The sequence below is a fragment of the Astatotilapia calliptera genome, chromosome 1, assembly GCF_964374335.1.
Source record: "Astatotilapia calliptera chromosome 1, fAstCal68.1, whole genome shotgun sequence".
NCBI classification, from domain to species: domain Eukaryota; kingdom Metazoa; phylum Chordata; class Actinopteri; order Cichliformes; family Cichlidae; genus Astatotilapia; species Astatotilapia calliptera.
The window spans coordinates 41,290,214-41,407,713 of NC_137422.1; the positions used below are offsets into that span (position 1 = coordinate 41,290,214).

At 44.5% G+C, this 117,500-nt stretch overlaps 1 protein-coding gene and 3 long non-coding RNA genes across 4 annotated transcripts; 2 read left to right on the top strand and 2 right to left on the bottom strand.

Annotated features, from left to right (window-relative positions):
• Positions 1–31,493: 31,493 nt before the first annotated feature.
• On the bottom strand, positions 31,494–61,723 carry tshz3b (teashirt zinc finger homeobox 3b). Its single transcript, XM_026177580.2, has 3 exons — positions 61,585–61,723; positions 61,016–61,372; positions 31,494–36,621 (listed from the first exon to the last, which is right to left on the bottom strand). The coding sequence occupies exons 2-3, from the start codon at positions 61,053–61,055 to the stop codon at positions 32,996–32,998; spliced, it is 3,666 nt and encodes a 1,221-aa protein (XP_026033365.1). The 5' UTR covers positions 61,056–61,372; positions 61,585–61,723; the 3' UTR covers positions 31,494–32,995.
• On the top strand, positions 61,588–88,879 carry LOC145428651 (uncharacterized). Its single transcript, XR_013908967.1, has 4 exons — positions 61,588–62,028; positions 87,555–87,615; positions 87,831–87,892; positions 88,397–88,879. It is a non-coding gene; the product is annotated as an uncharacterized LOC145428651 (long non-coding RNA).
• Positions 88,880–101,259: 12,380 nt separating this feature from the next.
• Positions 101,260–101,601, bottom strand: LOC113026312 (uncharacterized). Its single transcript, XR_003272903.2, has 2 exons — positions 101,463–101,601; positions 101,260–101,380 (listed from the first exon to the last, which is right to left on the bottom strand). It is a non-coding gene; the product is annotated as an uncharacterized LOC113026312 (long non-coding RNA).
• Positions 101,602–111,899: 10,298 nt separating this feature from the next.
• Positions 111,900–112,859, top strand: LOC145429827 (uncharacterized). Its single transcript, XR_013910159.1, has 2 exons — positions 111,900–112,022; positions 112,612–112,859. It is a non-coding gene; the product is annotated as an uncharacterized LOC145429827 (long non-coding RNA).
• Positions 112,860–117,500: the final 4,641 nt, after the last annotated feature.

The following is a 117,500-nucleotide window of genomic DNA, read 5'->3' on the forward strand; positions in this document are numbered from 1 at the left end:
AATGGTGTGCTTGGTTTCAATGTAACTTTATTATTTCATGAGTTATTTACAAGTTTCTGACCACTTATAAAATGTGTTCAATGTGCTGCCCATTGTGTTGGATTGTCAATGCAACCCTCTTCTCCCACTCTTCACACACTGATAGCAACACCGCAGGAGAAATGCCAGCACAGGCATCCAGTATCCGTAGTTTCAGGTGCTGCACATCTCGTATCTTCACACCATAGACAATTGCCTTCAGATGACCCCAAAGATAAAAGTCTAAGGGGGTCAGATCGGGAGACCTTGGGGGCCATTCAACTGGCCCATGACGACCAATCCACTTTCCAGGAAACTGTTCATCTAGGAATGCTCAGACCTGGCACCCATAATGTGGTGGTGCACCATCTTGCTGGAAAAACTCAGGGAACGTGCCAGCTTCAGTGCATAAAGAGGGAAACACATCATCATGTAGCAATTTCAAATATCCAGTGGCCTCAAGGTTTCCATTGATGAAGAATGGACCCACTATCGTTGTACCCCATAAACCACACCAAACCATCACTTTTGTTGTTCCAACCGTCTTGGAGGGATCCATCCAATGTGGGTTAGTGTCAGACCAATAGCGGTGGTTTTGTTTGTTAACTTCACCGTTCACATAAAAGTTTGCCTCATCACTGAACAAAATCTTCTGCGTGAACTGAGGGTCCTCAGTGTTTGTTTTGCCCATTCTGCAAATTCTGTGCTGATCTGGGTCATCCTCGTTGAGATGCTGCAGTAGCTGGAGTTTGTAAGGGTGCCATTTGTGAGTAGCTAATATCCGCCAAAGGGATGTTGGACTAATGCCACTCTCCAGTGACATGCGGCGAGTGCTACACTGTGGGCTCTTTCTGAATGAAGCTAGGACAGCCACTGGTGTTTCTTTATTAGTGACAGTTTTCTTGCGTCCACATTTTGGTAAATCCAACACTGAACCAGTTTCACGAAACTTAGCAAGCTCCCAACTTACTCTCAGCTCCCAGTGTAATGTAATAGACACACCTACCCACTTCTGCAAGTGTGAAATGGACATGCACATGTGTCACACGGACACGGTGTGTATTACATGCTTTGTCATGATATCGTGTTGGCCGCTGTGTAACCAGGAGGCCACCAGCTGATGGAGCCAACAGAACCACATCATCTGCATCGAGCAATAATGTAACCATACTAAACCCAGTAATCAAATTACAGTTACTAATCACACCACTATGTTATTACTGAGTTCTTCAGCTGTCTGCACAGTGAGCAGACAAATCTAAATGGAATGGGGCCCTGTGGAGAAACTTGTGCTGATTTCACTTCATACAGAAGGAGGAAAATAATGGATTAGTCTGCAATGTTTGAGGAGTTCATTCATAAACGCTGCTTTTATTTTGTTTGCAGTAGAGTGCCAACAAAGACTGTAACTGACACGCAGCAGCTGCAGACGGCATGCTAGAACAAAGGTGGTGAAGAAGAGTGGTAAATGCAGCAATGAACAGTCAGTAGGATCCATGTGGCCACAGTGTTTTTCTGCTAAATGCTCTCTGGACAGCTTAAACTGACCGACCTCGAATCAACAATCCAAGATGACGCCAGTGAAGGTAAAAATCTTAGTCTGTAATGCTGGTGATGCACGAATGGTTCTAGCTTACTAAGATCAAAACAGAACTTTCCTATGGGGACACACTAACTCTGGAGTGATGTCACTGAGTGTTCAAGTGCAGCTGAAGCACCATGTAACGCAGGACGCTTCCTGTCAGCAGGACACCTCAGTCCCTCTGACACAATCTTACTGCTGTTTTCAGCACCCCGATTTCATATGTGCTTTCCAATACCCTAGAAGACAAATCCCCTTACAGTGTATTATACTGCAGTTCATACGCCAGTGTGTGTGAATGTGGCTCAGCTGCAGGGGCGGGCGAAGCAGAGGGTTCAGCTGGTCGGCACAGCTGTTGGCCATCACCTAATTGTGAGTGTCTGTCTTACACAGTGGTGTGATGGGCGTGTGTGTGTGGAGAATCCTATTTTGGAACTGTGTGATGCTAATATGCATTGAATCGGGTAAATAAACTAAAATCACCTCATGTGTGCCCGTCTGTGTGTTGGGAATGACCGGTGACAACGTATTTCCAAGGTGAATATTAGCCTGTAATGTTGTGTGTGTATGGGTACCACATTCATCATGTTAAACTTTTAGGCTTGGCTGAACTGTGTCTGCTGAATCTGAATTGTCACACGGTAAGAAATGATCTCCCGTAACGACCGTCTGACTGATTGCGGTCCACCTTACCCTGTGGTGGGGAAACTGGATGTCTGTTCATTTGAAAGAGTTTGATGGCCTTAAACTCTGAGTGGATGGGAAGTGACAGCATCAAAGCAGGAGATAGACCACTCTAACGTCATGGTCTCTCCTGTCGCCAAGAAAGTGCCTCTGGAAAGGAGGGGGAGGAGACGTTAGGAGGCATCACTGCAATGCAAAACTAAGCCTTCCCCATTACCACGGGCATTCGTCAGAGACTAAAGACTACAAAACCTCTTGCGTGGCAGTAATACAGCTCTTTGGATCTATGCATGCATTTCCATGCAGATGCACAGCCATATATTTCTTACTCCTAGCCCTGATCTCACTCTCCTTTCAATGTAAGTCCTGTTGTGTTTTTATGGGCTTTGAAAGGCCAGAGAGGATCACAAGCCTGTTTCCCATGAGGTCAGCACTTTCCTCCAGCGCAGGGATGGTCTTTAAGGTAGCTTGTAATGTGCAAGGAGATGGGACCTAATAGATTGATACACAGGTTTTGACATGCTATTTGAGCGTGCGGGCTTGCTGTAATTGGCCACGTCATCATGCATTAAATTAACGATATATAGAGGAGTGCCCTGAGACGAGTGTCTTGGCCCGATCCGTCAGCCATCAGCGCAAAGTGCATGTGACAGGCCTCTCTGAGAGGAGGAAGAGGAGAGGGGGCGGAGAGGAGGAGGGCGCTTTTTAAAGTATTACTCTGATAGACGTTTCACTGCAAACTGTCTTTTTCTCCAACTACAGCTTTTATTCTAGGCATGTAGAAGCCACCCAGCCATCGCACTCGTTCAACTAGCTGCACTGAGCAGAGGAAGTCCACTTTGGCCCAAAACCACGGCTTTGCTCACATGTCTCCCTGCATCACGAACAAAGCTGTGTGTTAACTAGAAAACAAGAGCCTCTTAATGGACAATTCTCTGAAAATGGTTATACACAGTATTTATTTCAATGTTATCCCCATAGCACCAATTCACCACAACAGTGACCTCAAGGTGACCTTTATATATTACCCTACACCACCAGAAAGAAACCCCAACAATCAGACAGCCAACCACTTAGTGACAGTGGGGAGGAAAACCCCCTTTTAACAGGAAGAAACTTGTTGCAGAGCCAGGCTCATGTGAGGGGAAAGAGAAGAGAGCAGACGGACCCAGAGATGAATAATAATCACAACGGGACACGCTCCTGGTCAGGACCATCTTCTGGACTTTATTTGTGGTTCTGACTTTAGATTTTTGAAGGTTTTGATTGGAGTAAAATAAAGCAACAATTACTTTAGCGTTCAATTCTCCTCTGTTCACTGAGCTCAGCATTTATTAGTACAAAGGAGATCAGTAGGAAGTGGAATGGCTCTCAGTTTCAAGCTTAGTTTCTTTTCATGTTCATACGCAGAACCATCAACGCCTGTGAGTTTAGACATTTACCAGAACAAACTGGGAATTTCAAGCCAGTGAAAGAGGTCATTTTTAATGACTAACATGTTTGCTTACAGTTCAGAGGTGAAGAAAAACATCTCAGAATCACTTCCTCACTCACTCCCAGCGTGCGGCTGCACGGCTGCAAATCATTTAAAATTCCACGTTGTCTGAGAAAATCTGCATAAATACAAGTTAGTGACAGCAGCTGTGCAGCCAGCCACGTCCGTATTTAAGATGAGTGATTACAGAAGATTGTCTTGTTAGGACCACACAGACATCTCAGGCGCCAACATGAAATATTCAGCCTTAAATGCAGAGGCTGCAGTGTCCTGCTACAGGCCACCTGCTGTTAGCTGGAGCCAGCTCAGCATCACGAAAACCAGCCGGTTCGAAGAATATCCAGGAAGAACGGGACCTGCGGCTCTACACTGACTCTAGTGATCGACCTTTATCCCTGTCCAAATCTCCATTTACAAAAGAGTTATTTTCATTTTTTCACACGCCTCCAGTTTTTTGGAGAAGAGACCAGGTGAGTATTTCGCCTGTTTTCTCAGAGTGTATTCTTGCCTCGCTCATCATTTAAAGGTAACAAATAGAACTAATCCAGAGGTTACTGTATATATTCAACCTTTGTTTAAAGTGAAAACACTGACACCTAAGACGACCTGTTCTTTTTTTCTTCTCTTAGACATAAACAAAGGACGTGAGCACTGTTTGTTCACGTTTACAGACAGGGCTGTTTAATGGTAGTACTACAGGATCCTCTCTCTGTGCCAAATTTCCATCCCCACCACATCAAACCTTCACCATTTCATCTGAAACATAGCTCAACGTTTAAGTCGTCTCTTGAATTATCACCTGCGTTCTTTAACAGCCTACAACAACTGTATAAAACACAACAAAAGCATCCAAAGAAATAATGTGCATATTAAGATAATGTTATATAAGAACAGAGAGCCAGCTGCACAACCAAATCACTGTGGAGCTCATAACCATCAACAGCACTGCCCGAGCACCGCCACCTCCATCCACCACAGGTATGCCAGTCAAACCTGCAAATATTTGCTGTGGATTATGACAGGACGTCTGTAGCCCTGCCTCAGCGAATCATGCTGCTGTCTCATAGCGTGAAGATGCTGTAGAACAAAAGGGTTCAGGATTCCTCTGAGGCCAGCGGGCGATCAAAAACGCTCTCCAAATTATCGGAAAGAAATAATCCAACTGAAAAATCATCTAATGCTCGTTTTGGCAGCACCTTCAGTTTTACTTACACAGTGACTAATCACATCAGCAGTCACCTCGAGGCCCCGTAAGCTAAAGACCTACAATAACACAGAAAAAACTAAACTGTGACCAAGTGCTTGGCAACAGTGGAAAGGAAAAAATCCCTTTTAACTGGAAGAAACCTCCTGCAGAAAGATGCTCTGGGAGAGGCAGCCATGTGCAATTTTAATCAATGTATCTTTTATAATGTATCAGTAGTTTTAAGATAAGTACTGCATAACATGAAGTATTTGACAGAAAAGTACTTAAGCAGTACCTGAGTTTAATTACAGTATAATTATTTGTGTAATTATTAGTTATTACTGACTTGTTTCAGTACACCTGCCTTTAAGTCTTTGTAGTTCAAATAAAGTCAGTGTAATTACAGGTGAATTAGTCATGGCTGCATTTTAAGTCACTTTGTGCCAAACTCGCTGGGTTTGCTCGAAAACATTCAGTCAGAGGATTCGCTGGTCCTGCCGGGCGTTACAGCAAACTCTTAACCTTCATTATGTCACAGTTTCCACCACGTTAGCTCCTGATGTTAGTTAGGAACCCTCTCTGTGATCACTTACAACATCTGAAGCTTCTCAGCACGGCCAGCTTTTAATGACATGCTAATCTATCAAACAAGGCCTCGGTTCAGACAAAGGAATTAGAGCCGAGCTTTGTGCAAAGGGTTCCCAGATTAGTTTGCAATCTTGAAGAAATTATTAAAAAGTCTCACCTTGGCCTGACTGTCTAATGTAAATGGCACGTGTGTGAAAGGCTGTGTGTCCATACATGTTCATGCATATATTCATTTTATCTGTGTGTGTGTGTGTGTGTGTGGGTGTGATGGAAACACTGACTCCTCTAATCTTTAAATTAGCTCTGAAAAAGAGAGCGCTGACCTTTACACAGAAGTTATATAAAGTTCAATTTAACAAGCTTCTCCTCTCTGTGATTTATGAACCTGGAGGCTGAAGTGGAGCCCACTCCTTCACTGCAGGAGGAGCAGAGAGAAAAGTCTCACCTGTGGAGGAGTTGGCCTCTCTTTCCAACTTTTTATTGGTGTGCGTTTCGCACTCTCTTTGTGTTCATCTCTGCTTTTCCCCGGACGCACATTAGCGCTTAGCTCAGATAGCAGGACAAAAATGACTCAGGCACTGAAAAGCAATCATGAATGTTGCTTCATGTGTCAGTTCATTTTCCCACTGTGGCTGCTGCTTTCCTTCCATCCCTTCACCTCCTTTCCCGTGGTTCCAGGTCCTCCTCCTCCTCCTTGCCCTGAGCTCACGTTAGCTCTCAGCCTGTGTTTCCAGGGGTTAAATCACGTCAGAGCAAACCTGCTGTGGACTGGGCAGTGATCACATGAACCTGCTGACCAATTAGTTGTCTGGAAAACATGCTCATCAAGATCCCATGGACCACCATCTCAAGCTTTAGTTTTAACCTCACTAGCACTGAGACATTCTTGGAAAACCATTTGCTGTCTTAGCTTTATACATGCAGACATTGTAGCTCCAGCCTGGTTACAGGTTTAACTCTTTTCCCCCAAAAGCCGACTGGCACTAACCTCTGAAGCTCTTTTCTAAACTGAGAAGCTGGTTATAGAACAACATGACTGGGGTTACATCACACGTTTCTTTAAGGAGAACGAGTAAAGGCGGCACGCTACGACTTCCTCTATGGAAACGGCTAAAATGATCGAATAGCTTCATCTAAGCTTCGTGATCATTTCACAAAACTGTAGCTGGAAGTCTGCTAGCTTGCGTAGTCGGCATTCTATCCACATATGTATACATGTTTTTAATATACAAGGATGTCAGCTTGTCACAGACTCACACATCTGTTTAATTTTAATCAGACTGTGATTTCTCTTCCTTCGTACACCTGTCCACGTTGACTGTGTAGCCTGATGTTCAGCTCAGGGATGCCTGATCAGGAAAACATGTCCTGGATCTGTTGAGTTGACTGAGACTGCAGGCCTGTGGAGCTCAAAGCAGAAAGGTGGGGCGTTAGTAGAACTCAGCGGGGGTGAGACAGATCGAAGGGGCAGAGGTAAATAATGAAGACGAGGGTGAATGACAGCGACGAAGAAAAGGCCGGATGGGAGGAGGGAGAGCCGGGAGCAGCCAGGTGGCGTTTGAAGCAGGAAGCTGGCGAGACAACAGAGGCGGCTTTACTCCAGAGACACAGCAATCGGACACCACAATGGGAGTCACGCAGGCCAAACTGCGTCTGTGTGATGGAGACGTTCGGCCTTTCATTGTGTCTGCAGTGCACCTTTGTGCCATCCTGAGACACAATCCAACAGCAGAGTGTAAAGAAGGAGCAGGGGACAAGTGGGCGAGCAAACACGGTTAAACAAACCTCCTGTGTAAATGCTCCGTTTGTGATCCGGTGCCCATTTTTATTTATCTCCTGCTCCTCCTCTCCTCCCTCGGCACACCTGGGCCTCGGAGCCTCGCCGGCTTTGTGTGTCGAACGCCGTCAGGACATATTTGCATAGAAAAGCCGTTTGCATATCAAACAGCTGGGACAGCGAGTGCACATCATCTCTCACTGATTTACAGCGAGATGCATGTTGCGCTGACACGCTGGAGTGCGTGTCCCCTTTACCTCCATTTGCCCTTTGTGGGCATATCTTAAACGATCGCAGCGGCGGTTAGTGTGTGAATTTACTCTGACATGCTCAGTTTGCTGTGTATGTTCTCTCTCTCTCGCTCTCTCTTTCTCTCACACACACTCACAAACACACACAGAGGATCCACTGTGGTTGCTAATAAGGGTATTCGTCACGCCGACGGCTCTCAATGACAGTGCTTTTCCACTGGCCACCACGATTCTCTGTCAATTATGAACTTATCTTTTGATTCTGCCTGTGTGTGCTTGTGTGTGTGTGTGTGTGTGTGTGTGTGTGTGTGTGTGTGTGCTACCTGATGTCATGATGGACGTTAGTTAAGAGCTAGGGTCGACCTTCATCATCATCTGAGCTTCCAATGCAAACCGCCCTCATATCTGACTCCTCCCCTTCTTTTCCATCAGCACCTGATGTAATTGTTGATGTGTTAACAGACCTCTCTGCATTGGATTGTACTTGTTGTTAATCTCTGTCTCTCTTCCACAGCATGTCTTTATCCTGTGCACTTGGTGGACTCGCTCTGCGGTAGAGTATCACTTCCTGTTCCTGCTCAAACACAGTGGTGTTTCTGAGTAGCTTATCTGCTTAGCAATTTAAAATACTTTAAAATACATTATTCATCCGAAGCACACTTTCTGTGTACTCACTACCTAATTTATAGACAAAGTATTCACTCACTGTCTCTGTACTGTTTCGCTAGCTTAGCTTGTAGCCGACTCGTTAGCACCATGGCTACTTCTCCTGTCCCTCCTGCACTTTCTTGCTCATTGTGTCAGATGTTTAGTTACTCCTCGGCCTCCTTTAGCAGTAATGATATCTGTAACAAATGTAGCATATTTGCAGCTCTGGAGGCCAGGATTACTGAATTGGAGACTCGGCTTCGCACCCTTCATTCACCCGTAGCTAGCCAGGCCCCTGTAGCTGGTGCAGCCGAAGATAGCGTAGGCCCTGCCAGCTGTTCCCCAGCAGACCCCAAGCAGCTGGGGAAAGAGGGCGGCTGGGTGACGGTGAGGAGGAAGCATAGTCTTAAACAGAAGCCCCAGGTACACCACCAATCTGTTCATGTGTCTAACCGTTTTTCCCCACTCGGCGACACACCCGCCGGGGGTCAAACTCTGGTAATTGGTGATTCTGTTCTCAGACATGTGAAGCTAGAGACACCGGCAACCGTAGTCAATTGTCTTCCAGGGGCCAGAGCAGGCGACATTGAAGGAAATTTAAAACTGCTGGGTAAGGGTAAACGTAAATACAATAAAATTATAATTCACGTCGGCACTAATGACACCCGGTTACGCCAGTCGGAGGTCACTAAAATCAATATTGAATCGGTGTGTAACTTTGCCAAAACAATGTCGGACTCTGTAGTTTTCTCTGGTCCCCTCCCCAATCAGACCAGGAGTGACATGTTTAGCTGCATGTTCTCCTTAAACTGCTGGCTGTCTGAGTGGTGTCCCAGAAACGATGTGGGCTTCAAAGATAATTGGCAAACCTTCTGGAGGAAACCTGGTCTTGTTAGAGAGACGGCATCCATCCCACTTTGGATGGAGCAGCTCTCATTTCTAGAAATATGAACAAATTTATTAAACCCTCCAAAATATGACTATCCAGATTTGGGACCAGGAAGCAGAGTTGTGGTCTTACACGCCTCTCTGCAGCTTCTCTCCTCCTGCTACCCCCCCAAAAACCCATCTCCATAGAGACTGTGTCAGCTCCCAAACAGACAGAAAACAAACTAAAAACCAGCAACAAACAACTTAAACATAAACACAAAGAAAGAACAATACAGTATCCACATCTGAACCAAAGAGTAAAACAGTGAAATGTGGATTATTAAATATTAGGTCTCTCTCCTCCAAGTCTCTGTTAGTACATGACTTAATAATTGATCAACAAATTGATTTACTCTGTCTTACAGAAACCTGGTTGCAGCAGGATGATTATGTTAGTTTAAATGAATCAACACCCCCGAGTCATTCTAACTACCAGAAATCTCGAAGCACAGGCCGAGGGGGAGGTGTGGCAGCAATTTTTCACACCAGCCTATTAATCAACCAAAGACCCAGACAGACTTTTAATTCATTTGAAAGCCTGATGCTTAGCCTCGTCCACCCCAGCTGTAAAACTCTGAAACCAGTCTTACTTGTTATCATCTATCGTCCACCTGGGCCTTACACAGAGTTTCTGTCTGATTTCTCAGACTTTTTATCTGATTCTCAGCTCAGTTAAAATAATTATTGTGGGTGATTTTAACATCCATGTAGATGCTAAAAATGACAGCCTCAACATGGCATTTAATCTGTTATTAGACTCAATTGGTTTCTTTCAAAATGTAAAAGAACCCACCCACCACTTTAATCACACTCTAGATCTTGTTTTAACATATGGTGTAGAAACTGAACATTTAACAGTGTTTCCTGAAAACCCTCTCCTGTCTGATCATTTCCTGATAACATTTACATTTACAATAATTGATTACACAGCAGTGGAGAGTAGACTTTATCAAAGTAGATGTCTTTCTGAAAGCGCTGTAACTAAGTTTAAGAATATAATCCACCCACTGTTATCATCTTCAATGCCCTGTACCAACACAGAGCAGAGCAGCTATCTGAACGCTAACCCAACAGAGGTCGATTATCTTGTTAATAATTTCACCTCCTCACTACATACGACTCTGGATACTGTAGCTCCTGTGAAAACTAAGGTCTCTAATCAGAAGTACCTGACTCCGTGGTATAATTCTCAAACACGTAGCCTAAAGCAGATGACTCGTAATCTGGAGAGGAAATGGCGTGTCACAAATTTAGAGGATCATCATTTAGCCTGGAGAAATAGTTTGCTGCTTTATAAGAAAGCCCTCTGCAAAGCCAGAACATCTTACTATTCATCACTGATTGAAGTAAATAAGAACAACCCCAGGTTTCTCTTCAGCTCTGTAGCCAGGCTGACAAAAAGTCAGAGCTCTTGTGAGCCAACAATCCCTTTAACGTTAACTAGTAATGACTTCATGAACTTCTTCACAAATAAAATTTTAATCATTAGAGAAAAAATGACCAATAATCATCCCACAGATGTAATATTATCTACAGCTACTCTTAGTACCATTGATGTTAAGTTAGACTCTTTTTCTCCAATTGATCTTTCTGAGTTAACTTCAATAATTACTTCCTCCAAACCATCAGGCTGGACAGCTGCAATTCATTATTATTAGGATGTCCAAAAAACACCCTGAAAAAGCCTTCAGTTAATCCAAAATGCTGCAGCAAGAGTCCTGACATGCACTGGAAAGAGAGAGCAGATTTCTCCTGTTTTGGCTTCCCTTCATTGGCTCCCTGTTAAATCCAGAATTCAAAATCCTGCTCCTCACATACAAGGTCTTAAATAATCAGGCCCCATCTTATCTTAATGACCTTGTAGTACCATATCACCCTATTAGAGCACTTCGCTCTGACACTGCAAGCTTACTTGTTGTTCCTAGAGTATTTAAAAGTAGAATGGGAAGCAGAGCTTCCAGTTTGGATTCAGGAGACAGACACTATCTCTACTTTTAAGATTAGGCTTCAAACTTTCCTTTTTGCTAAAGCATATAGTTAGGGCTGGACCAGGTGACCCTGAATCCTCCCTTAGTTATGCTGCAATAGACGTAGGCTGCTGGGGATTCCCATGATGCATTGAGTTTTTCCTTTCCAGTCACCTTTCTCACTCACTATGTGTTAACAGACCTCTCTGCATTGAATCATATCTGTTATTAACCTCTGTCTCTCTTCCACAGCATGTCTTTATCCTGTCTTCCTTCTCTCACCCCACCCGGTCGCAGCAGATGCCCCACCCCTCCCTGAGCCTGGTTCTGCCGGAGGTTTCTTCCTGTTAAAAGGGAGTTTTTCCTTCCCACTGTCGCCAAAGTGCTTGCTCATAGGGGGTCATATGATTGTTGGGTTTTTCTCTGTATCTATTATTGTAGGGTCTACTTTACAATATAAAGCACCTTGAGGAGACTGTTGTTGTGATTTGGCGCTGTATAAATAAAATTGAATGAACCATTTCTTCATAAACTCCTTCAGTTCCTAAAGTCTGAGGCACACCTGAGAGTTAAAACTTCCAAACTGAGCTCCCGTGAAACTTTTGTGAAGCATTCAGAAATTTGCCGTCCGTGAGCTTTAAAACACTCGACCAGAGCTGATGAAGAGCTCGCAACCACCAAAGGCTTTTATTAAAACATAAAGGATGAGTGGCGCAGAGACACGGTCAATATATAAGCAGGTGACAAGTGTTTAACCCTCCCCTCGTGCAGCCGTGTGCCGCCGCCATCCGTTGTTCCGTCTGTGAATGCAGGGCCATGCGGTCTGGCCGTGGCCAGGTTTCTGCTGTTTTGCATGCTGAAATCTCATTCCTCCTCCTGCCCTAAATTAGTCCAGAGTCTGAGGTAATGAAATCACTCACAGCATTAGGAAGTAACTTGGCATTCCTTTTTGTTCCTGTGCACTGCTTAACGGTCCTCCTGAGGGAACCGGGCTCTTGCCAGTGAAAGTTCCACCCTGGCACAAACCGAGCCTTCGCAAATGAAGACATATGTCGCTAAGAGAGAAGAAAAAGGCCAGCACATACCTCTGAGTGAACAAAAAGGCCTCATAAATCCAACCTTTCCAGTAAGACACAAATGAAATTTGGAGCTGAAGTTTTAGAGTTTCTCTCTTAGATGATTGGAATGAATATGGGCTGGTTAAAGTTTAATATCCTATTATGCGCGTCTGTTTAACTTGCCTGGACTGTCAGGGACCCAAGCTTTTTTTCTTCTGTCACTCGCTCACTGAGATTTTTCAATATTTTCCAGAGCTTATGGGCATCCGTAACAGCTCAGATCTGCTTTTTCATTTGACATGTTGAGCCTCCGGGGTACGATCTGTGTCACTTAGGAAGGCTGAGTCTGGAGCCTCTGATGTGTATTACAAGATATGTAAAACAGCTCCAGTGTGCAGCTACAGATAAGCTCTTAGCTGAGCGATGGAAAATATTTCACAATAACTGACTGAATGTGTGAAAGTGACTTGAAATAATGAAGAGCGTTTGATGAGAAAGAGAACATTTCGGGATAATAGCGGCGTGAACGGTAACTTCTCTTTCTTTAAACCCTAAAACGAGGCGCTTCACTAAAAAAGAAAGCACACCAACTGCGACATTCACGCTGGAGCCATACAAGTCCTGAAAGTTTACATGCCGCCACTTTAGGTTTAAGTAACCACAGCTGGCCACATTTGGCTGATAACTTGGTTATCAGTCAGGAGACTGTACAGGAGCATCAATCAGACACAGATCAGGATCAGTAACATTCAGATAAAATCCTAAATAAATAAAAAGCCATCTTGTAGGTCACATGATGTCATTCAAACACAGTCCAGAGGTCCAGTTCAGGGACTCCAGTTAGCTCAGGTGAAGCATAGGAATCAGCTAGCAGCTACACCCGTCTGTGTCACCATCCACCTGTCAGTCACAGAGGTCACGCCCCTAACAGTGCAAAAGTCTTAATACAATTTAAACAGATGAGCTACAGAAACATCCTCCCCTGTACAGGTGTTATGGAGAACCAAATCTTTGTGTATCAGACTGTAAATGTGTTTATTTCTGCTGTGAAGCTTTAATATCAAAGTCTATGGAGACGGACTCACTGCTGCCTCTGCTGGACGTTAGAGGAACTGCAGGTTCACAGGTTACTGCTTAACACATAACAAATTTACTTGGATATTTTTAACAAATCAATCAATCAAGAATGACCGATTTATTAAGTGGAACTCTTTAATTCAATTCAATTCAATTCAATTTTATTTATATAGCGCCAAATCACAACAACAGTCGCCTCAAGGCACTTTATATTGTAAAGTAGATTGTACAATAATAGATACAGAGAAAAACCCAACAATCATATGACCCCCTATGAGCAAGCACTTTGGCGACAGTGGGAAGGAAAAACTCCCTTTTAACAGGAAGAAACCTCCGGCAGAACCAGGCTCAGGGAGGGGCGGGGCCATCTGTCACCACCAGTTGGGGTGAGAGAAGGAAGACAGGATAAAGACATGCTGTGGAAGAGAGACAGAGATTAAATCAAATCAAATCACTTTTATTGTCACATCACATGTGCAGGTACATTGGTACAGCACATGTGAGTGAAATTCTTGTGTGCGAGCTTCACAAGCAATAGAGTTGTGCAAAATACAATAATGTAAACAGGCAAAATATACGAATGGCTAAATCTGAAACTAATAAATATATGTACAATATATAATAGTATATGCAAAAAAAAAAAAAAAGTTTCTGGATGTGTATACTAAATGTTTTTCTACGTGTGTGTGTGTGTGTGTACACATATTTTACAGATTAAATAGAGTCAACAATAAATAAAATATATAAAAATATACAGAGTGAGACATGTGCAAAACAGTGGCATTACTGTACAGTGTGGAGTGCATAATGTTGAAGTTCCAGTAGTGAAGCTGAGGTGTCTATGAAGTGTTCAGCAGTCTGATGGCCTGATGGAAAAAGCTGTCTCTCAGTCTCCTGGTACGGGACCGGATGCTGCAGAACCTCCTTCCTGATGGAAGCAGTCTGAACAGTTTATGGCTGGGGTGACTGGAGTCCTTGATGATCCTCCCCGCTTTCCTCAGGCACCGCTTCCTGTAGATGTCTTGGAGGGAGGGAAGCTCACCTCCAATTATCCGTTCAGAGCACCGCACTACTCGCTGGAGAGCTTTGCGGTTGTAGGCGGTGCTGTTGCCATACCAGGTGGTGATGCATCCAGTGAGGATGCTCTCAATGGCACAGCAATAGAACGTCCTGAGGATGCGGTGGCTCATGCCAAATCTTTTCAGTCTCCTGAGAAAGAAGAGGCGCTGTTGCGCCTTTTTCACTGTTTTGTTCATGTGTACTGACCACGTAAGATCCTCAGCCAGATGTACCCCAAGGAACCGGACTGTAGTGAACCGGAGGTTAATAAAAGATATGATTCAATGCAGAGAGGTCTATTAACACATAGTGAGTGAGAAAGGTGACTGGAAAGGAAAAACTCAATGCTTCTTCATTCAGATCAAACTGAGGTTATTGTACTCGGCCCCCGAAAATCTTAGAAATATGGTATCTAAGCAGATTCTTACTCTGGATGGCATTACCTTGTAGTGATGTTTGATTCGTGAATGAATCGTTCAAGACTCGAGAATCAACTGACTCACTGACTCATCCCTGTTTCTGTTAGCAAACTAATTCGCTTAGTAGAAATATATCTAGCTTAAGAAACAGCCAGTTTCTTAACAAAAGCAGTTCTGCTCTGAACTGGAAGAAAAAACCCTGAGTAGAAGCTCACATCAAGAAAATAGCTCCTCGGTTCACAGTAGCATCGCTCTGCTAACATGCTAACAGCACATTTGAGCTACTCACCCCCTCCCTTCCTGTGTTGAATCGTAAGCGTAAGCGAATCACTCAGGACTCACTCACCCCCTCCCTCCTGGCTCACAGCTTCTTCTTCTTCTTGGTTGGCAACCAATGTTAAGGCGCATTACCGCCCCCTGGCGCACAGCTCAATGGACATTTAGATGCGAAAATATATATTTAACACATTTAAAGAAAATACTAATAAAATAAAAATAAACAAAATAAATGTTTATTAAGCAATTTTGATAGGAAATTGCTTAATTTTAGAAATGTTTTTGCTCTTTTTTGCTCTATAAAATAGTTGTTTTTTTTAGAATCACTCATCTTAGCAGTGGGATTTACATGAAAAGAGAAACAAATTAAGTTTGAGTGAAAATGTAAATTTTTTGCACTCTCTGGTCAACTGACTCAGTGAATCAAATGACTCAAAACACCCGATTCACTTTGGTGAGTGACTCATTAAAAGCCGATTCAGTAAAAAGAATCAAATTTACCATCACTATTACCTTGGCCTCCAGTAACACTGTGCGGAACCTTGGAGTCATGTTTGACTTACATGCCCCTTCTTGAAGGTTTCAGTCCAGTGTAGTGTGTTACTAATGGCAGTCACTGTGGTCCTTCAGATCAATAACAAGCTACTCCTGTGTAGTTCTGGGCTGACCCGCCTCCTTTCTCATGATCATCCTGACCCCTTTTGCATGGAAGGCCTGTCTGAGGATGGTAGATGGTCATTTCCAAACAATCGCACAAAAAACGGTCACCTTCTCATCAAGCTTCATCGTCTTATAGCTTACCCTAGCCTCGTGCAGTTCTGCAGTCTTGTCCCTTACATCCTCTGACAGCTCTTTGGTTCTGAACATGGTGTGAAAAATTTATTCTGTGGACAAATTAAATGTTACATCTCAGGTACTGTTGTGGCAATAGTTTGAAATCAGTTATTTTCAGTTTCCTCTTAAAGATCTTAAAGTTTACCTGAATCCACCTCAGGTGTTTCTGGTGTGACCTCACCACGGTTGTTTCTTCGCTTTATAAACTCTTACAATTCTCTCCAATTGTATTTATTCGTCACCAAAATCACAACAGCCTCACGGTGCTTCATGCTGTAAGGCAGAGACTACAGTAATAAGAATCTTAATTTACAGTGAGGCGCTTCAAGGCCTTTTGTTATTTTATGTATGTTTAAGATATTTTAAGACTATTCGCGTAATCCAAGGAGTAAATTACTTAATTAACATGACACGAAAGAACGCGGTGTGACCTGATTTCTTCCTCAGTAGATTTTTATAACGGCACTGGGAATAATCTGATCCCTGACCTGATGCGTGCACGTATGACACACACTGATTTAAATTTTTCCTGCACATAAATGTGCGCCTTCACTAAAAGCACTCTTTCAGACCTTCAGCAAAGCAGGCTCCGTCCTCACTTACCCCACCGCGAGGAGGACAGGAAGCAGCTGGGATGTGTTGGCGTGACAGCAGACCGACCAGAGGACCAGTTTTCATAGTTCTTTAATTAATTATGCCTCTTTTTTATTCCCCTCCCCCACCATTGCTGCGATAAACCCAGTAATTCGCTGAATGCGGCGTACACATTCCACATCGGCGTCACATCCTGATGTGACAAGCGTGGAGGAGTAATTGATTACATTAATAGCTAATTGCTGGCTCATAATTGGGTCTGACTCAATTAAAAAACCTCTGGGTGATAGTAATGAAACAGGGCGCTGCGGCTGAGCGAGCGGTGGTGAGACCGATCTCGCCACTTTCCACAGGCTTCGAGAAAGGGGGAGGGGGTTCTCGATACACCTGCAATGCTAAATCATGACTGCCTCAGTAGATAGAGGCCAGCCTGGGAATGCTTTGTGCTGTTTTTGCAATTCCTCAATGTGGATTTATATCTTTTGCTTTGGGAGAGGTTGTAATATTTCACCGGGTGTGCGGCGGTGGAAGTGCACACGTGGGGGTTGTGTGAGGGTTGGGGTTGCGGAAATACGGTATCAGCATATATTGTAATTTCATTTTGATAAGGCCGTGCTTATGGCCCGCTACGGCTCATTGTAGCAAAGGGAAGCAGCATTATTTTACATATTCTCCCAGCGCAGGGACACTGAAGCGCAGTTATTAGCGCGGCAGCGCTAAAAGGGGATAGCATCTGCAAATGAGGACAGGTGCTCGGCTAGCTAACACAACGCACTGGAGCGGCCTGATAACACAAACGTGCCGTGAAGTCGGTTTATTTCCTGAAATGCAGATGTGATGCGTGCTGATGTTTGTCTCTGTGTTTAGCTGAGTCTGTATGCAAAGAGGCACACATTAATATTCCTGCACGAGTGTGTATCGCGTGTCTTAATCTGTGTGTGTGCGTCAGTGAGTGTGTGTGCATCCCCTACCTCCGCCGCTGTCAAAATTTCCTTTCAAAGCTGCCTGATCGGGTCGGGCCTCGTCAGCCTGTCACCAAGGCCGGCGTTTCATTAGGGCTGCCGCTCTCCGTCCGTCCGCCCCGCCGAGCACAAGAGCTCAAACACATGCGCAAATTAAATCGACATCCAAACTCACTCCCATACACAAAGCAATTTAAATGATATTCATTAGAGCGATGACAAGTCCTGATGAGCCTTTCAGTACTGCAGAGAGGCTGAGAGACAGGGAGAGGGGATGGAGGGATCTTTTTCTCCCCATCAGCTTTTTGCCAACTCTGTTTCAGGGGCGCTCAGCCAAGGCTCCCGTCAGCGCACGTCCCCTCAGAAGAAAAATACACATCGTGTAAAGAGCTTCTACCTGTCCACGTGTGGTGTCGTCTTCCAGTGAGATAAGTATGTCTGAGTGTGGGCCGTGGGCCCATGCTGAAGATGTGAATGATCTGAAAGCTGCCGGTGGTGTGGGTAAAATTTCCATCATAGGATGTGGAACACAAAGGCGTTTCCCAGCGATGGTGGTCAGCACCCCCGCTGGCACTTGTGACGTACATGAAAAATAAGTATGAATTGATCGGCCAGTCAATCAATAATTACAGATCTCAAGTTATTAGAAGACACAGTTTGTCCCAATGAGCTGTTAAAGGACTTCAAGGACAGGATGTACAGACCGTCAACAAGAAGCTCGATGAGAAGGCAACCGCTGTTGTCATGATTGTTCAGAAACGGAAGAAATAGAAAGTGACCATCAGTCTGGAGCTCCATGAATGGCCCTGCATCTCAGGGTGAGGATGCACATCAGAAAGAGGGTGGATCAGCCCAAAACTACACGGGAGAAGCCACCCTAGCCCTAAACTGAAGGCTTCGCTGTACTAGACTGAGGTCTCGATGGTCTCTGATGCTGTCGGCATATCCATAACGCTGAGTCAGTGTGTAGTTCTAACCGTGCAGTGATTTGTTTGATTCTGTCGGGACGTTACTGCTCTCTCTTTCTTCTGCTCCTAACAGAACAATTCAATTCTCTCCTAAAAGCCTCTGAGGAACCTTCAGGCTTGACAAAGGTGAATGAAGCTCTCTTATATTAAATGTAAACATGCTGTCCGAGTGTTTGCGGTCATCGCTGCACTGAATGCATGCGGCGCTGTACATGTAGCGTGTTTCTACAGCTCCGCTCAGCCTTTTGTTCCTGCAGCCGCACGCACATCAGCTCAGATGTTGTAATCAATTTGTGCGGCCAGACGTGGTCTGGACATGTGTGTTAATTAACGCTCTTGTGGGAGGAAATAATTTAACCGTGATAATTAGCTTGAAGAGAAGCAGTGAGAGGGGTGTGATCTCTGGAATGTCTGCCATCCAAACTCTAACGAACACCACAACATCAGCATTTATAAGGCACGAAATCATCAATGTTACAGTCTCCACTGTTCAATGAAAGAAATGACAGAGTCGTCCGAACCTCCCAGCATCCTCCTTCAACTTCACCTGGAGCTCCGTGGTTTTATCCTCCCTGTCAGCCTGTGAAGTTCACGTGTTGGGACTTGATGATTATGGCTCACTATCCTACTCATTATCCATTTTCTGTTTATCCATAGCTTGATCTGAGTTTCCTAGGACTGCTGTGTGTCAGTGACTATGTTCAGAACTTTCTGGACTGGCTTTTCAGCTGCGGCTAAGAGGTGGAGGGGTTCTCAGGTGGTCTCAGACTCATCTCTCTGCTTTTTGCAGGTGACGTCAGAGTCTCAGCGTCCCAAAGTGAAGTTTAAACAACTCCCTGCCTTCAGCGCCAGTTGGTTGCGGCAGATGGCCGCCCCTCCCTCAACCAGGAGGTTTCTTCTTGTTAAAAGGGAGTTTTTCCTTCCCGCTGTTGTGCTGTTGGAGTTTCACTGTACTATTGTAGGGTCTTTCTTTACAATATAAAGCACCTTAATAAATAAAACTGATCTGAACTGAAAAATGAAAACACACATAATACGAGGAACTCAATAGCAGGCAGTGATTTCAGTGAAGTCATACCAATTAATGCACAATTATCATTCATTAATTAATTATCCACTCAAAGGGTGACTATCTGGTATGTGTTTTAGTAAAATAAATAAGACCATGCTTTAACGGGTTAAACACATTTTTATTACAGTCCTGGTGAGTTTCCCTCCAGGGAGGCCGAAGTCTTTGGAGAGGCGTTGAGAATCTGACGATCTGATTAAAGACATTAATACTCCAAACAGACACAGGATTGTAAAATATGATCTGAGAGATTATTTAAGCAAAGATCAGAGATGGAGGTCTCCTGAGTGAGAATCCATTACCAAATATAATCTGTTCCCCTCTGAGGGGACGCTATCACGACCTGCAGAACAATACAGACGCTGTTTGATCTGCTGCTCTGCAGATAATACGACACCTGCATCCTTCCAACTGCACCAAAATAATGCTGGAGCCATCTGAAATCATTTACCAAATGTTCACAACTGATGCATGATTACATACAGTATTTATATTTATTAGGTGGGAAGTAACAAAGTATAAACATTGTTACTGTGTTTAAGTAGAATTTTTAGGTATCTGTACTTCAGCAGTGATTTTTCTGTCCAATTTTTACTTTTACTCGCTACATTTTTAAACAAATATCTGTACTTTCTATTGCTTACATTTTCAGAACAAGCTTGTTACTTTTGGTTGAACACATTTGAGAGGAGTTTTTATTTCACATCACGGCGGGCCTTTAAATATAAAACCGATTTGAGCCTAAAGCGTAACACGCAGAAGGCATCCCAGTTACAGGGATGTAACATAAAAGGAGATGAAAGAGGCTAAACCGTGCGGCATAATCAGGGGTAAACATGGGTTGTTTTGGGTTTTTTTTGCACAACACTGGAAAGACTGCAGGTGTCCATAAGTTGGGGTCGCCGTGCTTCAGCATCTAGCTGGCGTTACAGAAGGGGAGTGAACATAAAGGGAGTAACTTCTTTTTCTAAGGTAATTTGAAATACAGCTCAACAAACACACAAAGTGTCAGGGCGCGGATCTGTGACTGTTACGTCCCCTGGCTAGTCTAGGAGGTTGAAGGAACGAACATAAAGGTGGATAGAGAAGGAGGAGCCAAGATGGTAATGTTAGAAAGTTTATTTAATACTCGTGATGGGATCAGACTGAGGTATAACGTCAGGGAGAGCCAAGGCCAACATAACAAACAAAACATCCCTGATGTTGAAATAAAAGAAACTTACCTAACTCCAAAGAAACAAAATATACAACCTATAACCATAACCTACCCAACAACACATAAACAGGAGAAAACAGGGTGTCAAAACAAAAGGCAGCTCTCCCCTACAAGCAGTCTGAACATGAAAACAACAATGCTCATACAAGTTACAAAGGCATGCAAGCCCGCACAAGTATGGCAACCAAAATAGCCCGAGGGCACAGAAGTCCACAGGCCTTAAATAGTGCTCTGCTGATTACCAATTAGCCGGACTCTGCGCAGCATCCAATCAGGACAGAGGAGGTGGAGCCTGGGCAAAACAAAGGGTTAGTAGGGAGAAGAGACATCCTCCTGGGGGATGTAACAGTGACCCAGCAGTTTATTTTGTATGTCTGATTTCTGATGACATATTAAAGTAATGGTAAGTTTTTATTAGTCTTAGTTAGGTTTTGTTTAGTTAAAGCTTCGTTCAATCTCCCTTGTTTATGTGTCGGTTTCTGTTTCCTGTGTAAGTCTGATTTTTAGTTACATCTGTGCCTCGCTCCTCTCCCCTGTTTCCATGTTCCTCTCCTGGTGTATCATTCTCCCCAGTCTGTTATGTGTTTCATGTCATATTGTCAAGCTCACGTTGTCGCAGTCTTCGTCTCATTATGTTTCCTGTTTTATTTTGACAGTCTCATGTTTCCATGTTCAGTGTGTTTAGTTTTGCTTCCCCTGTAGCGTCATGTTCCTTTGTGTCGCCTGTGTTTTCACTTTCCTCATTTCATTTTGTTAAATTATAGTTTAGCTAAAGGTCCAGCTGCTGTATTTGACAAGGAGAGCAAAGAAAGAGAGCTAACTTCACTCAGAGATGAAGAAAGATAAGAAAGACAGGGCAGGAGAGGAAGAAGAGAGCTTAGATTTAAAGGGAAGGGTGCTCATTTAAAGCCCACATGTAAGTCCTCATGTTTTTAAACCACATATTGGGTCTGTGCATGTGACATTATGTTTTTTATATCATGAAACCTAGGCTGCATCAAAATCCTCTGCAGGTTATTGCTGGATAAACTGGTTAGCTTGCTGCACAGTGGTGGATTTGCTGTGTGTGACTGGTGCACAGTGGCTGTGGTACTCATGGTAGGCGTTGGGTCACATCCAGTGTAGCAGAGATGAATTTGAAGTTAAGCTGATGATGCTGAGATCCATTCACTGAACTCCACCTTCATACTGTTTAGTATGAAACAGCATAAACACCGTACGGTCAGTGTGAAGGATGAAAATCAGCCATGAAACATCTCTGACATCAGGTTGAATTTAGAGTTCAGTTCAGTCCAGAGCAGCAGGTCAGATGATCACAGCCTGTACTGGAGCTCTTGTGACTCTTTCTCCCTCCGCCACTGCAGCGGATTTTAAGGTTCCCCACCTGTTGAATCCCACTTTAACCCTTGACTCCCCAGCGGTGCCTTGATTAACGAGTTGATGGAGCTTGTAACTCGAATTTCACGTATGTTAAATCCATTGAAATGATTTCAAATGCCATTAATCCGTTCTGGACTCCAAAGAACCACAATTTTTTATTTATTTACTTTTGTTACATGTTTTGAAATAAGAAAACTGTATTTAAAAATAATGGATATCGTATAAAAAGACAATACAATAGAATGGACTGCAATAAACTGGTTTCATTCAGTATAATGTACAGTGTTTACTTGGAGGAGGAGAAAGGCTGAACTGAACAAATGAATCTGCTGATTTTTCAGAGCCTGTACTTTTTCCCTTTTACTCGAGTAAAGAAGTTCAATCAGTACTTCATCTTTTACTAGAATATTTTCAGCATGACTATCTGTACTTCTACTTAAGTCTATACTTTTGCCACTTCTGATTATTATATAATCTGAGAGTGAACACTAAATAAATCACAGTTAGCCTTCATACTGTTAAACTCTTTATATAAATGATAAAAGCAGCAGAGAAGAGGAGAGATGTATTCATTTGTTAAAACACATGAAAACTTAAATCAGTTTTTTAAAGTGCGTCTGATAAAGAAAATAAGAGAAACTCAGAGAAAATCAGCCTTTCTGACAAAATATGGAAAGTTATTTTGGATGCTGAGGAGTTCATTTTTGTCTTTTAAATTTTTCCTTTTTCACTAATTTTATAATTTTGCCTTTTTTTTGGTGAACTCTTAGTTTCCCTTTTTATTTTACAATGTAACAATGTACGATAAGTATATATGAATGAGTGTTGATGACATCAGGAGTCAATTACACACAAAGAACAGAATTTCTTAGTAAGAGATACAAGCCATAAAACTCTGTATGTTAAGTACAAGTAAGCACACACATAGAACATGTGAAGCACACGCTGTGAGATTAACAGAGGGCGCACACGCATAACCAGCAGAATAATGTGTGACGTTTTATCCCTTTAAAACAAAGAAAATGCTGCACACACACCTGCGAACTCACCCACCCACACTCAGCACGGTCCTGTGTGTGTGCGCGCGCGTGTGTGAAGTGGCTGAGCTGTGTTTGCAGCATTTAGAGGAAATTACCCTGCGAGCGATGCCTCGGCCGCAGCAGATAGCAGGTCGACTCTCCAGGCTGCACGCCATATTGATTTCTTGTTGTGAGCAGTGCTGTTCAAGCCCCATTTAAGATTTCCATCCAGCCTGCCGCCCAGAGTGCACCAGTCAGCCGTAAATTAGGGAAATTGCACATTCATCACAGCGTTATTTTAAGATACTTTGGAAATATGTGTGGAGGGGAGGGGGAGGAGATGTACCGCATTCAGGTAACAAACACAGCTGGACTAGCGTTCCGGCTAACGATGTCTCTGACAGACTGAGTCTATTCGACGGCTTCGTACAAATATTTCAGCTTTCAGCCGTAACACTTCTGTCCTGCCAAATCCATCTGAGGGATATCCCCATTCTCATCCACTGATTTCTCATTTTATCATTTGTGGGGTAACAAACAATCTAAACAGGAAATTAAAAAACTCAGACATCCTGACTACGAATTGTGGGGGGGGGGGACCCCGAACACACAGACCATTCAGGTGCGACCTACCCCATGCACCTGCCAGCTCTCAGAGACAACAATGTACCAGACCTGACAGCTTCTTCCTGCTCACTGTTATGGCATCAAAAAACAGGCACAGAGGAGCGCGCTGTTTGTGGTTATGGACACGGACATTTTTATTTCAGTCAACATGAAACTGAAACTGACAAATTTCAACCTGAAAAATCTGCAGGTCAAGTTTGCAAGTCCTCTGAGGGGATGCGTCTACCGTCAACAAAGGATGGACAAGGACAAAAAATGGACAAGTGCTGCATTTTTCCTAAAGTAGTGCCCTGTGCCTGAACTCGGAGAGTAGATTTTATTGATGTATAAAGCAAAGGAATCCTTTACAGACCAATTTATCCTGCTTATTTGGATGTTTTCGCTTTTTAAATGTGAAAAACTTCCGATTATGTTCGTGGAGATGAAAAAGCAATGCTGCTGTGATGCAAACAGGAACAGAAATCAGTGCATTCAGTTTTTCATGATGTGACTTTTGTTCTCCGGAGCAGTAAAAGTGCAAACCTCTTTTTTTTTCAAATCCCCGATCCCTGTAAGAGGTCACATCCAGTGTGTTGGTAGTAATAAATGAATGCAGACTGTTTAGTGTCCGTCTTCCTTCGGTATGCATAGAAAAGAAGGCAAGAATATGAACGCTAACCCTTGTAAGGACTTGTTAAATTTTTACTAAAAGGTAAATAAATGTCAGGGCTGCCTCTGATGTCTGACTTTGATGTGCAACTTCTCGGTCTTTCGGCACACTCGCTGTAGTCTTCTTAAGAAACTGAACCTGCTCAGGCTGAATTTCCATATGTCATAGCTCTGATCTGAGACATCAGCAGCTCTATGAATGAAGAACTTCCTCCAAATCAAGACATTAGCAAATCAAGGCCCTGCTAATGTTAGCATACTAAGAGGCTGCAGACAGAGATTCACAGAGCGATGCTTTGGTCTCTCACATGCTTCTTTAATCTTTTACAGCCAAATGAGTTCAGTTTGGTTTGTTACTGTCGTACCAATGCTCTGCTGTGCTCACTGGAAGTGAATGCTGTTGCTGCAGGTGAAGCATGTTGGCCCACATGGATGTTTTTCAATTTTACACCAACTTCAAACAGATTAGCTTCATTTTTCTAAAACTGAACTACCTGCAAGACCTGAAGGGTTATATTACTGGCATGCATCTGTCCATCCATCCATCCATCATCCATCCATCTAGCCATCATCTGTCCGTCTGTCCATCCATCATCCATCCATCTTTCCTTCCATCATCCATCCAGCCATCCATCATCCATCCATCCATCCATCCATCCATCCATCCATCCATCCATCCATCCATCCATCCATCCATCCATCCATCCATCCATCCATCCATCCATCCATCCATCCATCGGTTTAGAGAGGTCCTTTGCAGTTTGTCCTGAAGGATCTTGGGGTGTTCCTACGCTTGATGAGATTTGAATCTCTTCAGTGCGATCTGGTTCTGCCCCAGGGTCTCCTTCCAGTTTGGTGAGACTAAAGCTGTTTGACTGAAAAAGAACTGAAGCTCCTAAGAGTGGACCAGATGACAGCCCTGGAAACACTGAATAAATCTTCCACGGGGTCTCATACGGAAATATTGTGAATTTTACTTTCTCTATGTAGAGCTTGTTGACTCTGTTGACTCTGTTCCTGCGGGTATGCAACATGGGTGCAGATTAGCTTGTTTTCATAATTACTGGCAGCAAAAAAAAAAAAAAATCTGAAATGGGTCAGTCGTAAGATCTACGATTCATCCTCGTGAGAAACACCTCCACTGCTGAGAAGGTAAAGGATCTGTTTCAACTTTGCTGTTCAATATATTTTCTTTTCTTTTCAGAAAGGTCATCGTCTTCATCATTACCAAAGATGTGACACAAACATCAGCCAGCCCAGTGTGCTTGCACTCAATTGACATCTCACCTGAGAAACTGCAGTCTGAGGTAAGTTAAAGGTAATAAAACCCTCCCAGCAGGAGCTGTTATGTTTAGCAGGACAATAAATAATTGGATGTTCAGCAGCCTGCTGCTCTGTGTGCGAAGAATCGAATGGTGGGAGAACAAACAGAAGCAGAAAGAGAAAAGAGATGGACAGGCCGCCTGTACTTGTACTCCCGCTTTCTTTGCGTTATGCTGTGTGATTCCTTTGTGAGGACCATTTCCACTGAGCTTGTATTCCCACCCTCCCACCAGCCCAGATTCACATCAAGAAGTCTGGATGTGCAACACACCGCCTCATGTGCACGCAGCAGCTTACGGCGCTCCTCTGTGATCTGCACTGAGTGGCCTACAGATTTACAGTACATCCCAGGAAGACCACCTCCCAGTAAACCTTAGAGAGCATGCAGGTTTTTATGCACAAGCCTGTGGACATGTGCATTTATTTATTTATCATTAACTGTCAGTGTCTCACTGCTGGAGTTAAAATAATGGTTAGGGTTAAATTAACACATAAAAATTCACATTTATTTAACCTTTAACCTTCATCTGAAACCAGGACCACCTTCCTTCTGGCTCTAAATATGTTTTGATATTTAGAGCCAGAAGATGTGAGCTGTGAGGACACGGGATCCCAACCTTCGATTCGAGCTAACATCAGTCAAACATAACGTGGAAAACATGAACCTACAAACACTTAAATAAATGGCTCACATCGACAGGAAGCGGGGACGACCAGCAGACGGCAGACAGCAGAATCACTCCCGTGATTTTTCTTCTAAAACAGGGCTGTCAAACATGAGGCCCGGGGCCAGAATCGGCCTGCCGAAGACTCTAATCTGGCCGAGTTGACAGCTTTGGAAAACAAGAAAACATTTTAAATTTGTTTTTCCTACTGATAACAGTCAAATGATGAAAAGGTTCCTGTGTTTTTTCTACTGCTATATGAATATTTTTTAATTGGACTATAGTTAAATATAAATAATTAAAGGACATTTTCTGTGACTTAACAGAAACTTATGGTGTGTTCACACCGAACGCGATAGACACAACCAAAAACGCGCCAGACGCCCCTAACTTGACGCGTGCAAATTCGCACCTCGACGCGTGTCCAATGCAAATTAATTGCATATTGCATATTTTGACGCGCGTGAACCGGAAATGTGGGAGGAAGTTGTGCCAGTTGATTAGCCTTTCCTCCATATTGAATGAAGTATGAAGGGCTTTGGCTGGATCTGCCCCATTGACCTAGGTCAGAGCCACGTCACCAGGCTCCTGATTGGTTGTCGCGGCGTGAATTGACGCTGGAGTTCAGATTTTTCCAACTCGAGCGGTAGACGCGATACGCGTGTATGCACAAAATGCAACACAAAAACTGGCGAATAAAAATACGCGCGTCAAACGCGCCCGACGTTCTACTTTGACGCACGTTTTCTCATCGCGTCAAACGCTTCTGAATTTTGGCAGGACCCGCACTCGTGTCATCACGCTTTTCCATTGACTTTACATGTAAACCTGACGCTTTGGTCGCGTCTATTGCATTCGGTGTGAACACACCGTTAATGTTTTGTAATTACGGCACCGTCTGGCCAATGAGCTACCAGGACGGTTTGTTATTTTACACATTTATTTATCATAATTTAAGCCCGAAGAGTCATGCTGACAGATTTCTTTCTTTGCAGCATTTCTTTATCATGAGAGAAACTGAGATGTGCTGTTCTTTTCTTTTTCTTATAATCAGATATCTGAAGAATTAAATGTGCAGCTAAACACTGTTGTACAAGTAGAGTTTCATCACTTTGGCCCACAAATTGGCCCTTCATGTAAAAGTTCACGAGTCCCTTATAATGATGTTACAATAAAATATTCAGTTAATAAATGATTCAGTTATTCCATATTTACAGCAGCTGAAAAAGCAACAATAATAACAGGAATAATATTAATGGTAGCAGTAATAATAATAATTCGACACATAATGAGGTTGTGTTATTGTCACGTGACAGATGAAGGCCTCAGTGCAGAGGGAGGTCACTCCACCGCAGCGTCCAGCCAATCACAGAGCAGGCTTCTGATACACCTTCTCATACACCTCGATAAAGAAGGCAGAGCGTGTTCATGTAAACGTACAAATCCAGTAACTTTGTTCACATTTTTCAGAGTACTGAAGTGAAAGCTTTGTGTGTATGAGGATCTGTTAGCTAAATTCTTCCACTCAGTGTGGAGCTGATGGGCTTCAGTCCACATGATGTTTACACACAGTTATGTGGTTAGTGAGTGTGTGCGAGCACGCAGAGCCCGGTGGTGGTCTCCATCGTCTCCCGCACGCCGGGTTCGAACCTTAATAAGCTCCCGTGTTGGCAGAAAGACAGAAAATGGCTTCTCACACTTCAATTTCACGCATATTTTCTTTGAGGCTAATGAGAGCCTTAAACACAGCCAGACTTCAGGCTGACATTTGCACACACAGTGCCACCCTGTCACTGTGGATGAAATCCTACCTGCCTCTGTGTGTGTGTGCTCGGTGGGTCTATGAACACATTTAGATGCTGCTTGGGTCTTCAGCTGATATCTACCTGTGCTGAACCGGTTCTGCTCCTGTGTAGGGCTGCAGGTCTTTCACCTCTCAGCGTAATTTCACTGTGTTTTTCCCGTGTTCCTGCTGCACATCATCAGATTGATGGTGATACAGTTCCTATTTAATCACGCTCGATCCACAAAAAAATCTGCCTAAATAAACACTTGAAAGGAGCTGCACATCTTGTCAGCATTGTTGTCATCTCCCATGAAGCTTAAACAAATATACCTGCCAGGTTTCTTACCTCGCCAAGAGGTGTCACAAAATGGACGTCCGAGGTAATTATAGAGCCGCAGACGTGGAAGGGAAACTCTGTGGGAGTGAGTGTCGCTCTTTATACTTTCATATCCCATGAGGAGGAAGAGGATGGAGCACCGCTGCTCTCTGCTTTTTAATCTAACACTGAGTGGATGAAACAGATTTTCAGTTTGCCGCGTGACAGAACGCGCGCATCTCTGCGTTAACGGTCATCTGCAGAGCACTTGAAAGATTTTATTCATGCTATTAGTGACAGGTTTTTTCTTTCCAGCATGTTTTAAAAGAGACTGTCATCATCATCATCATTATCTGCTTTTTTGTTATTAGACCTTAAAGGGGACACAAAACACTGAACCTATAAAGGCTAATTTACCCCACTGAGCCTTGCTCTGATGGACTGACATGGATAAAAAAACATGCGTAGCACCATCTTCTGCCAGTACGTGACGTCATGTGGTTGGTTGGTTGCGGCTAATAGACCTGCATTAGTTTGTGTTCGCTAACTAGTGACAGGATCGATAACTCAGAGGAAAATAAGGACACTGAAACTAAACATCACTGTAGTGCTGCAACAATGAGTTTATGTTAAACCAGGATAAACTGTCCGCTTTACTGTCTGTCGCTTTAGCAGGAAGTAGCTGTTCGTTGTTTGGCTAGCTGCACTCATACAGGAAAATCCAGCTGTTAGCCGTAATGTTCGGGTATGTAAAGCACTTTATAAATGAGGACTGTGGAGGAGAGCCTTTGATTTTGTTTTGATTGGCTGGAGCTCACAAACAAGTGCTTTGAAAAGCAGGTGGGTGGGGCTTCCCCTCTCTATGATATCATCCAGATCCAAGAGTAGAAAAAACAGTCAAAGATCGAATGTTTAAAGCAGCCTTAGCTTTTAGCTCACTGCACGTACACTGGCCTCGTTATTAGAATCTCTGGTCATGTTTTACACGAATATTTGCCATTGAAAGAGGTGAGACATAGCAGACCACCGCCCAGTGTCAGGTTCATACCACAGCTGCTCTACATTAACAGTACTGGTTAATTATGTTTCTGTAATGGTTAATCCAGTCTGTGAGAGCTCTTCAGCCAAAATCATATTTTTAACCGTGATTACTGTCTTTATCTGTGAATTTTCATATTTAATGTGTGACAAGAAGCAGAAAAATTAATCAAGTGCATTAATATTATTTAACCAAATTACATTTAATTACAGTTACCTACATTTCTGAACAGAAAAATCTGTTTTAGTGCTCAAATATTATGCTTGATTCATTTTATTACATTTTAGGACAAATTCCAGCGTGCCAGCTCAAATTTGGGTATAAAGACACAAATTCAGTTTATATGTGGTGAATATATTTTTCAGTCTTAAACCTGTTTTTGACAGATTTCTAAAATATGAGTGTTTTTATGACAGGCGGTCTAATAAATTGTATATGACAGGAAGTATGAACTTCAGCTTTGAGCTTTTTTCAGATAAACTTGACTTAGATGTCTTTTTAGTAGACTGTAGTGTAACAACTCATTTGAATGTGAAGGACTCGGGAATGAAATGTCTGAGTATGCCTTAAGTTTGGAGATGCTTCACTTTCGGCTCCATTGATTCCTCCTGTGCATTTCCAGCTACTTCTTTGATTTTATCAGTGAGAGAATAACAATCATCAATATAAGTAATAATAATAAGAAGAACATTAATATAAGAACTCGCAACTGTCAGCAGATTCCTCGATGGAGATTGCTTAGAATGGACATAAATGTACTAAGACATGGAAAAACTACAGCGACAAATATGTTCATAAAGCACCACGACACGACCCTTAACTACATTTTTTACTAGCGCGGTAATGATGTAATGTTTTTCTGTACTAAATTCAGTAGGTTGGTACTCACATTACAAAGGTTCTTCTGTTATCTGACGCTGGGTGGATAGGAAGAACAAAAGAAATCAGATTTTTTTCTTTCTGCGCTCACGCTACAATCAGCTGATTTCAGTTTGGTCTTTTCAGGAGCGGTAACATGACCATGACTATTGTTTTAAATGCACAAAAGGACAAGAGCGTGATGTTATGTGGAAACAGAAACTGATATTTATACCGCTAACAACATCATAGACAGCATGCTAATGCTGTGCTAGCTAACGCTATGCTAGCCAAGAGCCCAGAGTGATGTTAAAGCCGAGCATATGCAGACTCCAGCCCAGCAGCCAGAGCCTGAACTTCAACAGGTAACAAACTGAAGAGCTGTACAGTACAGCCATACAGTAGAATCACCATGACGACCACATTAAAGTCTCTTTGCGCTGGTTTCCATCTTTGTTTTGTGGATCTACAAGCGTTCATACTAAGAGGAAGATCAGGTGTACAAAGTAGGATAGAGATTTGCGTTGGTGTGTGCGACTGTAGCCAGTAGGTCTATATTGTTCATTGGTAATTATGACACAATGCGTTTCAGCTTGTTTAACAGAGAAACCCGAAAGCAGCGTAACAAATGACTTTGTCTGGCAAGTAGTTAAGTAACATACTGCATTACTTTTAAGAAAACTACGACTAATGTAAAACAGATAATGACCCCAGCACTGATGGGTGGAGGGTATTTGTTGTCCATTTTGAGATGACTTTATGGCCTAACGTTACAGACTAATCATGGCCAGCGTTGCTAAGTCTGCGCTCGATGGCTAACCTTGCTTTCTTGGTAGCGTTGTCGATAGCAGATACAATCCGAAGTCAGGAGATCGCCGCGCCAGTTTCCTTCAGCGGCTTTGTGATCCATGAGACCGAGCTCCTTTAAGGCACCAGGATAACAGACGAGGCTACAGGGAAGCGCCACAACCATGGTTTCTGTTTGCATGTCTGAGACTGTGTGTGTGTGTGTGTTTGTCTCCCACACGCCCGCTGCTGCCACTCACTGTAAACTAGTCTGCAGTTCGTCACAGACAGACGCTGACACACTCCCGGTCTAATGTGCTCATTAGGGACTGCACAGCACACACATAATTGATAGCCACGACACACACAGTGCACACACACACGCGCATTATTGCAAAAAACAGTTTCCGTTTTTAATGCTGCAGTAGAAAACAAGGTTATATGAAGTCATATAATGGGGTTCATTGTCAAGAACAACAACAACAAAAAACAACAGAAGGAAGTGAAAAGACGACCGGCACAGAATGCATAACGGTGTCTGTGCTGTTTACATGCCCATATTTTACACATAAGTATTTTTTCTTCTTCTCTCTCCACTCTGGCAGCTGTCAGTTACTTCAGCAAATTAACTGCCAAAAATGCAGCCGAACCTGTCACTCAGGAGGTTAGCGTAGCCATGGTTACCTTTCATATCCCAAAAAGATAAAGCTGCAGAGGAATCATGGCCGACTAATTAGACAGAAAAAAAAGGAAAAAAGAAAAGGCATTCAGCGATATGAAACAACCCAGAGTGCTTATAAATAACAGTTTACATGTGAAACATCTTCATAAAGGAACATCTTTTTGTACAGCCTCAAATATCTTCTCACTGTTCGTTCACGTGTCGGATAAAAAGAGTCTTTAACCCTTTGAGCACGAGTCAGGAATAAAAAGATTCACCTGTTGTCCTTCGTTTGCTTTCTCCCTTTGTTTCTGTATCCTTTGATTAAATAACACATTTATAAAACTATTGTGCAAAACAATTTATTTATGTCTTCATATACTGTGCACCAGCAGATAGTCATAGTCCTTTAAATTAAAAATATAGAAACAATGCATAATTTAGACAGGATAAGTCATATGTCTTATGTACATATTTTACACAGACCTGAATTAATAGCGGCCCCTGATCAATGAAAGTAAATCTTTTTTTTTCCCTTTTATTCACAAAGCTGCGATATTTGTGTCACATCCTGTGAGACGAGGATCCCGCATCGGGCGGAGGATCTGCTTGACTCGACATTTTCTCTGCTTGGGACGTGACGCGTGTCTAATTTTCACGAGGGCCTCGATAAATTTCCAATCTCTAATCTCAAGTCGACAGTGTTTGGATGTCCGGTGCAGAAATGCTTTGACGTACTCAGAGGGTTAAATTTTAAATGCTGCCTCAGCACCAAAAACAATGAAACAGAAGACAGAGCAGTCAGGAGTGAAAAGAGAAAACAAACCATGAAAAGGGCACCAGGTTTAGCTCCAGAAGGTTCAACTAAACTTTGTTTTTTTATGCATGCAGCTTATCACACCTCAGTGATGCCAAAATATAAAAACAACAGAAATCCATTTACACAAATCTCAAAATACAAACACTTTGTTTTAGAGCTCTTTTTTTTTACTTCATATACTGCCCCATCAGCCCCCACCCAATCCCCGCCCTTAAAAAAAAATGAACGTCTGCGTGAAAAGTCAGTCTACATCATACATAATAAAATTAAAAATCTTCTACAACACAAAATGTAAAACCATGTGCCGAAACTCAGAGCAGTAGTTGCATGGCATCTTTGTGCAGTCCTAACGCTTAAGGCGTCCTTCGTCATCGTTTCTCATCTGTCAGAGACGGCGAGCAAGCCGGTGCTACTGTTTGTCCAGCTCGCACACATACATGAGGTGATCCTCTGGCGACTTCCCATGAGTCTTACTCAGGTGAAGCTTGACCGCGTGCTTGCTCGCAAATGTCCGATTACACAGTTTGCACTGATAAAGGGCGCCGCTGTCGTCGTCCTCGGGAGAGGGCAACGGCGATTCGGAGGAGGGCAGAGATGTGGTTAAGGATGAGGACAGGGAGATGGGTAAGGAGGACGGGATGGATGTGGGGAGTGAGGACGGCAAAGGGTGGCTGGACGGGTGGAGGTTGGAGAACAGTTTCTCAGACAGTCCTTTGGTATGGCGTTGGTGGTGGTGTTGCTGGGAGATCTGGCTGAGCAGCTGCTCCCCAGAAAGCTTCGCCAGGTCTCGCAGGCGAAAGCCCAGGTGGGATTCCAGGTGGCTGACGTAGGTGGACGGCGAGCGAATCTGAGAGGCGCAGTCACTGCAGAAAAACACAGGGTGACCAGAATCCAGGTTCTTCAAGAACTTTGTGCCACCGGTTCTCCTCAGCTGGTACTTGACATTTGCCAGCCAATGGGATATGGTTGTCATGGAGAGACCCGTAAAGCGGGAGATATGCATTCTTTCCTGTGGGCTCAGGTCCGACATCATGTACTTGCCGTCATTTGTTTGTCTGAGACTGGAAGCAAACTGGGCCTGTAGGATGAGGAGGTGCTGAGGGTTCCAGTTGGACTGGCGGCCTTTACGCTTCTGGGCAGGCGAAACATCTTCGGTCTCTTCCTGCGTGACGCCGTCGATATCAGAGCGCTCGGACTGGCTGGTGGGCGTGGAGGACTTGGACACAGCCTGGCTTTCTGTCAGGTTCCTCAACATGTCTGAGATATCTGAGAGGGCGTTTTCTCTCAGAGGTGATGTGGACATGAAGGAAGCTACTGCAGCTGAGGCTTTGGTCATGCTGATGGTGGAGGAGGGAGACACCGAGGATGGGGTGGAAGTGGGGGAGGAGAGAGATGTCGACCCCAAAGAGTTGCTGCTTTTGTCTGCATTTTTTCCTTTGGTAAGGTCTATGGGTTGGTCGTTGTTCAGATGCTGCTGGTAGAAATATCGCTCGAGGTGCTCGCTACCGGTCTTTTTGGTCTGTGCTGGTGGTGTAGAAGCGGCCACTGCTGCTTTCTCAGCCAAGCTGTTGCTCATCTTGAACAGCATGCTCATTGGGTCCAAGGAGGGCAGGGCCGGCTTGGCGGCCTTCCCCAGGTGCACGTTCATGACGGACTGCAGCGCACTCAGAGGGTTCACAAACGGCTGTTCTGGAGGCGGGTGATCAGTGATGATGGCTGTGCTGCCACACGCAGAGGTGGGTGGGGGTGAGGTCACGGCAGCAGACTCTACACCATTCTCTGCCGTCTTCTTTGTAGAGACATCCCCGTTTGCATCTCTGTGGTTGGGTCCATTTTCTTCTTCTGCACTTGCATTCTCAGGGGTCTTACTGCCTCCTGGTTGGCTTTCTTTGGGGGACTCTCCTCGGGCTGACTCCTCTGCCTCGCTGTTGCACGGTGAAGGGGTGGTGCGCCTCAGAGGAGAGCCCCTCACAACAGCAGCCGGCTCCCTCATTTTCTCCTCCACCTTGGCCACCTTCTCTGTCACTTTCTTGACGAGTTCCTCCATAGCATGGAAGTTGTTTTTAGGTAGTGGAGAGGTCTGGCAGCTAGGAGGCGAGATCAGCGGCTGGTTCTTGGCAGTGGGGGAGAGGATCTCCCCTCCGGGGAACATATATTTCAGTGGGGAGCTCTTTCCAGAGGTACCCAGTGAAAGCTTCATGATGTTTGGTAGCTGGTAGGCAGCGTGGATGCTGGGATATCCTCCCCAGCTGGGAGCTCCATTCTGGGCCTTGTTGATGGCTGAGGTCACTGTGTTCTCCAAGGACTTGAGGATATCAAGACCCCCCTTTGGACTTTCCTCCAGATCCTCCTCAGTCAGATAGCTATACTTTGAAGTGATATCAAACTTTTCCTCAACCTCCTCCTCACCTACGGCCTTCTTCTCCTTGCTCACATTGTTAACATTATTCAGAATGGACTCTGCAGTGCACTCCTCCTCCTTCGCCTCCTTCTTTATCTCCACAACCATAGGAGTGGGGGAGATGCTGGTCGGAGGAGGCACCGGGGCAGGTGGAGGGGAGAAGGTGGTAGCAGCCAGGGGGACCGACTGCACCTTCTCTTCAGCTGCTGAGTTTGACCTCGGTGCCTGGGCGGATGCCTCTATGATCGGTTTGCCTTTCTTAATCGCAGAGTTGGTGACTTTGATGAAATGTCCTGTCACCATCATGTGAGCCGTGAGCTCCTGCAGCGTGTCGTGAGAGCTGCCGCACTCCATGCATTTGAGGATCTGTGACTTCCTGGATTCGAACTGCCAGGCATAGCTGGCACCATTTTGGTGTCCATAGCGGTTGTTGGGCGTGATGTAAGGGTTGGTGACCTTTTGGAGTATATCGCCAGAGTCACTGAGGGAGGTGGGCTTTGGTGTGGCGCCTCCATTAGAGTCTGGCGAGCTGGGGATGTCCAGGTCAAGAGGGGCTCTCTTTCGAGCAGAAGAGATAATCTTAGCTGTCACAGGTGTGACAGGCTCTTTCAGAGGCACTTTCTGGTAGTGTTTCGTCTTAATCATGTGGACACTCAGGTCCTGAAGGGATTCAAAAGAGTGTCCACAGTACATGCACTTCAGAACCTTCTGCGCGTCCTCCTTCCCTTCCATCTCCAGCAAAGATCGTTTCCTAGGTTTGGACCACCGTTTAGCTCCCTCGCCATCCGTCTCGTGGTTATCATCACGGTAGTGGCCCGTCTCATTCATGTGCACCGTGAGCTCCACCAGCGTGTCGTATGCTGCGCTGCAGTCCTTACAGCGGAATTTGCTGGCACCAGTGAATATGGAGCCATAGAGCTTGGAGCTCTGCCGGTAGAGCTGGACGGTACTGAAGAGGTTGGGTTCTGTTGATGGGGTGCTCACGGCCACTGTAGGATGTTGGACCAGCGCCATCCTGTTGTGGTGGTTCTGGGAGACCTGCTGGAGGGTTTTAGCCATGGCTGTCTGATGCCAGTCGTAGCCTCCGCTCCCACAGCTGCTGCTACTGCTGCTGCTGCTGCTGCTGCTGTGGCTGCGGGGGGGCTTCTCCGCTGGGGGCTGGCTCAGGTTCAGGTTTAGGGTGGACCAATAGGAATTGGTCAGAAAAGAGGTGTAAATGGCCTTCATCTTCTCCAGGCTGTCAGCAACAGAGCCTGTTGCTGCTAATATGGCCTCTTCGCCAGCGACAGTGGCGGCAGCGTTGGCGGCGGCCATCATGGTAGAGGAGGAGGACGGCGACAGGGCATTGGAGGGATCTTTAGAATGGAGGATCTCGTCCTCATTTTTAAGTGAGGAGCTATCAAAGTCAGACATTCTGTCACTGGTTTCGCTCAGATGGGACTCGCTGTCCAGCTCCTGACCAGAGAAGTCAGTGGCGTTGGGGGAGTCACGGAAGCCCGGCCGGTCCTTGAAGAGGAAGTCCTTGTCTGGACACAGGAGTTTGGCAGCGGGCTCTTCCCCGTCCTGGGCCGAGTCGTCTCCATCCAGGTCTTCATCCAACATAGCTGCTTCCTTCTCATCTTCAGGGACGTATGCTGCGAAATGAAGAACAAAGACAGAGAGAGATCGGTTAGACCTACCACAGGAGGAGGATTGTATTAGTCTCAGAGTTGATTCATCATGATGAAAACTCTTCTGACTAATGTGATTTTTGAAACATGTTGCTAATATTTCCCTGAACAGCTAAAGGATCAAACTCCAGTCCTCGGCGGCCGCTGTCCTGAATCTTTTCCATGTATCACTGCTGCAGCACACCTGAATAAAATTAGTACGTCATTAGCAAGACTCTAACGAACTTGACTGCATGCTGAGGTGGCAGTTCAGCCACTTGATTCATGTTACAGCAGCTCACGAGTGAATGAACATGGTGCAGTAAAAGTACTTTTAGAAGTAGATTTTTCCAAACACATTTATTTAAATGAGCAGGTTGGGGGTTGCCACACCAGCATGCAGTCAGTTTTATTCAGGTGTGTTGCAGCAGGGATGCATGGAAACGTTGCAGGACAGCGGCCCTCGAGGACTGGAGTTTGACACCCCTGCTTTAGTGTGTGTGAGGGGCACATGCATCATGACGGGCGCGTGTTGCTTTGAATAAGGATAAATGAAATGTTTGCATCGTGTACATGGCCTGACTGCTTTCTCTGAAGCAGCAAACAAATAAATGCAGCGTATCTGTGAGTGAAACAGCCTCGATCTTCAGGACATCTTCTGAACCTGTTGAGAGGCAGCATGAGCCGACGGCACGGGCTTCACACTTTGTGCAATCGTTCACAGATGAAGGATTTACTCCCATAAACGGGACTCGTGCTCGCACTGACATTGTTTTCTCATTGGAACCGAGTCAGCACCCCGCCCCTCCTCCCTCAGGTCTTTGTTCTGCACAAAATCAGCGGGAGACAGGCGGAGAGAGAGACTGAGGATGGGAAGAGAAAGATGAAGTGAGGGAGAGGCGAAAAATGTCTCTTCAAACACAACTTGCCACCTTATTCTTCTCAAGGGGCAACAGCTTGAAATTAAAACTAAATTTGAAATTAATGAAGCACATTCTGGCGGTGGCATTCGTTTCTGAAGTAATAAATTACTTGTATCAACCTCGGAGACAGCGGTTCCTGTCTGTCAATTAATATGTCTTACGCTTCTTCTGCAGACTCTAATGCATTCCCTAACAGACACACTCGCCATTTAAATTAAGCATGCATGTTCACTCATTACACCGCTCAGCCCTCGCCTCCTCGTAAATAAAAAAAATGTATGTACGTTTCCCTGCGACAAATCTCTCCCCGCAAAACCCATTTGCTTCAATTACAGAAGATTAGAAAAAAGTTTAGAGTTATTATTTACAGTTTAGCTGCAGGGAGACGGCTCGAGGATCTCCATTTATATTCAAATCCCTCCAGTTTAAGAAGAATACAGTGGAAATCACACAGAGAAGAGATGCATCAAGACAAATCACACTGTCGCCTCTCCGTGCAACTACCAATGTTTTCTTTGGTTAATAAGTCCATCAGAGGGGAAGCAGATGAGCAACGCTCGCGCTGTGCACGTCGAGCTGAGCGTGCTCGCACGCGCACATGCAACAGATACAGAAGGAGAGGGTGTGTGTGTGTGTGTAACGGGCTGTCACTCGCCCATCTGACCTGGCGTGTAAGCACAGGAAATGCATCTGTAACCACAATCCACCGCTTTCACAGACACAAAGGCTACGTTCACACTGCAGGCGAAAGCGACTTTTTTGACCTTCTGCGACCCATATCCGATCATGGTGTGACAGTGTGAACGGCACAAATCCGATATTTTTAAATCCGATCTGGGTCACTTTCGTATGTGGTCCTGAATCCAATACATATCTGATGTTTTAGAAAGGGACTGCTGTTTGATGGTCATGTCGCATTAAATCCATCTTTTATGTCACTGACACAATACAGACGCCAATTATCAGCGCCGGAGAAGACATCACGAACGCTTCCATCCAGTACAACTGTTGGGAAGACAACGTTGGAGAAACGTGAACATTTTATTTGTACTGTATAATCTGCAGATTCTGACAGAAATCTGCAGCTATCCTCTGAAGCACCGCTCCTCTAAAACAGCAGTAAGGATCATTATTAGGACAAATGTAGATAACACAATAACTTTATAACTTAAAGCAAAGTTGGGAAACGTAAAGTCCGAAGTCTTTATATTAAGGCCATCAGTCAAACATACTGTTTGCTCTGGGTGTAAACAGAGCGCGTTGTGTGTGACGTCTTCTTTTGCGCATGCGGCCACTTTGAGGGTTCACACTAGAGCGCGTTGGCTGTCGCATTTTGTTTGTAGTGTGAACGAGCAGACAAAAAAATCGGATTTGATGAAAAAAATCGGAATGGAGCATTAAGACCTGCAGCGTGAATGTGGCCAAAGAAACGAGCTGCCGCAGACACCGTCAGAGGTCTGGTCCCACTGTCTCTGAGCTGATTATTCTAGCCAATAAGGTTACGTCCCCATGCTGTCTGTTCGGCAAAGACTGGACACAGTGGGGGAATGACGCTGAGAGGTCGGTCGTGCTTTAACCGAATCTTGCCATAGCTCAGATGGTTTTAACAGGTTTTTGTTGAGCAGGAAAAAAACCACTGAAACCGGAGCAAAGTGACACAAACAAAACTTCCTGCCTGGAATACCTGCACGACCTGCTGGCATCATGTGTGTGTATGTGTGTGTCTGTAATGTACGTGTGTGTACTGCATCAGCAGTGAAACGGAGAGAGGAGTCTTTGTCATTGTCAGGCTCCTGTTTGCCGTCGGCGATGATACGACACTGCCGTGGGATAAACAGATGTAGAGAGACACAGATATCCCCGAGCCATCACGCGCACACACACACTTCCTGTATGTACTGTATGCACTGCAGTGTAACAGCTCTGTGCCTCGAGGCGATCTCTGGAGTTTGTTTTCAGGGTCCACCTGAAAAGCTTTAAACGCGTCACGGCGAGCGCTTTAAACCCGTACGGTCATCTGACCTCTCACCGACACTACGTGCGGTAACGGCGCCCTTTGTTGCAATAAAGCAGCTGTGTATCTGAATGCGTTTCGTCTCTCAGCCTCCTTGGCTCTCCCTCCGTCTGTCTCGAGCCGCCACCCGTGCATACGAGCACTCACCATCTGCTGTGAATCAGCCCAAACGACAGCTGTGTAAGAGAACCGTGCAGAGCCACAGCAGCCCAGAGCGCTCATCGAGGCCAAACGTGAGCACGTGAAACCACATTACGGCGAGCCGCCTCTGAGAGAATCCACGTCTCTGTAAAGTACACAGCTTTTATTGGAAACCACGTTTTAGTGGTGAAAGTGTGGAACAAAGAGCAGAACTGCAACAAAGGCAATGAGATTTGAAGATCAGTGGTTCTTCCTCGTTTAAAGGCTTTGTGTTGCTAATGTTTGTGGTTCTTCCAACGGTTCCTCCTGGATTCTCCTGGAGTCTCTGAGCAGTCCCTCAGTCTGTCAGCCCGAGTTTTATCCTAACACGCAGCCTGCAGGAGGTCCAGATGTTCTCGTGCAGCACCTCTGATGAGTTAGCTGAGTCTGTGCTCTGATGAAAAGGCTGGAGACAGGCGAGCAGCTCTAAGATGATACATCATCTCAGTGGCAGGAAGTGAATTATGAACTTCTCTAAATTTCTCAGCAGGAGATGTTTAAAGACATGACGTCGATTCAGATTTGTACTATCCAAAGTCCTTCAGGCCTTCACCTTCACAAAGACCTTCACCTTTCTTAAGAAGACCAAAGTTTAAATGCAGCATCTGAAAACTTCCTCATGTATACTGAGAAAGACTTTTCCAGTCACTCTGCTTCTCTGTGACATCACACTGTAATATTTTCATCGTGTGTACGGCATGTGTGAGGGGTCAAAAATCCTGCAGCTCTGATTTTACTGCAGGTGAATTAGCCATGTACACCAGAGAGGAGGGAGGAGGAGGGAGGATGAGGGGGGAGGAGTGAAGTAAAAAATGAGGACACACACGCTGAGATGATCCCCAACGCTGCTGGCTCGGGCTCGATTGTGACCCAGGATACTGAGATCAGTACGCACGCGTACACACTTATACCACGCTGCAGTACGAGGAGGCAGGGTCAAACACACCAGGTATGCAGGTGCTCTTTTAATTAGTAGAGCAAGCTGCAGATGAAGGATCAGCAGGGTGGAGAAGCTGGTTTGATCTGAGAGGAGAAAAAATACTAATTTTTTTCCAGTTTTTCAGGACATTATACTGCTGCTGTTCTATCAAAATTTTAAACAAATATCCTCATATGTGGCTCTCATTTTTCTTAAAAACAAAAATAAGGTAAAAAAAAATCTGGTAATTCTTTGTTTTTACATTCATCGGGCCCCAATTAGCCAAAATATCAAAGAGAAATTAAAAATGCTGCCGTGGAAGAGTTCGGGTCTTAGGAGGTTAATGTGGTGAGGGTGGAACTTTAACCATCTTTTCCTGAAGCACGTCGAGCGGCTTTAATGCCTAAAACTGATCCAGCCGCACGTTTAGCCCCCTCTAGCCTCCTGACATGGAGTGTTGTCTCTCAGTGAACAATACCACCTAACGACACGGTAACGAGACACGGCTCGGGGAGCGCTGCTTCATGATGATCACGTCCTCTCCCTGCCTCACGTCTGTCCCTCCGCAGTCAGCAGAGCAGCCACGTTAATGAAGTTAATTGAATCCACGATCAATAACGCTTAATTATAGTGATTTGAAATGCACAGACAAATTGGTGGGATAGCCCTTCTGCACGTGCACTCAGGGTGCTGTAGTTCCTCTAGCTATGAGGCGTGTGGCCTCATAGCTGCTAGCAGTCTGGAGCAGCATTGGCGACAGCGTTCACCTGCATGGACGTCAGCTTGGGAGGTTTCACAGCTGACTATTGCCATGACGACAGCACAGCTGATAAAGCTGTGTAGCTAACGTGCTCTCGGTTCAGCGGTGATCTCAGAGCTTTGCATTCCGAGTGGAAACGTGCACACAGCGAGTGTGGGAAGTTGCTTGGTATCTATTACCTGCCAGTCTGCTCTGATCTCTTTGGACAGCTCTGATCAAAAGATGTCATCCAGTCCACTCGACCCGGCTCGCCGGGGGAGCGTGCGTGCACGTGTGTGTGTGTTGCCGAGTAAATCACAGCGAGGCCTGGGTGTAAACAAAATGACAGGATCACTTTAAGGTTCTGTCAAGTAGGCAGGAGGCGATTATGATAACGCCCGCTCTGTTCCAATGCAAACGGACACACTTAAATTCAGCGGGCGTGGGATCGCACCCACGGCGGAGCTTGTTCTCCGCGTCCGCCGCTCTTCTTTAGTCCTCCTCGCCTCGCAGAAATAATGCCTTTCTCTGGTGCTCAGTAGAGCTCGACTTACAGGCTGGATGTAAACACACAGAATGACATCTTCCTGAATGTGGGCATGAAACAAAAGAAGTCCTTCGAATGAATCTGCGCGGCAAACGTGGATGTAAAGAGGCTGAAAGAAGTTCCACGGAGGCAATAAAAGGTGTAAAATGTGCCGAGTTTGGGAGAAAAGAAAAACGGTGCGCAATAAAACTGGAAAACAGCTCTGCTCCGAGGCAATTTAGACTGCAAAACACAAACCATTAAGTTTGTGCATTATCTTTTAATTTAATCTTGAATGATTTATAATCCATCACGCAAGGCTTCAACCATATCCAATTATTCTCTGCTGCTTGATTGACAACAAATGTGATTTATTAAGCTAATAAAAAGTGACGTGCTCTGAAAATAACCAGCGAGACGGACACGCAAACACCTGAGAGATCGATACTCTGCACGTATGTGTGTGACTTTAAAGCCGTGCGAGAAAACCCTTTGAACAATCACGTATGCATCTCTTTACTTAAAAGAGAAATCCGTCTCCATCCAACGCGCTCGCTCTGCAGAAACGTCGGAAATCAAAATGTCAGCCGTGTGACGACTGATGGCTTTTCCTCACGCAGGCCGACTGATTATATTAGACTTTAATTCCTCCGTCCGCGGCTTACGTGTCATCTTAGTCTGCGCTTTATCTGCTAATGTTACGCTCAATCACTTGATATTAATGAAAAACAGAGAGCCAAGCAACGTGTGTGTGTGTGTGTGTGTGTGTGTGTGTGTGTGTGTGTGTGTGTGTGTGAGGAGGAGGGGGTTAACGGTCTACAGTTTACATGCATATCAATGTAGGAGTGTGCCATTAAGAAATATTAGCATGTTTACAGCATCACGCCGTGTACGGGCTTATTTAGTGAAGCCGACACACACACACACACACACACACACACACACACACACACACACACACACTGTGAAACAACAGAGATAATTTTAAATCTGACCAGGAAAGAAAATTACGCACATTACAGAATCGTACGTGTTCGTGACGTAGTGTGGAAAAAAAGGGGTTTGCTGGAGCTGACAGCCATCGACCTCCAGGGCTGACACATGAGCCTGCAGTTCCTCTAATTCTCTGCAGAGGCAGCAGTGAGCAGGTCCTCATGTTAAAGCAGAAACATTTAGAGCCTGTTACAGAGACAGTGTGGTCAGTTTGCATTATTAGGGGCGTGGCCTCTCTGACTGACAGGCAGATGGTGACACAGGTGGCTGTTGCTCCTAGTCAGAGCGTTTATGCTGTTGGAGCTTTTGTAGCATTTTTAATGACATCATGTGACCAATAACATGGCTGCTGTGAGGTCACTGGACTAACAGACCATCCAAGAAGACGGAGCTCTAGTTTTAGGATTTTATGGCTAAGCTAGCAAGCATCAGGGGAGAGCTAAGCTCTTCACCCCAAAAACAAACGGAGGCTTCGCTACTAGGAGGTGACACCATGGTGGAAGGTCCATCTTTGATATGACAGACACAGGGTCATGCATGTGAATGTGTGCATGAGCGACAGGGCAGCGCATGATTAAACGTCATCCTAACGTTGAATTTACAGCTGATTTTCCAGCAGTTTGGTTTGTGCAGATAATGTGGGAGACTGATCTGGTCCCAGCTCGTTTCCCTGATCGTGACGGGTTCTGATGTTCTTCTGTTCTCCTGAGTTTAACTCCTCCAGCTCTGCAGGTGTCTGCAGATACAGTTCAGGTTCACGCTGTGCTCCTCTCCGAGCTGCAGACATGTTGACACATCATTGCTATGACTCAAAGCAACAAACAGGCGCCATGATTACGAACGCTGATTATGTTTCAGCTCCAACATGTTTCCTTTAGAAAAGTCTGTGCTACACATTGTTCTACACATGAGTTCCTGACGCCATCGATACGGACTAAACAACATCTCCATCACTCACATCAGCTGTGCAACTCATTTTACTCTCACACGTCTGTCACACACGTGTCCCTGTGATTCAAAGGAAACTAAAGCCACCATGAGTCACCAGAAAGTGAGCTTCCTGTTCTCAGGCAGAAACCGAAGCATGGCTGCTGTATGTTTATGATCAGCTGAAATCAGACATCATCTTATTCTGAACTGTAAGTCATGCAAAGCTACCCCAGCAGAGAGCAGCTGGGGCCACGTTACAGTTGGTGGTGAGTCTCAGAGGAGGACGAACTGCTGAATCCGCTCGGATTTCTCAAGTTTCTCTCTGAATCTGCAGCTTTCCTCTGCAGGATGGAAACACATGGAGGCCGTCAAACTGAAACGATTTCACCTGCTGATCAGAACATTAACAGATCTGTTCACTGACACCTTCATCGTATGCAGCAATTAAAAAGAAACCTGAGCTGCGGCTTTAAAAACACGTTAGCATGTTGTTAACATCCCATGTGATGGATCTCCGGTCCACGCTGCCCCTCTTCATCAGTGTGTGTGTGTGAGGTTTCAGTTTCAAAGCGCTGTGTGTGTGCGTGTGTGTGTGTAGTTTCCAGCGTGGTGGTAAATACACAGACAGCCATGAATGATGTCAGGAAGCAGAGCGCCATTTTTAATCATGTAATGAGACCCCGAAGACCAGAAAACACCAGACCGAGTGCTTTAATGTCACACAGATGATGTCAGAGTGGGACCAGAGTGTGTGTGTGTGTGAGAGAGAGAGACCAGGCTGCAGGTGAAGCAGTAACACACAGCTGTGAGAAATGGTGAGCTGGGCTTGACGTCCTTGTCTCTCCGTGACCACAAGTCTTCAGAAAACCATCTGTGGCTCACCTTCAGAGAGCTGACAGGAAGTTAGACTTCTGAACTGCGGAGCCTCTGTCTCTGAGTTAGCCCCATGTTAGCAACACAAGCTTTAACATTCAGAGTTACTGTTTCTATGGCTCGTGTTAAACAAAGACCTGACTTCAGAAATCTAGGTGAGGGACAGGGGAGCTGCCTAAGGTGTTCGGACCTGTTCCTGCAGAGCTCCATACGAATTAAACCGAGCACCACGTGAAAACAAAACGCCGTCTACGATGAACACATCCGCTCACGTGGAGGCCTCGGTCCAACGTTCCACTGTCAGGACGATGATCGCTCCTGCAGTCAGGTGACTGCAGGCTTCTCTGTCTGAACGTTGCTACCGTGGGATTACTTAATATCTGAAAAACAACTGACCTGCCACAGCCACGCCGATGTGTTTGTGATATATCGGCGCCAGCATTAATGCTTCCCCTCCCTTGAAATCCCTTCTCTTTCACCAAACCCTGCTGCTGTGGTGTCCTAAAAAGGAGAAAAGAGCTTTCACAGGCTCGTCCACATCGAACTGCACCTCGGGACACTGGGTCACATTTGTCCAGAGGATGCAGAGATTTTTAAATTTGCACCATCAGGAGACGATCTGTGCTCAAACTGAAGAAACGGCATCATTAATTTGGTGTCTGTGATGCTGATGAATGAGACGTTTCACTGAAAAGCTGGACTTCATTTACAGGAAAAAGACTGCTGTAAGTAGTTTTAATTTTATGCTTTGTGCTCTACCAAACAAAACCATCTCCTCCACGATGCTCATTAATTTTTATATACAAATATTTACATCCAGTGTGAAGTTATGAGGCCTTAAAGCCTCCAGATGCTCCGTAACTCCAATGTTTCTCCCGCTGGATGTCAGAGTAGACGATCAATCAGATTACTGCTGACAGATGTCACACAGAAGGAAAACAAGCGCCGTACCTGCCCTCTCATGAGGGTGGGTTTTAACCACCTTCAGCACCAGGTGGTCACATGTTGGTCATATGCTCCACCAAAACCTCTAAAGTTTGTGTATCTGACAAACCAAATCAGTTTAACCCAAAATATGCTGTTGGTTTGGTCTGAATCATCAGGGCTTGCTCGCCTTTAAGTCGCTGTAACCCCACAGCTTTAAGAGAAACCCCAACAACCCTTTGAGCACTCAGCAAGAGAAGGAAGCAAAAACTCTCTTTTAACAGGAAGAAAGAAACAGACGAGCAGGAAAACACAGAGACGCCAAAACAAATGTGTGTGATTGGAGCTTAGTGTGGGAGTTTTTCTTGCGCACCTCCTCACCATAACAGATGATCTGATATCCTCGTGTCGGTGTTGTTCCCACATCATCATAATAAATGTTGTTCCAGGTTCAACATTGCAAGTGACCAATCACATTGTTGTGATGTACTTTTGCAAGCCAAGCCATTCATTCATTTATGAAATTCCAGTGTTGCAAGGACAATATGCATAATGCTTACCGTTTATTAAAGAACAGCATCCTGAAATGCAAAGAATTCAAATTGCTGGATCGGCGGACAGAGGTGGTTTCTCGCAAGTTAAGTAGATTTTTTTTTTTACGGCGCTTTTTTCCGAAGTCGCAAAAGTATGACGTCACAACAATGCGATTGGTCACTTGCAATGTTGAACCTGGAACAACATTTATTATGATGATGTGGGAACAACACCGACACGAGGATATCAGATCGTGCCCACCATAACACCAATCCACACGTTAGTGAAACGAGCCCACGCGGGAAGCATCGTCGGTGGCGAGTCCACACACTCTGACCACAGTTTGTGATTCAAACAAGAAAACCTGACAGTGCCCAAGCGTGAAAAACCAAGTAACGCTTAGCTTCATCCATGCCGTGGACTGAGGACTGGACCGACACCAGCTCACCGCATACCCCCGGTTCAAGATGTGACAGGACCAGCGGTAATTTGAACTATATGATAAGAATTGTTCAGTAATTCCTGAGAAACATTCCTGGTTTGGGTTCAGTCCAGATTAGATTTTTTCAGTGTTCAGACAGAACCAGCCGCATGTGGAGACACCCAACGATTGATCAATAACTCAATGGCTGCTCGTTAATCAATCAAGTGTCCTTTGACTGGGTTGTGCTCATCTAAGTAAAGCAGAGCAGACTGTCATTTCTGTGTGTGTGGCGTTCACTGACACCGAGTAGCACCCAGGGCGAAGCTCGAGGCGAAATCATTCCTGGTGGAGTTACAGAAAGGCAGGAAGCAAAACGTTAAACACTGACTGAAGCTCGGCAACTGACATCCACCTCTGCCACTCGCTGCATTTCTACACGTGCTCTCTGGGCTTCCTGTGTGAGCGTGTGCCGCTCGGCTCTAACCCCGCCTCCCGGCCTCTGTCTGCAAGGTCACAGGAACCTCCCACAAACGTTCCAAACACGGGCGTTTTGCCTGAAGCCGATAAGATTTTATTGCACAAAGACAGGTTTGTGATTGCATATGAAGAAGATCTGCTGTAGGATTTTTACTGACACGTGTTCGCTGCTGAGCTAACATGAACCACGTCTGCCTGACTCGTGGCAGCAGGCTGGCGGGATCAGAAGGAAGGACTGACTGCAAGCAGAAAATCACACGCTGCTGTGCAGAGGGTTCACCTCGAGGCCACAAAGTCCCACCCATGACACAGCAGTACCTTCTCAGAGAGGTCACCTGCTGATGTGACCACTTCTTATAGAGCATTCACCTCTAGCTCAAACACAGTTCAAAATGTAATAAAACTGAAATACCTTTAAAAAAACTACGTGGCAGGACGCAGGCTTGTGCTTGAGTCAGAGTAGTGGGTGCGTCTGCGGTGGACGACCCTGTTGTTAAGGCGGCAGCTCGTTCCCGTCTCAGTGACGAGCCTCAGGCTCACTTACACAAAACCTCCCGATCTTCTACATCCACCTTTCTGAATGAAGGCCATCTTAGTTTGAGCTTCTACGGATGAAGATACAACAAATCATAACTTTAATTCTGAGTTATTGTCCAGCCCACTGTGAACATCTATTCACCCACTTTGTTACAGTCTGTTGACTTTACTCCACGAAACACTTTCAGTCAACCCAAAATCTCTTTCAGACACGAACACACCCCGGGGGTTCCCGTCACACTGTGGAAACGCCGATCACAGACCTGACACGGACACGTCAGCTCCGACGGAAACAACACAAAGACCAGCAATTAGGGCTGAACGATATATCGCATTTGCGATAATATCGCGACATGATCAAGTGCAATTTTCTAACCGCAAAGGCTGCGATTATACTCTGGACATGTCCAAATTCATGGGCTGCATCCTCCTGAGGCCGCATTTGTAGACCGATTACGTCACAGCGACGCGCCGAAGGCTGTCCAAATTACTACCATATCCCAGAATTCATAGCGCGGCCCAGCCAAACTCCAGTTTCCAACAATGGCGGCCGCTACTAAGTTTTAAAATTACTCATACTAATCTTTCTGGGTCACAAAATAAACTTTTAACATATTTTCAGGCGAGAAAGTAGTTGTGTAAACATCAAATATCTGCTCGGTTTATCAAGATATCCCATATTTGCAAAAGTGCTTCGACGTTTTCAGAGGCGTCTGCTACCCACCAGCTCGACAGCTAGCCGGGAGCTCGAGGGTTACTGATGCGGCCGAGAACAGCACAACTCCCGGCACATCATTTTCAAATCACCGCGGAGTTTCGCTGCTCGGGTTAAACGTGATATATAAGTCACTTAGACAACCTAAAAATGTTATTGTTGGGCTTTTTTCAGTGTTTTGTTTGTTCGTGAGTAAATCGGTTTGGCTGAGATTAAAGTTATTAGATTAGATAAAATAAAACTTTATTAATCCCCCGGGTGGGTTCCTCCTTGGTTTTCACACAGCTGACTAAACGTCAAACAGAAAACTTATTAAACAGAAGTATGAGACAGTCGAGAATTTACACCAGTGTCTGGTTATATTTTAGATAGCAAGAAGCAGACGGCCGAGTTTATTAAACTCCACCGAGACAGCGGTGACGCTGATCAGAACTAGACCGTCCAATTTCACGCCTTTAAACTTTAAAGGCGTGTTTGTGTGTGTGTTTATACAATTGCTATTATGTTTGCACTTTATGTGTAATGTTACTGACTGCAGAGATCAGTAAGATGTGTGTATTTTTTATTTATTAGTTTTATTTATTTAATATTATTTTTTAATTGAATGACTGTCTAGTAGTTCACAGATGTTGAAAAACTGAGTGTGGTAAAGCCACTGATTTTGTTTATGTATATTTCTGCAATCTGCACATTGTACTGACTTTCATTTTAATGTTTACACCAGGGTTCCTTGTCAGCACTTTATGCTCAGATGTTTGTAAGCTAAAAATAAACTATTGTGTATGTTCAAATATACTGTTGTGATTGAAGAAGTTAAATAAAAATGTCAGTCATCAATTCATGCATCACCTCATGTCATCATAACAGAGGTCTGTCTTCCAGGAAAGAACAGTTTAAAATTAATGTAATATAGTATTGGCCATACTATATGATGTATTGCTTGTCTTTGTTTAATAATACAGAAGACAAAGACCTTAAAAAATAATCGCATATCGCATCGCAATCGCAATATTGTGGCAAAAAATCGCAATTAGATTATTTTCCATAATCGTTCAGCCCTAGCCTAAAATCAGACTAATGTTTTCCTCTCAGGTCACACTGAGGGAAACGTTCACATTCAAACATTGAATGATTCGATTCATTTCCATTGTTACTGGTTTTCATGTGTACGGTGACGGAGTGACGTTTCCAGATGAGTGAGCCCACACGCTCAGGGAAAGGCTTCATGTCTGTCCCTAAACGTGCACGAAACACAAATCCGGACCTTCGATGTGACCTGCAGAGCCTGAACCATGAAATAACGGAAATAATCATTTTAGTTTGCATCATACTTGCTATGGTGGCAGGAACTGTTGCTTAAAGCTGTGAGTTGTTACTGAAACTGCACATCCACTGACTTTACTTCCTGTTAAACTTATTTTTATATTATTTTGTGCTTTTTGAATTTCCAGGGGGAATAAAAGCTAGTGAGGCTACTTCTGCGCTCACATTTGATGCGTGCTGAGTCAGGACTGCTGCACGGAGGATCCTCATTTCAGCAGATTCAAATTAGGAAGCGTCATCAGTGACAGCAGCTTGGCGGAGAGAGGGAAGCAAACCGCCATCTTTTACTTACACAGCTCTGATTTTAAGGCTGTATCACCCCTACACTGGTACAACAAGGTACACATAGTACTTACAGTAGCTTCCTCTAGCTTTAAAGTTCAGTATCAGAAAATAAATACAAATAGAAATGAGGTTGAATATTAACTGAATAGAAAAGCCTGCTATTGTACATGTACAACAAAACTGTGGGCGCTCCACGCCGTGTGTGTTGGAATAAATAACAGATCAGGTAAATGAAGCTAAAACTTTGAACACATTTGACAAATTCAGGTCTCTCAGGTTCAGGTGAGTTTCCTCCCACAGCCCGCAGGTGTGCATGTTTGGAAGCTTTTTGGCTGTTAAACAGTTAAAGAATAATTTGCACAGAAACGTCTGAAAGTGGACGCAAAGCGCCGTTTCTGCACGGGTCCTCTGAGTATGGCGGAGGTTGACGCTGAAAAGCGAAGGTTCTTGATTTTCTGGAAACCTAGCAGACTCAGAACCAAACGGCTCGTCTTCGGACGGCAGATGTGCTTCCAGATGTTCCGAGGTGATCTCGCTTCACGGTGGACGTTTCTGCTCTGCTGCCTGCAGATACAAACGGGCTCTGAGGATTTAACGAAGAACAAAACGAGCAGCAGACAGAAGACCTGCAGACGCAGACACCTTCACAGCGAATCCACATAAATCAACTGGGTCACGTGACTCCATCTTTAAATGCAAACATCATGTTTTTCTGAGCAGAGCGACTAACTCTCAGTTGGCTCTCTGAACCGGAGGTGACGGATGGATCTTCAGCACTCTGAGAGCACTCTCCATCCCTCCGTGAAGCCTTTTTAAACCCTTTCTCTGGTTTTTCCAGCCCATCTCCTCCTAATTAATAAGAGCAGGAGAGCCTGTTTTATCAGCATTCACTCACTCCACTCGTCTGAGGGAGGAGGAGGGGGGGTCACGCGAGAGCAGGAGGAATCTTAAAGAACTACTGAGCGATAGCAGTGATGAGGAGTCCTCCTCTTCCTCTCACCTTTTCTTTTTTACTCCTCTTTCCTGGACAAACCTGGGACCAAGCGGCAGCAGCAAGGGTCATATCTTTTTAATTATCTTTGCCGCCTTTGATTAATTATTCGCCGTGACAACAGCACGTCGGTAATGCTTTTCACCTGCCGCCGCTGACTGACGGCCCCTCTGTTGAACTCTAAAGCAAACAGCTGCTGCCATGATCGCCTAGCAACGGCCCGTGATGGATGAGGAGCAGAGACGGATGGCCACAATAAATCAGCACGTCTGCCTCGGTGCTATAGAAACCTGGGAGGAGAGGGAGTGACGGAGGGCAGGGGAGGAGGCGGCGCTCCAAAAAACACTGGAAGGAGCAGCGAGGAGGATCCACGGAGGCTACGTGCTGACTTCCTCTCTCACCGAAAACTCTCGTGGGGTTAGCGGTGAATCTACAGAAGCGGCCAGGAGGTGGCCGAGCCCACAGCCTGAACCCGGGGACCAATCAGAGCCTACAGAGACAGGACGCAAACAATACAGCCAGGCATCCAGGATTGGAAACACACACACTCAAATGGGCCTGCTGGTGCTTCTGTCCTCCCGCTCCAGAGTAGCTCAAGTCTGCAGTATCCATGTGACCGTGGCGATATACCCCAGTAACAAGTGAATCACCCACCAGTCAAAGCACTTTAGACTGACATTCACTTCAAGCTCTTTATCTAGCTCTCGTCCATTAGCAGCTTCACAGTCTCCAGCTAACCCACCCAGCTCGTGTTTGGACTGGAAGTCGGAGAACCCAGAGAACCGCCACGTGGAGAACATGCAGCCTAGCATTAGGTCGCAGTGTCCAATCACAATCGTGACTGCTGTGGTTGCTCACACCTTTAATCTCGCTCTTCCTGTAGTTCATATACACACCCCCACCCCCGCGTGTCGGGTTACAGCTCTGCAGGGATCCAGTCTAAATAATGTAACAGTGATGAATGAGGGGCCAGATTCATATCCATCAACAGGCTCTTTTTAAGGAGCATCCATCTTCTTCCTGTAAGGCCTCCCTTTGAATCAGAGGACAGGCTCTGTGTGTGTGTGTTGGACACTCACACACACACACACACACACACACACACACACACACACACACACACACACACACACACACACACACACACACACACAGAGGTTTACATAGCTACAAGCTGTAATTATTCATGATGTTCAATAAGAACACAAGCACGTAAAACAGCGTTTAACGTTTCTGTTTCCTCTCTGATCACCACAAGAGGAATCAAACCCTCCTCCTCCTCTCCTGGAGGAGATCTCCGCCCTACTCTAACACACACACACGAGGCCTGGCAAGGCCGTGTTTGATAAATGACACACGTCACTGTGTCAGGAGAGAAGGGCGGGTCTGTGATGTATGGAGCGGACGACGAGAGGGGGAAATCGACTGTTTGGCAGCGACACACCACTCGGCTCTCAGAGGCCTCCGAATACATGCAACACACACACACACACACACACACACACACACACACACACACACACACACACACACACACACACACACACACACATACCTGTACACGGTCTCTGTGTTTTAAGCTGAAATCTAAGTTTGCATCATTTCAGAACCAGAGAAACACTTTGGACCCGACTGAATTTTACCCATGATGCACCCTGATTATTCACATGCAGATTTATGTGTGTCTGAAAGTAGCTGCTGATGCCACAGACCACGCTACCTTTAGTCAGCACCATCCAGTGCTGGCAGTCCAGGACGCAACTGTTCAGGTGTAATCCGGATAAAAATGATGCTTCCATGGAAAACGTCAAATGGTAAATGGCCTGTATTTGTATAGTGCTTTACTTAGTCCCAATGGACCCCAAAGCACTTTACACTACATTCAGTCATTCACCCATTCACACACAGGTGATGGCAGCTACATTGTAGCCACAGCCACCCTGGGGCGCACTGACAGAGGCGAGGCTGCCGGACACTGGCGCCACCGGGCCCTCTGACCACCACCAGTAGGCAACGGGTGAAGTGTCTTGCCCAAGGACACAACGACCGAGACTGTCCGAGCCGGGGCTCGAACCGGCAACCTTCCAATTACAAGGCGAACTCCCAACTCTTGAGCCACGATTGCTCAAAGAGTCAATCTGCCCCAGGTACAGACTTTAAGGATTCAAGAAATCTGGATCATCTGTACTTTCAATGCCAATGGCACCAAAACTAACAAAATGAATTATAAATTATAAAACCAAGCACACCATTGTTTTTCTTGTGACATTACCAATAAGTGTGATGTGTCACATGGCCCTCTTCCTATTGAAAAAACGAAAGTTGTATCCAAGATGGCCGACTTCTAAATGGCCACCATGGTCACCACCCATCTTGAGGAGTTTGCCCCCTCACATATACTAATGTGCCACAAACAGGACTTTAATATCACCAACCATTCCCATGTTATTACGGTGTATCCATATAAATGGCCCACCCTGTACAGTCATTATGTCTGCTATGTGGGTATCAAACTCAACTGCTGTGATCACATTTAAACTCTTACTTCATAACCTTGATTTTACCATACAGCTCACAGTTTGTGGTATCTTACATTTATCTATGAACTGTAAGTACAGAGCATCATAAATAAACTGACAAATGTATGAAAACAGTTATCATGTACAAAGTCGTTTGATACACTTCCAGTTTTTATTTCATTTTTCCTGTTACGTAGTCTGGATCCAGTCCTCTGCTGGGATCAGGACTGATATTAATCCTGATCCTGCTGAAACGCAGAGAACAACTCCGACTGGATCCAGTTTGATCTTCTACGATCACATAATCCTGGTCTTCCTGTGAACGACCAGATTTCTGGATTTGGTTTCACTGGATTTGAACACTGGGCGCTGGATTTAGGGTTAGTGAATCCAAGGGTGACGAAAATATTCAAGACTAAAAGTCACATTTGACTTCTACAAACCGAGCATGGCCAACACGTCTGCAGTTTTTGTGAAGCTGGTTTTCCAGCATTCAGTTGAAGCCCAGCATCACGTGTGTGTGGGGTGGGGGGCTGCTGGTTGTATCAGGTGTTTATCTATGCAGCTGACTTTTTTTTTCATTGACACAGAAGAAGAAGAAGAAGAAGAAGAAGAAGAAGAGTTCATTGAGAATTAAAGGTGGAGAAGCTGCTGGTGGATGTGGGCAGGCAGGCGGGGTAGGGGGGTATCAATCGCAGGCGGGGAGGGGGTGGGGGTATCAATCACAGTCCTGTTTGGCAACAGAGATGCTAGTATTTCAAATAAAACAGGCAAACGCAGACAAATGGCCTGAACACGGGGCTGTAACCTGAACCCAAACTCTGGCTTTGTCTCGCTTTTTTCCTGGCTCGCCGTCTTCCCCCTGCCTCTTTTCTCTCTGGCAGCCGAGGTGGCTGACATCTGCAGAGTGCATTTAAAGAGAAAAAAATGTGTCAGAGGAGTGTGATGCACTCTTTTGCACCCCCCCCCACACACACACGGCCCCCCTTGCTCGGTTTCATTAGCTCACTGGCAGGGTGGCACTTCTCAAGCTCATTACTGAGGAAGGATTTATGGCGCGGCAGCCAGTGGCGGAGAAAAGGCATCTGTCAATAATTGCAGGGAGCAGCAACTCCCATCTCCACCAGCTTTGAAATCTCATTAGGTATGCAGTTATCAGGCATAAAGATCAAAAACATTACTCAGCTCCGACAGAAACCGACCAAGAAACATTAATTAGCAACAGGCCCTCACAGTAGAAAATAAAACAGCCTTCCTCCTCCTCGCCCCCTCCCTGCGTTCAGCATGGACGACTCTCTCTCTCTCACCTGCCTCCACTCACTCACACACACACACACACACACACGCACGCACGCACGCACACACACACACACACACAAACACAAACACACACACACGCACGCACGCACACGCACACACACACACTCATCTGCTCCATGCAGATCGTTGTGTGTGGCGCTCTGAGCGTACAGTGGGGTTTTCTGGGATGTTGAATGGTTAAAAACTAAAAAAAAAAAAGAAGCAGAGCCCGAAGACAAACCCGCAAACAGGAAGTGATCAGCTACTCTGGACCAAAACTGGCCGTCTGTGAACGACCCAAGCTTCATCCTCAGAGAGGATGCGAAACACTGCGTGGTGGAGACACTGTCGGACAAAGAAACTGTATCCACAGCCTGGAATCACTCTTAAAGGGACGAAACTGGAATAACAATGATCGGACGTCCTCCACAGCTGCTGATCTGTTCTGGGACGAAATCTGAAAGAGTACAGATTTCTGTTTGATGGAGGATCAAAGCCCTCCAACAAGGTAAGAAAGTAAAACTCGCAGCAGGTTCACCTTTGCCCTCTGACCTGATTGCAGGTTAAAGCTCAATAAATTTGATATATTAATAAGTTTAAAGTTAAATAAAGTTCTGCTGCACTTTTCCTGCCTGCTTTCAGCTCAGTGCTGGCTCACAAACACGGCACTCAGATCAAAACTTTCAGAGGCTCTGATCTGTGTGTGTCTGTGGACTGAAGAGGAAGGCCCTGTCAGCCTGAGGAGGATGTCAGCTTAGGCTGGCCCTGATTACCAGACCTTCAGACGGGTCCTCGCTGCCGGCTCTCCTGCCTTTCATCACACTCACGCACGCACGCACACACAGACTGATGGCTGCCAGTCTCGTCTGGGTTAGGCCAAAGCCTCCGTGGGAAAGCGAAGGACACACACATTTCGCAGACATAAAGGGAACCCCCACTGAGGGTAAGAAGAAACCAGACCTGGAGCTGAGCCCAGATGACACTCAAAACAGACACACACACACACACACACACACACACACACACACACACACACACACACACACACACACACACACACACACACACACCTTGTCTCAACACTAACTCATCCTCCAACTGGGCCTCTCGTCTCTCGATGTATCTCCTGAGCATGACAGGAAGTCTAACGGGCCGTAAAAATAAAGGCAGCAGTTGGAGAGGAACGGCCGAGCTTCTTAAAGAGACTCAAAGCATCATTCAGAGTTTGAGGGAAATGATGACGATGATTAGGAACCCTCTGTGATGAAGAGCGTGGGAGCAAAGAAAATCTCAAAGCAGGCTGTGTAGCTGTCTCAGTAATAATCTGTGAGACCAGTGTGTGTGTGTGTGTGTGTGTGTCACAGAAACCTTGTTTATCCTGAACACACACACCTGCCATTCTTCCCTCCGTCACGTCTTCTCTGTGTCGCTTCAAGAATGAAAACGATTTCCCTTTAAACACACACTGCTGATGTTTTAGCTGCTGTTGTTCTGACTCCCCCCCCCCCCCCCCCCCCACACACACACACCAGGGTGTTTGGAGAGGAAGAGGAGGTGAGCAGGGAGCAGACAGACAGAGGAGAGGGGGGAGAAGAAATGAGGAGGAGCGGATGCAGCCTTGTGAGCCAATTTAAGAAATAACTGCTGATGCATCAGCTATCGACTGTTTGAGCGCTCGTGATAACGCTCAAGGCGAAACTGGGAGCGAATGACAGCATCAACTGCCGGCAATAAAGTGCAGAGCGCCAGACCAAGGGAGGCTAATTGACAGCTGTCAACCTAATGGGAGCCGTGACGGAGGATTGTGAGAGAGAAGGAGAAGAAACACTGTTTAGAAACCATCAGCCACTTATCCTGGAGGAATGGGGGGGACCCCCCGTGACTGTCGTTTGTCTGCTCGCCGGCTTCTTCGTTCCTTTCTGCTTCCTCCCGCCTGTGCGCATAATCTGCTTTACAGTGTCAATGGCTTCCTGTCCGTCCTTGTGATCCAATATTTAACTACGGTACAATCACAGCATCCGCCAGCTTCAAACGCTTCATTAAGGGGCCGAGTTTAACCGCAGCGGGTCACAGACGACGGCCTTGGTGTTCCAGCCTCACGCTGAACGAGCTTCAGAGACCGTGGCGTATTCCCGTACACGTCTCTGACCTCACAGCTCATCTGACCTCATATATTTACTCCAGATAAAGATCAAATTTTAGGGCTACGTCTCTGAGTCTGAGAACCACAAAAACACCAAACCTGCTTTGCTTTGGGTCCTTCTCTTTGTGCACAACACATCATTTCCTTATTTTTCCGGAAATGTGCTTTTTATTTTTCAGGTAAACTTCTAAGTTCTCCGCCTGAAACTGATGGTGTCACGATGGTGACACTTCCTGTTTGGTTTCAGATGTGTCCTCTCAGCTGAGATCCACTCACATTCACCATAAGACAGACACTATCTCTGCCTTTAAGATTGAAACTTTCCTTTTTGCTAAAGCATATAGTTAGGGCTGGACCAGGTGACCCTGAATCCTCCCTTAGTTATGCTGCAATAGACGTAGGCTGCCGGGGGATTCCCATGATCCTTGTTCTGATGGATGTCTCTTTGCTTCCCATTTCTGATTGCCAGGTCTTTACTTTATAAACACCTTCAGGTGACTGTTGTTGAGATTTGAATCGAACGGTTTGTAGACGAGGTTACGTACGAGTGAGCGCCCTGCAGGCTGGGGAACCAATAATATCACAGCTTTAAGGAACCAATCACAGTGTGCGAGTCAAACAAATAATGACGTGGAAACATCGTAACGACTGTGAAACAGCGATCAAATGTCCATATGTAGCAGTTTTTAGCATTGTTACCGTGGTTACCGCCTGATTAGGGCAGGCCGGACGTGAAAAAGACCCTCAGATATCGAGTCACCAGAATAACGCTGGTTCGTGATCAGATCGTGTTTTCTTAAAAATCCTTTTACGGCCTTTTTTGAAGCTGCTGCAGATCGGCCATGTTGGAGCAGGCGGTGGAAGCCACTCCCACTTTAACTCTGTGACATCAGGAAAGTGCCGCTCAGCTGGAGACAGGCTTCCTTCCTCACATTGTTTTCTAAGACCTGCAAAAAACCAGCTCAACAGTTTGTGTTTGAGAACGCAACACTTTATTATTCTAACTGCTGCAGTCGTCCGCCGAGCCGTCGAGGACGCCGAACATCCGAGTCGTGGTATACGTCTGGCATTTTCAATTTTTTTGCTTAAAATCTAATTTTAACAAAGTCAAAAGAAGAAAACAGTCATCAGCGGTTCCAGAGATGAAGAGACCCGGAGCAGCTTCGTTTGAAGGGAAAACGTGCGTGTGGCCCGTGTTGGTTCACCGGCGACCGAACATGCAGCAGCTGAGCGCATGGGCACGAAAACGGCGCGGGGTTCTTCGTGAACATCGCCTTAACCCGAGGAAAAAGGCCGACCTCTGATACCTGAGCGTCTTCAGCAGCCATGTGTGTGTGTCTGTGTGTGCGTCTGTGTGCGTGTGTGTGCTGTTCACTAACAGGTGAAATAAATCAGAGACGAGTGGCATGTTTCTACGACTAACCAGAGCTCAAAGATCATCTGACAAACCTTGACGTGACTTTTGGAGCTCAAAAAGTCTCTGAATCGTTTCTACTGAAAGACGTCGCACACCGAGGAAAGCGCCAACCTTCCCTCCGTTTGAGCCTCACAGTGATCAGCTCACCCATAACATCACGAGTCACATGATCTTCAGCCTCATCGTCACCTGATTTTACCGAATTATGATGAAAAGCTGCAGTTTGGAAGATAATCATTAAAACTTTAAACAAACTCAACCAGCTGAACTTTAACGATGGATCTCGTTACATCACGGAGACAATGACACACTCACGCACACACACTCCTATGAACTAAGACTTGTTGTCCTCACACGAGTGTGTGTGTGTGTGTGAGGACTTGTAATTCAAATGTAAGACGTGCAGGCGCCTCACTGATGATGGCGTTTTTTTGTTTGGGGATAAATAACGGCGCTGTGCTGTTTGATGGTGGAACTTCCTGTGTGAGAACAATGAAGTGTGACTTTGAAGCTTGGGGACAAAAGCCCGCTGATGTCACGAGCTCGGAAAAAATAAAGCCTCCTGCTCAGGACGGTCACCTCGAATGAACCCTCACCGGCGGCGGGGTGGACGGGAGGCAAACGAGGACGGCGTACGATCATGTTGATTAAATCCAGCGATGGTGGAGAGCTAATTGGCGAGCGTGACAATGTGCGGAGCTTGTCATCTCCAATCATTAGGCCTGTCACAGATCCATCAGCTGCTCGGCTAATTAGCACAACGCTAATGAAGCTGGCAAAACAACTCCTCTTAAGACAGCTGAGCGCGCTCCGTCACCACGGCAGGAAGCGTGTGTGTGTGTGTGTCGGGTGGTGAAGGGGAGAAGAAACGGGTCTAATGTTCAGAAGAGCTCAGCAGAGACTCAAAAATGTAAACGCCAAGAAAACGGCAAGGTTTGGTTACAAAGAGAAAATGTGAGTGAGAGAAGGAGCATCAGATTCACCTCCTCACTGTGAGGCCACGCCGCTAACTGCTGCGCCACCGCGCCGCCCTGGCCTGCAGGAACAATCCTCTGAACATCCTCACACTGACACGGAAACACACAAATGTGCTTTTAGATGAGAAACATGGCGTCCAGTAAAAACAGTCTGCGCATGTGGAGCACGTGCTGTGAGCTTGCTGTGGCGTGCACGACCAAACTTTCACCTCAGACAAGCGTGTCCTGAGCACACGTGCTGCTCAGGAAACAGATCAGCATCACGGCGGAACACGCCGAAGGAAAAGCAGGCTCCTCGGCCCAAAACTCCGAATCATCCTCCCAGAACTCTGTCACCACACGGCAACCAGTTTGACATCACCCTCTCAAACTCAATCTTCCAAAACTGCTCAGCTCGCAGCTGCAGGACGAGGAGAGGAGGAGAGGAGAGGAGGAGAAAAAATAGGACGTGGCTGCTAGTTTGAAATGAAGCTCCTCCTTCAGCAGGCACGTTTATTCTCAAGAAAGAAATCCATCGTTTAGCTTCTGCATCCATCCGCGGCTTTAACCCCTCCCGGCATGTCCATTACCCCCCCCCACCCCCCAGCACTGATTGACCATAAGAGCCTCTGATGAATGTGGCTGTCAGCGTTCAGACGATTGAATCAAATATGAAGCAAAGCCTCACATCTGTAACACCACAGTGTGTGTGCGCGCTCAGCAATCCTCCAGTTAAAGCCAAACACCAAAGGTTAAAGGTCATCGTAAAATGATCTGTGATTCAGCAAGATGTTAAGCTGAGCGCTAACAACAGAACGAGGTGAGCGCTGAAGTTTGTGAGGTCGACGTGACTGGGGGGAGGAGGAGGAGGAGGAGATTATTGGGAATGAACAGATCAAAAGCCCGGTCGGGTGACGGGTGATCAATCAGGCGTCAAATCAAAGATGGCGACTGTCCATTAAGCTCTTTTCCAGCATCACTCCCTCCTCGCTCTGCAGCCCGTGAACTAATCTTTACTTGGGGAGAGAAGTCTTTCCCAGAAACTGAAAGAGGAGGGAAAGAAAACAGAGGTGGAAAAATCTGAGGGCCGGGAATGACCGGCCCCCGATTATCGAGGATAAATCGACGGCCGGAGGAACAACGAGAAACTCAGAAATATGACGACACTAAAAATGAGAAAAATGTTTTAAAAATCCATCAACTAAAAAGAACAAGATAAATCTGACTTTGTTTTCTGTCGGTTATTTGGTAATCCTCAAAAAACCCATTGGAGTCGGCAGACCCAAGGTGCTGGGTCCACACTGAGCCCGACCAAACCTTTTCCTAGAGCTCATACTGACCTTTGACCTCTGCTGGAAGCTGATGGTCACATGTGTGAAGAGCTGAAGGTTTATTCTGAAAATTCACTTCATCGAACATGCAGCCTACAGGTGTGTGTGTGTGTGTGTGTGTGTGTGTGTCAAAATAAAAATATTTTACTCAAAATAAACTCTCACACACTCCAAACACACGTTGGGTTAAAACGGTAAAAATCTGAAAAATAAATCCAGCTGTCTGTTTTTAACTAGAGATGCTGTGTGTGCGTGAGAGCGCGTGTGTGTGAGAGTGTGTGTGTATGACAGTGTGTGTGTTTGTGTTTGGAGTGTGTGTGTGTGAGAGAACGAGTGTGTGTGAGAGAGTGGGGAAATATTAATGAAAAGTAGCTGCTTAGCGGAGGGGGGCAAACAGCGGGGCTTACCTGCGGCGCGCCGCGGCGCTTGCTGCTTCCTCCGCGGCATGTCGGCTCAGGAGTCCGGCGGAGAGTCGCTCTGAGTCGGCGCTGATCCGAGGCAGCCCGGGGGCTCCGCGGAGCTCCGGCAATGTGCCCCCCCGCTGCTCTCAGGACTCCCGCATAGAGCGGGGAGGGTGCGTGGGGAGCGGGGGGGGGGGGGGGGGGGGGGGGGGGCAAAAACTGCAGAAAGGAGATTTAAAGAGGTGACGGAAGACCGGCGGGAGTCCCGGTCCGTGGCCGAGCCTCGGCGCGCCGCTCCGGCAGCAGCAGGAGGAGCAGCTCCGCCTCTTGAGTCGCCGATGAGTCCGAGCTGCAACAGGCGAGCTGCGGGGACAAAACCGGAGGACAGACCGGAGGACTGCGTCAGTCAAAGTCCGCAAACCTGCCGCGCGCGCACTGAGCGGCGCTTCGTCTCCGGTTCAAGCTCCGCGCTGAGCGGCGTCACGTAGCTCCCTCCTCCCGACCTCCTCTCTCCCTCTCTCTCTCTCTCTCTCACACACACACACACACACACAAACACACACACACACACTTACTTTGCGGGCTGGGACTTCGCCGCGTGCCTCCCGGTGATCACGCGCACTTCTTCAGAGCGGGAACAAACATCCAGAGAAAACTGCTTCTGCACCGGGAGCGGTGGAGCGGAGGACCGGAGGAGGTGTTTGTCCGCTTTGAAAAATCCGCTGAAGACAAGTCCCTCACTCACCGTGTGCGCGTGAATCGATGAGATGCGTGCTTGATTGGATCTCCCTGCTTGCAATAATGTGCATGAGGAGGAGGAGGCTCGGGCTGCCGTTGAGCCTTGCTCCTTCTGCCCAGGAGCGCCTCCCTCTGCGCTCCTGCTAGAACAAGGAGCCGTGTCCGCGCGCAGGTGAGCTCCCTCAGGTGAGGCCACGGTGAGGAGGCGCGGAGCCGCTCGCGGACGAGAGCAAAGTTTGGAGGAGGAGGTTTTCCGGCGCTCGGATCTTCGCGCAGACCCGGTGAGTGTCCCGTGTGTGCCCGCGCGCTCTCCGCGGCTCGCGCTCCGAGTGTGTGTCGGACTGAGCGCGAGCTGCTGCTGCTCCGTTAGATCCGCCCCAGCATCTGTCCGTCTCTCCATTGGCGCATCCATCAGTGTCACACACACACACACACACACACACACACACACACACACACACACACACACACACACACACACACCACTCCCACTACGCGCACGCGCTGACTGACACGGTCCACTTTGGGAAATCAAAGCTGCGTTTCTTCTTCTGTGAATCAGAGAAACACGGAGCCACGCGGAGAGGACACACACACACACACGCACACACTCACTAAACACGCGCGTGTTTATGAGGGAAACAAAGTTTAACCCTCACGTGACCAAACTGAAAGCGAACAAACACATTTTTAGATTTTATTCAAAGATATTTCACATGTTTGAGAGTAATCTGATTACTCCGATCAGCTGTGTGTTTGTAGAAAGCGTAGCCTTAACACTTTTAAAGGTACTTTTAGTCTGCAAGTCAAACTGCGGCAGATGTGCACACAGATGTTAGCTGATTCTGTGCACTGTGTGTGTGTGTGAGATGTTGAAATCAAAGTAATTTTTTCAGATTGTTTTTCTTCTGATTTTAAAGTTTCTCAGCAGCTTCATTTAAATTTGGACTTTTATTTATTTTTAATTTGGTTTAAACTTTTTGTTTCACGTGAAAACATCAGCGCGCGCCAGCCGCCTGCCTGCTCCTCTCTCTACAACAACAAAAAAAAAAGAATAATATTAATTACATATTACAATAATACAAACAATCACAATAATTATTGTTATACTAAAATTATTCATAATATTAGTAATAATGTCAGTATAAAATAATTATAATTATTGATATAATAATAATTATTATTAGAATAATAGTTATTATTAAATATATTAATGATAATAATTATAACTATAATAATAATAATGATAATAATCATTACTATTGTTGTTGTGGAGGGGGGGGTGAGGACATGTATCGCGGCGGGTTCATCTGTGAGGAAACGTCAGATGTCCGCAGCCTTTTCTGCTGCGCGTGCACGTGACAGATTTATTCTGAAAAAATGCGGCATAAATGTGCGGAACATCCGCAGTTATTTGGAAAACAGGAAATGATTTTCAAAGTTAGAGACAGAAAAGTTTTTTAATGGTTTTTTAAGCATGCGGGGAAAACCGACACACACGCCTTACTGCGTGCGCGTGTGTGTACGGGTCGGATTTTACGCAGTTTTTGCGCAGATTCCAGTTTGTTCTTTTTTTAAAACAACGCAAAAACTCAGAAACCTGTCCGGGGTCACTGATGGAGGTGACGTTTTTATGGGTTTGTTTTGTTAATTCACGCGCGCGCGCGCGCACACACACACACACACACAGATTTGTGAGCTGGGTGAAAATGATACATGAATAAAAACAACGGACGAAAGTGTTCACGGAGCTCTGAGCTCACTTAAACTGACATCCAAAATCAAAACTCTCAGCAGTTTTTTAGTATTCACAGTTTAAAATGACTCAAACACAGTTTGTTGATATTTTTAAAGACTGAAAATAATTTTAATGTTCACACAGAAATCAAATTGATCAGTTTATTAATGATCTTCTAGTAAACTGATCAGTTTCTGGTAGATCCATTTGCAAACATTTTTCCAGTAAAATGGTTAAAAATCAGGAAACTTAAATTCAGCACAGATGGAATTTCTCTCGTTATCTGTTCCTAAAAATGAGACCAATAATCTCTGCAGGCCCCTCGCAGTCTGAGACCAGCTGCTTCATCCCACCGTCTCGGCCGCCGCCTCCAAAATAAAAGACAAAAAAAAGAAACCTGGCAAGCTTGTGCTTTTATTTTACAGAGAAGAGAAAAAAATCACATTTGCATGAAACCAAAACAGGACAGGCTCTCCACCTGAGAGCTCCCTAACTCCCACAGAAGGAGCTGAAGGGGCAGGTAGCCCCCCCCCCCCCCCCCCCCCCACACACACACACACACACACAGACACCCCCACCCACACTGTCCTCACTCCTCCTCTTCCTCTGTGGGTGAGTTGCGGAGCTAGCAGGGTTGAGGGGGCAAGTGCTGACCAGCCCTCTTTCTTTCTCTGTCTGCTGTTATTAGGTCACCACACACACACACACACACCCCTCTGCTCTCCTCTGGTCAGTGCTGCCACCAGGGAGTGGGGTAATTTAAGCCCTCCTTGATGCAGCCTATTCATCACTGTCCCGCGCTGCGCCTTCAAAATTAAAGTCTGATCTCCAACGTTCAACTGGAACCAGATAAAACCCGGCAGAGGTCACAGACGGAGGGCCGGGTAGGTCGCAAACCGAGCCGAGGCTCAGCGGGAACACAAAGTCGCCGCTCGAAGTTTTATCGTTGTCTTCATCGTCTTCATCGTCTTCATCATCTTTATGTTGGTTTGTTGGGGGGAGGGTGCAGGTCAGGCTGAAGCCTTCAGATGATTCCCCACAAATCCAAACTGTGAACTCGGCATTGAGAACAGAAAAAATGCTCCCCACGATCGGGGGAAGCATGCTCGAGCGGCGCTCAGAGAGGCTTTTTCTAACAGACCTGATCAGAAACAAACTGGGAACTTGTTAAACCCCTCGGCAGCTTTTAAAAGCTCCTCGCCGTTCCACATCTCAGCTTCACAACTGCTGCTGGGCGGAGGGTTCCTCCCCCAGGAACATGAATTTTTATGAATGCAAAGAAAAGTGATAAAAATGAGGCAGCAGGTCTTGAGGATGAAGCTGGGTGTCCCTCTCAGTCGTGGACAGGGGTCAGAGGTTACTGCTCGTGTCATATGGATCTGTGTTCCCGGGATTCTCTCCCTGCTCTAACTGGAAACCAGTCAGAAAAATACACCACCAGTCTCAGCCTCCTGCTTGCCAGACATATGAGAGAAAAACTGTATTTTCATATTAACAAATATTTAAAAGTGATATTGTTCGTTGTTTGTCTCTGGTTTATTGGTGGCAGAGGTGCATTTGTTTTTTTTTTCAAATTTTGACTTGTTTTTAAAAAAATCAAACTGGATAAACTGGACTCGATTGAAACTCAGAGAGGACGGGACGCGTTCATTCAGATTTCCTGTCGGCCGAGCAGAGACGCGTCCTTGCTTCAGAGCACGTTTCAGTCAGCTGTGCTGGGTTTTTTTCTGGCAGGACGGAGAATTAAAAATTTAGTGAAATGAGAATCTGCTCGCTGCACGAGGATCGTTAGAGGAGGAAAATCATCTGAAGCGTTTCTTTGTGTCCTTGCAGCCGCCGAGCCGTCACTCTGACTCCTCTAACGCTCACGCTAAAAGGTAAAAAAATGAAGCGACGTTAAAACATTTAACACACAAACACACACAATGGAGAACAGGCAGGAAAATGTGTGTTTTTACGGCAGTGCGGTGAGGATATTTTTGGCTGCAGGTATTTCTCAGGAAGTGTTTGTGTGTCTGATGACTTTGTTTTTATCAGCGTACAGTAAGACGGCGCACCGCTGAGTGACTCACTGCTTCCTCCTCACTGCGAGTGTGTGTTTTCTGTGGAAGTGTGTGTGTGTGCAGAAACCAGGCTGACAGCTGCAGCTCATTACAGGCACTATTACTGATGGGGACTGCTGGGGGAAATTCCTTCTTCCACAGAGCAAGCCACCCTGTTTACCACACACACACACACACACACACACACACACACACACACACACACACACACACACACACACACACACACACACACACACACACACATATTCATAAAGTGGAGCTTCAACATCTGTAAGCAAAACAAAAGGAAACAGAAACATTTCTGTTTCCTTTCACTGTGGAGTGGAACACTGAGAAAAACATTAAAACATGAATGGAGCTCCTGCAGGAGACGCGATCGCTGTCTCCGGGTACGAGCGGCCTCCTCGACACAGCGTCCGCACCAGTGCCGTGAGTGGGTGCGCACGTAAATACAGACACATCCACAGCCACGGGCGGAGCACTCTGAGAGGAGATGAGATCATCCACACACAGTCAGAGTATACAGTGTCCAGTGACGTTAATGAGAGGGCTGAGAGCCAGACGCACATGTGTTACAGTCATTAGGACAGACTTCAGGCCACTGCGCTCCATTACTGAGCCGCTTGCAAACATGGGGGGTTTCTCAAAGCCATGCTCAGGGACCACCGGGGCTCCATCACAGGCCTAAATGAACCCCCTGAGGTCTCAGTCGCCGTTAGACACAACACGACCAAAATCCGAAGACTAACCCGGATAATTCATTTTTATTATTAAATATATTCATTTTGCAAAACAGGAAATATTCACTCTGTCTCACATGCGTCAAAAAAAGCTCAGATGTTTGCTAAAACAGTTCAGGTCTTTCTCTAATTCTAATATATCAGGGTGATTTAGGCCACAGCACAAAAAAATCTGCCCAAAACCCTGGCTTTTGGTAATTTAATTACATGTAAAAGTACTGAGAAAAAATTTCCTTTGAATGAATCGTGGTAAAATAAATTTCCTTGACTAGTGTGCAGTCAGTTTATATCAAATAAACTTTAATGATTAATTACTGGAATAAATAAACTTTGATATTATATATTTCAGTTGCATTTTACTCACATGTTTACTGAGGGGTAAAAATATATAATAATTTTTTGAGTGAGTGTAACACAATAACTTACTCCAGCTTTCAGTAACCATTTGGTTTGGCTGGTTTTGTCCGCTCACTAAACAAGCAGATTATTTAAAAACCATTTACTGTTTCTCGTACACCTGTACACAGTCTTTCCATTTGCTGACCAGGTGGATGTTAGGAGTTCAATGCAGAGAGATTATTTTTCATACATGCGATGAAGAGATGTTCAGATACTGCAGCGTCCCTCCCTGATTAAACTTTTCCAGCTGAATGTTTCAATTTTCAATTTAATGAAAAACTCAAATACCCAGTGTGGCTGACAGGTGAAAGGAAATCTCTTCCTCCCAAACGCCTCCCATCAAACACTGTCTGCCTCTTAGATCTGATGTGGGTTAGCCATGTCTACGTCAAAATTTTTCTCGTTTCATTTTAAGTGTTTGAAAATGAAATGAGAAGAAGCATTCTTCCCTAAAACGTTCAGTGTCTGGGCAAACCACGAGACCAGGTTTAAGGTTTTAAAAACTGCTCTGAAAGATGTACATACATACATCGACCATCCATTGACTGTCCATCAACCATCCATCACTCGTCCATCGACCATCCATCAACCATCCATTGACCGTCCATCAACCATCTATTGAACATACATCGCCCATCCATTGACCATCCATCGAGCATCCATCAACCATCCATTGAACATCCATCAACCATCCATTGACCGTCCATCTACCATCTATTGAACATACATCATCCATCAACCATCCATCACTCATCCATCTATCTACCATCAACCGTCCATCTACCATTCATCAACTGTCCATCATCCATCAACCATCCATTGACCGTCCATCAACCATCTATTGAACATACATCGACCATCCATCGACTGTCCATCTACCATCTATCGACCATCCATTGACCAACTATCGAACATCCATTGACCAACTATCAAACATCCATTGACCATCCGCACACACTTAGATTTGATTCATTTTAAGGGCTTTAAAGGCAGACGTAAGATACTTATTTATTTTGAGTTTACATTCCTCAGTGCGTACAGGTTCAGTGTGGCTCAACCTACTCTGCTTGTTTCCTGCCCCTTGGACACTATTCCTCCCAGAGCTCTTCATGAGTTTCTACTGGTCATCTCCCCTGACTTCTCCGTTATCAGTCAGTCACGATCATCTGGGTGATCCGCTGGTTTAGATCATTACTAATTGCAGGTCCTTTTGCAAACTTCAACTCGTTTCTTAAATCCCAGAGAAAACTGTGGCCCATCAACTGCTTACAGCTGGTGCAGCCTTCGACAACACTGAGTGCACTATTCCCACTGTCATACTTAATATTCACCAGCCATCTCTAGGGATGGGTATTGTTTAGGTTTTATCTGATACCAGTGCCAAACCGGTACTTTTGAAATGGTGTCGGTGCTTAAATGGTGCTCGAACCGGTGCTTAAAGAATGGAGAACACAAACTTTGTCCAAAAACCTCTCATGTGTAGCTGTTTTTTTGTAAAAAGATAATAATGTTAGCCTTTTCTGCAGCTATAGGGGTTATATAGTATCACTCTTGGCTGGAAGCAGTGCTTAATCAATGGAAAAAACACAAACTTTGTCCAAAAACCTCTCATATTTAGCTTTTTTCCACTTTTTCTTTGGTCATTTTAGCCTTTTTGGCCAGGGTGAAGGGAGTATCTGCCATCAAACAAGAAGACAGCCGCATGTAGCTATGATGATGTTTGCTAGTTCACCTTACATGCATTAATGTAATAACGTGGTTAGCCTACTCAACGTAAATTACACACAAACAACATTAAGCTACTCACGCAGAGAGGAACGGCTGCTGCTGCATCATCATCCTCATCATTTCTGCTACACTGGCAGGGCTAGGGGCAAGGACTCTCCTCTTTGGGTTCTTGGGAGATGTTGCTAACTCCGGGTCCAATAACAGGCACCACAAGCGCAGTAGATGTGCACGGTGTGAGGTCTCGCAGCAAGCTATCACATACGGTGTATTTCTTGGCTTTTAAAAAAACGCTATGCGTCGCCAGGTGTTTCATCATATTCAAGGAGTTACCTCCTTTGCACAGTATCACCTTAAAGCACTTGTTGCTGCTGAGTTTGCATCTTTTGCTGTGAAGTACAGCCAGACTTTGACCGCTTCGCTTTGGGCATTTTTAATCTGTAGCTCTGCTCTAAAAGAACGTACGTACCTGGGCCCGCCTACTATCCTTGAAAAGGTAAAATGATTGGCTAGAATCCAAAGTGTATGACATCACTGGAAAAAAAAAGCACCGAAATAAAGCACCGAAATGTGCGCTGCTTTTCGGTCTGGTTACTACCGTTTATGTCAGAACCAGTGCCATAATGGCAACGGATACCGGTACCCATCCCTAGCCATCGCTAATATTAAGTATGATATAACGATCATCTCTGCACATATTGGGTGATACAAACAGATACAGAAGACCTAAGATACCACAGATTGCTTCATAAAGCATCTAACGACATAATGATGTCATCCAAATGTCATCTCTTTTTGTCCGGCACGTTTGGAAGCAGAATCATGGTCCGCATGCTTTGTTGTGCCAAGCACATCAGCTTTGACAGTATGAGCACTGTATTTATTTATTTGTTTATTCACATTATTACCTGCATTATGCAAAAAAGCAGAGGAATAGAAAAAGAAAAGGGGAGAAAAGACGAGGGTGGTTGAAGAGTTGAGGGTGAAGCCAACAGTCATGCTGGCCTCCACCAGCATGATGCTGCCCATCATGCTGGTGGAGGCCAGCATGACGGATAGCTCCGTAGGAAGCGTGGTGGCCCCATGATCGGAAGGTCGGGGGTTCGACTCCACTGAATGGCTACCCTGAGGTGCCCCTGAGCAGGGTACCGTCCCTACACACTGCTCCCCGGGCGCTGCATTGATGGCTGCCCACTGCTTCACTGGGTGAATGGGTTAAATGCAGAGGAACTATTTCCCTATGGGGACTAACACATACACACATTAGGGCTGCTCAATTAATCGAATTTTAATCACGGTTACAATCTGGGCTTTCAACGATCATTAAAAATGACAGAGCCGATTATTAGCCCCTCCCTCATGCTTTACTCTCGCGCTGCTTCGTGTGGCAAATCGAGCGCACCTCTCTGCATTTCGAACACGTGTCACAACAATTAAGAGCAGCGGTCCCCAATCCCCGGGCCTTGGACCGGTACCAGTCCGTGAGTCGTTTGGTATCGGGCCGCGAGAGTTGAGGCTCAGGTATGAAATGTCTGGTTTTCAGGGTTTTTATCGGTTTTCAGCGTTATTTTGTTATCGTTTTGATTGTTAAGTCGGTTTTCCTGGGTCTTTTCACCTGTGTTATGAACAAATCTTCTTTTTTACGGTACCGGTACTAGTTTTATTTTGTTGTATTTATCCGCGACACCTTAAAGGCCGGTCCGTGAAAATATTGTCGGGCATAAACCGGTCCGTGGCACAAAAAAGGTTGGAGACCGCTGATTAAGAGGACCCAAGGGAAGCTCGGAAAGTTAAGCAGAAGTTATTTGGAGAGGAGAGTGACTGCCGTTGGTTGAAAAGAGAGGTAAAAAAAAACTTCAGTGGTGTTGCACACTATTTTATATTATTTTTAAAAGTCATTATTCAATACATTGTTATTATTAACCCTTTAAAGCCGGTCAGAGCAGCACTCTCCGTTTTGTGTAACTATTTTTAAATCCCTGTAGAACCTGAACCGCGTAAGCTAGCGCAATATTTTTTTTGCATATGAAACTGGAGGAGTTGTACTTACATCTTATGCCATCAGCTTGTCCTAGGTCATGGTTTCCTTCCACATATAGCTTTGCAAAAATTGCATAAAAAGCGCTTGCATGAACAAAAACATAATATTCCAGAAACACGTTTTGCCGATCCGATCAGCTGTTCGTAACACTTCGCACATGTCCGCCATTTCCTGCCCGAAACCGGAAGTGACGTCATTTTCGCGGAAAATGTAGTTTTTTACTTGTAGGCCTTAAAAGCCTATACTGGTGCTTTTATAAGTCATGTTTGACTTTTCTCAATAGTTTCTGGGATGCTTAGAACTCAAATTGCACTGCTGGAAATAGTTTATTTTGATGCACCTACTGTTTTCTTTGCAAATTTGCATCATAGGATTGTTTTTTGTTTTTCCTGCAGTATATAAAAATTGCTGTATCTCCAAAATAAAACTATGAAGACACTCAAAATAAATTTCCTGTTGTTGTAAACTATTTTTTGCAACTTTTTTGTATTTAAAGTGTTGAGGGATAAACCTCTTAAATTTCTCCAAGTAGAGATATATGTAAAAAAAAAAACAAAACAATTTTTAATTTTTTTGTAGTTTATTGCACTTTTTTGCAATTAATGTAGTTACTATGGACTTAATGCATACATATTATTAAAATATGGGCTATAAAAGTTGTATTGATGTATAGCAACTTGAAATGCTCCCACAAATGGCACTACAACATGTAAAAAAATAATATAAGCTCTGGCGGACTTGTTTGTATAGTAGGTCCTAAAGGGTTAAATAAATATCATCAAATAATCGTCATCTCAATTTCAGTGAAAATAATCGTGATTATCATTTTTGCCATAATCGAGCAGCCCTAGTATGATGGATTATGTAGAAAAAGTAGAATTGGGCTGAAAGATCTATCGCTTTATCACCTATTCAGGTTGTAAATCGTGTTTTTAAAAAGTAACTAAGTAACTAAGTAATTAATTACTTTTGAAAATAAGTAATCATTAAAGTAACGGGATTACTTTTTGGGGAAGTAATCAGTAATTAGTTACTGATTACTTTTTTCAAGTAACTTGACCAACACTGCACAAGACACAATAAACAACAATGGGAACTTTAACACACGGGAACACCACTGACACACATGAACCTAATGACAGGGCAGGGGAAGGGAAACTAAATACAATGAACAAAGAACATACTGGATTCTTTCAAAGTAAAACAGGAAACATGGAGACGTAGACATGACACACAGGGGAACCTGATAAACCATGAACTAAACTGCAAACTAAACATGGCTGAATAACTAGATAACTGAAAAGAAACTGGAATACAGATGAAATAACAACACAACATGAAACTCAGAAACACTGGGTCGCATGACCCAGGAACATGACACCTGGCTACTCTTTGGGTCTCCGAAAGGACTGTGACAGTGACCTCTGACCTCTGTGCCGGTGGTCCGGGTCTGCCTGGAGATTTCCTCCATCTCAGTCCTGGTAAGCTGAAGTTCTTGTACTCAGCCCTCAGAGCTTCTCCAAGGAGGTCAGTCAGGACTGATCATCTGCGCAGAACCTCAGCATTATTTCTGACCAGCGTCTGAAATCTCACATCTCAAAGCTCATCCAGTCTTTTTTTCATATCATTCAAGAAACATCACAGAATTCTGGCCTTCATGGCATCGCCCCTCCTCTTTCTTCACCTCCCTGCACGATCGTGTCACACTGTTATTAATGACATAACAAGCTCTTCATGGACTTTGTATGTCATTAAACACCAGCGGGCCTCTCCGATCTTCTGATCAGGTCTCCTGACTGTCTCGCACTGTGGTTTTAAATCCAGAGGTGATCACACTTTCAGTCTGTAGCTCCTGATCCTTAGAGCAGCCTTCCTCACCCCATTCAGGTCGAATCTTTTAAACGACCTCTGAAAACCTATTCTTACATTAGCTTCTTAGCTTTTTGGCTCTTCTAATGTTTGTGTGTGTGTGTGCATGAGAATGTGTATTAGACCATGTGTGTTGTATGTTTGATTGTGTACGCTTAATTTTAATGTGTAATTTTTGTCAAACTGTGAAACACTTTGTAACAGTGCTGTACAAATACAGTTATTCTTATTATTACATTATGGCAGTTAAGGCACATACTGTGTGTGCACTCTGTGCTGTCGTGTAACTGTGGCATTAATCAGCCTCTTAAACTGGAACAGGCTGCTTTTATTAATTATGTTCAATGAGACGGTGGTGGTGCCACTCTCAGCCAGCCCTCCCTCCTCGTTTAGAGGCACCAGTCACTTCCTGAAGGGAAGACAGCATCATTACAGCATAATGAAAATGGAGTCCAGTGAAGTGCAGTACAGAGTTCAGAAGGGACTCGTGCTTTAAATCCAGAGGTGACTTTTCTTGTGTTTACAACTTGTGTAAATGGAGGAAAAATCACTGCTGTAAGCTGGGACTGTGTTCCCGCAGATCTGAGGCATATTAATGGCTTCGTTTTGACACAAATGTCAATATTATGAAGGAAACACTGATGATCTTTCAATATATGAATTTTGTAGAAATGTGTCTGAAAACCTGAAACACTGCAGAGCGCTCCGCTCCTAACACATCGGCGCTCCTCCCTCCACCTGACGGTGTTAGGTTCTGCTCTGTCTCTGAAGACAGCTGAGTGTGTTTAAGGTTTTTAAACCTTTTTTGTTCTGTATTTTTTACATGATCAGAATAAATTGGGGAAAAAACCCAGTTCTGGTTAAATTACCACTGGTTGCAATATAGCTCCCACAAAAGTTTTTTTTAAATTCAGTTTAATGCCACAAATTTGAAAAAGTCAAGATTGAAATCTACGACTGGAAACTATGAATACTGCTGAGCACAGCTGTGAGACACGGACTCATCACGGTGCCTCTGATAAATATCGACAGGTTTAAAGAGACCGAGTGAATCCAGCCTCACATTTATCAACAGCGTTTCTCAGCCAGTGAGAAAATCTTCTGCTGCACGTCAGCCTGCTGCCCCCCCCCCCCACACACACACACACTCTGAAGTGATACCCTGTCTCTGTGTTAAATGCAGGCACCCCGGGGTGCACCGGCCACACTTTCTCCTCAGTGACGGGCAGCTGGGGCCCTCGGGCCTCTGCGCTTTCTATCTGCTTTGACATCTACGTCGGTGTCACGGCTGCTCCACGCCTGCCTGAATTAGTGCTTTGGCGCTGGGGCTGAAACGGCCAGCGGTGTGCCCTGCCCCGGGGCCAGAAGACGAGAGGTCAATCTGCTCAAATGATTTTCCACTTCAGCACAGAGCAAGGACTCGTAGCTCTGGCACGTTCAGGAACGCGGAGGCTTCCGTACGCCGCCTGCTCCTCAAACGCTCAGAGGTTGAGTTTGATCTGCGCGGACAGACGGCGACGAAGCGCGGAGACGGCAGACATGTGCTGACCAGCAGATCGCCATCATCATGCCTCTGACCACGCTCAGTGATGTGCTGTGTGTGAGTGTGTGTGAGTGTGTGTGAGTGTGTGTGTGTGTGAGTGTGTGTGAGTGTGTGTGTGTCAGTGTGTGTGTGTGTCAGTGTGTGTGTGTGTCAGTGTGTGTATGTGTGTGTGTGTGTGTGTGTGTGTCAGTGTGTGTGTGTGTCAGTGTGTGTGTGTGTCAGTGTGTGTGTGTGTGTGTGTGTGTGTGTGTGTGTGTGTGTGTGTGTGTAGTCCAGAGGAGTTTGTAAAGGCTTTCTGTCTGAGGTGTCAGCCTCCCAGAGAGAGGATCAAGTGCTAAGCTGAGGACTCAGGAGCTCAGTGCCAGCTCTGTGCACGTGTCCGTCCAGTAGCGCGCGCACACACACACACACGGAGGCAGTGACACATCCCTTTATCTGTAACTCCGGTGACCACAAGTCTGACTGCAGTCACCCCGCAAAGCTAAATCCACTCACTCAAAGGCCAGATCAGTGTGTGTGTGTGTGTGTCGGGATGTTCAGAGCTTCTGCAGAGAGCAGAGCTTTTCTCCTGAGGGGGAAGTGCAAAGTTGAAAGGCCAAACACACTTGTGGGGGGTCAGCGAGCAGCCTGGCAAGCGGAACAGAAACCTCACAGTGTGTGTGTTTATATTTGCCACACACACACACACACACACACACACACACACACACACACACACACACACACACACACACACACACACACACACACACACAGCGTGGTATTACTGTTATATTACCATTAGAAAACATGATTTCTCTGTAAGGATGACACATCAGCTTGTGTGTTATAAATCAAACATCAGTGACGAGCTGATGTCTCCTTGGATCTAAAACTTTATTTTTCAGATACAAACTGGTTTTACGTATATGCTCACGGGAAATGTTGCAGAAAATTCTTCACTGTGACAAAACTGAAGCAATAATGAGCTGGTCCTGACGTTTCTGAACAACAAAAGGAACAAAGAGATTCTGGATCATCAGGTTTTCAGGAGGCAGTGGCACGCCGGTTCGGTCAAAGCTCAAGACGTCAGTTTGAGCTGTTCTACGTTTATTTGATACAAATACATGTTTGGGTGATAAAGGGGGCGTCTGCCTTTGAACACACGTTCTGCTTCCTTGTGTATGAAACACACCTTGCAGCAGCAACATGAATTTCATTCACACTCTGTAGGAACACAGCTGCTGCCCTGTTACACCTCGCTTTATGGCGCTGTAAAGGGAGGCGGTGCATGTCGAGGCGTCCGGCAAGCTACACGCCAGCGCGGAGAAAGGCGTTAAAAGCTGAAGCGTGTTTGTCTTTCTCGCAGTTCAACTACAGCACGAGGACCGCCCTGGCTTCTTCTTCTGTGGTGTGCACAGATTTGGGAGACCTCAGCTGGAGGTATGAGGGCACACACACGTGCAAACCTGTAAGGCCAGTGGACACGCTGCTGCTTGCTGAGTAGAATTTTCGCGCATCACGCACTACTCCACTTTCACATCAGACTCACACACACATCGTTAAATCTCTCAGTCTGAGTGAGTGTGTGTGTGTTTGGGTGGAGATGACAGCAGAGAGGAGGAAGTACACAGGAAGTACATTAGTTATCACTCCCCCGTCTTCTCCACCTTTTCACTTCTTATCACCAGCAGACGTTTCAGAGCCGACCGAGCCGCCGCTCTTCCCGCTCTCGCAGTTCTCTGCTCCACTTTCATGTCGTCGCTGCGATCCAGATGACACTTGGCAAGCCGCAGAAGCCGCAAGACAACTAGATGAAATATTTAAATGAAATATGGCAGGGGTATGAGAGGTGAAGAAAGGATGAGGAGTAAGTGATAGAAGAAAAAACGAGCCGAGGAACAATACTCCAAGTGTCAGGGATTTCTTTTCTTGGCTCGGAGAAGTGATGGGAAGTGCAGATGAATTGGCTTTGACCCGGGTGTAGCCTGAAGACACAGGTATAACTGTATGAGCTCACACTAATGTGTCCTGGAATGATCAGAGGATAGTCTGAACCCTTCAGCTTCAGGCAGCAGCACTGCAGTCCAGATGGACCGGATAACGGCTCTGACCCCGGGCTCGGTGCTTGTACGGAAGCTGGCGTGGCACCAAAGATGGGCGGGGCCTAAGTGCAGTCCTGTCATTGTGTCAACCTTAGTTTTATGAAACCAGACAAGTGAGGTGGAGATCTGCCAATCACAGGTAGCATCGCCCGAGGCCCGCCCCTGCTTGCTGCTCCTTTGTGACGCTACTTTGACACTTCCTGTTACGCCCCTCCCCCACTCCCCCTGAGACTGTAAATAGTATCATTTGTCTATAAAGTTGTTATTACACGTGCATCTCTGCATAACATTGTGTCCTTATTAACATTAAAGAAAACAAAAAACAAAGAATAACTTTATTAAGATTGTTTTTTAGTGGTCTGCCTCTCCCCACCGCAGGGAAAAGGGTAACACCACCTGGGTCTGGGTGCAGTTCCCCCCTCCAGGGGCAAGGGTACCTAGACCCGGTTTGTAGAGTACGCTTGGGGAGTGTGATTGTGTGTACAGCGTCTCTTTATGTCTGTCTCCACGTTGGTTGAGTGTGGAGTGAGTGCATATGAGAGCATGAGGGTGGGAATGGATGTTTGTGTCTGTGTGTGCCTGTATGTCTGTGTCTATATGTCAGGTTGGGTATCAGACGCCACCTCTCTGGGGACACCTCAGGCCCTCCAAGGTTTGGAGGCCTATCTCCACCCACCACCACTTCCCCTGCCGGTGGCGGACTCCCTCAGGTGTCGGTGTGTTGGTGGTTCTTTGTGTCTGGGGGTGGGCGTCCGGGTACACACCGGCTCACTCCTTGGCGGCCGCTTGTCGGGGCCTGGGGCCTGGGGCTCGATCGGGCCCCTTTGGAGGTGGGGTGCCCCCGGCCTCTCGGCCTGGGGCTCGGTCACTCAGGCACAGCTGGCGGCCGGCGGAGCTCACGGGCGCGTCACTGCAACTCCCCCTGACTTCTGCTCCGCGGCTGCTGAGTGACCCCTCATCTGGGACTCTCCTCAGCTCTTACTGGGACAGTGGCGCGGCTGCCCCTCTGTTGGTCTTCCTTGGTCTCTTGTGTTCTGGGGGCCTCTGGATGTCTGGAGTTTTGATCTCCTCCATACCTGCTTCATGCCCTGGAGGACGGGGCTGTGGCCCCCCCACACTCCCTAGCAGATCATTACATGGAGAAACCTTTGGAATGCAAGCATGCTGATCCACACAGGTATGCACACATGGGTATTCACAGACGCGGACTAAAGCTTTCTTGGCTGCTGCCTCAAAGCACACTGTGCGCTGTCTATCTTGCGTGCTGCACAATATCGTTTATTATTTAGTAACTATTGATATCTATGACTAGCTAGTTTATTGTGATGGTGCTTTGTTTTCTCTATTATTATGTTGCTCTTTGTTGTTTGCTGTCTCCTCTGTTTGTTTTTTTTGTTTGTTTTTTTTTTTTCTCCATACAGGTGACCCAGGAGTTCTTTTTTTTTTTCTCTCTCTTCCCCCCCCCTTCTCACCGTCTCTTCTCCCCTTTGGTTTTCTTTCTTTCTCTCCCCCTCTTTCTCTCATTCATTCCCCCTGTCCTATTTATTAAAAATAAATAAATAAATAAAAAATAAAAAAAATGACAAAGGATGAACTGAAGCTCTGCCATCACGTAATGTCGCATACTGCTGTTTCTGATGTCATTTAGAAGAAAAAAAAAAAAAAAAAAAAAAAAGATTGTTTTTTAGTCTGTAACAGATTTAAAGTGCATGTAGTAGTACTGCAACTCTCTAAAATACTACTACTACACTTAAAGAGCATCAGTTTGTCTGAAATCAAAAAAATAAATTCTTATTCACACTATAAACATTTTTTTGACTGACTTGATTCAGAAAAATAAAATTAAACAAAATTGAAATTGATCAGCAACATTAACTACTCAGCAGACGGCCTGGCCTCGTCTCCCGTTGCAGTCACAGTGAAGCCGAGCGCCACATACGCCTGGGTGGAGGTGCTACAGGAGAACCAAGGGGAGCGTTAAAAATCTGCTTGTTCCTCTGTAGCACACACGGGTCAAACAGCCTGACCTGAACCGTCACCGACCCCTTGTCGTCTCGAGGTGAGCGACTGCAGGCCGCAGCCCTCCTCTGCAGCTGTGTGTCTGTAGGCTGATTCAAACAGTCATACAGGAGGTCAGTTTTATTTTTCATATTAGTTATGTTTTTATGTCAAGTTGCACATTTACTCAGAGGACAGGATCAGGACCTGTGAGGGGTAACGTGATGATCTCACAATAAAAGTCCTTATTCTCTGAGCTGCAGTTTACATTCATCTGTTTCCCGCTGCTCTTCAACCGAGGCTGAAGGAGATCAGAAAAACAGTAATCTGATAATAATTCATAGTTGTTTATTAATCAGGAAGTGAAGCTGGACTGTGTTAGTGAGCGTGCCCTGAGCGCAGGAATAGTAAAAATCAAAAACAATAAAATGAAACCTCTTTACTGAAAACTGTGTGTGTGTGTTTTACACAGTTAAATATCTTCTTATTTTCTTAAAGCTGTGAAAATATTATAAACCAGGATCAAAGACAAAGCAGGAAAATCCCACCGTAAGTCAGCAGTGTGCCGCAGTCATGTGACCTCAGCTGCAGGTCTTCGTTACTGAGCTGATTTTGTCTCTCTGTGAGCAGGTGAGCGATAGAATGAAGCGTAATATCCAACAACGTGAAACAGATTCTTATCTGACTGCAGATCGAAGCTCATTCAACTTTATTCAACTTCACATGCAAATCAGAACAGCAGTCGCCTCAAGGTGCTTCATGTTGTAAGGTAAAGACAACAATAGAGAGAAACAAACAGACAGCCCCCTGTGAGCAAGCAACAGTGGGGAACGAAGAACTCCCTATTTAACATGAAGAACCCGCTGACAGAGGGAGGGGAGGGAGGGAGACGGAACAAAAAAAGGTTCAGTTACTGCAGAACAGCTGAAGCCACCTGACAGACACCACACCTGATCTCAGGTAACTTCAGCAGGAGGTACCAGAATAATCTGTGATGGATGGATCCAGACAGGTGTGCTGTGACTGAGGTGTCCGCCTTCAAATATTCAAGTTCATTATTCAGGAACCTTTAATCTGACTTCCACTCACTGTCCCAGTCTTCGTGGATGTTCTCAATGTCTGCGTACACAGTGACATCATCAAAGACAAACCAGCTGTTCTTCTTCTACTCGCTGATGTTCTGGAGTCCCTGCGTCTCAGAGTGACGTTTTCATAAATGTGCATGGGTGTAGTCATGAGAGCAGGAGAAGAAACCCTGCATGCAGTAGTCGCAGTTAAGTATTACTTCAAATAAACAGTGTGTTTCCCGGCGCTCGGCTCTGTGGACAAATGAAAGGAAGAAGGAACGCAGGGCTCTGATTGGCTGCAGATGTGAGCTCAACTCTGGCTTTCGTTAGCATCCCGCTGCCAGGAATATTTGCTTCAATTCAATAAATAGAGCTGTTAGGAGCAAAGCATTTCCTCATCACCATGTCGGGGTTTCAGAGCGGATGTTTCACGTCGGGTGTTTTCCCCTCAGCTGCACGCTTGCAGAAAACACTGGAGAACAGCTGCAGACTCACAGCTGCACATGTGGCTCCGACGAGGACTCGAGGCACAAATACTTTAGATTATTGTGAAGAGTCAGGTATTAAAGAAGGGCATAAAATGAAAAAGAAAAAGGCTCTTAACTATTTTAAATATTACTTTTACTCTGTATTAAAACATCTCAAAAGAGAAACAGTTTCCACCTCTGCAGGTACACCAGATAAAAAATGAGCTGCTTAATTTAAAAACAGACAAACATCCAGCTGTTCGTGCCAGTTTTGTAAACTAATTCTTTATTGAAAGGTAAAAAAAATTAGGATTGTTAGAGGAAAGCACCCCAGAGGGTCATTAACACCACCCAGAGGGTCACTGGCTGCCCTCTCCCCACGCTGTCTCAAAAGACACCGCACACCCAGCCACTCCCTGTTTGTACAGAGCAATCAGTGAAAGGACAAATACACTCAAACACAGCTTTTACTCAACTGCAAAAACACGTCTGAGTGCTGCTACAAAATACTGATCACTACGCCGCTCTTGAAATGATCTATGCACTGACCAAGGTTTGTGAATGTTTGTTTGTGCATGGGGCTCAGGCCATTGTCTAGGTATAGTATTCTTATTAGTACAGTATTTTATTTTGATTTTATTTAAATTTCATATTTTTATGCATGATGCACTGATCGGAGAACACTTTCAGTTTCGTTGTACCTGTGACAATGACAATAAAGACTAAACTCTATTAATTAATTAATTTAACCTGAGTGTGCATCAGCTCTGCGTAAAAATCACATTTCCTGTCCTGTATTTATATATCAGGTCTTTAAGGAGCTGGATGTTTGGTGAACAGGTGGAGTAACTGTCCTCCATCAGATCAGCGCTGCTCCTCCTTCTCCTCCTCCTCTGTGCCCTATCAAATCATTGCATGGAGATATCCCGGTGATCCAAGAGGGCCCGGTAGAAAGGTCATGGAGAGAGTCCGTAAAATGGATGAAGCCTAATGATTAGCTCAACCTTTACCTAATCAATAATCATTTATCCAACAATATCACCGGCAGCCATAGCCCCATTTGCCATTAACCTCGGCGCTGAGGAGAGGAGCAGTATTGTTTCCCGTGGCAGCTTTATGGTGCTCAGATGAGTGGTAGGCTCCTGTGCTATTAAAGGACTGCAGGTATTTTAGCGCAGCGCTGTCGTATAATCAGCCTTTGAATGATCCGAATGATTCAGCGCGTCGCCGCCGGGCACTTTTCACTCCAAACATTATGAGAAAGAAATATTAAAATACTTCTGTCAGTCTTTAAAGCTTTAAAAATGCATTTTGTTTCTTTGCTTCCAGAGAGAGAAACAATCACTTCTGTTCAGCTTTATTTGATCTTTTCACATTAAAATACTGTAGCATGAACACACACACACACAGTCTCCTCTGTGTCTCTCCATGATGCCATCTTCATCATAACCTCTCCCTCTTTATTGCCTTTAATGACTCCCTCTGTCTTTTCATTAATCGATTCTCGCTGACATGGTCTGAATTATTTTCCAATTACAGCAAATAAAAGAAACAGAGAATCCGCTGCGAACACATGCCTGCATGTATGTTTGCATCTGACTGGAGCTGCACACACACACACACACACACACACACACACACACACACACACACACACACACACACACACACACACACACACACGCACACACACACACACAGCAGGGGAAGCTATAAAGGTCAGAGGAAGCCAACAGCTCTCCTGAGTTGACACTCCTGGACGGTGTGTGCGTTACAGAGGTGCGGCAGTTACACATGAGCAGAACGCACCGACACACTCAACACGCATCCAGAACACAAGTCAAACACACACTGATGCAGAAAGTCTGCAGCAGTAGAAACGAGGAGTCTGTCTGCCGGTCCGAGCGACCTCCCGCAGGTCATTGATTTAATAGGTTTCAGCAACCAGGCGAGAGTGAACCGCCTCCTATTCTGTTCTTTAATCACATGACTCGAGCACACCATTCACACTTTTGCTTGAAAATGTGCACAAACTCGTAGTCTCAAAAAAAAATTTACCATGTGAAATGAAAAGAGAAAATGTTCCCAAAGAAGCCGATCTGAGCACTCGGCAACCGTCGCAGTAAAAACTCTGCTGACGAACATAAATCCCACCGGAGCAAAGGTCCTTAAGGTTAGACCGCACCTTTTACAACCTCTGTTTAGCAGAAGTGATGTAATGGTAGGATGGCCAAGATTTTATTTAATTAATAGTATTTACAGCTTTACAGAGCTCAGTTTGTTGGCGTGCCCCATACACTATACTGGTACACTAACACAGTACAAACTAAGTAATTTCAATTTAAGAGATGTGACCTTGCTTATTTTCAGACACATATGTGCATATATATGATAAAGATGGCAGAATACAGAAATACTGTAAACCATCAAAGTCTGCCAGAGCTTATTTTTTTGGAGCTTTTCAATTTGCTATGCATCAATACAACCTTTATGTCCCAGATTTTATTAATATATATATGTAAGTCCATTAGTAACTACATAAATGACTAAAAGTGCAATAAACCACAAAGGCACTGAAAATCTTATTTGTTTTGTTAACACATATTTTTTCTAGATACAGGAAATACTGAAGTGTATGAAAAAAGGTTGCACGAGATAGCATTAAATCAGAGATTTATTTTGAGCGTTTTTATATTTTCATTTTTTTGAGAAATACTCATTTTTATAAACTGTAGCAAAAATTAAAATTGGTATAACTGTGTACAATTTGAAAAAACAACAACAACTACATCAAAACTTGATGTAGTTGAGAGAGACTTGAGAGACTTCCAACTGCCCTCCAAGGTGCTCAGGAACTTTTACTCGTGCACCATAGAGAGCATCCTGGCGGGAAACATCTTAACCTGGTTCGGGAACAGCACCATGCAGGACAGACGAGCTCTACAGAGGGTTGTGCGGTCAGCTGAGCGCACCATCCGCTCCGAGCTCCCTGACCTGCACTCAATCTACAGCAGGCGGTGCTGGACCAAGGCCAGGAAGATGGTGAAGGACCTCAGCCATCCCAACAACAGACTGTTCTCTCTGCTGAGGTCAGGAAAGCGATTCCGCTCCCTGAAGACCAACACAGAGAGACTGAGGAGGAGCTTCTTCCCGCAGGCGATACGGTCTCTCAATCACACCACCACACAGTACTGACCCACACATACAGTTCTTACACACACACTGGACTTTCTGGACTTTGGTTTTGCACAACACTGGTCACTATATTCTTCATTTCCGGTTAATACTTGTACAGCTGCTGTTATTGTGTATATATTTATTTATATTTAGATTTCTTCATACATTCTTATATAGTTCTATATTGTGTATTTTGTTGTAGTTATTTTATTTTCAACTTTAATTTATATATTTTATCTTATTCTTCCCAGTTAAATTTACCCTTCATTCTAATTTGTGTTGTACAGTTATTTCATTTTTAACCTTAATTTATATTTTATTCCTTCCTAGTTAAATTTACCCTTTTTAATTTTTCATATTTATTTCCTATCTTATTCATAGCCTTTTCCTTTTTTGTTTTCTTTAGGTCACGAGCAGTTGTCCAAGCATTTCACTACATATCGTACTGTGTATGACTGTGTACGTGACAAATAAAATTTGAATTTGAATTTGAATTTGAAAACAAACAATTTCCAACAATACAATCTAAATTCTCAGTGTCTCAAAAACTGCTTCACAGAAAGTCAAAGGTGATTTTTCAACAGCACCAGTGGAGGTGTGACAGGCTTTGGAGGTCAATGAACGCAAACTCATTAGTGGAAGGAAACAGTGACTTGGGATTTATTGAACGGGTGATATGTAAGTGCGGCTCCTCCCATTTTGTGTGCAAAAAGGAATTATTATTCTAATGTATTTGGTTGCAATTCTACTGAAATTTAAAAATAGTTACACAGACGGGCGCTCCCATTGGCTATAAAGGCTTAAAACAACTAATACAAGAAATTCACAAAATGTCCCAATGTTCAGTGAGTCCGAGATCTCGGTTTGTGTCCTGTACATCACACAGCTACAATAATGTCAAAATCAACCCATTTAAGTTAAAAGAGGAAAGTATTTGTCTTCCCGACAGATGTGAAGCTTTTCAGTCAAATTTCATGACAGGGAGAAAAAATGAAACTCACAGTGTGAGCGCTGTCTGCCGGCCTCTTGGGCTAAAAGAGAAATATACACAAACAAGGCAGAGGGTAATTCAGTGCACATGATCATTAAAAAAAGGAGCAAAAAGAAGCCACATAAACACATTAACAAATGACCAAATATAATTTCATTACCAAATTACAAAATACAAAAATAACAGCACATAAGTAATTTTCCAGTTGGACGTAAATATTAGAATATGAATAGAATTTATACTATAATATAATATAATATAATAATATATATAATATAATATTTATATATTATAGGCTTTTATCTCAGCTGCTGCTTCATGCCGTTCACTGTCTGGTATCAGAATCAGAATCAGAATCAGAATACTTTATTGATCCCTGGGGGAAATTATTTTTTGTTACAGTGCTCCATTTTAAACCAACATTAAGACAAGACAGACAATACGCTAACTAAGAATAGTACAATATATACATATATATACATACATACATACATAAGTCACTTATAAATAAATAGTTGGAAAAGAAACATGTGTAGCTGTAGCAGCAAACAGTGTGTTAAGTGGATGCGTTGTACAGGGAGATGGCCACAGGCAGGAATGATTTCCTGTGTCGTTCAGTGGTGCTTTTCGGTAATCTCAGTCTCTCACTGAACGAGCTCCTGTGACTGACCAACATGTCATGGAGTGGGTGGGAGGTGTTATCCAACATTGTCTTTATCTTGGTATGGCACCGTCGTTAATAATCGTATTGATTCTTTTAGAAAGCTAAACATAAGAATCATTTATTCCTATTGCTATTTATAAATCATTCAACATTTAGCTGTCTTTTTCAGTCTGAATCTACTCGTTTCTCCGACTCATAGAGCAAAACTGGTGAACCTCTCTCATCAAACAACTGTAACTGGGATGGAGCAAATAATCCCAGATGTGTAGCTTCAGTTAGCACACAGCCCTTGCCTGTTTTCAACTGCCCTTAAAAGAAAACAAATTTTTTATGGTGTGTGTGTCGGGAGGGATGGGTGGCACGGGGTGCAATGCTCAGAGAAAGAAAGTTTGAATTTTTCAGATTACAATTTTTTTTACTTCAAAAATTCTTAGGTTTGAATATTTTTGTGCAAATTCATCGTTTTTTCTCTGTCGTTTTTAAACATTCTTCTTATTTTGTTTTGTTTTGTTTTACCTTCAACCGCCCAACATTGTAGTTTTGCACCTCTGAGAGTAAAGAAGCCACTTGGATGAGTGACAAAACATTTCCCCCACTGAATTTCCTTACCTGGATGATTGAGCGTGCATCAAGACGTCATGTGTCTGGCGTGTGTGTGCTTGGACGTCCTCCACTGTCACTGAGTGTGTTTTTATAAACCTGTCAAAGAGGGGGTGTGTATCTGTGTGTGACTGTGTGTATATATGTGTGTGTGTGTGTCCTGAGCCGTCCTGGCCTCTCCCCCGTCCCTCCTCGGAGGGAGGGGGTGATATACGGAGCTTTAATTGTCAGGTCTGGCCCCCACATTCCTCGTCTCCTCCATCCTCCAACACTGTGTCACTTTAACAACCACAAATTATCACTGCGATGGAGATCTCCGCCTCGCCGCGGCTCTGCGAGGATACAGAAACACTTCCTTCAATAAATTACACACACACACACACACACACGGTCATTACCTGCCTGCAGCCCTCTCCCGCTGCACTCGGCGCTCTGACTGACATTTTTATTGTGTCGCCTGAAGATGGGAGCAGATCTGACTAAAAGGGGCTGAAATGACTCCTCGCCATCATGCGACCGAGGTTATTGATCCTCACAGAGCTGAGGGGGAACGCTGATTGGCGGAAAGCGACCTAGGATCATTCCTCCAACAACATCTGACTTCATCTGATCAGAAGGAAGAGTTCTGTGAGGCTCTCTCAGTCGTTCTCCCTAAAACCAGAGACAATCAACTTTCTCTCTCCGCGTTCATGTTGTTCATTCTTATATCGGCACTAAACAGAAATAATTCCAGCCAGCCAATCGGATGCAGCCTAAGTGCTTCAGCATGGTGAGCAGAGCCGGGCTGATGCTCTCCAGCCGACGGGATGCCACGTAAGTGTTTCAGTCTGTCTTCAGAGAAGAGCCGTCCAGGTCCGGGCTGCTGCCTAATCAAACGCAGACCAGAAACAGCTCGGACTGATTTCCTACATCTTGACATGATATCCTGAATTAATTACCAGAACTTGAATAATATATAAAGGAAAAATAAATGTCCAACACTCAGGGCGAACACAGAGAGGCTTCAGAGCACACATTCTCCCCTGTGTGTGTGTGTGCGTGGCTGCATAACCTTCGCAGTGTGTTTCCACATTGTTCTCGTGTGTGTTCAGGATTCACACCGAAGGCAGCTTCACACACAAACTGTGACAGAGTTTATTCAGGATGTATCCAGTCGGAATAATTAACCCCAGTCTGATTTCTATGGAAGTTTATCAGCTCGGAGGCGCCCCCTGTCCCACAGCTGGGGGAGGGGGAGTAAATGCTGTCTCTGTTTCAGACAATAAACTTCATAAAGTGTACTGTAATGGAGGCAGAACAAGCACTCCTTTGTGTTTTAGCCTCACAGAGGATCAGTGTTACACATTTTGTTCATGTTGCTCATTGGTTTATGGCTGTCTCCTCTATGAGGGTTTCTGTTTTCATAAATTTATAAAAAAAAATAGATATTTTTTAAAAAAACTGTTGTCAAACAAAAACAAAGAAAAACTTTTTATCACCTTTGTCAGCAAAGGCCTGGATTTTAATCATTTAGCAGTATTTAGTTTCACAGAGCTCAGTTTGTTGGCGTGCTCCATACACCACACAGGCACACTAACACTAACGGTTTAAATTACAAATCAAATAAATTCAACTTAAGAAGGGTTCACTGACCTCTTTAGTTTGCTTTACTCATTCTCATTAGACAGACTTATGGTGAAAGAGAAAATATATGCAAACACGGCAGATGGTCATTCAGTACACCTGGAATACATCAGCAGGAGATGTTTCAAATCTTTTTTGACCTCCACAATCACTAAACACAACATAGCACACATCCTTTGAAACCCTGCTTGTCGGTTACAAAGAAACTGCTTCGTAAAAACAAAAATCTCTTTGTTTTTAGGAGAATATATTCTCCTCTTATTCAGATAAGACAGCAAAGATAAATGAGCTGACTCAATTCCGTTGGTTGCGATTTTAGCCCATTTTTGGGAGTGCTTCAGCAGCTTAGATTCATTTTCAGCACCCCCAAAATGAATCTATGCACCCCCAAAGATTTCCTACGTTTTTTTGACAATATTTGCTGTTTGTGTGACACACTACTAAAGATATAAAAAGCATACAGTACTGTACTTGTTTGAGACGTAACATTTTAACAACAAAAGTATAGATAACCCCCCTCCCAAAATGGTTTGTTCCAGCTCTCCTCTCCCCTGCTCTGGCTCTAGCACCGTTGCTGCCATGGTGGCTGAGACGCAGCAGAGCGGAGGTGTAAGTGCCTGGCTTAAAACAGGACATATTAGCTGCATTTAACCTTCAGTTACTCTTTATAGTTAGGTAGGAGTCAGAACATGTTTCTTTTTAGCTGAAAAACATTACACTAGGTAACCTGCAGTGTTGAAAATGTGTTTTCCAACATTGTTTGCTACCCTACAATCCGTCCTGCTCTGTGGTAAATTCAGCGACATTTGACTGTCCTGTTGCTCCCATTGAAATGTATACAGCCTGTTTAAAATCTAAAACTTTAAATTGTCCGCAGCCTGCTGTTGTTACCACTGTCCTGTTTGAAATGAATACTAACTGACTGAATGCCCATTAACCTTATAACTCCTGTTGTGTGTGTGTGTGTGTGTGTGTGTGTGTGTGTGTGTGTGTGTGTGTGTGTGTGTGTGTACAGAGAGACAGCCAGGTTCATAATGGATATAAGGGCGTTTTTTCAAAAAAGGAGCCACATTCAGGTAAGAGTGTAAAATCAAATGATCCGTCAATCAAGAATAATGTTGGATCAGTGTTTCAATATTTATATCTTTTATTAGATGTTCATGTGGTTTGGTTATTTTCCTTTTGACTGAAAGTACACTGAGAGAGGATTTTTTGTTATTGATCTTAATAGTATTTTTTCATATTAATGTAATTTTTCATCTAATTGAATCTATTTGTGTATGATTGTCAGTCCAAAGGGGGAGAGAGGAAAGAGGGAACGTGAGGAGAAAGTACAAGGTCAGGAAGAACCAGGTAAGCAAACAGACAGGGAGCAGTGACAGGCACAACAGAAACTGTTAAACTGACAAAGAGAAAAACCTGATTTTACTCACAGTCTGGAAGTTGTGTTCTCCCTATATTAAAGCTGCTAAACAGAATCTGCTAAACAAACTGGGTTGAAACCTTTTTGACCCTCTTTAACAACATTCCAACATAACATTATCATTGATCGGGGAGATTAAAATTAATGATATATTTTAATGGGGTTCAGCCACAGCTCTACTAAAACCTCAGCCAGTAACAGGTCGGCCAACTTTTGGACCGTCCAGTTGTCTGTATGACTGCTGCAGTACGTGCATCACATGTGCTCACTATCAGAAAGAGCCAAACAGCCCTGGTGGAGTGAGGAGCTGTAAAGAGAAGCAGATGCACTGTTTCTAAAAATTTTTAAGCTTGTTTCAAAGATTCTGTACTGCAGCTTTAAATGTTTTCCAAAAGCACACACACACTTATCAGTGTTTCTCAAACTTTTTACAGTGTGGACCAGCTGAGAAAAATGTCAAGCTCTCCTAAGGACCACCATGAAAGCATGAAACTCATAAATCTTACAACACAAAATTAGTTTCTGCAGTAAAGATGTTTTCATGCATGGTATACATTCTACCACAGGCAAAGTTGCCTCCATTTTTACATTTTTAAAAAAATATTTTGTAATAATTTATTTGTAATAATTTATTCTGTTTTGGAGTGTTTTTTATGCATCTGTATTATATTAAACACACACATTCAAAGTGAATCTCTGTCCAAAAAATGCACTCAGTTTACTTTTTACTCACTATGAGCATCATTCATTATTAGTAATTCAGGTTAGGATATGTATTTTTTTATTCCAATCCATTCTTCTCTTGCAGCATTTAAATAAACTTTATTTATTTGATGGTTTTGTTACAGACTTTTCAAAAAAGTGTTTTTCTTTTCTTTCACAAATGTGGGGATTAAATGGTGTTAAAATGTACAAAAGAGTGATGTCATGTTTTGTGACAAGGACCCAGGCACAGAGAGACTTGATGAATTTAAGAATCTTTTGATTTAATAAAGAAATTTGCAGACTTGCACAGAGATGGTAAAATTATAATGACTGATAACGGAGACGAAGAGGACAGGGAGGAACAGGGGTTTAAATGCACCAAAGTGACAGTCAGAGAGAACTCGGGACATTGCCACCCTGGGGTGCACTGACAGAGGCGAGGCTGCCGGACACTGGCGCCACCGGGCCCTCTGACCACCACCAGCAGGCAACAGGTGAAGTGTCTTGCCCAAGGACACAACGACTGAGACTGTCCGAGCCGGGGCTCAAACCAGCAACCTTCCGATTACAAGACGAACTCCCAACTCTTGAGCCACGATCGCCCCCAATGCTCAGGGAAACTGAATGGAATGGGAGACAGACGGGTTGGGAAAAACATACATGAAAGTAGACAATGGACACAAGGAGGGGAACATATAAACAGGGAAGGGAGATGAGACACAACAACAGCAGTTCGGAGGTCAGTGGTACAGGGGAGACTGGTCTGTAGGCCGACTGCGAGGCCAGCGGTGGTGAGGTGTGGTTGATGGTCAAACGTGTGGCCAACGGTATCTCACAGGGGCCCAACAGTGGTGATGAACCCCCCTCAGGAGGCTTGGCAGTGTGGAGGATGCAGGTGGCAGAACTTACTTCGCTGAGCCTCCAGGTGCTGAGGAAGGATGCTGATTCCGAGAGAATCTGAGAAATAAAATTCAGCCCTGATGTTCCCAAAATCTGACTTCAGTCTTTTATTTACAGATTGTGGATCTGTCAACATGAAGGTAAGTAACATAGTCTCTCTACTAGCTGACTTGGAAACAAAACCTCAGCACAGAAACAGCTTTAGTGAAGGTTACAAATGATCTTCTTATGGCCTCTGACAGTGGACTCATCTCTGTGCTTGTCCTGCTAGACCTCAGTGCAGCGTTCCATACTGTCGACCATAATATCCTATTAGAGCGATTAGAACATGCTGTAGGTATTACAGGTACTGTGCTGCAGTGGTTTGTATCATATCTATCTGATAGACTCCAGTTTGTTCATGTAAATGGAGAGTCCTCTTCACACACTGAGGTTAATTATGGAGTTCCACAGGGTTCAGTGCTAGGACCAATTCTGTTTACATCATACATGCTTCCGTTAGGCAGCATCATTAGAAGACATAGCATACATTTACACTGCTATGCAGATGACACCCAGCTCTATCTGTCCATGAAGCCAGATAACACACACCAGTTAGTTAAACTGCAGGAATGTCTTAAAGACAGTAGCGGTTTTTGATACGGGCGACATGGGCGGTTGCCCGGGGCGGCATCACGGGCATCAGCAAAAAAAAAAAAAATAAATAAAAATTGCTCGTTCTCATGCTGCCCCGACATCAGCCAGCGCATATTGGGAATGTCACAGTCACCGATCGGTTTTCTATCGCCCATTTGCTGGTAGTAAGGGCGCCCTCCGTTTGCGAGGTGCGCCTGCTGCTTGCGGCACAGGGAGGAGAGGGCGTGGCGGCGGGGGTTCTCTGGCTGGCTGGAGCAGCATCTAATAACCAACTCGCAAAATAAAACAAAATAAAAACAAACCAACAAACACGAAAACACCCGACATCATGATACAGACTTATAATTTGCACCGATGTTTTTTTTCGAAATTCTATACGTGAAAAGTGAACGCGAGAGCCCTCGGTGCGCCTGCGCGCTGCTGAAGTCAAAGTAAACTTTATTGTCATCTCCGCTACATACAGTCCAGCATATAGAGAGACGAGGCGACGAGGCTGCAGTTACAGCGGTGCAAGTAAACAAACAATAAATATAAGAAGAGTAAGAAAATAAATCTACACTTTAGGACTCGGGGTAAAGGATCAATAACAATTGAAAATTTATAACTTACAGTTTGATGATTTAAAGTCTCACACACAACCCGTCGAAAGGGGAGGGGCCGGCTGCTTCCAAATAGAGCGCATTTCATTCATAATGATGTAAATCCAAGTCCATTATGTATTCATGATTTGAGTCCTGGGTTGTGTGAAATCCCAGAAATAAACCTTAGACAAAGGGAGTCTGTGAACTAAGGTGTAGGTCTGTTAGGTTATGTTGTGGTGATCCTCGAGTTAGGGGATTTGTGTTCATACTGGAGTGCATAATTAAAACCAATGGAAGATGGACAAGAAAAGTTCAAAGTCATCAGTTGCTCAGTTTAGAAAAAAGAGAAAAGAAGAGGAGGAGAAACGGGCAACAGATGCAGGTAAGCAGATGCGTGATTGGATGATGGCAGGTCATCCTGAAACAATCAGAATCAGAATACTTTATTAATCCCTGAGGAAATTATGTGGGTTACAGTTGCTCCAAGAAGAAATGGTAAAAATAGTAACAGTAACAGACTAAACTCCAAACATTATGCTACAGATTTTAATATTAATTAGTCATTGTCAGTTGTTGATTTGTCCTGTTCTCATTGTATGACGAATTATGATGGCTGTTTGGTAGCCGTTTGCATACAATGTATACTCTCTCTCTCTTTATATGTGTGTGTGTGTGTTTCTCTGGCGAAATTCAGTATGGTTCCAACAACAGTTTTATGTTAATGTATAATCCTTAATATGTTTTATGTGTGTGTGTGTGTGTGTGGGGAGGGGGGGGGGGGTGCCAGAGGGAGTGTTCGCCCGGGGCGCCAAACAGGCTAGGACCGCCACTGCTTAAAGACATAAAGACCTGAATGATATTTTATTTGATATTTTGATAATTATGGAAAAGGGTGGAGTGCCCACTCCGGGTCGGGGATGAGTTCCTGCCCCAAGTGGAGGAGTTCAAGTATCTCGGGGTCTTGTTCGCGAGTGATGGGAGAAGGGAGCAATGGCGTGTCCAGCGGGGTGGCCTGGGGGGGCACAGGCCACCCCCCCAACCAGACTGGCCACCCCAGGTGCCACCCCAAAGGTAAAACAATAAAATTCAATCAAATATCAAATGTACGATTATGTTTTCACGGTGAAGCTCAGATATCCGAGTGTAAGTGAATGCAGCATCGGCTTCTGCGCTATGTGCATCACGTTAGCAAAGGTAGGAGAGCCAAGCAGAAAGACGGCACTGCAGGAAACAATTTTTCGGTGAAAGAAAATAAGGACAGAATAAATGTCCCGGTAAGTAATATTAAGTTTGTTGAGTTTAGTAAACTTCGGTGAAATTAGAATACCAAGGAAAAAAATAACACTTAAAGAATTATTGCAGCCGTGGAATATTTCAGACAGTATGCTACAGAGGGGAGCTAACATAAGAGTTATGAGTTATAAGATATAATCGAAGTCGTAACATTGCTGTATGGAGCTGCAGATTTGGTTGCAGGTTAACATAGCTGGACTGGCCATCGGGCATACCGGGTATATGCCCGGTGACTTATTTTTTTTATTTTTTTTTTGTAATGGCATGAACAATGAGAGGTGGTGGATTGGCCAGATGCAGGTCGATGTGTAAAAATTACTCAGTTGTTTGGTGGTGGCTATGGGGGAGCTTCCACAGAGGCCAGAAGGTGGATGAGGCAAGGGGAGGCAGGAGGAGAGCCCCGAGGCAGCCGCCAGTCCGAGTGTCAGGTGAACTGAACTTCAGGTAAGAAGTTATGACCTGCAGTCTATCTGGGTCAGATATAAACTAAGTTTAGGTGGAGTTTATTTCGTTGTGCTGACTTTTTACCGTCAGTTACAATAACTCGTACTGCGTTCTAGCCAGCTTGATGGAGTTTTTAGGTGGGTGGATGCTATGATGTTACTGATAGTGAACTTTATTTTATTCATAAGGTTAGTTAGTAGAGTTGCCAACGGCTCCTTAAAAAAATGGAATGGTCCCTCATTCAGAGAAAATATTACACGTTTTGTATTGAGCTGAGAAGAGACGCAGTTTGTCCCGGACTTTAGCTAGAATGGAAAAAAGACACAAAGCTGGATTTATTCTGTCGTTATGCTGCACAGCTGCCTCTTCTTCTCTCATTCTCTCCCCCTCCCTCTCCTGTTGCTACTTCAATCATGAAACTGATCAATGATCAGCTGATCGTCTCTCTTGTTTATTTATCACCCACTTTGCACCAGAAACAGGAAACCAGCGGATGTCGCACTAAACAACAGCAGCACGTTTAAGCTTGATCAGCTGTTGTCAGAATTTATTTAATATTAATTTCTAGTATCAGCTGATGTTTGCTGGAGCCACAGCTGTAAACCTGCTGGTCATGATATCGGTTTGGTTATCTGGTGAGAGGGAAACATGAAGATGAAACCAGGAGATGTCCTTACTGAATCATCAGAGCTGAACAGGTGATGGAGGAACAGGTTTACCTTTTAGGTGACATGAATGAGTTGAAGTTATGAACTGTTTCTGAGAGACAAATAACACCAGGATCCTTTTTATGTAGCTGACAGCTGGTAACTGTGCAGGGGCGGGTCTAGCAAAGTTTTGCCAGGGGGGCAGGTAGGGCATTAACAGGGAGAGGGGGGCACAAAGAAATACTTTTCTTTCTTATTCTCATTTAAAATATCTAGTTTTTATTAAATAATTATCTAAATCTTACAACTAAAGTTTTTATCTGACGTAAAATGTATAGAAATCATACATATACCAACAAGACTGTACATCACTGTCACAACAGCATTTGTTTTCATTCAAAGGCTTTATGGCTTTAATACCTGGTGGGCCGGTCTGTAGTCAAAATGCCTGATTTTCTGTCCCAGTCCAGCCCTGCAGGTTATACTGGCAGTGTCACCATGCCAGCTGACTGTATTTCATCATCAGCCAGTGTTGTTCTTTATCAATATTACCAAAGTTTACCATAAGGCAGCATAGAAAGTATTTACTTGCTTTCAGGTTTTATTCAAATGTTAGTCTTTTCAGTTGTTTCCCCACTTTTTTCCTGTTTCAAAATCAAACACCAGTTTGTGAGAAGATTATCTTCTTTTTTTAACAGGCACATAAAGTTTTACATTGGCATTGGCTAATTTGTCAATTGTTTGTTACAAATGTTCGTATTTTAATATAAAAAAATGTTTTTGCCCAAAACATATGTGCACTATATGTCAGTAAAAATACTATGCAAATATTGCTGTCCTTGAATGCTGAGTAAACACTGACAAAGCACTGATTGTATCTCTTGTACTTTATCAACGCAGTATCTAAAAACTTTGCACCGTAGTGGTTAAAATCTCATTCTAATAAGAGTTAAAAGCGCATTCGGTTATTAGGTTTATGGGGTTATTGAATTATGGTGAACGGTTGGTAGAATTGTTTTTAAACATTATCTGCCAATTACATCTGCCACCCTTCTCCAAATCTGTGCCCCTACCTGGCCCCCCCAACAAAAATTTTCTAGACACGCCACTGGAAGGGAGCCGGAGATCGACAGACGGATTGGGGCTGCAGCTGCAGCAATGCGGATGCTGCACCGGTCCGTCGTGGTGAAGAGGGAGCTGAGTGTAAAAGCGAAGCTCTCAATTTACCGGTCGATCTACGTCCCTACCCTCACCTATGGCCACGAGCTGTGGGTAGTGACCGAAAGAACGAGATCGCGGATACAAGCGGCAGAAATGAGCTTCCTCCGAAGGGTGGCTGGCCTCTCCCTTAGAGATAGGGTGAGAAGGTCGGCCATCCGGGAGGGGCTCAGAGTAGAGCAGCTGCTGCTCCACATCGAAAGGAGCCAGCTGAGGTGGTTCGGGCATCTGACAAGGATGCCCCCTGGGCGCCTCCTGGGTGAGGTGTTCCAGGCATGTCCCACCGGGAGGAGGCCCCGGGGCAGACCCAGGACACGCTGGAGAGATTATATCTCTCAGCTGGCCTGGGAACACCTTGGTATTCCCCCGGATAAGCTGGAGGAGGTGGATGGGGAGAGGGAGGTCTGGGCCTCTTTGCTTAGGCTGCTGCCCCCGCGACCCGACCCCGGATAAAGCGGATGAAGATGGATGGATGGATGGATGGATGGATAATTATGGAGTTCCACTTCTGACCAAATTATTCCTTCGGTGCACATATTAAACAAATATGTAAGACTGCTTTCTTCCATTTGTGCAACATCTCTAAAATTAGAAACATCCTGTCTCAGAGTGACGCTGAAAAACTAGTTCATGCATTTATTTACTGCCTCCCATTCTACTTTTAAATACTCTAGGAACAACAAGTAGGCCTGCAGTGTGAGAGCGAAGTGCTCTAATAGGGTGATATGGTACTACAAGGTCATTAAGATAAGATGGGGCCTGATAATTTAAGACCTTGTATGTGAGGAGCAGGATTTTGAATTCTGGATTTAACAGGAAGACAAAACAGGAGAAATCTGCTCTCTCTTTCTAGTCCCTGTCAGGACTCTTGCTGCAGCATTTTGGATCAGCTGAAGGCTTTTCAGGGAGTTTTTTGGACTTCCTGATAATAATGAATTACAGTCGTCCAGCCTGGAAGTAATAAATGCATGAACTAGTTTTTCAGCATCACTCTGAGACAGGATATTTCTAACTTTAGAGATGTTGCACAAATGGAAGAAAGGGTTAAGGTTAGGGTTATGTGGAACCAACTCCCAGTTTGCACTTGGGCCCTAATACATCCCTTAGTCACAGGGCGGATTATTAAACATTACCCATGAGCCAAAAACAGCAAATAAACAAATAAACCAGTAAAGGAGACTAACTCATGAGGAGGATGGTCAAAACTTTTATTTAGCAGAAGTATTCAGTAGATTAGAAGTGGAACATGAAGAGGAGGACCCAAATGCAGGGCACGAATAAAAGCAACACATTTATTTGTTGCTTCAAAATCCAAAAATTAAACAAAGTCATTAAAACCAGAATCAAACAGAAATCAGAGAAGTGTGAGGAGCACAGATAAATGTTCTGTCAACAAAGGGACAGTGAGCAAAGATGGAGACTGGGAATTACTGAATGGAACATAGGTGGGATCATAACACAAGAAGTTAAATCAAACTAAAACAGAAAATAACCAAAAGATTAATGTGAAACACAGAGACAAGAAAGCTCGTGATCAACATGAAGACAGAGATGAGGGAACTGATGAGGAGTCACCATAACAAGACTGTCCTCCGAGGAAGGCCAATCCAAACATCAGGAATCTGCAAACACTCCAGCCCAACTTTTCTTTCAAGGTCAGACCAGTTGAGCTCAAACAGCTCAACAGGTGACTCGGTGTCCCTGGATGCTTCTTGTGTGCAGGTGTGTTTTTCTCCAGAAGTGAATGGCACAGGCAAGTTTCTAACAATGAAGGCAGAAGGTGAGTATGACTTGACTTTAAAGCCTAGTAAGAGGTAAGCATCAAAAAACAGGCCTGAGCTGCTCACTACCACACAGATCAGGTTAAAAATCAGGCAACAAGTGGAGAGAAGAGCGAAATACTGCTGGTGAGGAGTTATGAGTGTGACAGCTGGAGTCAGAACCAGAACAGAAACCATCTGAAGACATCATCTACAATAACAATGGATGAAAACACAGGATCACAAACCAGCAAACCCATGAAGGCAAAAAGGAAACTAGCAATCAGACTGACTTCCAGAATAAAGAAATGCAAACAGGAATCCAGAACTTCCTAAACGTGAAACAATGGTGAAATCTCAAATACAACAATCAATGTTTGTGTTTATGGACTGTAATTAAAAACCAATCATTCAAACAGAACCAGAGAGAAAACGTCCCAAAAAGTCTACCACAACAGTCACATCAAGGTGCTTTGTATTTTAAGGTAAAAACCTTACACCTGCTGGACACGAGCGATCCAACAGTCTGGAGTATTCTGAGAGGATCCTGATTGGTGGAAGAGCTGCTGTACCTTCAGAGAAAACATTAACCTCTCCTCCAGCTCATCTCCTCCTCTCAGCCAGGACCCGAAGAAGAGGAGGGAGAGAAACGATCACCTTCAATTGGATGACTCTCCTCACATTGACACTCGAATTATTATGAAAGAAGTTGACTGCAGATTTACAACCAGTGGAAACCAATCAGTCAGAGGAGTTAACAGCAAATGCCATCCTCTCTCCCAGATCCTCCGCTGTCTCATTGCTCCTCATCTGAATCCAAACAGGAAGCAAACGTGGAGAATTTCCCATTCCCAGAGTTTTCCCTTTCAGTTTCCAAGCTGAAATACTGATCAGCCTGCCACATTAAAAGCACCTACTCTGAGTATGTAGCAGACTGGCTCCACCACATTAAAAGCATCTACTTTTAGTATATAACAGATCAGCCCCACCACATTAAAAGTGCCTGCTCTGAGTATCCCCTCACCTAAAACAGGCATAATTAGCCTGTGGGTATTTTAGGATAATTGTTCTAACTTGTGATAAATGTCTTTTTTGCTTCCACAGAGGCTGTTTCATCAGTAGTGTCATAAAGAACGAGGCTCAGCTCTTAATCATCGGGACAAATACACCATTAACTTTTGAATTCATTTCCTGAATCTGCATCAGCGACGGTAAACTCTTCCTCATTACGGAAGCAGATGCTTTAAAAGCCAGACTGGATGGGATCAAAGGCCAGCGCGGCTCCCCGGCTCACTGCTTTAGCTCATTTTCATTAAAACATCTATCGCATAATGCATTAACGCTTTAAAAGCTGCTCACGAACACCTTTCCTGTGATAGAAATGGGCAAAGGACAGCGGAGAGCCTCGCATCAAGTCAATCAAAACGTTCCTGCCGATGGTGGCGACCCTGACAGGTGAGAGGAGCGCGTGTGTGCTGGGCAGAGGCCGCAGAGCCATGCAGACCAAGGGTAATGCATTTTTCTCCAAACAAGAAAGATTGCTGAATCCCTGCCTCCCGGAGCATGGGGGCCTGGAGGGGGAGCAGGGCAGTGCATAGTGATGCAGGTATATGGATGGCCTGAGGAGGTTTCCATCATTCATAAAGCGCGGCGGCCGTACGCGCCCTGACGCCGAATTGATCTTGCAAAAGAAGCTGGGTGGCAGAGCGACCACTTCATTAGTCTCCCCGAGCTACAAATCACCTGCTGCTGCAGCGCTCAGAGGGGCCGGCGTTATCCGTTGTATTACCCCGCTGCAGCCTCAGCACGCTAAAGGGACCGGCCGCTCATGCAGCCATTACGAGTGAGTTATGTGGCGATGCCAAAATCTTCCTCCTACATCTGCAGGTCAGAGGAAGCACTCGGAGCAGAATAATTCACAGCAAGGAGCATCTGGAAGCTCGTTTGACTTTTCAAATGTGACTTTTAGAAATAGAGATGTGATCTGAAAAAACTGCACATTTTCTGTTCGGTTTGTCGACTCGATCATATCGCACCTTAAAACCGAGCATTAGCATCCAGGCTGAAAAAACCCTGCAGTTTCACTACCGTCCAGCAGAGGCATCGACATGTTTACAGCCTGATGCACAAACTGATCTATATAGATAAGTTCCCCCTTCATAAAAAACTTCATACCAGCTGGAATGATGTTGTAACTCACATGTTTAAGCTGCTAGCTGTCTGCTAGCTTTACCTGAGCTGCAGCCAGTGTTGGGGAGTAATGGAGTACATGTACCGCCGTGACGTATTTAAAATACAAAACATGAGTAACTGCATTCCGTTACAGTTACCGTTTAAAAAGGTGGTATTTAGAATACAGTTACTTTGTTGAAATAAAGGGATTACACAGCAGTCTTTTCCTGCTTCATATGTTAGGCCAGGGGTCGGCAAGCTGCAGCTCCGCATGCGGCTCTTTAGTCCGTATACTGTGGCTCCGCGTGGTTTGGGAAAATAAATTAGAAGTATTTAGCTGAAGTGTATTTTATTTATGTTAGTTCTTTTTTAACTTGTAGTTCTAAATTGGAAGATTATTGTGATATTGAAATATAAAAATACAATTATATTCTATTATTTTTTCATCGTTCAAAATAAGTGTCACACTCAAAGAAGCCGATATATTCGCCGAAACACCATGCATTTATCGAGACTTTCAACCCCAGGTAGGCCAATTATGGATCTTCGGATCCACATTATGTCAGCAACTATTCTCCACCGTGAACTATGTTAAAAAAAAACACTGCTCGCGCCTCAAAGATGACAGATGTAAAGCTGCCTGCATAAAGATGAAAGTGACTTCGTACAGCCCTGATTTGCAGACACTGTGCGCCTGAGGTTCAGGAGCAGAAGTCCCATTACAAAGATATCACGGCAGACCCGACGATGTTTGCATGAACACGCTTTTCAGCATCTCTTTATTGACCACTTTTAAAACACGGTTGCTGTACGCATACAGCCGGCTGTAGCTTTTCAGCCTCACAGCCCAACACATACCAACACAACACAACAGCATAGATGGCACAGACGTAAAGGCGGCGAGGCGTGATTGCGGGTGCCGCTCAGGTGTGTCCGCCTCCCCTGCAGCGGCGCTGCAGACCACGCCCCGCCACACACATTAACCAGGTAAAATACATATTTAGGCAGAATTTTGCAAATATCAATTTTTCATTTTTCAGCAGCATAGTGCTTTTTTTCTATTATTTTTTAAAAGTCAGGTCAAGGCTCCAAAAGCCCAAAGGCGATATAAGGGTGGCTTACAGCAGTTTTTGTTTGCTACATGGATCATTTTAGGTCAGCTGGGTGTCTTTGCTTTTGTTATATTTCTTTAAGAGTTCAAAATGTGTTAATTACATAAATATAATGTAATTTTCTCTGTACACTTCATGGATTTCATAAGCAACACATCTTAGTTGTTCACACAAAGCATAAAGGTAAAAAACAATATATACAGCGTTATCTTCATTTTAGATGTCAGAAAGTATTTGCGGCTCCCAGAGTTTTCTTTTGCGTGGGAACCGGCTCCAAATGGCTCTTTGGGTCCTAAAGGTTGCTGACCCCTGTGTTTGGCTATGCCCTCTCTATTTTTGGTAATACCACGCCGGTGGAAACCCAAACAAAACACGCATTAAGAGGCTCTAATGCCTGTCTCAATCTCAAGAAATATTTTAAAAAAGGATTTACATTTAAATTAATTTAATTTAAATTCTAGACAAAGGGGAGTAGCAATTTGAATACATAAAAATATTAATTTCACAGTACTCGATACAGTTATAGATCCAGAGGGAAGATTCTTAATCATTAAACTATCTATACTTGATAAAAAGCTGTGTATTGCAAGTGTATATGGTCCAAATGTTGATGATCCCTCATTCTTTCACGGTTTTTTCAGTGCACTCTCTGAACACTTAGATGGCACACTTGTTCTTGGAGGTGACCTCAACCTTGGACTAAATGAAGAAATGGATAGGCTCAATACAGCGGGAACTCAGCGTAATTGGCAGTCCACAAATATAATCAAACAGTATATGAGCGACTTTGGTCTTTGCGATGCATGGCGCTCCCTTCAGCCCACCAGTAAGGAATATACTTTTTTCTCACATGTCCATCACTCCTACTCTCGTCTGGATTATTTTTTGGTCAGTAGCTCACTGCTGAACGACATTTCAGACACTGAGATTCATCCTATAGCTGTCAGCGATCATGGTCCTGTATCTTTAACACTAATGCACAAGAATAATACTACACCAAGAAAAAACTGGAGATTTAATACATCACTAGTTAAAGATGAAGACTTTATTAAATATTTTAAAAAAGAGTGGACTTCATATTTAGACTATAATGACACTCCCGAAACATCAGCTTCTGTTCTATGGGAAGCAGGGAAAGCTGTGATGAGAGGTAAAATAATTTCTTTCTCATCACATAAAAAGAAAGAAGAAAACAAAAATATTCAGGAATTAGAAAAAAACAACAAACTAGAAGAAGCCTACGCGTCCCACCAAGATCAGGAAACATTGAACAAAATACGCAAAACAAAACTAGAATTAAATGAGATAATTGATAAAAAAAAACAAAATTCTTAGTACAAAAACTACGCCTACAAAATTATGAACATGGTAATAAATCCGGTCAATTTCTAGCAAACCAGCTAAAAATAAATAAAGAAAAAACAACTATATGTGCTGTTCAAGATCCATCTGGGAACACAATATATGAACCGATACAAATAAACAACATTTTCAGGGATTTCTATAAAACGTTGTATTCACCACAAATAAACCCATCTAAAAAAGAAATTGATCAGTTTTTGGACAACATAACTCTTCCAAAATTATTAGACACTCAAGCAATGGCACTGGATTCACCACTGACATCAGGTGAACTCCAGGAAGCCCTGATAAGTATGCCCAATAATAAGGCTCCAGGTCCAGACGGCTTTCCTGCAGAAATCCACAAAGAATTCTGGACGTTTCTAGCACCAGTTTTCTACAGAACGTTGTTGGAAATCAAAGAAAAGGGCAGACTGTCATGCGCCGTGGTGCGCGGGCACGAAAGGATCCAGGCGCAGACTCCGAGCTAACAAAAAGACACTTTAATAAAACAACGAAAGGCGACCCGGGGAAAGTAGAGAGCAAAACAGAAACTAAAAATCCGGGGAAACAATGACACGAGGAAGCCGGGATCGGGACGGCGGGGGGCTGCAATAGAAAGGGGAGATGATTACTAGGGAGCCAGGAAGCGGGGAGAACATATCAGGACTGAGTTAGAGTAGGGGCTTACGATAGAACGGAACCGTGGGAGCTCGGGAGGGAAGTGTGGCAGTCCGTGGGGGCAGGAAGTCCGTGGAATGGCGAGTGGGCCAGGTGAGCACCGCGAGATCCAGTTGAGCCGGAGGACAGGCAGGTAGCAGACGCCGAGTAGAAACCTGGACAGAAGTAGGCAGGTTAAACAAAGTTCCAAGCAGAAGAGAATGCACACTTTTCGTGGAAGTCTGGTTACCACTGTGGGGATGACTACGAACTGGCGTGGAGCATCCGTCAGCGCCGGATTAAGTGGATCTCCGTGTAATCACCGGGATGGAGAGCAGGTGTGCTGGTGATGGCCCAGCCCGGGGGTGTGGCTACCCGAGCATCACGCATTCCACAGACACAGGACCACGGACCATGACACAGACTTCCATCAAATATGAATTCTGCAAACATTAATCTCCTGCTAAAACCAGGCAAGAACATCTCTGGGCGCAAATTGGATGACATCTCGGAGAGGTACACTGCCGTGAGTTCTCAGAAATTGGCTCCTTGAGCACAAGAAATGACAACATCACAGAACGCAAGTATGGCAAAGCTCGCGGCTCTCCAACGGGAGATTGAGAGACCAGTGTTGGACTGCAGAACTGCTTTGAAATTCATATGAGCTGTTCGCACTAAAGTAAAAAATACCATCACTTATGCGGATACCCCTTTGAAGCCAGCTGCAAGGCCGGCGCTGAACAAAACACCCTGATAACGACTGTGTTTAGTCTGTTCCTTCCCATTCCATGCAAGGCCACCTGGGTTGGCTGGAAGACTGTTTACTTAGCCTGGCAGGGCGAAGGACACTGTCTCAGCTGAACTATGGACACGCACACATAGGGCTGCTCAATTAATTGAATTTTAATCACGATTACGATCTGGGCTTTCAACGATCATTAAAAATGACTGAGCCGTTTATTGACCCCTCCCCCGTGCTTTATTTTCGCGCTGCTCCGTGTGGCAAATCGAGCGCACCTCTCTGCATTTCGAACACGCATCACAACAATTAAGAGGACCCGAGGGAAGCTCGGAAAGCTAAGCAGAAGTTATTTGGAGAGGAGAGTGACTGCCGTTGGTTGAAAAGAGAGGAAAAAAAAAACTTCAGTGGTGTGGAAACATTATGGGTTGGCGGAGTCAGACGTGGATCAAGTAGACACAGTGTGTAAACTTTGCTACAGTGTCATAGCTGCACCACAGAGCAACACTGCAAAGCTCACTAAACATAGATGTTTACATTTTTGATTTATTTTTTATATTGCAAACATTTGCACTGTTATCAGTATTTGCACACTATTTATATTATTTTTTAAAGTCATTATTCAACACATTGTTATTGTTAACCCTTTAAAGCCGGTCAGAGCAGCACTCTCCGTTTTGTGTAACTATTTTTAAATCCCTGTAGAACCTGAACCGTGTAAGCTAGCGCAATAATTTATTTTGCATATGAAACTGGAGGAGTTGTACTTACATCTTATGCCATCAGCTTGTCCTCGGTCACGGTTTCCTTCCACATAAAGCTTTGCAAAAATTGCATAAAAAGCGCTTGCATGAACAAAAACATAATATTCCAGAAACACGCTTTGCCGATCCAATCAGCTGTTCGTAACACTTCCCACATTGAAACAGAGGTAAACACGAACTATCGCATGTCCGCCATTTCCTGCCCGAAACCGGAAGTGACATCATTTTCACGGAAAATGTCGTTTTTTACTTGTAGGCCTTAAAAGCCTATACTGTGTTTTTATAAGTCATGTTTGACTTTTCTCAATAGTTTCTGGGATGCTTAGAACTCGAATTGCACTGCTGGAAATAGTTTATTTTGATGCACTTGGTGTTTTCTTTGCAAATTTGCATCATAGGATTGTTTTGTGCTGTGGTGTGTTGATATCTGTGCATTCTTGTATTATCCTTCTGTGTTACATATTTCGATGTTTTTGTCCTCGCTACCTAGCCTGACCTGTCTCCCCAATGTGATGTTTGTGTATTGTATGTACGGTCGGCAAGGTCTGTCATCTCGGTTGTGGGCAAAAGACCTGCAACTGACAAATAAAGGCTATCACATCTCATAAAATCAGCTTTTATGCGGATGATGTGTTACTTTTTCTCCAAAACTCACAAACCAATCTCTCTGGGGTGATTGAATTGCTAAACTCTTTTGCAAGAATATCAGATTACTCAATTAACTGGTCAAAATCTACAGTCCTCCCGATTAATTGCTCCTTCCACATTTCTTCCTCTACACCACTGCAATCGGGAAATATGAAATATTTAGGTATTAATGTTTCTCCCAAGCTTGCAGATCTAACTAAATTAAACCATATCCCACTTTTTTTTTTCTTTCCGTGGCATGACTTAACCTGGAGATAGACGACAAAGAATACACACACAACAAACCTGGAGGATGAAACAACTGGCAGGGAAAAAGCACGGATTAAATACATACTGAGGTGATTAGGGAATGTGAAACAGGAGTAGAGCTCAGGTGGGAGTCATCTGACATGACAAGATAAAGGGGAGGCAAAACTCAACACATGGACATAGTACACAGACTTTCAAAGTAAAACAGGAAGCATTACAGACCCGGACTTGACTAGGGTATACAGTTGGCAGAGAACAAAGGGACACACTGACAGAAATGGCTGTACACTAAACAGAAGTAACACAGAACCATAACCTGAGAACGAGAACACAAGAAATACTAAGGAACTAAGGAGCTAGTGTGGGGATTATACCATTTTATATCATGTTGATTCTTTTCTATCTTTTTATTAAGCTTTGGAGCAGTGGCATTTAATTTCCATTTAACTGAACATTTATTCTATTTATTAAACATACAGTTTTAATCATGTTATTACACACATTGCATTTGTACTCATGATAGAGTTAAGCATACAGTCTAATGAAGGTTTTTTTTGAGAAAGAAAAAGAAAAGCAGAAGAAAACGAGAGCAATAGAATAAACAACATCATGATGATCTATGGGAATATAACAGTAATTACTAAATGTTAAACATTATTGTGCAGCACATAAGATCGACAGCGCACAGTGTGCTTTGAGGTAGGAGCCAAAAAGGGTGTCGTTTGTGTGTGTGAGCACCCGTGTGTACACCCGTGAGCATGAACGTGCTTGTTTTTAAATGGTTCCTACATGTAATGATCTGCTAGAGGGTGTGGGGGGGCCACAGCCCCGTCCTCCAGGGCATGAAGCAGGTATGGAGGAGATCAAGGCTCCAGACATCCAGAGGCCCCCAGAACACAAGAGACCAAGGAAGACCAACAGAGGGGCAGCCGCGCCACTGTCCCAGAAAGAGCTGAGGAGAGTCCCAGATGAGGGCTCACTCAGCAGCCGCGGAGCAGAAGCCAGGGGGGTTGCAGTGACGCGCCCGTGAGCTCCGCCGGCAGCCAGCTGCGCCAGAGTGACCGAGCCCCAGGCCGAGAGGCCGAGGGCGCCCCACCCCCGAAGTGGCCCGAGCGAGCCCCAGGCTCCAGGCCCCGACAAGCAGCCACCAAGGAGTGAGCCGGTGTGTACCTGGATGCCCATCCCCGGACACAAAGAACCACCAACGCACCGATGTCTGAGGGAGTCCGCCACTGGTAGAGTAAAGGGGGGGGGGGAGATAGGCCTCCATACCTTGGAGGGCCTGAGATGTCCCCAGAGAGGTGGCGTCTGATACCCGACCTGACATATAGACACAGACATACAGGCACACACAGATACAAACATCCATTCCCACCCTCATGCTCTCATATGCACTTACTCCACACTCACCCAACGTGGAGACAGACATAAAGAGACGCTGTACACACGATCACACTCCCCAAGCGTACTCTATACCCCGGGTCTAGGTACCCTTGCCCCTGGAGGGGGAAACTGCACCCAGACCCAAGTGGTGTTACCCTCTTCCCTGGGGTGGGGAGAAGCAGACCACATCCCATATCCCACTTTTAAAGAAAGTAGAAGGCGATCTGGCTCGATGGAAATGTTTACCCATATCACTCATGGGAAGGGTTGCCGCTATAAAAATGATGGTCTTACCAAAAATAAATTATTTATTCTCAATGATCCCAACTAAACCGCCACGAGATTAGCGGTTTAGATTAGTCTTGGATTTGTCTTGTTTGACTCTTGGTGGCGCTGTCACTTGGTGTTCACTCGCTCTGCGGTAGAGTATTACTTCCTGTTCCTGCTCAAACACAGTCGTGTTTCTGAGTAGCTTATTTGCTTAGCAATTTAATTAACAACTTTTAAATACATTCTTTTTTCATAGTAAAATCTTCACGTGCTTCATCCGAAGCACACTTTCTGTGTACTCACTACCTAATTTATAGCCAAAGTATTCACTCACTGTCTCTGTACTGTTTCGCTAGCTTAGCTTAGCTCATAGCCGACTAGTTAGCACCATGGCTACTTCTCCTGTCCCTCCTGCACTTTCTTGCTCATTGTGTCAGATGTTTAGTTACTCCTCGGCCTCCTTTAGCAGTAATGAAATCTGTAACAAATGTAGCATATTTGCAGCTCTGGAGGCCAGGATTACTGAATTGGAGACTCGGCTTCGCACCCTTCATTCACCCGTAGCTAGCCAGGCCCCTGTAGCTGGTGCAGCCGAAGATAGCGTAGGCCCCACTAGCTGTTCCCCAGCAGACCCCAAGCAGCTGGGGAAAGAGGGCGGCTGGGTCACGGTGAGGAGGAAGCATGGTCCTAAACAGAAGCCCCAGATACACCACCAACCCGTTCATGTGTCTAACCGTTTTTCCCCACTCGGCGACACACCCGCCGGGGGTCAAACTCTGGTAATTGGTGATTCTGTTCTCAGACATGTGAAGCTAGAGACACCGGCAACCATAGTCAATTGTCTTCCAGGGGCCAGAGCAGGCGACATTGAAGGAAATTTAAAACTGCTGGCTAAGGGTAAACGTAAATACAGTAAGATCATAATTCACGTCGGCAGTAATGACACCCGGTTACGCCAATCGGAGGTCACTAAAATCAATATTGAATCGGTGTGCAACTTTGCCAAAACAATGTGGGACTCTGTAGTTTTCTCTGGCCCCCTCCCCAATCAGACCAGGAGTGACATGTTTAGCCGCATGTTCTCCTTAAATTGCTGGCTGTCTGAGTGGTGTCCCAGAAACGATGTGGGCTTCAAAGGTAATTGGCAAAACTTCTGGAGGAAACCTGGTCTTGTTAGGAGAGACGGCATCAGCCACTAATCAGAAGGTCGGTGGTTCGATCCCAGGCTGCCTCCTGGTTGCATGCCAAATTCCCTTGGGCAAGATACTAATCCCATGTTTGCCTACTGGTGGTGGTCAGAGGGCCCGGTGGCACCAGTGTCCGGCAGCCTCGCCTCTGTCAGTGCGCCCCAGGGCAGCTGTGGCTACAATGTAGCTTGCCATTGCCAGTGTGTGAATGTGTGTGTGAATGGGTGGATGACTGAATGTAGTGTGAAGCGCTTTGGGGTCCTTAGGGACTGAATAAAGCGCTATACAAATGCAGGCCATTTTACTTTGGATGGAGCAGCTCTCATTTCTAGAAACATGGACAAATTTATTAAACCCCCCAAAATATGACTATCCAGAGTTGGGACCAGGAAGCAGAGTTGTGGTCTTACACGCCTCTCTGCAGCTTCTCTCCTCCTGCTACCCCCCAAAAACCCATCTCCATAGAGACTGTGTCAGCTCCCAAACAGACAAAAAACAAACTAAAAACCATCAACAAACAACTTAAACATAAACACAAAGAAAGAACAATACAGTATCCACATCTGAACCAAAGAGTAAAACAGTGAAATTATTAAATATTAGGTCTCTCTCCTCCAAGTCTCTGTTAGTACATGACTTAGGCCGAAGAGGCGGTGTGGCAGCAATTTTTCACTCCAGCCTATTAATCAACGAAAGACTAAGACAGACTTTTAATTAATTTTTTCAATTCAATTCAATTCAATTCAATTTTATTTATATAGCACCAAATCACAACAAAAGTCGCCTCAAGGCGCTTCATAGATACAGAGAAAATCCCAACAATCATGTGACCCCCTATGAGCAAGCACTTTGGCGACAGTGGGAAGGAAAAACTCCTTTTTAACAGGAAGAAACCTCCGGCAGAACCAGGCTCAGGGAGGGGCGCGGCAATCTGCTGGGACCGGTTGGGGTGTGAGAGAAGGAAGACAGGATAAAGACATGCTTTGGAAGAGAGACAGAGGTTAATAACAGATATGATTCAATGCAGAGATGTCTGTTAACACATAGTGAGTGAGAAAGGTGACTGGAAAGGAAAAACTCAATGCATCATGGGAATCCCCGGCAGCCTACGTCTATTGCAGCATAACTAAGGGAGGATTCAGGGTCACCTGGTCCAGCCCTAACTATATGCTTTAGCAAAAAGGAAAGTTTGAAGCCTAATCTTGAAAGTAGAGATAGTGTCTGTCTCCTGAATCCAATGGACTGCCATACCCGTTACGTGTCTGTGAGCGAGGGAGGGAGAAAAAGGAAAAGTAGGAGATGTCACCGAGCAGAAACGGGAGCTGGAAGCATGTAAATATAATAATAACCACTGCAGCCAAAAAGAGAGCCTGATGAGCCCAGTTGTAAGTAAGCTATTAAGACTCGACTGTACACTGTGTTTGTTTTTTTATCCGAAACAATAAGCTCCATTGGAGCCTTTCAATGCCTCTCTCTGTCTCTCGCTAGCAAAGTCGACCCAGATAACAAAGTACAGCTAGTTTTCAGCTACGAGCCCGACACAAACCCGACGTATTAGCCAGAGGTCCCTTTACTACGGTTCGGAGCCGCGGACCTGTTTTATATACGCATGGAATAGTTTTCTATACGAGATCACAGCAAAAAGTGCAGCCTTATGCTGGGCAGACACTGTGCGATTTTTTCAGTCGTGCGATTCAGCTCCTGCTCAAACTGTACGGTTGACTCGCAGGGGTTAGAAGTTCGTAGGTCACGATGCAGGGTCTCACACTATACGGCCCGATGCTCTGATGCGACCTGAGTGCTCAAACTGTGCGTCCATAAAAATGAAGGTTATAACAGAAATTCTGTCGCTCTCTCCCTCTCTGTCTATACACTCACACAGACACACCACCACCATCAACTTTGCTAAATTGCTAATGAAAAACATGATCAGGCAGCTGTGATTGAGCAGCAGTGTAGATCCAACTATTTTCACGGTTGTTGTGGTCGTGATAATTTTGTGAGGCCACATCGAAAAGGCTCAGATGAGCTTTCCAAAGTTCTCCAAGTTGTGCCTCCATCGCTTGTGTCCAGATCACACGCTGCACTGCCGTGCTGCTCCGTCTTTTTCACTGACATTTGTGTTTGCGCGTGCGCAGTGTGACAAATTGCAGTGACACCCTCACGACAGTCGTTTGAAATCCTCACGACCAAGTGATTGATGATCGGGAGCTGGTCGTGAGGTGTCAATCGCTTCTCGTTACCCCACGTATACTACACGATGCACGATGAAGGCCAAAATCGGGCCGATCGCCAAAACGGTCGCACGACTCAAAAATCGGCTCAAAATGGGCCAAAAATCGCACAGTGTAAGCCCAGCATTACCTAATCTCCACCTACTGTTACTCATTTATATTAAGATTTAAACATCTAGTTAGTGTTGGTATGGAGAGTAACCTTCCGTAATAGTAATAAATCACACAGCAATAGTACATTCAAGTAGTTGTAAAAAAGCATGATAATGTATTAAGTAATCCAAAGTATTCAGAATACGTCCAGTTTAGGTGACAGTGAAATTCTAGGATTCTGTTTGGATGTGACTGAGTAGCAGCTCTCTGTGTCTGGTGTCAGGTATCCCTTTGTGGAAGCTTTACAGGTGCAGTCAGTTGTTTTTTTAGGTTATTTAATAGAACATTGATTAGTGTGTAATTACATCTTCCAATAATTGGTGCATTCTCATAAACTTAGAATAGAATAGAGTAGAATAGAATAGAATAGAGTAGAGTAGAATAGAATAATCCTTTAATTGTCCCACAAGGGGAAATTTGGTTTTAATAGAATCAATCTATTAAAATACACCGGAGTGGGTGCCAGTTTGTGAAAGTCGACATGCTGCTTCACCATCTTGAATACAGTGGCTAAAATAGACATTCTGCTTAACCATGTTTTATGTACATGGCTAGAAACCGGCCACATATGTAGCACAGAAGAGGTCATTTGTTCCCACTGCTGTCAGACATCCACTCGAGTCAGATCCACACACGTGGAACAGAACTAATCACACCTCACAACACCCTGTCACTTTGTATGCCATGACATATATTTGCAGACATACTTTTCTTGCCTAATGTTTAGTGCTTAATGTTTGTTGTATATTTGCTGCTATAACAACTCATTTCCCTCTGGGATTAATAAAGTCTCTGATTCAAATTTTTTCCCAATATTGTCACAATCACTTATTGTCAATACATCTGACCCTCCAGACAGCTGACAGCCAAACACCAGTTTATGAGCTCACATTATGGCAGCTAATGTTAGGCTGAGGGACCTCTGATAAAAAGTTTGATTACATTCTCACATCATGTTGAAGGCCAGAGTCCAACAACGTGTATTGTAACAGCTGTGAGAACAGTCACTGTGATCATTTTAACTCTCAGGATGGAACCTCAAAGTTTGGTTTCAGGATCTTAAAAAGTGTTTTAATGTTGTCAGACTGAACGAAAAGATACGATGAAGAAAAATTATTATGAACTTTTAATCACACAAAGCCACTCTGCCAGTGTTAAAGACTAAAGCTGAGGAGGACCAATCAGCTGCTCGCTGCAGGATAAATATTAGCATTCTTCACCTGTTTAGCTAAACTCAGCACTTGCTCCTCAATCACTAACTGAATAAACTCACCCAATGCAATTTCTGTGACGGGACAGAAATGGCATCGTGGTTCAGCAGCAGCTTGTAGGTCAGCCATTCACAGAGTGAAGAGCAGTCACACGGGACTTGTGCATACAGATGTTTTAGTTCAAGCTGACTGAAAACAAGCACTTAAGCTTTCATGGATGAAAATCAGCACCATGATTAGCTAATGCAGGTCAGAGGTGTTGCATTAGTATACATGATGGTGAGCTTGTCCTGACAGGAGCCTGATCTGTTTGCTATTTCAAGGATACTAAAACCATAACGCTATGTTACCCAGAGGTGCAGAAAAAAGCGCTCATTAAATCAAACTAATGTAATCAGCGTGTGAGTGGGGAAGACTCGGCACCCACAGTTAATTTCTTTAGTTTTTTTCATTAGTTTTTATTAGTTTTTGTCTTAGTTTTAGTTGGCACGGGTGATATTTGACTGACTTGGAGCACATCTCAGCATCAGGGCGCTTCGCTGCACCGAACATTATCCATAATGTTCTTGAATTACTGTAGTTTCCCCATCATATTTATTGTAATTCTTCCCTAATCTCAACTATAATCCACATCCCTGTTTGAATTCACAGAAAAATGTCAAAATGATGCAAAATGCAAAAAATCTCCCTTACTTCATGCTTCATAACCTTTTTAAAGATCTCAATTTTAGCACACAGCTCGTAGTTTATCGTTTGTTACATTTCTTTATGAACTGTAATGAACAAAAAGTCCCATATGTATGAAGTACAAATGGTAAATGGACTGAGTCTTGTATAGTGCTTCTGTACTCTCCCAGAGTACTCAAAGCACTCTATACAACATCCCACATTCACACAAGCACTGTTTCTATGCTTTAACTATCATTCACATCATGTATTGGAGACTTGGGGTTAGTATCTTGCCCAAAATACTAACCCCATGGTTTGATCCATGTCTGGCATGCAGACATGGATCAAACCACCCTCCTTCCAGTTAGTAGGTGACCTGCTCTACAGAGGCGGATGTAGAGAAATTTTCTTAGGGTGGCAGAGAAATCAGATGGGGTGGCAAAATCAAAGCCTTTTTTTTCAAACACATATGCAGGTGATTACATATGCTTAAAATCATTCAAATGCAGTAAGTATACATGCTTTTCATATAAATATAGTCTATAACTTAATTATTTTCTGTAGCCCACATAATTAAACATGTTAGTTTCACATAAAATCCACATAAAACGTGAAATTTGATCTTATGTACTGTATAGCCTGTATAATAAATAAATAAATATGTAGCCCAATATGTATAAAATCCAGAAAGCTACACAACATGGGGCGATGTTGTTCGAAATGTGCTCTGGTACAATCATACACAGCAAATTCAAAAGTGTTAAATGTTTTGGTGTTAATGGTCTTCTTGCAAAAGTAGAGTTAATTTTACTCTAAGCAGAGTCACATTCTTTTAATGTAACTCTGAGGTGTAAAATGATAGTAGTTAAAATCAAGTGTTAAAAATGAGTGTTTCTCTGTCAAATCTGGAGGTGTTACAATGGAAACATTAACTCCTGACCTCTTAACTCTGAACTCCTAGAGGGGCTATGACACCAACAGAGTAAATTCACAGACTCCGCCCCCAGCACGGCTCCAATTGAAGCTGAAGTGAAGCCGTTTCAGAACATTTTGCTCTACATATTTGAGTTGTTTGCCATGCTTGGTAGGTCATTTTTTCAAAGATTGGTTCAATTATTATTATGAGCTTTTACTTCTGTGGCTCTTTGGAGTTGAGACAAAGCTGTGTGAAAGGCATTAGCCATGTTGCTCGCTGATAGCATAATATTCTGTTTTAGCTAGCTGAAAGGTATTTTTTGTGGGCAAATACCACAGCCTTGAAAAAAGCTTGCATGTGAATTTTCAGTCAAACTTTTGGTCAAATACACCTAAAACAATGTGTAGAATGTGAAATGTTGGTATAATGGTGCTACTTGAAGCCTGAAAACGATCGCCCATAAAAAAAAATAAAAAAAACGAGCAAACAGCAGTAGCTGACGTCCTGACTGGGTTCTACGTTAGCATAGATCCCTCCAGAGTTTTGTGCACACGGTTTAAGTAAAAATGAAAAAGGTTGAGGTTTTACATTTAGTTCAGTATTACCTGTTGCCTGTGTCCTTGTCTTTTGGGAAAATACTTTACACAAGTAATGGCTCAAAGAGGATTCCTTTTTTTTTTTACTGTGCTGCAATTGTTTACTGGATTATTTGTGCCAATAATTAGTGTCAACTAATTTTTATTCAATCTCCGCACAGGATATGCTTGTGAAGATGGAATATGGGGGAGAGCAGAAGTGCGTTGAAGTTCCACAAAGTGATGAATGAAGGACATGCATATTGTATTGAAGAAATAAGTGATGAGATGCTGTTATTTGCATTTACCATGTCAGACCTTTTGATAAACAAAATTCTAATGAAAGTGAGAACATGTATACTGTTACATCTTTCAGAAAATGTTTTGAAATTGTGGTGCGCAGTTCAGAATAAATGTTTTTCAAAAACCATTGCATCTTTTTAGTAAATGTTTATTTCCAAAAGAAATTTCTAGAAGTTCAGAACAGTAAAATTCTCGCTTTTTAGAATGAATTAGAAGATAACTCTTACGTAGTTAAACTAAAATACTCTTTGAGAGTTAATATATAAACTCTTAACACCAAGTGTTAAATGATCAACTCCAGACAGATTTGGTGTTTAACACTAAATCAGAGTTAACATACCAACTCTCCAAAAAGAGTTAAATTAACACTCTCTGGTGTGGACCCATATAGACACTTTAATAGTGTTGAAGTCAAATCCGACAGTGTTTATTTGGACATGCTGGATTTGCTGTGTAGGCATGGCTTGCTGCTGAAAACAAGAAAAAAGCCGGTCCTGCTATGGGCTGAACCATTTGTTAAAGGTGGAGGGGGGTAACACTGTGCAATAAATTCATTTGTAGAATTTATATTAACTGTTAACTGCAACTGCACTCAAAGTGTTAATGGTATCTTATTTTAATAAACAACACTGTCATATGCAAAACTAGGGTGGCACATGCCACCCCATGCCACCCTTCTAGATCCGCCCCTGCTGCTCTACCAGCTGAGCTACAGCCACCCCGTACAAAGCATCATAAATAAACTGACAAATGTATGAAGATAGTTATCATGTAAATATGCTACCTAATACAAAGTGTGAAAGCAGTGGTGTAAAGATGCAGTCGTTTGATACACTTTTCACAGTTTTTATTTCATTTTTCTGTAATTCAGTACGGATCCAGTACTCTGCTGGGATAATCCTGACATTCTGGTTCACAGTAATCCTGATCCCAACAGCACAAACTGGAGATTTATTCTGGATTGGATCTTGACTTTATTACCTGATTCTATAAATCTGTTTTCAGATCCTATCGGATTGGAATAATCCTACCAGATGACTCTTGTGCCCTGGGTGTGTGGCGCAGATTAGAGCCTGTCATATGCAATCATATCGCAGATTTCAGGTAGGAGATGATCCCTCAGCTTTACCGTGGCATAGAATTTACTAAGAATGTCAAAGCTGACCGAGTGACCACTCCACACCCCGTAATTAGTCCGATATGGCCTTCACATGGGAGGGCTGAGAGGAACAAAGGCCAGCAGTCAGGAGGAAGATGGAGCATTGGCTGAGAGGGTGGTTTGTGATCTCTGAGGAGGCAACTTCACAGTGGCAGGGCAGAGCCAAACAAAGTGCGACAGCCTTCCTTGTGCACAAATCTTGTCAATGGTAATTGATCGCCGCTGGTCACCCGCATAGGACCTGGGACGAAATCAAGTGGCTTCTCCATAAAACAATGTCAAATATTGATGATATTTCTCTTCCCTGGCTGCAGAACGAATGGCCCCATCCTCTCTGTAGTTTTGATGAATGTTTGTTATTGTCTTTCTCTTGTCATTTTCACGGCTGCTCTCTCAGATGGAGCGCTATTTTTTCTGCATTTTTACCACCAAAACTCCCACGGCCTGACCCCGCAGGCTCACTAACTACACATTAATCTGAATTTAAGTAAAAACTTTGGTTTTCTGTGATAAGTTGTGTGTCAGAACCTTTCAGATTTTCAATAACTTGCTGCCACAGACATGGTTTTTAAAGACAGATATCCCTTTCTGTTATGACAGCCTTCCCCTCAGACAGGAGACCAAAGGCACAGCGCCATGCCACAAACGAACCCAGTTTGCCACCGCAGCGGCAGAATCTCTGAGACATTTGACTTGGAAATACACAAAGTGAATTCAGGGCTTCTCCTCTCTGCCTCTTTTCATCTGTCAACATCTCTCTCCCTCTTTGTAAGAAAACAAACTATTCTCCCCCCTTTTACTGTCTGTTTAAACTTGCATGGCCCCCCCGCAGCCGTCCACAGTCTATTCCCTCATCTGTCAGAGCTCGAGGTCTAAAAGCTCATCTGGTTCACAGTTTCACTTCACAGAGTGTTTGTGTGTTTGTCAGTCCACCCTCTCTGAAAGGCAGGGGGGGGGGGGGGGGGGGGGGGGGGGGCACACACCATATGGCATTTCTGATGAGTGTCGGGGGGGACAGTACACGTTTTCTGTGATGATGGAGGTGAGGGGGGCAGAGGCGGGGTTTTGGAAAGCACGCCGAAGATGACGCGTGCACAACGAGGCCAGCAGAGCCACGTTCTGTCAGACTGTCAGAAAAACAGGCATCAATTATTCAGTCCACTCGCTTTGGAAAAGGGTGTATCTGTGCGCACGCACGGGGAGGTCGGACTAAACGGCAAACAGCAGCGAATCAGGCAAAACTCTGGTCCGAGGGGACTTTGGCGATTCCCACCGTGTACCGGGGGTGGATGGGTGTAGGGCTGTGATTGGTGATCTTTAAAAAAAACAAAAGCACATGAGGTCGTCAGGCGTAAAAAAATCACAGTGATGACGTAGACTCATTACAGAGTTAACTCATAAACCACGTTAGACATAAACTGATGATAACAGATATATTGAATCGTCTTTTTGTAATATTTAGGATGGCATTTCATGATTTTTTTTAAATAAAGATACACTTTACACAAACAGTAACAATAGTTATTGGTATGTTTATCCTTTATCATCATTGTACACGCACAACGGCATTATGGGACGATGCCACCTTTGTAGATCGAGTTGAGTATTTAGTTTCAGCCCATGAAAACCCCAAGATGACAATGTTCGCCACGACAGGCCAGGGACCGCCTCCAGGGTTTGGGTGTGATTGCAGACCTGACACCTACCCCTTTGAACACTCATGATATCAGCTTGTTCATGTCAGAGTGACCAACACAACCACATTGGCTGACTTGTGCCGATTGGTGGTTGAAGAATGGGATGGCAGCTCACAGCAGTGTGTGACCAGCATGAGGAGGAGGTGCTGTGGCTGTGTATGGTTCTTGCACATGCTACTGAGGCGCCTACCTGCTAAATGAATAAACTCCTTAAATGCTTCAAGTTGTTTGGCATTGGAGATTTCATGGGCAGCGCCCACACACTCAACTCTGCTGCTCAACCCACAGTGATGTGGGTCTGCTTGTCTTTACAAACAGGGGTTTAAGGGGAAACACACAGGTTTTCCAACAGTATGAGAGCTATTGGTCAAAATCATCGTTACGACAAACAGATAATCTAAAAACACAAATGTTACTTTTTATGCTGCATTTATTAATATACAATCAAACTTTTACACTGTGCATTCTTCCATTAAGCATATGATCTGACAAATCCAGTGGCCCCTTCTCCACACACACACACACACACACACACACACACACACACACACACACACACACACACACACACACACACACGCGTTGCTAGGACACAAGCATTAAGAGTAGAGGAGTAAGATGTCCTGTTTGTGCAGTGTGTGTGTTTAAGTACTCACTCACATTGTGTGTGTGTGTGTGTGTGTGTTGGAGTGATAACCCGCCAAGGAGACTCAAAAGCAGCAGCTAATGGACTCCGACCATGGAGTACTTGTCACACAAACATTTCTGCTGTCACAGCAGTTTGTCACACATAACACAATGAGACACCACTTACACAAACACTCGCACACACGCATGTGCGCACATGTGTGCGTGCACGTCCCAACGCAGCGTCCCAGAGCAGCCATTTGTCCCAGCGTGCAAAGCGAGGAGAACAAAGGAGGAGAGACAGTCATGTTTTCACAGTTGTTTCAGCAAATCTGATGTGACAAAGTGAAAAGAGACTTCTTGGCATCACACTGCTCCAGCTGAACACACATGCACACCCCACTGCGAGCGTGCACCAGGGTGAGCCTGCGTGTGTCGGTCAGAAGTCGGTCACTTTGAGCCTTTAAAGCTTGATCACAACGCAGTTTGTAAGGAGACACATGACATGTTCATAGAAATATAATTTCAGGACAGGCATGTGTGTGTTTGTCATGCAAACAGAAGTGTTCATAATAAAAGTCTGCTGGACCTCAGAGATGCTCAGTCACAGTTTCGCGTCAGTGAAACTTGATCAGGCCCAGAATTTTCACACTAACTGTGACCACAAGATTTAATTCACACCAAATTTTATATTTTTTAGTGTCAAAAATTACAAAAACAGGACGACGCTAATGCTTTCTCTTCTTTATTTTTAATATTTTTTGGCAAATATTTCAAAAATGAGTTCAAGGAGGGGACACGGTTATTTATCATATGGTTCATGAAATACTGTGTTATTTTAAATGGCATTATAGGGTTCACCTGCAGCACTGGGGTCACAGGTAGCACCGAGGGAAGCAGGTACTTATTATTTGTGCAGCATGTTTAAAACCAAAGCCTTTCAGAATAAAATAAAACTGAATAAACAAGTTCCTAAAAAATGGACCCTACAGGAATTCATTACATGAAAAAGCTCGACGGCAACCATTCGTCCAATCACAGCTCCAGAAATCAGCAGCTGAATCTGGCCTGAGGTCATACGGAGGTCAAAGGCACGAGCTCCAAAAGGTGTGCAGGTGTGAGACCGTTTTAGGATTTACTCAGTGGGAGCAAGACTGCTGACCCTGGAGTCACTGGAGACCTTTTTGGTCCCAGTCTGCAGCATTTTGGACTGACTGTAAACACATAAGAGATGACTGGCTGACTACAGCATGCAGTTTGTTACAGATGCACCAAGTCTGATCCA

Excerpts from the sequence above, each read along its gene's own strand:
- tshz3b (XM_026177580.2), bottom strand. The coding sequence starts at position 61,055 with ATGCCGCGGAGGAAGCAGCAAGCGCCGCGGCGCGCCGCAG. Across the intron at positions 36,622-61,015 it reads AGCGCCGCGGCGCGCCGCAG|CATACGTCCCTGAAGATGAG; the intron begins GTAAGCCCCGCT and ends TTCATTTCGCAG.